Source organism: Ovis aries, chromosome 5 (assembly GCF_016772045.2).
Source record: "Ovis aries strain OAR_USU_Benz2616 breed Rambouillet chromosome 5, ARS-UI_Ramb_v3.0, whole genome shotgun sequence".
NCBI classification, from domain to species: Eukaryota; Metazoa; Chordata; class Mammalia; order Artiodactyla; family Bovidae; genus Ovis; species Ovis aries.
In genome coordinates, this window is record NC_056058.1 from 59,336,832 (window position 1) to 59,458,289 (window position 121,458).

At 51.7% G+C, this 121,458-nt stretch overlaps 2 protein-coding genes and 1 long non-coding RNA gene across 4 annotated transcripts; all 3 read right to left on the reverse strand.

Moving 5' to 3' along the window:
* Positions 1 to 321: 321 nt before the first annotated feature.
* On the reverse strand, positions 322 to 65,821 carry CAMK2A (calcium/calmodulin dependent protein kinase II alpha). 2 transcript variants are annotated; one of them, XM_004008972.5, is made up of 19 exons: positions 65,617 to 65,821; positions 49,742 to 49,836; positions 42,488 to 42,547; positions 34,226 to 34,280; positions 33,314 to 33,379; positions 33,135 to 33,207; positions 30,151 to 30,253; positions 28,646 to 28,729; positions 28,411 to 28,505; positions 27,298 to 27,420; positions 26,845 to 26,928; positions 25,323 to 25,365; positions 22,769 to 22,809; positions 18,195 to 18,227; positions 17,159 to 17,207; positions 10,463 to 10,538; positions 7,794 to 7,888; positions 3,738 to 3,966; positions 322 to 3,472 (listed from the first exon to the last, which is right to left on the reverse strand). In XM_004008972.5, exons 1-19 carry the CDS (start codon positions 65,676 to 65,678, stop codon positions 3,469 to 3,471), a joined length of 1,470 nt encoding a protein of 489 aa, XP_004009021.1. In that variant the 5' UTR covers positions 65,679 to 65,821; the 3' UTR covers positions 322 to 3,468. The 2 variants fall into 2 exon arrangements, with proteins under 2 accessions (XP_004009021.1, XP_004009022.1); XM_004008973.5 differs by lacking the exon at positions 18,195 to 18,227.
* Positions 65,822 to 72,038: 6,217 nt separating this feature from the next.
* Positions 72,039 to 79,424, reverse strand: ARSI (arylsulfatase family member I). Its single transcript, XM_012178801.5, has 2 exons — positions 78,635 to 79,424; positions 72,039 to 74,293 (listed from the first exon to the last, which is right to left on the reverse strand). Exons 1-2 carry the CDS (start codon positions 78,952 to 78,954, stop codon positions 72,889 to 72,891), a joined length of 1,725 nt encoding a protein of 574 aa, XP_012034191.2. The 5' UTR covers positions 78,955 to 79,424; the 3' UTR covers positions 72,039 to 72,888.
* Positions 79,425 to 90,069: 10,645 nt separating this feature from the next.
* LOC132659894 (uncharacterized) lies at positions 90,070 to 96,117 on the reverse strand. Its single transcript, XR_009600905.1, has 3 exons — positions 95,655 to 96,117; positions 95,385 to 95,517; positions 90,070 to 92,948 (listed from the first exon to the last, which is right to left on the reverse strand). It is a non-coding gene; the product is annotated as an uncharacterized LOC132659894 (long non-coding RNA).
* Between the last annotated feature and the right edge of the window lie 25,341 nt (positions 96,118 to 121,458).

Consider the following 121,458-nt stretch of genomic DNA (forward strand, 5'->3'; position numbering starts at 1 on the left):
ATAATTCCTTCATTGTACAAGGGACCCAAGGTCTGGAGGAGAAGAGCCTTGCCCCAGGTCCCTAAGAGAGACTTTCTGTTGGTCATTGGTGGCAACTCATTGCTCTTGTTAAGGGCACCCCAGCCCCATCCCTGGCTCTAAGGCTAGGACACACAGGCCCAGGCATAATCCCATAGTGATTGGCTCAACCTTGAGCTTGTGACCAAGTTAGTCCAATCAGAATAAAGACCTGGGTCTTTATTTTGCAACCAAGAGGAACTAGAACAGGAAACAGACATACTCCCCCAGTGCTCTGCTTAACCAAGACAGAGAGACAGCAAGTGCACAGAAGTTGGTAGCTATTTATTGCACTGAAAACACCAAGAATAAAACAGACACCCCTTCTTCCCCCCAACCCCACAATAGCAGAAAGTTTGAGCAGTGGTCATTCAAGTTCACAGCCACATATTTTAAAAAAGAACTGAAACAAACCCCCAAACAAATAGTAACAAAGATACCAGCACGGGGAGTCTGGCAAATACATCCCCTAAAGGGTCTCCCCTTGAAGGGAGACAGGAGCCCAGGGGTCAGGATCAGCGCTTGCTGGGCGCACACACAGGAGAATGCTTTCCCGTGGGTGTGTTTGCATGCCGGAGCCTAGGACTTGTCTTAGGTCTGGATTTTTTTGCATCTACAGGATGTTTGACTGTCTGGTGGTATTGGGCTCTGGGCCACTTTGTCTGCCAGTCTCCCTGCCTGCTGTCTCAGGATCACGCCATGCCCTGTGGTCCACACCAGCTGGCTGCACACCCACAGGCGTGGCCTTCGCAGTGGAGCCATCTCAATGTGGGGCAGGGACCAGCCTCCACTTCTCCGGCATCCAGAGAGGGGTACAGTGGACAGGAGGCGTGTCAGCAGATAAAAGGCAGGATGCTGGTGTCCTCCAGCTCAGCTCCCTCTGGTGGGGAACCGAGGGGTGAGCAGGGAAAGGACTTTCCCAAGGTCACACAGCAAGTCTGGTCAGAGCTGGGAATGAAATCCTAATAACCCCCCAAACGTGGCTCTTTCCCCCGCAGTCCTCCGCTGATAAGCAGAAGACAGGCACAAAGATGGGGCTGAGGGGCAGCTGGGGAGAGCAGGGGGACTGGCAGGCCCAGAAAAGGACAGGAATCCAGCCAGTGACTCACCCTGTCGATTCTCATGGGTGTATTCAGGGTTCAGTCTTCACCCCAGTGTTCTGTCTGATCCCCCATCAGCCCTGTAACATAGGCTGGGCAGCAATATTAACCCTTTTAACAGAGGGAGAAACTGAGGCTGAAAAAAGGACCAGACTTTGCCTTGGTAATGGCAGCAATCCGTCACCTTTGGCTTGGGGATGGCTGTGGGAGCTGGCAGCTTGCAAGGGAGGCAGACAGTTTTGCTGCTGGGACACTGGGATCACTGGGCCTTACTGGGAAGCCCTCTGGACCTGGGACAGACCAAGTGCCTGCCCTGGGCCTCGGCAGCAGGGTCTCTGCCAAGGAGAAAGGCCAGTGATCAACCAGTTTGGAGACCAGGAGGGCTGGGTAGCCTCTCTCCTGACCTGCGCCCCCTGCCCAGCCTGCCTCACCTGTCTCGGGGGCAAGAGTGCAAGAGAATGGGCCCAGCAGACAGCTCATGATCAGGGAAAACTCAGGAAATACTGGGTCACATCCCATTAGTCCTGCTCCACTCAACACCCAGCATACCCCAGAGGTTTGGAGGGATCAGAGAGATTCCTCCAGATCTTTGGAGATGTGGCTCTTCCTCCCCTAAAATCCTCCAGAGGGGACAGTATCTCATGCTGGCAAAACACGGCCACACAGAGGCCAAAAGCACAGAGAGGCAGCAACATAATTCCGAGTCGGACACTGAGAATACAACCTCTATTTCTTTTTTTGTCCAAAACATGTAGATTGGTTTTGCTGAGTGTTATTTCTTCTTCTTTTTTTTTTTTTATTTCAACATACTTACTGCATATAAAGTCATGCAAAGAAAACAGTGCAGACAGTAGATCCAGGTGGACGTGCCAAGGCATTCCACATCAGAGTCAATCCCAAGGGAAGAGGGAAAGAGAAAGGAAAAGAGAGATGCAAACCACAGCCGCAGCAGGAGGTGTGAAGAGGAGAACTCCCAGTGTTCTTTTTGGACCCGCATGAAGACACATGCTCGTGAACCCCCCAGAGATGGATGGGGGTGGCGCTGAGGGTGGTGCACAGATGTAATGAAATCCTGGGCAGCATGGTAGAAAGGATCTCAGTTTGGGAGGCAAGCAAGATAAAGTCCAGATACTGCCACCCTGACAACCTCCCCCACTCTCTCTGCCCAGATTTGCTATTTCTTTATCAGCACTAACATCTGATGCTTCTCCAGTCCCCAAGGGAACCTGGGGACTGAAATGTCAGAGATCCTTCCCTGTCAGGCTGAGTCCACCTCAGTCCCAAATAACCCACAAGTGACAAAGTCCATCTCAGAGATGACAAAAAAAAAAAAAAAAAAAAAAAAGACCTAGAACAGGAAAAGAAAAACTACCCCTCAGCCCTCTTCCCACCTCCATTCCCAACCCAAACCTTCTCACAATAATTTGAGAGGTCTAGTTATTACATAAATATCCATTAACGCGAAATCCACTTACGAAACACACAGAAGTTTGGCTATAAAAAGGCATGCGGTCCGAGTAGAAGCGATACCTAATGGTTGTTTTCTTTTGCCCTCGAAAAGCAATCAGATTCTCCCCTTCGGATATGATGAAGCTGGAATTCTCTAGGCCGGATGGATGGGTGGAATGGGCAGCTAGTGTTGGAAGTAAACATCGGCAGAAGGAAGAAAGGAAGAAGTGGGGGCACCCTGAGAGGATCGAGCCCCCCACACTGAGGGAGGAGGGTCGAGAACAAGAGGGCAGGACAGGATGGGAGAAGAGTTAGGACGGAGGTCTGAGGCAGCAGGCTCCTGACATCTTGCTCCTCTTTTGCCCTCCCCCACGGGGGAGGTTGGTGCAGGGGGCTGGCTGTTCTGCCCTTCCCCAAGGACCCAGAAGAGGGGAGATCAGGGAGGGGATTCTGGCGGATGCCACCTTCCTCCCGGCTCTGCCCCTCCTCCCCAGCCCCTGGGTGAACACACAGCTGGGACCTTGGCCTCTGGCCAAGGCAAGACCAGGCCAATGACAGCTGGGAGGGGAGTCCTCGGGGCCAGCACCCAGGGCACCTGGGCCTAAGGAAGCCTGACCCTGGCAGGGGACAGAGAGCAAGAGTGACAGGTGGAGACGGGGAGATGTGGCCATTTGCTCTGAAGTCGTGATGGCTTTGCGAGTGGACAGGTTTTCTTGACACAGGTATAAAGGTGATGGTGATAGTGGCGGTGGTGGGATGATGCAGTTGGGGGAATTCCAGCAAAATCCAAGTGGGAGAACCAGCAGCCACATTCCACGACAAAGAGTGGATCTCTGCGGTACAGCGCCTTCAGCCTGGTCCTTCAGCTGCAAGACACGGTTGACACAGTGGGTAACGTGGGTGCTTCTCAGGGCACCATGCCCACCTCCTTGGATGGAGTTCAAGTTGCCTCCCGTGGGTCCCACCCGCAGCTCTTCCCCCCACCCCCTGGGACCCACAGGCCTGGTCTCCTCCCAGTGGTCTTCCCACCTCTGGCTCAGGGCCCGTCCAGCAGCCAGGTTCCCCAGCGTGTACCACCTCCAGATCGACACCACCCCGTTCATTTAGATCGTCAGAAGGAGGGGCTCTTACTGCGGCAGGACGGAAGGCGCCCCGGATCTGTGGAAGTGGACGATCTGCCATTTGCCATCCCGGCGGTGCCAGACGCGAGTCTCTTCCGACTGGGCCGTGCGGGGGATGCCGCCGGCGTCCAGGTACTGCGTGATGCGGATGTAGGCGATGCAGGCCGACTCGTCACCCATCAGGTGGATGTGGGGGTTCAGGATGGTGGTGTGCACAGGCTTGCTGTTCCGGGACCACACTGCAGGCGGGGACGGGAGGGGGCGGAGGAGTTGCACCTGGGGGCCTCCGGTTCTCTTCCTTCCCTCCCCCACTTCTCAGCAACCGCTTCAGCAGAGCACCTCTGCCTGCCTCATTTCCAGAGGAGCGGGTCTCTGCGACAGGGCTCAGCTACCTGGGAGTCAGGGCACAGCTTGTAGATGACTAGATCAGACCCCAGGGGAGATACAGTGGACTTCAAGACAAGGTGAATTCTTCAAACGCAGGGGAACGGAATTGAGAATCATGGTATCTCAGACATAACAGGTGAACGTAGTGTCAGGTGAGCTTAGACCAGAGTCTCAACCCAGATCCCTACAGAGAGCAGGAGAGTACACAAACGAGGGGCTGAACTGGCCATGAGATGCTAGATGGCTACAGACCCTGTGTCTCGGGGTGAGGGGCCAGTAGGGAGTGGTGGAGACAGTGGCGAACAGGGCACCGTGTCCCTTCTGAGGAGGCGCCCTGTGGGCAGCCTCCTTGGCGTTTGCTATGTAAGTGGGACTCATGTTGCCACACCTCATTTTTCAAGAGAATCTAGAAATCTGGATTTCTATGTCAATGCCTCAGTTTTAATGATGGCTTTCAAATTTAAAACATCACGCAGACTGTATGAAACATGTGTAGTCAGACACACCTTATGGGCACCTCATTAGCCACCTCTATTCTCAACGTATAGAATTATGGAAACTTGAAGAACATTAAAACTGTAGAATCTTGGCATTGTAGGGATGGTACTGGTGGCCATGGGATGTGGTCGTGGAGCTTTCCAGAGTTAGGGGGAAAGGCACAGCTCTTATAATCATGACAGAACTGACAAAACCAGCCCTCTCTGTGTAATATGTGAGCCACAATTATTACTATCATCATCATCACCAGCTTGGTTTTAGGAACTCTCAATTTTTCTCAGCAAGACAGAAAACAAAACACAGGAAGACAGTCACCTCGGGAGGGGCTGGACAGGGGTCACTAGGATCTTGGGCTTCAGTGGAACCCTCACAGCTTCCCTCAGTGTAGCCCAAAGGTGCCCAAATCCCACAGGAGAGCTCATGCAAAATATAGATTGCCCAGCCCCGCCTTTGGAGATGCCAGTTCAGGAATCTGTCATGTTAAAAAAGCTCCCTCCCCTCTCCCATCCTTTGATTCTGATGCCCAGCCAGGTTTGTGAGCCACTGATTTCCTGAAAAATGTAAAAAAAAATTTTTCTTTTCACAACTTCAGAAAGCATCCAATAATATCTGCACCTAAATATGATCCTCACATTATACCCAAGTTTTAGATAAATGACCCCAAATCACCGAGTCTTGGATATGTAGACTAAGAGGCTTTTATAATCCTGGGCTCTTGTATAGCAAGAGTGAAGAGCTTTTGCATATAAGCTTTGGAATGACCTCAGAGATCAGAGGTCACCCTTTGGCCCTCCCACAAAATGCAAGGAGGCCTCTGTGAGCATCCGCAACAGCATTCAGGGCTGGAGGCTCTCAACACTGTTTAGTTCAATGCATCCATTTAGCAGATCTGGAAACTGAGGTCCAGAGAAGCAACTGGACTTGTCCGAAGCTGGGCCAGTCTCTGAAAGAAATGCAGTAGAACCTAAAGAAGTCAGTCTCTATGTGGGACTGAATTAGGACAATCTAAAACAATCCCCAAAGGGATAGAATTTAGCACCGTTGAGGGCACTGGGCCTTACTGCTGTCTGCCAGGGCTGGGGTCCTGAGAGTCATTTGTAAAGCAATGGTCACCCTAACGTGGCATCTCTTGAATGGAAACTAGGCTCCCAACATCTACCCTCATGGATAGCATGGGAGAAAGGGCCAGGTCCTCCAGCAGGAAAAAGCAGCCAGGAGGGTGAGACTTGCCCCAGGGCAGGCAGTTACCCTGTGTCTTGCTCTTTTCGATCCTTTGATGTGATCAAGTGTTCAAGCCCAGAGTCCGGGGAGCCAGTGTTATGATGGGACTCACTGCCAGAGTTTAGGTCAAGGGCTTACACAGCTTTCCGTGTCTCCTCCCCCTTTTGTGTCCCTGAGTCTTAAAAGCCAGCTCAGCCTGATCTCTGCTCTGTGGGGCTTGTGGTGTTCATTGTGGGGAACCAGCACCCCCCAGAGGACAGACCAGTAGAGAGGTGCCCCTGGTCATCAGCTAGGGAGCTCCAGGGTGGGCGGGACTGACTGTAGGGTCCAGCCACCTCTCTTCACACTCTACTTCTGTTGCTAGCCTTGGAAAAGCAATGTTTGATTTGTCAAAGAAAATGTAACTTCCTTCTTCACAGCTTTTTGGGGGTGCTCTTAAGCCCTTGTACTCTGCAAGATTCCGTTAGTCTGTGTGCAGACAGGAGAGGAATGCCCAGCTCTGGTGCCCAGGTGAGGGGATAACACAGGGAAGGGAGGAGGCACTGGAGGCAGTCGGGACCAGGTTCTGTCACCAACAATCTGGGTCCTTTGGACAAGTCGCTTCCTCTCTCTGGACCTCAGTTTCCCCTCTGTACAATGAAGAGTTGGACTAGAGCCAACTTCAGTTGCTTAAGTACTACCTTTGTTATTACCATCTACCTATACTTACTTTATGGCAACCCACTCTAGTATTCTTGCCTGGAGAATCCCATAAACAGAGGGGCCTGGTGGGCTACAGTCCATGGGGTCGCAAAAAGTCGGACATGACTGAAGCAACTTAGCATGTGCACATACTTACTTTATGAAAATATTTCCTTAAATCGATTCACTTTATTAATGTAGATACATTTATTTTAAAAGACAACTTTCTAAAACAATCATTAATGAATAACCAGTCTTACAGAATACACTTTAACTAAGCCCAATGAAAATAAAATCAAATTATATAATCCTAGCTCCATGCTCTTTCCTGCAAGGCACCTGGGCCTGAGACCGCTCTCTTTTTGATAAAGAGGTGAGTTAGAAAGTCAGTAGGTATTTAAGAGAGACTGACATTACACTGAGCCTTTCCTCTTGGCAGAGCCAGATGTACTGTTAGAAAGGGACCAACTTGCTCACTGTGTGAACCAGCGCTGTTTCAATGGGTGCCCACAAGCACCGGATCCCAGAGCGTTGCCTCAGTGCCTCCCCTCTGGGGGACCTTGGCCATGCCTCTTCTCAGGGCCTCCCTCTGGGTCCTAAGCTGCATGAGTCTAACCTGCGTGTGCATTGGTTTATCCTTGTCGGACCCAAGGCCAAGGCGAGACACAGACGCAGGCAGAAAGCGCCCTAGGTCAGGTCCAGCCTCAGCCCCCTGACAGCCCCGGGGTGCAAAGCTGCCAGGGTCTCTCCTGCAAAGAGAGGCCTGGGAAGGACAGACATGCGGACAGAGACCTAGACAGACAGGCAGGGCACAGCAGTGTGAGCTTGGTCCCCCTTTCTCCCCCGAGAGTGCATTTCCATGCCCACTCATCAGGGCACCTGCAGGACAGCAACCTACATGCCAGTTTGCAACCAGCTGGTCAGCTGGGGTGGCCACAGGCATTTAGGTGACTGTAACTTGGGGGTGTGCCCCTGGGGGGCTCCCTTATCTGTAGAAAGGGAATGAAGTTCTTCCCCAGGCTCTCCCAGGGTCATGGGCAGGCGAGGGCTGGGAGGGCTTGTCACACTGATCCAAGGTCCCCATCTGCAGCCACAGCGGTTGGACGGACCAGGCTTAGGAGAGAGAACCAAGGCGGTACCAAGCCCTGTCCACACGGGCCCTTCCTCCTCACTGGCTCCTGAGCCGCCCCGGGGGCCCTGCCCGTCACCCTGCTGTGCCATCTGGCAGGACACCGAATAGAGCAGACAACAGGCAGCCCAGAGGGAAGGGATTGCTCACGGTTTTCAAAATAGAATCGATGGAAGTCCAGGCCCTCGACCAGGTTCCCCAGGGCCTCGGGTTCGAAGGCCGTCATCCCAGGGTCACACATTTTCCTGGGGGGAGGAAGTCAGAGGAAAGATGGGCTGGGGTGGCCTCTCGGGTGCCCCCTCTAATTCCAGGGGCCTGGACCCCAGGAAGGTGAGCCTGTGAAATCAAAAGTGACAGCACCCACCTCATAGGATCAATGAGGCTGCGGAGGGGACAGGGCTGGGACAGGGACAGTGTGGACGCTGCTGACCGGCAGGTGCTACTGGGAACTGGGAAGCCTGGGTCCAAACCATGGCTCTGCTGCTTACATGTCATGAGACCACCATGCCCCCTGCCCCCTAACATCTCTGAGCAAGAGGGCCATACCAAGATGCCAGCAGGGATAACTCAGCCTGTACAAAACTCTCCAGATTACATCACACCCCCCACTTCAGGCAGCAGATCCGTCCAGAGGGGGCTTTCCTAATCTGTCTTCCTTGGGCAGGGGGACCTTTTCCTTCACTTTAAATTGGCTTCTGTTCACAGCAGGCGTCGCCCTGGAGGGGCGCATTTTGCTGCATTAAATGAAGGCATCCTATTGTTGGCAGCAGCGTCCTCTGGGAGCCGCAGCTCCCTCTTCTGTGAGATGAGGAAAATAGCCGTCCAAGAAGCGGCGCCTGGGAGGAAGGAGCCGGGGCGTGGCTGAGCAGGCCCTCTGCTGTGTTGTGTTTAGCTCAGTGCTCCCACTCACGTCTGCTTTCTGGGAGACCCTAATAGCCAGATGGAGGAAGGAAAAAACTGTCTCCCCCATCCCTAGGTCTCTGAGATCGTCTATGACACAACGTGGACCCCTGTGGCAATGACAGTGAAGCCAGGGACAGGAAGTGCCCCAGGACAGACAAAGATCCCAACCTGGGGAGGGACTGAAGATAATGGCGGGGGGCCCAGCCTCATGTGAGCCGGAGCTGTGGTGCGTGCAGGGCGCCCTGCCCTTGTTCTGCCCTAACTGCTCTGTCTTCGTGACTCCAGACAACTCGCTTCTCCACTCAGAACCTCCTGACGGATTGGCCAGTGGGGTTGTTCTCAGATCATGTGGGATTCCCAGGATCCTTCCAGATCCAGAGTCCTTTACAGTGGGGCTCTGAGCCCTGACCATCTGGAAGACTAAGCACCACCTCTCTCTCCCCAAGGAACCCCTCTGCAGGTGGTCTCTGGACCTCTGAAGGGACTCAGAAACCATCTGCTGCAGTTCCATTGTAGGGAAACAGGCTCGGTGAGACGAAGGGGCTTATCCAGGGTGACACAGAGTCAGACTCAGCACCACAGGCCCCAGAGGTCATAGCAAGGGGTCGAAACCTAGGCTACAGAGGAAGTGGTATCACAGAGGTGGAAGACTCGGGGGGTTTGGGTCAACAGGAGACACCTCTCCTTCCCTCCCTCCCTATAGCTTTGTCCCCAGAGTCACTCTCAGGCTCTCGCATCACTGACTTAATTCTTTCCAGGGCCAGATGCAAAATCTGTTCAACAGTGCATTTCCGTGTTTTTATGCAACCCTCAGGGGCACACATGCACACACACCCATGCACACCCCTTATGCACGCAGTCACAAACGTGCATGTTACACTCACGAGTACATGCAGCCTCCGTCTCACACCTGCACCTTCCAAGGTCCTTGTTTCTCCAGAGATAATCAGCAGATTGCTGGGGCTTTGTCACCCGCTGCTGCTGAAACCCTCCCACGACCAGGATGCACCTGGCCCGCCCAGCCTTTGAGAAACAAACTTCAACTCCTGGGCATACAGCAGTAACCAGGATCAGGCTGCCCAAGGAGCAAAGCCCACCCAGGTCATTCCTACTTCACCCAACAGGCAAGGGTCATTCTGCCCTTAGTTTGCAGCTTTTGTCCACCAAAAAGCATAGGTGGGGTCTTCAGACCCCGGGCCTTGTCAGCCCTGGCCAAGACGTTGAGGCCTCAGCCCAGAATCCTGGCTCTCCTGGGGGCCTCAGTGAGGTCCGCTCCCGGCCTAGACCAGCAAGGCTGAAGATGACCACCAGGGGGCGCTCCAGCCCAGTCTTTGTACACTGGTCGCTTCTCCAAGGGCTGGCCCAGGTGTGTAGCGAATGTGTCATACCATTTGTTTCATATCATGCTATTTTTGCGCACTCTGCCTTATCCCTGGATGGCTCAGAATTGCTTTTTGAGGTTCTTTTGCTCCCTGCCTGCTCACTGAAGTTTGGTTTCCTGCCTGCTCCTGCCCATCTGTGGTCAGAGGAAGTCCAGTGTAGCCCAGGCCCACATGGTCAGACTGAAGAAGGGCCTGCCTCCCTTCCCTCCTTCCCAGCTTATCTCCCGAGGAGGCCCATGTTGCATTGGAAGCCACCCCCTCTTCCCTTGGGGAAGGAAAAGAGTTTTGTTGGAATTCTTCCTAGACAACAGGTAGGAGCAGGAAGAGGAGCAGGACTGAGATATAGACAATTACTGTGAGCAAAAAACTTAATGAAAGCATAAAGTCAGAAGGCACACCAGACTGAATGAGTTCAGCCTGATTCACGGCACATGCAGTGTGAGTGAATGAGGGTCACAGACAAAGACCCCCCAGCGTTAGCCATCAGCGCCCCCGATTCAGGCAGGACATGCAGGATGCACCCAGCCGACTCACGTGTAGGACTCAAAGTCTCCATTGCTTATGGCTTCAATCAGCTGCTCTGTCACTTTTATGATCTCTTGTTTCCGCACTGGAAGGCAGGAGGGGACACAGAGAGATAATAGTGATCGTGACGGAGGTGTGGCGCCAACCACCGGGTCCTGAGCCCTCGCCACACACCAGCCCCGTCCTGAGGGCCTCACATTGTCTCACCTGTCCTCATGCTGCCCCTGGGTGTCATCACTCCCGGTTCGTGGAAGAAGAAACTGAGGCTCAGAAAGGTGGCAGGGTGTGAAAGTCCCCTCGACCACAAAGGGCAGAGCCTGTGTCTTAGTTGGCAGCCTCTGCTTCCAGACAGCGAGCATGGTTCTGGCTCTAGGTCTGATTTGAACCCAAGTCTTGACTCCAAAATACACCTTTTCCATCACCTTGTTTTGCCACCTGAATCCAAGCAAGGTTACCTGTGACGATCACCACCAGCAGCCAAAAACCAGAGGTTCCCCTGTGGTCCAAACCGGGGGCACTAAGGAAGGGCTTAGGGCTTATTTATCCCTTGGATCTGGGTGAGTTTTTATTCCATTTGCATACCTACAAGATTCAGGCATGAGCTTTCCAGAACTTTCCAGGCATAATGAATCCCAGTTACTGACACCTGGCCTCCCCTGTCTGCCACTGAAACACCACAAACAGCTGCTGTCTTTCCGGTAGAGGAGTAGATATCAGTTTTCTTATTAGGTGTGTGACGTTCTGTGCCCTAGCTTTCCCATCTGTAAAATGGGGATGCTATCACCTCTTATACACTCAGTGCTGAACAAGCAGTGTAAAGAACCCAGGCTTCAGTATCAGCTAGCCTTCATCTGAATCCCAGCCTGGGTCGTTATCAGCTGCTCAGCCGTGGGCCACAGGTTGTTTTCCCATCCATCATATGGAGACGATAATGCCCTCATCCCAGAGTTGTTATGACTACGGGATGAGATGCTATGCCTGAGACACTTGGATCAGAGCCTGGCGCACAGTAAGTACACACCGTAGGTCCTGCTTCCTATATCCTCCCACATGCACTGTTGTATCTGCTCCTCACACCCTGGGGGTGGGGGGAGGCAAGGCCAGTTTCCTCCTATTTGATACATGAAGAGACCAAGCCTCAGCAATGAAGGAACTGGAGTCACATGTCCCGGCTTCCAGGAGGGCTGTCCTGCCAGAAGCCTGACTCAGTTTCCCGGGTCCTCCTTCCCTTCTTCCCCAGGCTCAAGCTTGGCCTCAGACCTGGTCAGTGAGCTGGCTGCAGCCTCAGGTGAGATGGGGGACATACTGCCGGGCACTGGGCCGGGAGCGCGGGAAGGAGGCTGCTCCTGTCAGAGCCCTTGACCCGGCTGCCCCTCTCCTCACCAACTGCAGGGGCCACCCTGGCCCACCTCACACGGGGAGCTCGCCTCAGGCCCATAGGACACAGAATCACAGGGCACCCAAGCTGCAAGAACCTTGGCGACCGCAGACTCAGCCTCCTTATCCAGCTATTGGGCAAACAGAAGCCTGGTAAGAGGTGTGGCCCGCTCAAGGACACAGAACATCCCGGGTGTGCAGTCTGGCTTCCAGCGCAGGGCCTTTCCCAGAACCTGGGAGCTCCAACATGTTCCCTGTCACTTTGGGCCCATGGCCTGTCTCTTCCCCAACTCAAATATTTAATATGAGCACTGCAAAGGTTCACTGGCCCCTGGAGCAGGCCTGGCTCCACAGACATTCCTTGCAGAGCGAGGGAGCGTGCCAGAGTCAAGCCTCGGAGCTTGAAGCCTCCCAGCACAGCTTCCTATGCTGCTCACTCCCCGTTCAGAGATGAGCTCCAGCCACACTGGAGGCGACAGGTGAAATCGTCTGCTCTGGTGTCTGTGCAGCAACAAAGCCATATTCACTGTCTCCGCTCCCCCGCACCCCCCACCACGTGCCCCTCAGGGCAGGGCCTGGTGCCCAGCACAGCTCTTGGCACGTGGTGAGTGCTCAGTAGACATAACCATCATGGCAGTTACCATCTCCAGTGTCAGCCACCACAGTGAGCGACGCAGTCTTTATCTCCTGGCTCCTCTAAGAATCACCAGGACTGGGAATGAGTGTCTTAGACCAGGAGCTCTGCTGGGTGACCCTGTCTTGCCTGGTACTGAGACAGCCAGCATGAATGAATGGGTAGATAAACCAAATCAGGGTCTGGGGCTGCTGTCTTTGCCTTGTCCCCTGGAACTGCCCAATTTGCCTAGTGGCCTCTGTCCCTTGGAGCCCAACAACCCAGTTTCCTGGTCAAGCTAGAGACTGAGGATGGAGAGAAACTCACTGCTATCAGGAGACACCTCATTCCAGCCACTCCCACGTGGAATCACAGTGACCCCGCAGGGCAAATTCACAGGCTCCTGGCAGGCCCTGGGGCCTAAGCCACCCCCCTTGCTTTGTCTGCACGGCTTTACATGCCCTTCCCGCTTGACATTCCATGAGCTTCTGCTTAACACTCTGTCTCCTGTGGGCTGCTTCTCCCCAGAGCGTCAGAAAGACTAGCCAAGTGGTCAAGGGCACGGATTCTGGAGCCAGACCCTAGCTCTACTACTCAGTAACCATGTGCCCTTGGGCAAGCTATTTCCCCCTGCCTCAGTTTCCCGTATGTGTAATGGAGCTACTAATAGTACTTACCTCATAGGGTGGTTCTGAGGGTTGAGTTAAGAATATATCAACGAAAATAACTAACACACATATGGTCCTCACTCAGAACCAGCTACTGTTCCAAGCCCTTTATATCAAGTCATTTATGTAAATAATGATGCATTATGTAAAAGTGTTGAGAGCAGTGCCCGGCACTCCATAACTGAAAGCTGTGATTATCCTCAGTGGAAAGCTCTGAATTGGAAGTTCCCCCTGCGGACAGCCTCTAGCCAGGCCGGGACGCTTCCCAGCAGCCTGATATGTGATGCTTCAGTTTTGGTTGAAGCTTTGGGGCTTGCAGCCTGCCTAGGAGGCCACCACACTGCTGGAGAGCATCTTCCATTTGCACCCATATCCTTCTTTTACAGTAAAATCTTCCCCTAAAAGCTCCTTAGTCTCTGGGGCCCTGCACTGTGTACCTGATATCCCAGACTTTATGCCTTCCACCTGCCAGCCTTTTCTTCTCAGGGCTGAAAGCCTCCAGCATGTGGTTTGCAGGATCTCACTCAAGCTGTCTATCTACTCTTCTGGGGTACTTAGGCTATTAGATGCTTCTGTGAGTGTGAGCACACAGTCCTTGACGTAGCTTGAATATTGCAGAATTTCAGGCCTAGGGTAGCACTCTGTATCCCCTCCCCAATTCTGGACACTATACCTCTATTAATGCAGCCTGAGACAATGCCTAACTTGGCCTTCAGCCACGTAGGACACCAAGTTTGCCAATGGTTAAAGCCTGGCAGGCGGGAATCTCCCTCGCTTCACTCTCTGAGACCAAAGATCTGGGACTCCGATGCTCCTTAGATCTGGAGAAATTCACTCTTGCTCTGAGCCCCTCTCATGTCCTCAGCAGATCCACTGCTCTATGAAAGATTCCTCCAGCAGCTGCTCAGTAGCAACTCTGGCATTTTTAATCTTCTAGGCATTCACCCAGACAACGAAGAGTGTTCCCTCATAGCTGGGAAAGCTGAAGCCCCAGAGAGGTTAAGACACTCTCTCAAGGTCACACAGCACATGGCGGCTGAGATGAGATCAGCATTCCTGGCTGAAATTTCCCAGAATGTCTCTGCCCAGATTCGGAGGCAGCTCTTTGGAAAAGTTTTTAAGAAGCTGACCAGGAGAAGGAGGGCGGTGGGGAGGAAGCCTAGCAAAGTCCTGTGCAGCTCAGAGGGTGAGAGGCCTGTGTATTAGCCTGAGGGGCTCTGAAATATTCATGTCCCCTTCTTTGCTCAGGGGGAAATGTTCCCTGGAGGATGACATTTCTAATTAACTTTAATGTTAGGTCAGAATCCACCCTACCAGCTGCTATTCTCACTTAGTAAGAAGACTTAACAAATTAACACCAGAAAATGGTTCTCTGGAAATTTTTTCTGAGGCCTGAAGAACCTGGGGGAGGCACAGGGCTCCTCTCTCCTGCCAAACAGCAGGAGAAGCTCCTGGTTGGGCCAGCATCTTTTCCAGCAGACATGGCCCTTTACATGTATGGAAACTGAGGCAGGAAATGGGCTCCAAGTCCTACATTAATAACACTGACATGCCCTTTCTCTTCTCTGGGCTTCAGCCTCCCTCTTTTTATTTTATTTATTTATTTTTGGCCGTGCAATAGGCATGTGAGATCTTAGTTCCCCGACCAGAGATCAGATCTATGCCCCCTGCAATGGAAGTGCGGAGTCTCAACCACTGGACCACCAGGGCAACTCATTCCTCCTCTCTTTAAAAGGGACATAAATGAACTAAAATTCAAGACTTCACAAATGTTCCCATCCTGATATCTCTAAAGCAGAGGATAATGATTGTAAATGTCAGGCCTTGGGGATACAACCCAGAGCCATTACTCCAGGTGGAAAATGTCTTTAACAGGTCTGCACATTGCACATTATGTTAATAGTGCATACAAACTTTACATTCTGTTTCAAACATCTCTCTGTCTGTTTAACATATAAACATTTATCTTAAAATAATCTTTGAGTAAAACTGACGCTCCAGGAAAATGCCGTATGGCTTCCAGTCATTCAACCATAAGCTCCAGTTTGAAAGAAAAGAAATTAAGATTTATTAAACAGTGACCATATTTCAAGCACCGTGTAAGCACTTTAGACACAGCCTCTTGTTTCATCTGCACAGCAGTCCTCTGAGCCTGGTGCTATTATCGTCATCTCTTTATCATTAAGGAAACAGAGGCTCAGAAAGGTTCAGTAAGTTGCCTAAAGTCACCCAGCAAATAGACTCCCGTGAACAATCACAGGGCCTGTTTGCCTCCACAGACCGTGTCTGCTCTGAGACCAGGATTATGAGGCCACCACCAGCTCCTCAAAACACCCAGCACCTACCTCTTACCACTGGGACAGGGAGCCTCAAATACAGCAAATGTCTCAGAAACACCCTCTATTGCCCCACTACAAACCTATGGAATCAGAATCCACAAGAGAAGGGCCAGGAATATGGTTATAAATCATACTTGAGGGGCTGAGAATGCTGGCCTGATCCCAAAGAATTTTTCAAGATAATGCATTTTGAAGGCTGTCCCGAATGCCATGGTAGAAACTTGATTTGCTCTGGCACCAGGCAATGGTTGTGCAGTGACCACCCCCCACCCCACCCCACTCCCAGCTGGGAATGCCCAGAGAGGAATACACACAGGGTGGGCCTAGTCTTCCAAACATCCTGGTGGAGTTAGGAGGCAGCCTCACAGGGTTTGTTGTGTTAAAACTGCCTTAAATCAGCCTGAATGGCAATGGTGCAGAATATGTATTACATAAGAAAATGCTCTTTTCCTCATGACTGTATTCTTTTAGAAGCAAGTCGTCTAAACTCCTGAAAATATCTCGACTGGTGCCACTGTGATCTCTCCAGGTTGGTGCTGTTTTTCTAGGTCTCAGAGACTGCCCAGGCATCTCAGATACATGCCCGAGTGTGAGAACCCCCAGCCTTGCTGGGTCTCCCTATCTTGGGGCAATAAGGAGGGCCGGGTACAGGCAGAACAGCAGGACATCACTGACTCATCCAAGGACTTGGTGCAGATGTCAGCACCCCACCCTCCCTCCTCTAAGCTCCAAGCACACTTGCCACCGGGCAAGGCCTCCCCAGCCAAGGTTACAGGGCAGGCCCTGAGGTGCACTGCCTGGGTTCATATCCTAACTGTACCATTTATGAGCTCTGGGACTTTGGGCAAATTTACTCAGCCCCTCAGGTTCTGGGCTGTTGAATGGGGTTAATCACAGTACCTTCTTCCTAGGCTTGTTGTAAAGCTCAGGTGAATATCAAGCAGTTGAAACATGTCTCGCCCACAGCAAGTGCCCCATAAAAGACAGCCATTCTTATTCCTGTTGCCATCCTATTATTTCCTCTCTTACTATCAAATCCCACTTATCTGGGGTCTTGCTCCCCCTTCCATCTGAGTAGGGTGAACACTATTAGTCACTGGCTACAGTAGCCCCTGCATTTTAGGTTGATCTTTTTTTTTTTTCTGGCCATGCCAAGGGGTATGCAGAACTTCCCCAACCAGAGATCGAACCTGTGCCCCCTGCATTGGAAGCGCAGAGTGCTAACCGCTGGACCACCATCGGAGTCCTTGGGCTGGTCCTAGGCAGTGTTTCCCATATTCCAGTTTGTTGAACTTTCTACATTTCTGCTTTCCCTTTCTTTACTTTGAATTTTAAAAATCAACTCTTTTTTTTAAATTTCTAAAACACTTCCAAAGGAAAATATATACTAAATTTATGACTTGACTATGTTAATTTTTTCACATTGAATTAATTTAATACATGTTAAAGTCAACATGTATTGAAGTCAACATGTAAAGTCAACATGCCATAAGAAAAGTCCATCCAGGTACCACTAGTGGGCCAGGCACACCATACAGGGAAATGCTGCCCCACAATGTACCCAGCCTATAGGGAGCAAACTAAGGCTTTCTGTAGAGAAACAGGAGACAAAGTTGGCCTAGGGGCCCCTCCAGGCAGGAGACTGTCAGTGAAGGGGTCCCACCAGGAGGCCTGGGAGCCCTGATGCTGAAGGCAAGGCCCCTCCTACCTTTGGTGTCTTCATCCTCAATGGTGGTATTGGTGCTCTCTGAAGATTCCTGCCAAAAAGAATACGGGAGGTGGTGAGGCACACTTTCTGAGCAGAAAGAGGTGGGGTCAGCGGGGAGCTGCCCCAGCTGCCTGATGCTGCGGCCCCGTTTCCGTAAGCCTCATCGGCTCTGCCGTCCAGGTGCTGCACTGAAAAATCCCATCAGCCTTCCAAGCCTAAGGAGGGGACGGGCCCAACTCAGCAGGCGGCTGGTGGCGGGAGCGGGGTGAGAAGGAAGGGGTGGATGCACGGAGAGCCCTGGCCTTTCTGGGAGGGCTGGGTGGGGCGGTTGGGGGGGCGGCTGTCCTGAGCCCTGTCTGCTGGAGGGAGCAGAGAGGGGGTGTGGAGGGCAGAGAGGCACACAGTGGCCACAGGATGGGGAAGGAGTACACACACTGGCAGGGGAGGAAGAGAGAGACGGGGAGGCCCAGTGTGAGAGAGCCTGGGCTTTTCAGGGGGAGAAAAACCACACAACTGAGGGAGACAGCAATGGAGTCAGAAGAAGAGGGATGTGGGCCATGCCACCACAGGAACCCCTAGACAGAGGCAGGGGCTGGTGGCTCCTCTGCCACCGGCAGGCCCTGGGTTGCCTCGCAGAAGCTCAACAAGGGCCTCCACAGCTTTGGCCAAACCAAGCCTCCCAGCGGCCACAACTGGCACAAACCAAGCCCTGAGCTGAGTTCCAGAGCCAGGGTGGGGAGAAGCGAGAAGCCACGGCTGGATGTGGGATGGGGTTCAAATCAACCTTTGCTTCCAAGGGAGTTCCCAGGTCTGCTGTCAGGCTGCTGGCCTGGGCCATGGAGTTGGAGGTGTCAACAGAAACACACCAACAACACGCACACACAACACACATATTGTCACACGAGGCACACGTACCAAGCACGCCCTGAGCCCCCTCTCCCCGCCCCAGGTTCCCATTGCAGCCTGCAGGAGGGAGGCAGGAGCGAGGGTTCGAGGCCCAGGATTTACCGGCGTTTGGGAGACGGCAGACACTCACCATTAACTGAACGCTGGAACTGGACTTTCTTTTCTGGAAAAACAAGGAGAAGAGATGGGACAGGAAAAGACACAGCGTGAAAACGGCAGGGAGCAGAGGAACGAACAACAGGGGAGGGTTGGAAGGAGGATGGGCCTCGGGGTCATTCTCTGTGGTCCCTTGCCAGCCACAGTGTCGGGACAAGGTCAGGGCCACCAGCAGCAGCTGACCCGGCAGGGACAGTCCTCTCCAGCCGAGAGTTCTGGAGCGTTATGCACAGCTGCCTGGGTCTCAACAACCCAACCACCAAGCTCCAGGCCAAGCCTCTTCTGGACCAGGGCTCCCCTTATGCCAAACTGGGATGTGGAAACAAATCCTGGGTCTCAGATACTAGTTGCCTAAGGCCTCCAGAATCCAAAGCTCTTGAGGGACAAAACGTCTGGAGACCTTTTGTCTCAGCTCAGGTCTGGAGATGAGGCTCAATGTCTCCTCCTAGGCTCCCCCTGTGTCTCTGCTGAAAGGACCCCACTCCTGATTTGGTTGAGTGTCACACTCAGGAAGCTTGTCCAAAATACACATAACCAGGCCCCCTCTCAGGAGTTTGATAACTAGGTCTGCATCAGAGCCTGGGCATATTTATTTTAAATGGTGTTCCCAGGTGATTTCAAAGCAGAGACAGGGGTGGGAACCAGTCCCCTAAGTGACCTCAAAAATCCTGAGGGTCCTCCCTTCAGCCTATTCTAACTTTGCAGGGATTTGTCATGTGACCTGTGGGAATCAAGGGAAGGAAAGAGGAACATGTAACTTATCTTCTCCCTCTTTCAGTTCTAAGCTTGGAGTCTTAAAGACTCACACTCATAGGAGTTTGCAGGTCAAGACTGACACGCATCGCACAGGAGGGAAACTGGGGCTCAAGGTGGCTCAGATAGCAACTAGCAATGAAGAGGCTGGAATCCCCGATGCAGGCCCTCTGCCCTGTCTAGGTCTTCAGGTACCCACAGCCTGATGGCTCCTTATGGCTCATCCTGGAAGCACTTACATCTGAGAGGCCAGGAGGCTGCTCCCTGAGCTGCTCTGTGTGGGGATCAGCAAGGAGACTTGAGATGCCCTCTGGGTAGGCCTTTGCCAGGGAAGGCCCTGGGTATTCTCTGAGGGTCCTCGGGTCTAATTCTGGGCTTTCTGACTCCAAGATCCAGGAGCCTGAGATCCTTTCCTCTCCACCCAGGGCCTCTGCAGAGGTGGCCAGGGTGGCTCACTGGGCTTTCCCAGTGTTGGTGCTCACAGCCCCTGCTTCTGCCCCACCTGGCCTGGGTGGTGTGACTTCCGCACCCGGCAGCCAGTCCTTCCTCCCCTCCCCTCTCATCTCCTCCCCTCTCCTTTCCTCCTACTCCTGGCTGGAGCCGGGCCAGGCACAGTGCGTGTTGGACGGGACAGGCCCACACAGCTCGGCTGTCAGCAGAAACCGGAGAATGGCATAGGGGCTAGGAGGTTCCAGGTGGGACACGAGGGGGGAACACAGAGCAGAGACTGCGTCAGATTCGGACATACAGTTACAAGATGGGACATGGAGGGGTGGGGTCATGACGCACGGATGGGACACCAACAGGGGCAGTGAGTGGGGTTGAGGGGTGGGAGCGGCAGCCCCTCTTCGTGGAAGTAGTGGCCTAGTAGTGGCTGGTGGGACAGGGGGGCATTGCTTCCTGGTAATGGAAAGACTCAGTTTTCCTGAATCACAAAGATGATGATGATACTAGTAATAACCCCACACCAACCAGCATGTTAGTTTCATTTCAAAGGTGGGCTGTCACCAGAAGTAGAGTCACATCTCTTAGACCCACATGGAGAAGATGGTTCTAAGGTTGGCAAGGATAGTAGAAACGGACGATGGTCAAAATTAGCCTTGAAAAGCCCTTAAAAGCCTATAAAGTACTGTATTGTGTCATATCTTGAACCAGCCAGTTTTTCCTCCAGCGTTGGAACCAATCAGTGCTTCTTCAACTAAGCTCTGAGTGGAATCAGTGGTTTGTCTCTAGGGACTGAGCTGGAAGAGGAATGTATGTTTCCCACTTTGGCTGAGCACGTGTTGGTTACCAGAAAGCATCATGGTGTGACTCTACCAGGCCCGCCCCAGTGGGAGACCCTCACCAGCTCCCCAAAAACAGCTCTTCTTTTGCACAGATGACAGAACTGATGACCCAGAGCCCCAGGGGAGGGAACAGTGGGGCCCAGGCTCAAAACCCTGGCTTCTTGACTTGAGGTCCGGTTTCAGTCAAAGTAAAAACATGAATGGACCTCCCAGAACAACATCTTGTAAGCCAGCTCCTGGGCCAAGCCCCTTGGGTCACTCTCATCTTCCTGATAGACGTTCCCCCTCCTTCATCCCAAGCAGTGGGAGGAGGCTGAGCTGCAGAGAAAGGGTCGGGCCAGGAACAACCTTTGTGTGTCTCTTGTTCCACACCCAGGCCACCCTGAAGAGTCACCCGGGGTCTGTCCTGCTCTACAGGGAGCAGAGGCGCGCTCTTCAGCGGTGCCCGCTGGAAGGTCCTGCAGTGGCCAGCCAGAGCCCTGCCATGCTATAGGATGTCCTTGCCCTCAGACAGCCTCTGCCTCCTGGCCACGACCGGAGAGGAGCCAGACTGGAGCTCCATTCCACGACCTGGCCTGAGGGAGGCCCTGACCAAGACTTTGCCAGAGTCATACCCGAGTACCAAGCAGACCTCGGCAGCCCTGTCTGGGCCCCTCCTCCCCCTCCTCCTACATGGGCCTCAGCCTCATATCCCCCAGATAGGATTTTTTCCATGGCACCCAGCGCCCCCAGTGTCTACACACGAGGGCCAGATTGAGCCCCAGCTGCTCCATGCCTGTCCCCCCCACACTGCACAGCCCTCAATCACCCTTTCAAATCAGAAGGGGAGGGGGTGACTCATGGGTAACCCCAGCAAGTAAGCCAAACTCAATCCTGGATTCCATTACAGCATCTGGGACGGATGCGTGTCAACTTTGCAAATTAGGCTGGCTTTAGATCTGTGGTTTCCAAATATTTTTTTGAGCAAACTTCAGAAGAAATCTTACCCAAAAATCCAACACATAGAGCAGAAAAGATAATACCATTGACTAGCCTCTCATGCGTGGGTCTCACACGCCAGGACTGTGCTAAGTCCTCAAAACACAGTATCTCAGTACATCCTCACAAACAGCTCTGGGAGGTGGGAGAGCCTTTCTACCCGTTGCTTGAACAAAGAAAGACAGACTCAAGAGATTCAAATAATGGGCCATAAGCTCACCCAGGCTCTCTCAACCACTGTGATGGCTGGTCCATGGAGCTGTTCTGGCTGAAGTAGGTGACCAAGGCCCAGCCCTCTCTGCTCAGTCTCCCACTGTTTAGTCCCTCCCCAGCTGCTGCCAGAGGTGCCTCCCAAGAAGCTTTGGGCTCCAAGGAGTTTCATTTGAAAATCATGGGCTTTGACTGATAACCAAATAATTACATATTCCTCCAGCACCCAAGATGAGAAGAGAAAATGATTTTTTGTTTGTTTTTAAAACTGAAATCTTGGAAATCATGGAGTTCACATCGCCCAGCTTCCCCACTGTACTTATGGGGAAACTAAAGCCTTCAGAGGGCTAAGAGCAGAGAGAAGGCCCACATCCTGGCTTCAGGCAAACAGCCCAGTACCCTCCATGCAACCCCTGGCAGATCAAAGCCAGGGGCCTGAGACTCTACATGCCATTATGAACCAAGCCATGAAGCCACCAGACCACCTGGGTGGCTGTGTTTGGACAGCATCCCACACCTTCCAGTGTTCTGGGCATAGACCAGCCCTGGGGCCCTTGGCCAGGCAGGGCTCTGAGCCCAGAAAAAGGCAGGGTCTCAAGAGAGGAGAACCCACAAGGCGAGCCAGTGGCAGGGGAGGAGGGAGCTGCAGAGAGCAGGGGACCAGGCCCCAGAGAGCAGAGGGAGAAGAGAAAGGAGGGAGGGATGGGTCAGTGGGGTGTGGAGGGAAGCAACTCGGGCATCAGGGGTGGGGACGGGCATCAGGGGTGGGGACGGGGCAGGCCTGGGTTGGGGGTGGGGTGGGGTGGGGGTATGGGAGGAGGGGATTCTTAGCACTGAACCGGCAGGCCTTGATGGGGGTGGGTACCTCTGGATGTCAAAGCCTAGAGGACTGGCTGTCCATCCCCTGCAGGCTTTGTAGGTTGGACTGGGGCATGCACTGGGTCAGGGGCCCATTCCAGCCAGCCCACACCTGGGAAGGAGGAGGTCACCCCTCATAACATCTCTGTCCCTTCTTTGTGCCCTCTCACTCACCAGTCCTCCAGAATCACAGAAATCTCCTTTAATTTACCCTTATGCCCACCCCAACCCCAAGCCACCTTCCTCTCCCACCCTCTTTCAACCCTCCCTTCCCCCACCTGCCCCCATCCATGCTGGTGGAAGGGTGGGCACAGAAGCCCAGGTCTCTGGGTCTGGGGACCCCAGGCTGCATGGGTGAGCGCATCTGCCAAGAACCCCGTTGGCAAGCCTGGCTCTCACCCCAGCCCTGCAAGCCAGGCCCTGCAAGCCAGAGGCAGGCCCTGCTGAGCTGGCTGGGGCTTACCTTCACACCATCGTTCTTCTTGTTTCCCCCACTCTTCCCGCCTGCAGAGGAGAAAAAGTAGAGGGTTACCAATACCAGGCAGGGCACCAGGGCCCACAGTGCGAGGAAGAGCAACATCCACGGGCCGTGGAGGACACCAAGCCGCAGCAGCTATGTGAGGAGACCTCCTCCTCTTGCTCTTCTTCCTTGTGGGGTGGCCCAGGGACTGCCGGTGGCCCACCGCGTAGGGGTGGGCCTGGGCTCCCCTTGGTTCTCAGCAGTGTCAGGAGTGACCCTTTGGCTCCATGGGTTGAGGAGGTGCCCACTGTGCCCCAGACCGTGGGAGCGCTTTCAGTCTGGGGATTCCCTCCAGATCCCGGTCACCACTCGTGCTGGTGGTGGCCAACCCGGAGGCCCGGCTCCCCAGCCCGGGGCTGGACGCTCCCTCCCCGCCCCGGCCGGCTCTAATTTTAGCCCCATGCTGCTGCGGAGGTCATGTGTCAGCCCTGCCTACTCACTCTGGACAGCTGCGGGCTGCATTTTGCTGGTGATAAGAAGCAGATGCCCCCCACCCCCCCGACTCCCTGCTCCTCTGGTGCCCACCCCAGCCAGAGCACCCATTCCCTGAAGAGGCCTCCCCATCCTCAAACTCTAGAGCTCTGCGCTGGGGCTGGCCATCTCCCTGGTGGCCAGGAAAAGCAGAGCGACAACTCCCAAGAAGGCCTCACCTGGCATTTCCCATTTCCTTCCTTCTCACTTGCTGGTCAGAGCCCTTGGAGAGGGCACCAGGCAGGACAAGGCATGGACGCCAAGCCCTGCGCAGCCTGACTTCTGGCAGCTCCAGATCTCAAGCAAATGGCTTTACGTTAAATGAGACACAGCACTTGACATGTACGCAATAGATGCTCAGTAAACAGTAGCCGTGCTAAATCCTTCACCGGGTGAGAGCAAACTGGGGAGGAGGGGCGGTACTGAACACTGATGCCCCGGAGGTTCAGAAGGGTGGAACTCACAGCTGGTCCAGCCCGCCAGTCATCCTCACATTCCCACCGATGACCCCTCTCAGGCTCTTGTGCGTTTTCCCCCTCTTGCCAAGTTTCCACCTTGCAAAGAAAGTTGGGGGTGGGGTACCTCTGTATCCCAAAGCCGAGAGGAATAGCTGTTCCATCCTCCATGTACTTTGTGGGCTGGACCAGGATACACAGCAAGCAAAGGGAGGACTTGCCCCTCATGCCTCCAAGGGCCTCCCCCCTTACTCCAGCCCGCTATGACAGGAGTGGGGGTCCCCAGAGGCCACATATTCTAATTTTCAGATTTTCTGTGAAATCTCCTGGTTTTTAAATGCTGGAAACTCTTGCCCACTGTCCCCCCCTCAAAAAAAATTTTTTTAAACACCACTGGCCCTCCAAGCACATGGAGAGAGAGGGAATAACTTATGGGCTCCATTTTGTGAGCTCTGGACTAGAGTGCCCAAGGGGCCCTTCAGTTGTTAAAAAAAGACTCTGACTGCCTGGGTGGCTCATCTTTCAGTTTAAGGAACTGCAGGATCCCTGTCTGGGGAGCGCGTGGGAAGGCAGATCTGGGTGGTGGGGAAAGCCCAAATCTGAAGTTCCAGGGCCTTCCCAGACCTGGGTCTTATTCTGCCAGCTGGTTAAGTGGGCAGGTGGGCCCTCTCAGAGAAGCCAGGCCGGCAGCTCCCAGAGCCAAGCCCTCGTGGTGGGGCTGGCCAGCTGTCCACAGCAGTCCTCCCTGGCCGGCCCCGGCACCAGCCCCAGCCAGAGGGCCCCTCGGGTGAGCTTTGCTATATCTGCTCAGCTGCCCTGTCAGCCATCCTGGGCTCCCCAGGGAGACGCCTCTGGCTGGCGCTGGCCACGGCACTCTCCAGCATGCCAAGGAGAGCTTCTTGCTAAGCCCTGATGCTAATCCCTTCCCCTTCTCTCTTCGGGGCCACATGCCACAGTTCACTGGGCCTTCCCTCCCTTAACCAGCCTGGCTTTGACCAAGGCCAAAGGCTCCTACCCTGGACTCCTTGGTGACTCAGCCTAGTAAGAGCACATGCTCTGGACTGGTCACACCTGCCCTGAAAGTTCCCTTTAGCAGCGTGACCTGGGGTATGTCAGAGTTGACCTCCCTGAGCATCTGCTTCCTCATTCAGAAAACAGGGGTGGCAATCGCCTTGTCACAAAGGCCACATGAGGGAAAGCATGGGAACTGCTTGGTAACTGTGGGGAACAGGAATGCCGCTCCTCCTGGGCTCTGTCCCTCCCACATCTGGATCCTGACATATGGGGAACCTCCCCACAGCTGGCCCAGCCTGAGAACCCAGCACCACTGTGAGGTAGGGAAGGTAAGGGTTAACTTCTTACCCTTCCTTGTGGGCCCTTGGCTTGATGATCTTTGACCTTTACCACTTCTGCAGGTGGTATCAGGTGAGCTAAGCCCTTAGTGACTGAATTCTCTACAGCCCCCATCTCCCCAGGCCTTTTGGCCTGAGGGCACTCAGACACCCCATCCGACAATGGCCCCACCTCCTGCAGGATGTATGTGAGGATGAATCTGAGGTCCTACCACCTACCAGAGAAGTTCCTGGTGGCCAGCATAGTGGTGAGGATGGCTCCCTGCAACAGAGAAGAGAAGGCGGTTTTGGGGAGAGGAGGCCGGAGGTGAGGGGAGAGGAGAGACAGAGATGGGAGGGGTGGGGAAGGAGAGGAAGGGGCTCCATTCAGACACGAAAACCTTCTGAAGCTCCTTGCCCTCCATTTCTCCTATCCCACAGCCCCGAGACCATCCCCGCCTCCCGGGAGAAGGGTGAGGCAGAGGTGAGCTAGGCCTTAACTGGCACTGCTTAGGGGATAGGGCCATCCAAGGAGCAGATATTAATAGATCCCACCAGCCTGGCCAGAGCTGGTGGATGTGCTCAGGCACACTTGTCGGTGGAGGTTCCTAAAGGCCAAGGAAGTTTCCTGCTGGGCAAGGACACTAGGCTCTGCACCCCTCAGGTCTCTCTGTCTCCATCTCCTACCTGGATACAAAGCTCCCCACTCTAGTACTGGCTCATCCCCCTCTCTGTAGTTCCTGGGCTCAGAACCTTGGAGGATTAATGAGGAAAAACCCACCCCTATCAACAAGGGGGCTGGAGACCAATGGCCAATTCAGATTCTCTGAGTCCAGCGGTCCATGATTTTAAGACTCCCTGATTGTGACACTTTGAAACTACATCTATGACAGCTCCCACTGGGGGTTGGGGGTGAGACTCAGTTCCTGTGGCATCACGCTCACCACCACCCCCTGGGCCCATGTCCCTGTCCTGAGCCACCATACCAGACCTGGGGGCAGCTGGTGAGGAAGTTCTGAAGGAGCCAGGGCCTCAGCATCTGTCACTCAGCATGCTGATGGCTTCTCTGTTCCAGCCAGCTGGGGGCCCCTCGGTCATCCTTCCTACCTGCTCCCAGGGCCCCCGGCAAGGTCCAGGACAGGACCTGTCGCAGCCCCGAGAACACACAGACCTGCTGAGAGGCCGGCGGCTCAGGGCTCGCCTCGGGCACACTGTGACTTCCTCGGGGCACAGCCGTCAAGTCCCTTGGCCGCTCCTTTCCAGCGGTTGGCAGCTGGGGTCTCTCACCCCTACCATGGTGGCACATCTTTCCTGGAAACCTCTCCCTGCCCCACTGAAACACTTGCTGTCCCCCAAGGGGTCAAGCTCATGCTTCCAGACTTCTGCACAGGCTATTCTCCGTGTCTAGAACACCTGCCCCATCTGACTTTACACTGTTAATACCTGCTTATCCTTTGGGATCTCAGATCAAATGCCACTTGCCCAGAAAGACTTCTGGGATCCTTCCCTAGTCCATGCAGATCTGTTCCCCTCTCTGTCCCCTCTGGCAGGCTGTCACAGCACTCACCACTGCCCCGTAATGTCCTGGTCACTGGTCTGTCCTCGCCACCGCTCACTGCCCAGCCCAGACGGGCAGCAGTCAATAACGCTTGTTGACTCAGTGAAGGAAAGAACTAGTAAGCGGGTCTCTTGGCCTCTGTGCAGACCCAGGCCAGCCTATCCCCTTGTCTGTGGGGTATGGAGGACGAGGACCTGCTGTTACCTTCAGTTTTCTCCTGGCGTTGAACTTCTTCAGGCAGTCCACGGTCTCCTGTCTGTGCATGCAGGAGGCCACAGTGGACCGGTGCTGGAGGAAGTAGGGGAGAGGTCTGTGAGTGGAAGGCAGGCCCACCTGAGGTCCCCCCACTCCCAGAATATCCTGTGGATGGGGTGGGTATCTTGTGAAGAACAGTTCTCTGTTCTAGGGCATGGTATAAACATCCTGGCATGAGACATTTGAAGCCAATAGCTCCCCCCACCAGTCATGGTGCCAACTCAGAATGCCTCCCACTGACACTCTCCACCTGAGAAACACAGCAAGGTCAGTCTCTTGGAATAAGCCCCCTCAGCCCCAAGCTGGGCATTAGGGGCAGTGGGCAGGTCCAGGACTCTGTAAGGGCCTTAATCCTGAGGTCTGGAGGGATCCTCGGGAGGGGCTTTGCTGAGGAAGGCTCACCGAGATCCAGGGGTGCTTGAGGGCCTCAGCGGCTGTGATGCGTTTGGATGGGTTGATGGTCAGCATCTTATTGATCAGATCCTTGGCTTCCGGGGTAACGGTGTCCCATTCTGGTGATGGGAACTGGAAGGGGCAGAGGGGCCAAGTTTGCCCAGCCTACCCCAGGCCACCCCTGCGATCCCCCAGCCCCTGACTGGCAGGGGAGCAGGCAGGGGTCCTACTGCCCATCCATTCGGGCATCCACAACCAGGAGGAGTTGGGGCAAGGTCCCCTGACCCCGGGACAAATCAGAGCAATGGCTGGGGCAAAGGAGGCCTCCCTCTGCTCTTCTGAGGCCATTTCTTATCTGGAGAGCAGCAGGTCAGTGGTGACAGCCCAGACTTCAGAATCGGAAGGTTGGGTTCAAGTCCCAGCTCAGCCTCCTGGGCTGTGTGACCTTGGACAAGTCACCTTGGACATGTGACCCCTCAAGCTATCCCTAGAGATGTTGTAAAGATTAAATATGATGTAAAATGCATGGCACATGGCTCGATAGATATCAGCTGTGCAGAAAAGCAGTATACTTGGTAGGCAGAAGCATGGACACCAAAGCCAGACTGCCTGGGCTCACTAAAGCCAGCTCTACCATTTCTTAGCTATGTGGTCTGGCCAGTTCTTTAACTTCTCTGTGCCTCAGCTTCCCTATCTGTAAAAAAGCGGTAATAACAGTACCTATGTCATGACTGGTATGAAGATTATAATAATAGAAAGCATTGAGAAGACTGCTATGTGTGTTAGCTATATAACTGTGTGTGTATAACTATGGAGAGATAATCTGGCTTCTGGGGCCTGCCCCCTCTATATCTCACCCTACTTTGTTCTAATTCTGCCTTCTGGGGCCCCATGGACTAAATCTCCATCGCTTAGCTGCTCCAGTCACTAGCATGGCCAGTTCATCGTCTGGCCCCAGTCAGCCCTCAGGCTCCACCTGCTGGTCACCCCCACCCCAAAGCTAGAGAGTGGCAGGAGGGCAGGAGGGAGGCGTCCTTGGGTCTCTGGCCTCACTGGCCCTTGACTCTCATTGGATGGGGCCCAGGGGCTGGCAAGGAGGCTGGAGACAGGAGCACCACTCACATCATAGGCGCCAGCTTTGATCTGCTGGTACAGGCGATGCTGGTCCTCATCCCAGAACGGGGGGTACCCCACCAGCAGAATGTACAGGATGACCCCTGGGGAGAGGACCAGGAGAACCTTGAGCCCCAGGAGTAGGAGGGATGGGGGGCACATGGAGGAGAGTGACGGGAGAGGAGGGAGAGGGCACCAGAGGGCAGGCAGCCAGGGGGACAGAGGGGCCTTCAGATGGACTCACCGCAGGCCCACAGGTCCACGGGCTTCCCGTATGGGTCCTTCCGCAGCACTTCTGGGGAGAGGTATCCGGGTGTCCCTGCGAACCCTGCTCCCCAGACACACAGACAGGCAGACACATACACAGAGGTTGGCACGTAAGTAACTGGGAGCAAGGTCCTGCTGGAAGAGGGATAAGGCTTCCCTGGAGATGGGGAAAACACCCCCTGCCCCCAGAGCCAGCCAAGGGCTGGAAGCCCTGACCTGGTAAGACAGCAACACCTCTAGACCAGGGTGGACAAGGACACAGTGTGCTGTCGCCACTTGCCTTGAGGGCCTCACGGTGGAGCCACTGATGCATCCCAGGGTCCTTCCCACCTGCCTTGAGGGCCTCATGGTGGAGCCACTGATCCATCCATCCCAAGGTCCTTCCCACCTGCCTTGAGGGCCTCATGGCGGAGCCACTGATCCATCCATCCCAGGGTCCTTCCCACAGGGCCCTGCCTCAGAGTCACAGATGTCTGGCAGAATCCTCCCTGAAGCCTCCACCAGTCAAGTGCTGGTGATCCTCAAGGTGAAAGGTCCTGGCCTGTCAGCTCCAGGCTGAGCTGAACCCTCACCCTCTCCCCATTCCATCCAGGATCTGGTCCTGGGGTGGCAGGAGGCCTATCCCTAACACTGGCTTTGCCCTAAGTCCCTTAGGTAGGTCCCTTTTCCTTTGGGGCCTCAGTTTCCTCATCCGTAAAATAAGGGATTAGGGATTTCTATCCTAAATACCTCCCAGCACTGTTGGGAGAACTATTTAAAATAATGGACACCCAAAATGTTTTGGTAAGTTATTTTGAGAATAGCTCCTATTAAGGAGTATGTATGCTAAGCAAGACTGAGAACTTTCTATGCCTGATCTCATTTAATCTTCACACAGTCCCAAGGAACATATTTTATTATCCCCATTTTTATAGACGAGGAAATGAAGTCTCAGAGAAATGACTCACTCAAAGTCATACACCTTGTAAATAGCACAGTCAGAATATGAACCCAGAGCTCAAGCTCTTAACCACTGATCAATATTGCTCACTAAAAAGTATTCCCAGATAGCTGAAATGACTCAATTATGCCAAAATCTCAAGAGCACGCTGGGTCAACTGACTCCACCCCTTTTAATTTCCTGTAACCTGTTCTTAGATTCTTAGCCTCTGTTCCTCATCTGTAAAATCAAGATGATAATCTAGCACCCAGGCTGCTGGGGAACTCACAGAAGCCTCCAGCCGACAGTGTTGGATGCGCATGTGAAGAAGTCATGTACTGTTTTAATGGAAACCCAAGTCCCAGGCCTGGACCCCAGGGAGCTAGGATGGGTGACAACCACTGATGCAAAGAGTCTGGGTAAGGAACCCTCTGCTCCCTGAGCCCTGGCTGGAGCAACAGCCACCTCCAACCAGCCCCCGCTCGGGCAGAGCGTTCCTAGAGGCCCTCGTGTCAACTCAAGGCTGGCTGTCAACACCCCTGCCACCCCCTGCCCCCACTCACCAAACCATGCCTGCTGCTCGCCCTCTACCTCTATGGCCAGGCCAAAGTCCGCCAGCTTCACTGCAGCGCCCTTGAGCTTGGAGGCCAGCAACAGGTTCTCCGGCTTCCCAGGACCAGAGAGAAGAGGAAACGCGAGAGAGGAAGAAGTCAGGGGAAAGGGAGCAGATTCAGAATCTCACCTCCAGAGGTCTGGGTTTTCAGGAGGAGCAGCTGAGCGATCCATAGGCTCCCTGCCCCTGCCTCCCTCCAGCCCCAACCACAGGACCCCTGCACTTCCCAGAGACGGGACTACTCCACTGCAGTCCTCCATCTGCTGCAAACGGAAGACCCTTCTTCAGCCTGCCAAGCCCTCCTTCAGCTTCCAGCAGGGTTTGGTTCTGGGGCTGAGGAGGAGTGGGGCAGTGCTTCTCCTATACGCCAGTCACTGGGCTAAGGGTTTCGCATGCATCGTTCGATTTGTCTTCCCAACAATCCTTTAGGGTAAGCACTCCCCTTCTCCAGTGGCCTTCTTACATCCTCAGAGACAGTCACTCTCGTTCCACCTCAGGGCCTTTGTACTTCCTGCTCCCCTTGCGTGATTTGCTCTCCCTCTGAGCTTCACAGGTGTGGCTCCTTCTCATCATCCAGCTTTCACCATGTCACCTCCTTCAAGAAGCCCTCCATGACTACTCTAACTAAAGGAGGAGTTCCCCAGTATCTTCTGTCTTAGCAGCTTGTTGTTACCTTCATAGATCTCATCACAATTTCTAAGTGTTTTCCCATTTATGTGCTTATTCATTATCTGTCACCTCTGTGCAATATGAGTTTCTGTCCACCAGTGTATCACTAGGACCTAAAACAGTGGGCAGCACATAGACGGCACTGAAGTATGAATAAAAATAAGGAAACTGGGGTTCAGAGAGGTTAAGTCACTTGACCGAGGTCACACAGCTGGTGATGATAGAACCAGATCAAGGCACAGTCTGGCTAGAGATGTGCTCTGAGCCCCTCCAGGCTGGTTGCTGCAGGACCTCCTACGTGCCACCTGTCCTATGGAGGCATGAAGGCTGCCATCTTCTGCTGAGTCTGAGGACAGAAAATCCTTCTCCTCAGGACAGAGAGGTAGTAAGAGTGGGGACTTTCCATTTAGAAAGCCCTAGCTTCTGATCCCAGTGCTGCCATTCTATGCTATGGAACTTGGGTAAATTCATTTCACTTCTCTGGCCTCAGTTTCTTCTACAAAAGTGAGAATAATACCTACTTCATGGGGTGGCATATGGATTAATTGCAATAAATCCCTGTAAAGCACTTCCCAGTGTCCTACAAGTGTTTGATAGGCATCAGTACTCATACTTTTCGTTTGTAGATGGGGGGTGTGGGCTCCCAGTCTCTGCAGACAGCTGGTTTCCTCTGACCCGCTTTCCCACTAGAACTTAGGAGGGGTTCCACATCCGACCTTTCACTGCCCAAAGCTAGGCAGGACACAAACAAGTATAGCTTCATCTGCTCCTGGTTAAGGCCTCTTTGGTCCTCTGGGGACTGTGTTCCCAGCATGTCCTGGGTCTTGGTAGCTGTTCTGCCCTGATTTGATGAATGTGCCACTAATTAATCTACCCAGAGTGGCCTAAATTTGTGCTGCCTCTCTCCCTGTTCCTCCTCTCGGATAGGGGCTGTGGTTATAATGGGAACAGGCCCCTGGGGAGACCTGCCCTGCAATCTTGCCCGAGACCCTCTCTGCGTGCACACTTGCCTGCGGGTCTAGACTGAGACGTGGGGAGCTCACCTGGGCTCGGGTGCGGAGCCACATATGGCTCGTGACCGTCAGGGGTGAGCAGGGGTTCTGGTCAGAGCCCTGCACCCCAGAGAGGGGTCTGAGCTGACAGGAGGAGGGCCAGGGAAGGGCTAGGACAGGGAAGGCTTGGGAATTCCACTGGGGGGAATGGAGAACAGCCTGCAGAAGCCTCAGGAGCTGCTGCAAAGCCACCCACGTGCCTCCAGGGCTGCTCTGTGCGGGGGGCTTGACCTCTGTGTGGCCCCAAAGGGTAAAATGGGTTCACAGGTGAAGCCCCCACCATGGGGAAAGACTGGAGGAACATTTCCTAACAGTTCAAGGGGCTACCCCATAAAAAGTGAGTTCATAGTCACTGAAAGTCAAAAAGCAGACGGTTGATGGACACCCAGCAGGGTCACCTAGAAGGGGCTGCTACAGAAGCAGGAGGTTCAGTCAGTGGCTTTTTAGCCCCAGCCCAGTGAAGGCAGGGGACCGGGGTCAGGAGGCCAGGGCTCCAGCCCTAGCTCAAGCACAACTGAACTGCATGTTCTCGGGGAAAACCCCTTGGAGTCTTTGGGCCGTCGTTTCCTGCTCTGCAAAATGGAGATGATGTTAGGCAACTACCAGTCACTGATGCTGCGAGGCCCAGCAGAGGAGCATCATGAAGTTGTGCTGACTGGCCAGGCTGTGCAGCCAGTGCCAAGCCTACACCTGCTTCTGCTTAGTCCTGCTCATCACTTCAAGTGGGAAGAGGCAGGACTCGGAAGGCCTCAAAGCCTGCTTTCCTACCCTTCACTCCCTTCCAGAGACCGGAAGCAAGATTAACAACACCTCTACGTTCCAGGCACTGTGCTGTCTCCTTTGACATCCTCACTGACCCTGGACCGAGGTTGCTATGGCAACCGTCACTATAATGAAGCTGAGGCCCTGCAGCTAGAAGGTGGCCTCGCTGGAATCTGCACCGCCCCCAGAGCCAGCCTTGGCAGTCTAGCCGCCTCTCACCTGGCCTGGGACAAATCACCTGAGGCTGGGAGTCGGGAGACCTGGGTCCCGGGTCCAGGTGTTCTACCTCCCTGAGCTCCGTTTCCTCATCTGAAGAACGGGGAAAATTTTTCGCACGCAGCCCAACTCAGGAAAGCTAATGGGGCCATGATCATAGCCCCGGCTCTGCAGGTTGAGGGAGGGGCTGGGATCACATGAGCCGGCCGCTGGGGTGGGGGTGGGGGTCACTCACCTTAAGGTCCCGGTGCACCACCCCCATCTGGTGGCAGTGCAGCACAGCCTCCAGGATCTGCTGGATGCAGTGACTGGGGAGAGAGCAAGAGGGGTGGGTGAGGGCAGGCCTCCCCGGGAGGCCCCAGGGCAGAGTGCTCTGCCCCCAGGCACCGCAGCCAGGCTGCACCTCTCACTCACCTGGCATCCGCCTCACTGTAATACTCCCGGGCCACGATGTCTTCAAACAGCTCCCCGCCGGTGACGCTGGGGAGACAGGCACAGAGTCACCCTCCCACAAAGGCCCCAGGTGCCGCGTCTTTTGGAAGTCTCCGGGAAGCTAAGGATGGGGCCCAGGGACCTCAGAACCTCAGCCCCAAACAGAGGGGCCCCAGAGGCCACGGGGATGCCCCCTGATATAACTCCCTTCCTGACTTCCAGTCCACCCTCCCCTCCATCCTCGGCCTTCTCCTCCACCAGAGCCAGGCTGAGGTCAGGACTGGGGGTGGGACACTCAGAACATGTCACTATGATTCATCAGGCTCTTGGAAATCCAAGGGCTGGAGCTTTTTGTTGCTGTTGTTTTTTAATAGACTTTTAAAAAGAGTAGCTCTAGGTTCCCATCAAACTGAGCCGAAGGTACAGAGATTTCCAAAAGCCCCACTGCCCCCCGCCCACTCCCCGACCCCAGCCATGCACAGCCTCCCCCACTGTCTCAAGTGCTGTTCTTTACAGATGAGGCCGAGAGCCACTGAGGCCTCTCAGTTCGTGATTGCTTTTCACTCAATTGCCTGGCTTTAAAAACTTTAAATTTATTCTGAAAGGAAACTTCATAGCACCACTAGAAATGGAAAACCAGCATCACTGTCCACAAATAGAAGCAAAACTAAATATATGATGATGAAAGTTAAAAGTGTTTGTTGGTATGTCAGGAAACCAGCCTGCACTGCTTGGGTGGCAGGCCTACCACATTTTGGGAAACTCTCTCAGAAGAGAGAATTCAGCCCAATCTGGGGGCTATGGGGACACTTCAAACCAAGGGACCCAGTGAAGTCACCCCTGCCAGGGCTGTCCCCATCCCCACTGGGCACCCCAGGGTGAGGCCACACTTACAGGTCAAAGATCAGGTAATGGTGTCCCTCCTCAGAGATGCTGTCATGGAGCCGGACTGCAGGAGGGACCAAGGTAGCTGGTTATGCAGGACACAGGGCTCCCCACTCACCCCCTCTCACCCCTCAAATAGCCAACATTCCGATTTCTCTGAAAGTCACTGAGCTCAAGCCGGTTACCAGGTGCTTTGACAAAGCATGAACCAAGGCTCACCTTTGTTGTTGTTTAGTTGCTCAGTCATATCTGACTCTTTTTGACCCCATGGACTATAGCCCGCCAGGGTCTTCTGTCCAAGGGATTCTCCAGGCAAAAATACTGGAGTGGGTTGCCATTTCCTACTCCAGGGGATCCTCCCAACCCAGGGACTGAACCCGCATCTCCTGCATTAGCAGGTGGATTCTTTACTGTCTTAGCTACCAGGGAAGCCTTCCCTGATCTCAGGCATCACCCAAAGAAGCCTGAGCATAAAGACAAAAGACCCCAGCTTTGGTCAGAGTTTAGACCCCTTCCCTCTTCAACCTTCAGTTTCCCTGCTGGGCAGGCCAGGGTCGTGGGAAGAGCCTGTGACTCAAATCTCTGCCACTTGCTAGCTGTGCGTCTTTGACCAAGTTGCTATACCTTTCTGAGCCTCTTTCCTTGCTTGGAGGGCTTCCCTGGTGGCTCAAATGGTAAAGCGTCTGCTTGCAATGCGGGAGACCCAGGTTGGATCCCTAGGTTGGAAAGATCCCCTGGAGAAGGAAATGGCAACCCACTCCAGTACTCTGGCCTGGGAAATTCTATGGACAGAGGAGCCTGGTAGGCTACAGTCCATGGGGTCACAAAGAGTCAGACATGACTTCATTTTCCTTGCTTGGACAATGAGAATGAAACTGCTGGAATTGCAGGCTTGTGAGAATTCCATGAGGCACGTAATCCATGTTGACTCAGTGCTGGCCCTGCGCTAACAGCCCTCCTCCGCTTCCAGGTCTGAGGAGATAACAGAGCTGGTGGACGAGGGAATGACAGCAATCCCAGAGTTCTGGCCTGCTGAGAAACTGCCATCTTTTCATACCTCATTTACCAAGAACAGAGGCAAAGCTCCCAGGAGCCCAGAGCTTCCAAAATTACTCCCTAAGCTTCTTTCAAAAAAAAAAAAAGAGGGAGAGCCCAAGGCCTGGGGCTGACTCTAGGGGGCCTGTACCCTGTCAGCCAAGGGCAAGTTCTCCCAGGTCAAGTTCATGTCCTTCCCTGTACCACAACCTAAACAGGTCCATGGGCAGCGGGGAGGGTGGGCTCAAAGAGTTATGGTACATCACACAATGGAAAATGTTAAAATAATGCAGCGTTCTTTATTCACTAGTTTGGAATCATATCTAAATTTTGTTGTTTGGTGAAAGAGCAAAGCAGTATTCACAGTCCTTTCTAAAAAGGAGGCTGCATTTCAGCTTGGGTATGGCATTCGTCTCTCTGGAATGATCGAGCGATGTGGGCACTGCGGTGGCCTTGGGGAAGGGAATTAGAACAGCTGGAGTTGTGGGCGGGTGAGACTTTTCACTGTGAGCCCCAGGGCCATCTGAATTTCTGCCACATACAATATTGAGTCCCTTAAAGCATATGGCCCTCATGTCGCTGTTCAGTTGCTCAGTCGTGTCCATCTCTTTGTGACCCCATGAACTGCAGCACGCCAGGCTTCTCTGTCCTTCACTATCTCCCGGAGTTTGCTCAAACTTGTGTCCATCGAGTTGGTGATGCCATCCAACTATCTCATCCTATGTCATCCCCTTCTCCTCCTGCCTTCGATCTTTTCCAATGAGTCAGCTCTTCACATCAGATAGCCAAAGTATTCTCTGCATAAAGTTTGGAGAGTGGGTGCCTCCACGGATGGGGACCCGAGATGGAAGATGAAGGGATACAAATTTAAATAAAATGTTTTTTAAAATCTTAAATAGAATATATTTACAAATAATGACTGAAAGATGTTTTTAAACTATTTTAAAGCAAAACTAACAAAAAAGATCTTCATGACCCGGATAATCATGATGGTGTGATCACTCATCTAGAGCCAGACATCCTGGAATGTGAAGTCAAGTGGGCCTTAGAAAGCATCACTACAAACAAAGCTAGTGGAGGTGATGGAATTCCAGTGGAGCTATTTCAAATCCTGAAAGATGATGCTGTGAAAGTGCTGCACTCAATATGCCAGCAAATTTGGAAAACTCAGCAGTGGCCACAGGACTGGAAAAGGTCAGTTTTCATTCCAATCCCAAAGAAAGGCAATGCCAAAGAATGCTCTAACTACCGCACAATTGCACTCATCTCACACACTAGTAAAGTAATGCTCAAAATTCTCCAAGCCAGGCTTCAACAATATGTGAACCGTGAACTTCCTGATGTTCAAGCTGGTTTTAGAAAAGGCAGAGGAACCAGAGATCAAATTGCCAACATCCGCTGGATCATGGAAAAAGCAAGAGAGTTCCAGAAAAACATCTATTTCTGCTTTATTGACTATGCCAAAGCCTTTGACTGTGCAGATCTCAATAAACTGCGGAAAATTCTGAAAGAGATGGGAATACCAGACCACCTGATCTGCCTCTTGAGAAATCTGTACGCAGGTCAGGAAGCAACAGTTAGAACTGGACATGGAACAACAGACTGGTTCCAAATAGGAAAAGGAGTACGTCAAGGCTGTATATTGTCACCCTGCTTATTTAACTTATATGCAGAGTACATCATGAGAAACGCTGGACTGGAAGAAACACAAGCTGGAATCAAGATTGCTGGGAGAAATATCAATAACCTCAGATATGGAGATGACACCACCCTTATGGCAGAAAGTGAAGAGGAACTAAAAAGCCTCTTGATAAAAGTGAAAGAGGAGAGCGAAAAAGTTGGCTTAAAGCTCAACATTCAGAAAATGAAGATCATGGCATCCGGTCCTATCACTTCATGGGAAATAGATGGGGAAACAGTGGAAACAGTGTCAGACTTTATTTTTTGGAGCTCCAAAATCACTGCAGATGGTGATTGCAGCCATGAAACTAAAAGATGCTTACTCCTTGGGAGAAAAGTTATGAACAACCCTAGATAGCATATTCAAAAGCAGAGACATTACTTTGCCGACTAAGGTCCGTCTAGTCAAGGCTATGGTTTTCCCAGTAGTCATGTATGGATGTTGAGAGTTGGACTGTGAAGAAGGCTGAGGGCCGAAGAATTGATGCTTTTGAACTGTGGTGTTGGAGAAGACTCTTGAGAGTCCCTTGGACTGCAAGGAGATCCAACCAGTCCATTCTGAAAGAGATCAACCCTGGGATTTCTTTGGAAGGAATGATGCTAAAGCTGAAACTCCAGTACTTTGGCCACCTCATGCAAAGAGTTTACTCATTGGAAAAGACTCTGATGCTGGGAGGGATTGGGGGCAGGAGGAGAAGGGGACGACAGAGGATGAGATGGCTGGATGGCATCACTGACTCAATGGACGTGAGTCTGAGTGAACTCCAGGAGTTGGTGATGGACAGGGAGGCCTGATATGCTGCGATTCATGGGGTCTCAAAGAGTCGGACACAACTGAGCAACTGAACTGAAAAACTAAGTAGCCTGAGTACGTATAATTTAATCCTGGTTTAATTTTTTAATCAACATTTTATAATAAAAAATTTCAAAATACAGTCAAGTGAATACCTATGTACATACCACCTAGATTCTATTATTACTGTTTTCTCATATGTGTGTGCATGCTCAATCTTTCAGTCATGTCTGACTCAGTGACTCCATGGACTGTAGCCTGCCAGGGTCCTGTGTCTGTGGGGTTTCCCAAGCAAGGTTACTGGAGTGGGTTGTCATTTCCTACTCCATTTCTTATATATGCCTTACTATATTTCTATCCATCCCTTCGTCCTTCAATCTATTTCAACTTTTAAATGCATTTCAAAGCAAAAATAGACTTTTGAAATGTATGTGTGTTTTGAACTGAGCATCTTATATTTTGTGTGTGCAGAATCTGAAAGCTCTATTTTGGTTCCCTGCTCAGACCTCCTGTAGGAAGATGGTGCAGCCATCCTGCAGCTGCTGGGGGGTTGGCTAACCATGCGCAGGTGCCCTCCTTCTCTGGAGAACTGCCCACTGCTGATGGAACTGCCCACTTTGCCCACAAGATTACCAACAGCCTTCAGGCAATGATGAACTAATGTGGGGAGGCAGAGGCCATGCAAAGGGCCAGTCTGCCTTAAAGGAGGGACAGCTCCAAGACAGGGTTTATGTTCCAGAGGCCTCCACACTGCACCCTTCACCTGGGATCAGGTCAGAGTTAGACTTGACCTGAAGCCACATCTCTGCTTGGTTCCTTTCCCCTTCCTCCATCCTGCTTCTCGCTATCCTTGCAGGTCTCCCCTGAGAGCACGCCCTCATGTTCCCACACACACCTGAATCCTTGCCTCAGGCTCTGCTTGTAGGAAACCTGACCTGATATGTTTAGATGTACTTAGGAAGCTACAGACATCAGATATCACATGGAAGTATATATTATCAATATTAGCTCCATATGCTGAGATTATAGGAAATACTTTAAAATTATTTGTCTTATCATTTATCTACTGTAAACTTGCTTTAATGGTGTAACAAGGTAAAGTTTTGAGAAAGACCCTTTATTCCCAAAGGATTCTTCAGGATCAAACTCCTTCTCCTCTACTCTGCTCAGGTGTTTGAGGTTTTAACTCCTTTTTTTTGTGTGTGTGATTGTGAGAATCTCTGAGAAGCCAAGCTGCGTCCAGAAGCATCTCAAGTAAGGGCTTTTAGAACCAGGTCAACAGCCATTTGGGAGGAGCTCCAAGAAGACTAGGGTTCCCTCTGGCCAGAAGCCTCAGCCTCTTAGAGAAGGTCCTCGGGGCTCAGGGAAATGGACAGAATGGGAGAGGTTGTCTCCAGAGCTTCCTCTAGCTCCGATGGTACCTTTGTGCTGATTTTGAAGGCTGGCCCTCTGAGCAGGGGGATACGGGCTGGATTCCAGTCCCCACCTGCGGGATGATCCTGGAGTTGGCTTCAGTCCCCAAGAGGTGGCTAAATCTTGGCTCAGAGCACAGGAGACAGGATTCCTCATTTCAGTGCTGTTTTCATGCATAAAACCTCTCTTCCTGTGGTTGGAGGCTGCCCTGAGGAAAAACTCAGCCTAGAGCCCAAGAGAGGCAAGGATCCCAAGGCTATGGCCTGCATGGTGGTGCCACTACCTGATGGGGAGACTGGCATGTCTGTGCCCATGGGCATTTGTGCTGCCACTGTCACAGAACAAACAAATCTGGAGCCTAGTTTTCATTTGCGTAGCTGGATTCATGAACTTCTGACATTCTGTCCTGTTTCCAACAGTTACCATTTCTTTCTCAGAAATTGAAGGGTCATACTCGTTCCTCCGGCCACTGCCCCCCAACAAGACACCCCTGGTGGTCACAGAAGGACTGAGAACATGCGCTCTGCAGTCGACTCTCTGACTTTGCTTACCAGCTCCACCTCTTAGAAGCTGTGTGACTTTGGGCAAATTATGTAACCTCTCTGAGCCTCCTTTCCTAGCAGCAGAGCCAATACCACTACACTGGACTGGTGTCAGGAGTTAATTCAAAGATGCTAGTAAGGCGCTCAACACAGTGCTTGGCACTAGGAAAAACTTAATAAATGAAGACATCGCCATCTTCCTCACTAACCTCACTTCCCTCTGCCACCCCATATCACCTGCTAAACTCTCAGGTTATCTCCTCCTGCTCCTTGGGTGGCTTTTAAGGTGGGGGTGGGGGTCCACTTCATCAGCAGGTGCTAATGGTACAGGGAGCAGAGTGCTGTCCTCCCCGAAGCAAGATCTAGGAGGGAAATGCTTTGTGTATGGTACAGCTTGTTCACCCTGTGCTGAGCCAGCGACCTTCCTGACTTAGTCCCTTAGGGCTGGGCTGTGGCCACACACGGGCAGAGAGCAGTGAGCTTGGCTGGGATCACTAAGCAGGTTGAATAGTCCAGTTTCTTTGGGCACAGACCCACTTCTCAGGTTCTATAGCCACATCTGGACTGATCTGCTCTCTTTTAGACAGATTACAACTACTTTGAACTGAGGTGCTTGGAGGCTCAGAAAGTGATACCCTCCAAGGACCCTTCCAGCCTTGACAATAGCTTTAGGTTCTTCTAAGCATCTTCTCGTTCTGGATCTCAGCTCCGCTCTCTACTTCCCTGTCCATCAGCTACCCGACTCCTCTCCCACCCTCATTTCTTCCACACGTCCTCAGAGACTAGCAGAGGCCTTGGCACATGGTGGGGTCTCGGATGTCCTTGACATCAGGTCAATGAATGAAGGAGTCATAACTCAAGTGATGATGATAATGAAGATGATGGCTGCCATTTCTGAGATTCTACCACCTGCCAGGCTTATGCTAAGTACTTTACTTGCAATATATCACTTAACCCTCACAACAGTTCTAGAAAGTGGGTACCATGATTACCCTTATTTCACACTGGAAAGTACTAAGTCTGAGAAGTTCATAGCCTGCCCAAGCTCAGATACCAAATAAAGGGTAGAACTGGGATTTGAACCCAGGTGTGTCTGACTTAAAATTCCATTTTCTTAACCAGCATATTATATATAGTGCCCCAAACGAATGACTCAAAATCTTGATGGCTCAGAGGAATGAGAATCATACAAAGATTCAGGCAAAAGGTAAATCTTTCAGTAAGGTTGTTCTGTTGGAGGGTGTAGATTGAGAAAAGGTGGAGCAGCTAAGTGATCCAGGCCCTTCCCTGGGGCCTCTCATTGTGCTATGCTTTGTTTGATCATCATAAGCCTACAAGGTATCTATCATTCCCATTTTCCAGATGAGAAAACTGAACTTCAGAGCAGTTAAGCAACATGTCCTGGGTTACACAGCAGTTAAGCAGCAAACCCAGGATCTGACTGTGGTCTGTCAGCCCCAGAGCCCATAACTTACTGCTCGCTACTAGAGCTGGGAGTGAGCGACTGAAGGATGGGGAAGTGTTGACCGCAGACAATTGCAATTGCGCAGTGGCACAAATACACACCCATCTCCCTCTTCCAGGATTAAAGGGCTTTCTAAGAACCATGGAATTCTAGTCAAAGACCACTCATGGCTCCCTCCATTGTACAGCTGGGGAGCTGGAGGCAGGCCCAGATTGGACAGGAATTGCCCATGGTCATAAGCAGGTCAGGGGCCAACCAGGGTGGCTCCCCGCCAGCCGCCTTGCTGCCCCTTCTCCGACTCTAGCCCCAAGCCTCCAGCTGCTGTCTGTGCAGCTCTGCTCCTTTCCCCAGGCACGGGAAGGGGAGGTGCTTTCTGGGTATAAATAGAAGATGGAGATGCTACTCTTTTGCAGAGGAGTTAACTGTTGGGGCCCTGGACACAGAGAGATGCTCCCCTCCTGAGGGAGAAGGCGTGGTAGCTGTCAGAGTTGGAATGTTCCTTACAGAGCACCTAGATCTTGCTGCTCAAGTGTGACTGGTGAGCCAGCAGCTTTGGTGTCACTTCACAGTGTGTTAGGAATGCAGACCCTCACGCCCCATCCGGACACACTCAGCTAGAATCCACCTTTTAACAAGATGCCCAGCTGGTCCAGACAGCCCTCTCCTTGCAAAGATGGGAGAAAGCGGCTCAGAGAGGGTAGTGCTCCTACCCAAGGTCACACAGCCATTCCCTGACAGAACTGTATCTAGAATCTGCACTCCCTCCCCATCATGACTCAGAGCCCTGCCACGCAGTGAGACAGCCCCTCAGCTGTGCAGGGACGGGGGAAGGGAGGTCAGGCAGCCAGCTGCTATTTCAGAGCCATCCTGCCTGCCCTGGGCACAGCCACTCCATGCAGCCTGCGTTCAGTCCACTCTGGGGCAGGGGCCACCTTGGGGCTGGCTTGGAGAGACCGGCACTGGAGGTCCCTGCAGGTGGGAAGGGCCACGGTGCCAGGCTGACTCAGCATGGGGGTGGGCTTGGGGAGTGGGCTACACTGGTCAAGGCTAAGCCTGGCCTATTTTCGTCTCTCAGAGCTTCGGAAGTTTTCCTGAAACAGCTTTTCTGAAGGAGGCTGCCGGCAGCGTGGGCTGGGAGGAAGGGCCCCTTCTTCACCTTCCCCCCAACCAAGCTGCTTGCGGAGGAGTATGGATACCATGAAAGACACCCCCTTTCCCACCTCTATTTGCTGCCATCCCCAAGAAGAGAGCAGCCGCCCCCTTCTCTCAACAAACACCCACCAGGGCGGGCAGGGGAACTGGGCCAGGTCCCACCCACACCCCTCGCCCATCCCCCAGCTCACCGATATTGGGGTGCTTCAGCAGGCGGCAAATGCGGGCTTCACGCTCCAGCTTCTGGTGGTCTGAAACACACAGATGCCCAGATGAGTCCAGGGGAGGGAGGCATCTCCACCCACCCCATCTCTCCCTCCTCACAGCCTCTAATGACTTCTCCCTCCCAGGGCCTGGGCAAGGTCGCCTGGGCAGAGCCTCTGGGTTCTCCAAGAAGGCAGTGAGATGCAGCGGAAGAGAGAAACCCAGGCTGCAGTGAGGCAGAAGTCCTTTCCCCGCCCTGGGTCTCGGTTTTCAGGGTTCTCAACCGAGGGGCATCTCTTGCCTGTATCAGAGCCAAACTCCAGGCAGCTTGGAACACCCCCACCCCACATCAGGCTCCGACTGCCCTCCCCCAGCCCTGCCCCTCCCACTGCACCTTCTCCAGTGGAACTGCTGAACCTCAGCTCTCCAGGCACGCCCTTCCCAGCCCTCTCACTCTGGGACCTTCGCACATGCGATTCGCTCAGCTTGGAAAGCTCCCTCTCAGCCTCCCAGCTGCTCTGCACTGGCCATCACTCACTCTTAGCCATCCTTGGATGTCACTCTCTCTGGCAGCCCACCCTGATTGCCAGCTGCTGGGGGCTCCACCTCTGCATTCCCAGGGCCCCTAGACAGCACATGCCGCTCTGTCTCAGGGATGTCGCTGTCCCTGAGGGCAAGGACTTGGTCTCTGTTGTACCCCTGGCATCTACCTAAATCCCTGGCCCATGGAAGATGCTCAAGAAATAAATGAACGGGCTTCCCTGGTGGCTCAGCGGTAAAGAATCCACCTGCCAATGCACGAGACGCGGGTTCGATCCCTGAAGCAGGAAGATCCCACATGGCCTCAGGAAGATCCCACATGCGGAACTAAGCCCCTGTACCGCAACTATTGAGCCTGTGCTCTGGAGGCTGGGAGCCACGACCGATGAAGCCCAAGGGCCCCAGGCCCACGCTCCGCCACAAGAGAAGCCACTCAATGAGAAGCCCTCACACCACAATTAGAGAACAGTCCCCGCTCTCCGAAGCTAGAGAAAGCCCGCGCAGTGATGAAGACCCAGCACAGCCAAAAGTAAATAAATAAATACAATTTTTAAAATACATAAATAAAGAGGTGACTAAAGCTAAACCTTAAAAAAAAGAAGAAATAACTAAATGAAAGAACAAATCTTCCTAAGGGAGTAGGTATTCTCTGCAGGAGAAGGGTTGTATTAATTTATAGAAGATGCCTACTGTGAGAGAAGTCAGCACCAAGGACACAGAGAGCCCCAAAGAATCTGCAGGGTAGTGGGGGCTTACCCAGAGATCTCCCACCTGCTTCCTGGGACTTCTGTCGAAACCCCCTAGATTTCGCTGCCCACCAGGGAGAGAGGCCTTGTTCAGGATCTGCACCCATGATCTCTGACTCTGAGACTGCTGAACACAATCATACCTGTGACCCCATTCAGTCCTCCTGATAAGCCCGGGCTGTGGGCATCACTGTCCCTGTTTTGATCATTTTTCAATTTCCTTTGTGGTGCTTTTCTCACAGTTTGGTATTTAATGCCTTAATTAAAAAACAAAACAAACCCAACAGTATAACAGGAGCCAGTCACAAATACAGAATATCTACTGTGTGTCAGGTATTGTGCAGAGCATTTTATATGCATCTCAAGCCCTCCCAACAATCCTCTGAGGATAATACTACCATTGTGCTGGCCTTACAGAGAAGGAAACAGAGGTTCAGAAAGGTTGAGTATATGACTCAAAGTCACACTGCAGTGAGCAATGGAGCCATGCTTTGTATCCAGGTAGTCAGATTCCATGGGTGAGCAGTAAAACCCTGTCAGGGAGTTCCCCGGTTGCCAAGTGGTTAGGACTCTAGGCTTTCATTGCCACAGCTCAGCTTCATCCCCTGGTAGGGGAACTGAGATCCTGCAGGCCACGTGGCACGGCAAAAAAAAAAAAAAAAAAACCACTCAAAAAATAAATAAAAAAAGATAAAACTCAAAACCCAATGCTGTCCTGTTCTCTACACCCTGACTCATCACTATCATCTCCATCTGCCTCCTATTCCCGAGTGGGAAAATTCAGGCCCACAGGAGGGAACTCACACAGACACTCAGTGGTGGAGTCAGGACTAGAACCCTGCTCTCTGAATGGCCCCTCCAGGGAAGGTGGGCACCAGGGATGGTGATGAGGAGGAAGAAAATCCCAGCCCTGTCCCTAGGCTGCCCAGCTCCCCTGTCCCTTCCCCTCTCTGTTAGTGGAATCACCAGCTGTACTCCAAGGGCTGCAGAAACCAAGATCAATACTGAAATGTGGCTTTTCCATCAGCAAAGCAATTAAGTCCAATCCTCTTTCAGTAGAGTGTAAGCTCCACTCCCCAGCTGAAGGCAGCTGCAGGCTAGAGGGGGATGGCTGGCCCAGCTGGGGGCATCCTCATTTCTCCTCCCTCTCTGTCTCCTTCCAAATCCTTCAGGGTAGGGAGGTGGAGGGGAAGGAAGGCTGATTCCCAGGCAAAAGAGGGGGATCCCCATCCAGAGCTGGCCAAGAGCCCTCAGTAAGCAGAGGATGACTGAACCCTCCCCAGCTCCAGACCCTGCCCCCCACCCACCATCCCCAGCAGAACCAAAAACCAGGCAACTCAAAGTGGGACCTATCAGAAGGGATGAGGGGACTCCTGCCTCAGGCTACACATTCAGGGGACAAAGGACCTAAACCCAGAATTCTGATGTTTTTCTCCATTTAAGGTCACCTGGGAGCAGAGTTACACTAACAGGATTGAAAGAAGAAAACGCTGCTCACACAGCTTTAAACATGTGACTGGTTACCAGACGTCACTGCTGGAAATGCTAGGAACTGTTTTCATAAATCTTGTAATCATCTTGTGCACAGTACAGTTACACTGCATTGCAACCTTCAGTGCTAAAAGCATTAATTTGTTGAATGTGAACATATACTTTATATAATAATTTTTGTAACTCTGAAATGTTTTCATTATCTAATATGCAGGGAACCTCAAGAAATATAGGCGCTGAGTTCCTCTTCACCTTTGAGGCTTGCTCCGTTAAGCAGTCTCTTGACAAAATCAAGGTAATCACCAGTGTGGTCAAGCCTTGTTACAACTCAGAACTTTGAGGAACTACTCTTAAAGGCTCCCCCCAGCCCCCCAGTCAATAGTTAAGAGGGTAGCCAAGGACTTCTTATTAAAATAGAAATGAGATCCTGCCTTCAAACTTTCCAACAGCTTCCTAAAGTACTTATAATACAATCCGAAGTCCTCAAAAACATCCAGAAAGACCCTGCAGGGTGCCGAGTTCTGCCTCATCTTGGCCTTGAAGCTCCCCCTCACACTAGCCTCCTTTGTGGCCTCAGGCACTGCAAACTCCTTCCCACCGCAGGGCCTTTGCACCTGCTGTGCCCTCTGCCTGAAATACTCTTCTTGGGTCTTCTCATGGCTGCCTCCTTCTCCTCAAGCAGGTCCTAGCACCATGTCACCTCCTTAACTTCCCCAGCTGCCTTTTCCTCCAGCCCCATCACACCCCCATTACCCTGTCTTATTTTCTTTGTTAACACTGATCACTACTTGAAAATACCCAGCTTACTGGTGTGTTTAATGTTCTTTTCAGTCTCCCTGCCTAGAAAACAGGTGTGATGACAGCAAGACCTTGACTGCCGGTTTCTGCTATGTTCTGAGGACCCACAGTCATAAGCAGCTTGTCCAAATTCCCATACCCAAGAAGTAGCAGAGTTGGGATTTCAGCCTATGTTCATAATTACTGTACTGTATTGCCTCCTATTTTCATAATTGAGAAATCAATCCATCCAGTTCAGTGTAGTCCCATGATGGTGAGAGATCTGAGAGAAGCTAGTCTGCAGCCTCCTGCTTGGTCACCAGGAAGCCTTGCTCCCAACACCCATTGTGATAGATGCTTTGTGAATTTTCTCCCTCCCTTCCTGGGGGCAGACTTCCAGGGTGTTGGGGTTAAGGGGGCCAAGTCTGCCCAGAGCTCGGCAGGCGGTGGGTGGGTGGGAACTCTGGGGAGAGGTTTCTGGGGCCAGACAGGACCAGCAGGGCATGACAGGGCAGAGCAGAACCTGGGGAAGCCTGAGGGCTCTGCCAGCAGAGTGAGTGGGCTCCAGCAGGTATGTGGGCAGTGGGGTTCTGGCTAGAGGCACAGGAGCCAGGGCAGAAAATAGACCTCTAGTCTCAGAACAGGAAATGTTCCCTCCCTCCACAGGACTTCAAAAAGCCTCCAGATCCTGGGCAGTTGGAGAAATAACCTGGAGGACCAAGAATGGGGAAGGGGTGGGGAAGCAGATGAGAAAGACAAGAAAGATGCGTCTCACTGCCTCCTTGCACACTCCCTTGCATAAACCTGAAGCTCAGGGACAGCTGAATGAGCTCATACCATGCTTTCCACCTGGTGTCCTGGGACTGGTCATTAGGGAGCCGAGGAACTAACCCCTCAGTGCTCAGGTGGACAGTGAGGCTTGTGGAGGTTGCTGGACGGGGGCCAGTCACCTCTGGCAGCACTAGCTAGGTCCATGTGCCCACCATCCCCTAAAATGTTGATGAATTCTTTCTGTTTGTCTGCCTGGTGAGGCTGTGGCTAGGAAGCTTCCAGAGCCCCTGGCAGGGAGTTAGCGCTGAGCATCTCCTGGCTGTTGCCACTGCCGACAGGACTTTGTAAAGGCAGGAACTGGGGGGCCTCACCTATTGAATCCCCCACCCTCAGGGGTGGGACTGGGGCAGCTGTAGCTTTCAAAAGGCTCCCAGGGGGATTTGGCAGGGATTGGGACAGGGAAACATTTTTACCTTTCATTTCATGTCTTTATGGCTTCTTGGAATTGTTTATAGTACGAGCATTTTATATAAAAAGAGTAGTTTAAAAATACACACAAAAATCATCTCCCAGGTTTGGGAGCTGCTCAATAAAAGAGGCTGGCCCCATGGGAAAGGGGAAGCCATGGCTCCCGGGGTGGGGGTGGAGGACGCTCCGGGGGGCATGGCCCCTGCTGGGAACTGCCAGAGTCACCCAGGAGTGCCAGCAGGAGAAGCTTGGAGTGTGTTGCCAAACATCCAGCATTAAAACGCTCCCCGCCACAGGCCACAGGAGGAACGAACAAAGAAACCTGCTAAAGGAAGCTGGGAGAAAAGCATCGCAGTTGGCAGGCTTCTTTGGGAAGGTTCTGAGACCCTCCCCCGAGCCCCTCACACTCACCAAGGCCTGGGAACCTTCCTCCCAGGAGGTCAGAGCTTTCTTAAATCACCAGAGAGGGGGCTTAGCAGTTACCGCACAGACCAGAGTCTATACTCCCCCAAACCCTTAGTTACCCTCCAGAAAAGAGGCGATGCTCCTTCCATCCCCCCACATGTGTTTCTTTCTGTCTCGTGCTTGTGTGGATGTGGCTCTGAGACTGTGCTGAACAGGCTCAAGATCCCCCAGCATCCAGGGAGGACCCTAGTTCTTGATTCTCCCTCCCTGCGGGGGGGTGGCAACCCAACCTGTCACCCCAAGCCATGGCTCTAGCCCTGCCCCTGCTGTATCTCAGGGATTGGGACATCTCCCTTGACCATCTGTGATATAAAACACAGAGAGGGCACTGGACAGCCACTAGTCACACAGCAACGGCCGGGCGAGTCCTGGCATCTGCTTGTGAGGCAGTCCGCCTGCTGGCCTTGTTGCCTGCCCTAGCTTCCCGCCCCAGGCTCTGGCCCTGGACCTTCCGCAGGGCTCGCCCTTCCGCACGAGCATTCACACAGGCTGTGTGCCATGGCAGGCCCCAGTCTTCAGAGGACTGCCGCCACCCCAGCCTCTTTTCCCTGCAGGATGTTGATCTGTCTACGGGGGAGTTCGGTAACTGGAAAGTGCCAGGCTCCCAGCATCGCTGAGCCAGAGACATGAAAGGCAGCAGCGCACGGTGAAACACGGAGCCTGCTGGGAGGCCCGTGGGGCCCAATGTGAACATCCTGTACCGGCCTCTGCGAAACCCACACCTGCTGGGCCCTGGCCCAGACAGCTGCCGCTATGCCAGACAAACACCTGGACACTCTGCCAGCCCGTTCCATGCTGCGCAAGCCGTGGCTGCGCAGCCCCCTCCTGACCTGCCTCACCCACCAGAATGCCCCCCACAGCTTAGGGTCCCTAAGGCAGCTCGGACCCACTCTTCAGGGTGGAGATCTTCGAAGACAACCTTTCCCACTGTGGTCACCACCACCGCCACCCTAACCACATGCTAAGGGCAAGAACACAGCTTCAGAGCAGGCACTCCGAAGGTTAAAGTCCATACAGATTACCGGTATCTTGTCAAAATGCAGATTCGGATCCCTTACATCTGGAATTATGAATTTGCATTCCTAACAATCTCCTAATGATGCTGATGCTGTGGGTTTAGAACCACGTTCAAATTAGAATTACCTGGGGATCATTTCCAAAAACCCAAGTCACAGCCCAGACTAATTAAATTACACCCCTGGGATGTGGGATCCAGGCATGAGGAATGTCTGAAGCTCTCCAGGGGATTCCAGGCTGGGAAGCCACTGTCCAAGGGAGTATTCAGGAAGCAGAAGGTGGACTGGTGCGGTCGAGGCACAGCGCACCTGGTGTTCATAGGACCCGGATATGTCAGGCGCTGTCCCGGGTGCTGGGCACGTACAGGGAATGAGACCCAGCCCCACCTTCTTGGTGCTTATGGTCGTAAAAGAAGATGAATAGTAAACAAGGTACCAAACCAGTAAACGGGATACTTTCTCCACATTGGGAGAAAGCCACAAAGATAGTAAACAGTAACAAGAGACATAAAACGGGGAGGTCACCCTCAGATCTGGGGGGGCAGGGAAGTCTCTCAAAGGATGTGACATTGAACTGAGACCTGAAGGCTGACAAAGGGCCAGCCTTGTAAGGAGCCAGGTGAGAGCATCTAGGCAGAGAGAGAGGCAGGCGCAGAGGCCTGGCAGTGAGAATGCAGGTGAATGGCAGAACAGCAGGGAAAGGAGGGCCTGCCTGGCAGCTTAGTCTTTACCTGGGTGGGTGGATGAGGGGCAGAGAGCCTGGCCTGTGAGAGGCTACGGCATCCAGCCTAGATCCCCTAAGAAGAAATATGGAAGAGTCTATTCTCATAGTACCCACAGGAAGAAGAGCCCCCACCTCTGACAGCAGCATCACCCAGAAGGAGAGACCCAGGTCCCAATTCTAACCCAAGGGATAGAGGGAAGGATGAAGGGAGGAGGGCGGGCCAGGCATGGATCTGGCACCTACCTCTGGCTGAGAGCTTCTTCGTGTTGATAATCTTGGCAGCATATTCCTGGCCGGCCAGCACCTTCACACACCTGCGCACCACTGAGAAGGCTCCCCTAGGACACAGGAGGCAAAGAGGGTGAGTGAGGGCCCAAGGGCTGTGTTCCCAGGAGACACCACAGTTCACGCAGTTGCTCTGTGCTGGGAGGGAGCCTTCCCTCAGGGCTGCTCGAGCTCGTAGGGGCTGCTAGTGGCATACCTTGGGGACAGAGCAGGCCTGGAGACCCATGGGAACCACTGGTAGTAAATTGTTAGGAACTTGGCCTCGTGGGAGTTGAGCTTTGTCCAGTCATATTAAATTAGGCTCGACAAATTCTAAAGCACTAAAATCATGCAATGTTAGAATCACAGAATCTAGGTCTCTGGAAAGTGAACCCACTCCAGTGTTCTTGCCTGGAGAATCCCAGAGACGGAGGAGCCTGGTGGGCTGCCATTTATGGGGTCGCACAGAGTCGGAAACGACCGAAGCGACTTAGCAGCAGCAGCAGCAGCAGCAGCAGCAGCAGCAGCAGGTCCCTGGAAGTTTTCACTGTTCTATTCTTTGCATAGTTAACACATTGACATGGTTCAAAGTTCAAAAGATACAAAAGTGTGGATAGCTAAGTGACTCCTTCCCATCCCTATACCCCAGACTCCAAGGTCCCCTGCCCAGAGGTGGCCAGTGTTACCAGAGCATCTTTCCATAGATACCTTCCCCCTCCCCCATGTAAATACTGGACACTGCATGCTGCTCTGTACCCTCTTCTTCTTCAGAAATTTTTTTAGAGATCCTCCTTCTATATTATCACATAAAGAGTTCTCATTTAATCATGTGGCTGTCCTGTAATTTACCTAGCCAGTCCCCTATCGACAGGCAATTAGGTTAGTCCTAGTCTATAGCTATGACAAACGGGGCTGCAATGCCTAACCTCATATATGTGCCTTAGAATTACATTTCCCATGACTTCCCTGGTGGCTCAGATGGTAAAGTGTCTGCCTACAATGCAGGAGACCCAGGTTCGGTCCCTGGGTTGGGAAGATCCTCTGGAGAAGGAAATGGCAACCCACTCCAGTACTCTTGCCTGGAAAATCCCATGGACGGAGTCCATGGAGTTGCAAAGAGTTGGACATGACTGAGTGACTTCACTTTCACTTTTCATGTATACAAGTGTCTGCAAATAAACTTCTAGAACAGGTATTATCTGGTCAAGGGTAGCTGTTGTTTTCCCCTGGAGAAGGGAATGGCAAGCCACTCCAGTATTCTTGCCTGGGAAATCCCATGGACAGGAGCCTGGCAGGCTACAGTCCATAGGGTCGAAAAAGAGTCAGACATGACTTAGTGACAAAACAATACAAAGGTGTTGTAGGGTACTTCTGAAAGATAACAAGAAACGATCCATCTTAGAGATGTACCAACGTTCATGCTAATATGTGAGGGGACCATTTCCCTCAGCCTTTGTCAATACAACATGTGATCAAACTTTTATATCTTTACTAGTGAGATGAGCACGGCGACTCAATGTAGATTTAATTTGGAATTCTTATATCAAGAGTGAAGCTGAGCATTTTTTTCATGTAGTTTTAGAGGCTCCTGGGTTTTTATCTTCAAAATATTTGTGGCTGGAAGAACTTGAAGCAAGGGCTGTGGGTTTCCCAGCTCATAGGAGACAGTGTTACCATGTGGAATGTGCCCATTTTCCACATTATTTGATTTTTCAAGAAAAACTAGAAACTGGATATTTTAGTGACATTTCCCAAATTTTAAATACTGGTTGCCGCTGCTGCTGCTGCTAAGTCGCTTCAGTAGTGTCCGACTCTGTGCAACCCCATAGACGGCAACCCACCAGGCTCCCCCATCCCTGGGAGTCTCCAGGCAAGAACACTGGAGTGGGTTGCCATTTCCTTCTCCAATGCGTGAAAGTGGAAAGTAAAAATGAAAGTGAAGTCGCTCAGTTGTGTCTGGCTCCTAGCGACCCCATGGACTGAAGCACACCAGGCTCCTCCTTCCATGGGATTTTCCAGGCAAGAGTACTGGAGTGGGGTGCCATTGCCTTCTCCGTTAAATACTGGCATCTTATTCCAAAAAGTTTAGCTCCCTGGGTCACACAGGAAATTTCCAAATCTAATGCTCTGCGACAACCTAGAGGGGTGGAATGGAGTGGGAAGTTCAAGATGGAGGGGACATGTGTACACCTGTGGCCTGATTCATGCTGATAGATGGCAGAAGCCAACACAACTGTAAAGCAATTATCCTCCAATTAAAAATAAATAAATCAAAACAAACCTAAACGTAATATTTTGCCAAACAAAACTAGTTTGAGGGCTAGATCTGGCATCTAGGTGCCATGTTATACCTTCTACTACAAACATCATCTGGCGCAACCCCTTCACATCACAAAGGAGGATCCTAAGGGGCCAGACACTGCCCATGGTCTGTGATCACCCTGACCACAGGCTAATGGCAAGGAACAAGTCTCCTGTGCAGCCTTCTCCAGTTTTATTGTGCATATGAATTACCCAGGCATCTTGTTAAAAGGCAGATTCTGATTCCTTAAGTCAGAGGCAGAGCCCAAGACTCTGAGCTTCAGGTCACACAGGCGGTGCTGTGTTTTGAACTCAGATATTTGCAGTCCCAGATTTTTGGCTTCTCCACCCAGTGAGCCTGCCGCTTGCGGGCCTGCACACCCAGGTTCCTGACATGGCCATGCCCTACCATATCTTCCAAACTTTGATCCCCTCTCCCAAGCACACAGGCAGGTCCCAGCTACACAGATGCAGCTGATGGGAGCAGGGGCGGACGCTGGCAGGCACCGAGGAAGCCTGCAGGCTGGCAGAGATGCCTGTTCTCACAGGCCCCAGGGCGTTCTGTCACTGGCTTCGTGTCTGAGCAGCATGAAGGGAACAGGTGGGAAACTGGAGAAGGATGAGGAAGGAAGATCTGGGAGGTGGGCTAGAGGCCAGGAAATATGACCTTGTAGGAAAGCTGGCAAAGACCAGAACTCATGGGCATAGCTACAGACCGTCGTCTGGCTGGGGGGCTCTGCCTATCCTCCACATGGAGGGAGCAGCCCAGCAGGTCTCCCACCCTGAGAAGCTCCCTCCCATGACACAGCACACCACACCTCCCCCGCTAGCCCAGGACCACGGCTGCTCGTCCATCCACTAGACAGAGTTCCTAAGGACCAACAGGGCCTCCATAAATGTTACTATAGGAACAGGAGGTAGATTTAAGTGAGAGGGACTGAATTTAGGCAGGGAGAGGGCATCAGTCTGGGGTGTTAGGAACAGGAACAGGTACTTGAGGAAGGTGCCCACCCTACTCAGACCGGGACGTTCAGGTTCCTGCCCAGTGGGAGGCCATGATTCTCAGAAGCCCCAGAGAAGAGAGCATGTTTCAAATGGCCCCTTCTGGCAAAGAGTCTGAGGATTCCAGGGAGAAGAGGGGCAGGAAAGGAGGGTTTGTCTCATTCACCGGCAGCTAGCACATGCATGGGGCTCTGTGCAGAGGCTTAACAGGCTCCACGAACCTAGGCTCTACCTCAGGAACTGAGGACCTGAGAGCCACATCTATCAGATAAGAAAAGTCATGCTTGCTGAACTTCCTCCTCACAACCCAGTGTCAAGCTTTTGTGTAAATCCCAGGTTCTAACCCAGGTGGCTCTGTGGCAAAGAATCCACCTGCCAAAGCAGGAGATGCCAAAGACGCAGGTTCGATCCCTAGGTTAAGATCCCCTGGAAGAGGAAATGGCAACCCAATCCAGTATTCTTGCCTGACGAATCCCATTGACAGAGAAGCCCGGTGGGCTGCACTCCACTGGGTTTCAAAGAGCCGGACACAACTGGGCACACACGCACGTAGAAGGAGGGGTTCATCCAAACCGATTCAGAGAACACCAGACTCGGGCAAACCCAGAAGGCATACTCCCTTCTGATGCACCTTCACCACTAAGCTCCTTGGTCCTCACAACAACCCTGCAAAGTTGCGATTTCGATCCCCTGTTTTTTCAGGACATGAAACTGAAGCCTCAAGGGAGCAGGCATATTCCTCCTGAGGCTGTGACAAGAATCCAGGTTGCTTGTTCTTGTTCTCCTGACTCCACCAAAGGCAAGACAGTGTGACCCCCAAAAGCAGGGGTTCTGGGCTTACAAAGCCCTGTGATCTGATTGTGACTGACCCCCAGCTATGTGATACTGAACTTGGCACTTCAACTCTGTTTCCTCCTATAAAATGGGGGCAATAATAATACTTTTGTCCTGGGTTTTGGGGGGAGATTAAGTGAGGCAGCACACGCGAAACCCTGGGCACAGTGCCAGGGCACACTGATCACTGATGGGGCGAGGAAATGGTCTGGGCCAGGGAGCCCGTTTTCTACCTATGAGGCCTCAGGTCTTCATCCACGAGTGGAAAGGCTCTTCCCTGCCAGTTCTGGTGCTGGGGATCAGGGCTGGGGGCGCAGAGGAGATTCTGTAGCAAAAATGAGAGTGTGGGCAGCAAGATCGCAGCCCTAACTTCCTCTCTTTTTAATCTTTTGTTTTAAAAAAGGCATGTTTCTGCATTCTCGTCCTGTGGGAGCAAGTGGCCACAGCCCAGCAGCTTTGGCAAAAGGAAGAGCCAGCCCACCCCTCCCACGGCCCTGAGTTGAGCAGGTGGCCAGTGGGTGGGTGGACAGAGCCTGGAAACAGGACAGGGCCGAAAAGGGGAGGAGGCCAGGATGGGGAGGGCAGAGTGGGAGAGAGTGACCAGAGGTCCAGGGAAGAAGGGATGAAGCCTGCATAGGAGGGCCCTGGCAGGTGGGGGATGTCCTCGGGTGGATCCTGGGTACAAAGGTTTCAGGGGCACATGTCTGCCCACAAGTGTGCGTCAGCAGCCTGTCAATGCCCTCATGTATGTGGTGACACGTGCCGTCACCCTGGGTATGTACACGTGTTAGGAGAGGGTCACAGAATCTGGGCAGGGAGGAATGTGTGCGAGATAGACAGACACTGGAGGGACAAAATCTCAGATCTCAGCCCTGCTGGGAGGTCTTGGGGAGGGGTCTGCCCCAGTGTGGGCCTCACGGGTTTCGTGGGGATTGGTGTGGGCATGAGGCTAAAAAGCATAGAGACCTCTCCACCTTCAATATTCTTCATTTTTTTGGTTGTGCAACACGGCTCGTGGGACCTTAGTTCCCCAACCAGGGATTGAACCCAGGCCACCCAGTCCTAACCACTAGACCACCAGGGGATTCCCTCCACCTTCAATATTCTATACTAGAGCTGTCCAACAGAACTTTCTACGATGATGGAAATACTGTCCATCGTGACAGACGCTAGCCTCCTATGGCTATAGAGTATTTGAAATGTGGTTAGTAGGACCGAAGAAATGAATTTTTCATTTTATTTCATTTCCATCATTATAAGTGGCTAATGACCACCAGGTTGGATTGTGAAGTTCTATGTGGATAAGAACCGGCAGTCCTGAACCAGACCAACCAGAGTGCACATTGTGGTCCAGCCGCTTACTAGCAATTTATTTAACCTCAGTAAGACTATTTTCCTCCCCTGTAAAATGTAGGTAAAGACTAGTACCCACCCTGAGCAGTTGTTTCAAGGATTCAATATGAGACTAAGGTATGCAGTGGGTTTAGCCCAATCCTTGGAGTGTAGTAAATGCTCAGGAAACAACGCCTTTTATAGGCATCATTATCTCCGAAGTGATGAGAACAGCTGGCATCATCAGAAGCAAAATGGACCTTGTTTGCCAAGCTCAGGAAAGAAGCAAGCCAGGGAAGGAGGTATGTGGGGACCATCGTGAGGGGATGGGGTGCTTCCCCAGGCCCAAGCAACCTGCCCTTGGGTGTAAGCAGGCAGGGAGGCAGCACCTGGTTCAACAGACAGACGGGAAGGGCGAGAGCACGCTGATAGTGGGCCCATCGTGGCTGAAAATGTGGGAACATGCTAATGGTCCGTGAAAAGCAAGATTTACACTGGGAAATTGCTTTTCCGGCTGCCTGGCAGGCACAGTGTCCTGGGAGTTGCTGGCTGCCTGCCCACAGGAGGCTCATCACCCTCTCTGGCCCGAAATACCCCAAAATGCTGACTCGCAGTAATTCCAAACACCTGGGATCCTCACTCAGCTTGGCTATCAGCTTGTTTATCCTTCCACTTGAAAGATGGACGCAAGGAGCTACAGCCCCACTTCCTCCTGGGCCATTTGTGAGAGGTATCTGCTACGCAGGGATGGGAAAAGTTCCCTGAGACCCAAGATCAGTTACCGCCATCTTGCCCTCAAGGCAACTTCCCCACCTTCACTCCAGAGCCCGGGGCATGCCTATGGGTATCAGCAGATGGGGACGGACACAGCTCATGACGGCACAGTCCAGGAGCCAGACACGGCTTATGACGGCACAATCCCGGAGCCACTCTGCACTTCTCGGGGGTCTGACTATCAGGAATCTTGTCTGTCTCTAGGGTTTTCCTTTCATTGGCTGCTTCCTCAAACACACCCAGGACTCCCTCATTCTGGAGAAATAAACAACCATCCTTCCCCAAACTTGAAAAGCTGAAAAACCAGGAGCCTTTCTCTCGACCCACAAGCCTTGGCCACTTCCTTCCTCCTCCTTCCTCTGCTGCCAAACTTCCAGAGCAAGTGTCCAACATTCGCCGCCTCCTCTTCCCACCTCCCACGCTTCATGAACCCACCACAATCTGGTTCCCACCCCCCGCTCCCTGGAAGAAAAGTTGTGCCAGCCCCGCCCACCCAGTGCCCCCCACCCCCACCCCTGCAGTCCCCAGTGGGCCTGATCTGCCTAGCCTGCCCCACGACAGGTGACATTTGGCCCCAGTGGCTACCCAGTTTGAGGCCCATCTTCTCTCTCATTTCTGGGTCACCACATTCTCCTTGGCAGGGCCCCCCCCAACTTATTTTCACTTCTTCATCCCCCTTCCATCCCCCTCTGAACATCTTTACTGCTTGTTCTCTCTCCACCCATCCTTACCTCTTCCCCTGCCATCCCTTCTACCCAGGACCATTAAGCTGGGATCTCTGTGGAGGCTCTGAGCATTCGTGAACATCCCTAAAATTTTAACTAAATTATTCTGGGTCTGTGCATTGTTCTGTAGAGAGGATGCATAGTTTTCATTAGCTTCACAAGGGATTCTCTGACCACCACCACTGCCCCCGCCCACCTCCCCCCAACCCCGCAAAATTATGAAAACCACTGAGCGTCACCCAAGGGTGAAATGTGCTTCTACACAGCCATTCCTCGCTTCAGAATTCTAGTCCCAAATTTCTAGCTACTCACTAGAAATACTATGTGATCGGCACCTCTTAATCAAAGTGCAGTTTTCTCTCTCCAAATCGCACCACTCCGGGTTAGTATCCCTAAGCATTCTACCTCTCTGAGATGAGCTGGGGTGATTTCAGAAAGTGTCTGCTCAAAGGTAGACAGACCTGTTACCTGTGAGAGGATTAACTTGTAATACTTCCTGGTGGTCAGTAACTCACAGTCCAGGTTAGCTGGTCTGATCACTTGGTACAGAGCAAGGCCTGGGGGCATGGGACCCGCAGCAGATGGGGTTTGAATGTCTGGGGGAAGGCGCAGAGTTGGGGTTGGTCGCTGGAGCAGCCCCAGTCGAGGGGCCGGAGTGTGGGCCGCAAGGAGCTGCAGCCGACACTGCAGTAATATCTTGCCATTGAGGTCTGCTCTCTCCCCATTCTACAGTTAAAGAAACTTGAAGAAAGAAACTTGAGGCCAAGACCGTGAACCCAGGAGTCCTGAATCATCATCCTTTGCTCTTTTCAATACCCTAACCTCTCAGACTCCCCTAACTTGGGGTCCACAGATGGGCATTAGGGTGGGGGGGTTTGTGGGAAATGATATGCAACATCCTGGGAGTTGGAATGAGTGTGCTTTGGGGGGGTGACTGTGGCTCATGCAAGATCCTCTGAGAGCTTCTAGATTCCTCAGTTAAAAAGCTGGGGTCAGATTTGTTCAGAAATGAAAGGAACATCCTGTTTGCACAACGTGTGTGCGTGTGCTAAGTCACTTCAGTCACGTCCGACTCTTTGCGACCCTATGGACTGCAAAGGCTCCTTTGTCCATGGGATTCTCCAGGCAAGAATACTGGAGTGGGTTGCTATGCCCTCCTTTAGGGGATCTTCCCAACCTAGGGATCGAACCCATGTCTCTTATGTCTCCTGCATTGGCAGGTGGGTTCTTTACCACTAGAGCCACCTGGGAAGCCCCTGTTTCCATAACACCCACCTCTATATACTTTAAGCAAATCCCTTCACTTTGTGGGGGCTTCAGTTTATCCATCTGTGAAATCAACGGTTGATCATTTGTAAGCCTTCTCTCTTTTTTTTTCTTTCTAAGCAATAGTATCCTTTCTTAATAAGAAACAAACACAGCTATGCAGGTCCCCAAATGGCAAACAGAGCAGAGGCAGCAGGGGCTGGGGACTCAGAATCCCCACTGCTTGGTTTTCTCTCTTTCTTCTCCCCAGCTCAGCATAGCAGCTCTTCCCCAAGCTCCACAAACTAGCATTTGAGAGCCAGGAAATCCTAGGACCTTTTCCTGAAACCACACATCCCTCCTCCTCTCCACCCAAGCTGCCGCCGCCCACTTCCAGACTCCAGCCGTCCCGCACTCCCAGGCCTGCCCCACGCCAACCCAGCAGAAGCCTTGCTGGGGACACAGAAGGCCTGGGAACCCGAAGAGTCTGTTTGCTGCAGAGAACACTGAACCAACAGAAGTTCCAACATGTTCCTTGTTTGGGCTGTGCCTAGGTTTTCTTGAATGGGTTACAAAAAGGAAAATTAAAAAATATATATCCACAGAGCTTGGTGACAGGATCATAGCAGGCAAAACAGGGGGCAATGGTGAGGGGCTGCTTTCTCCCAGCTTCAGGGAGCCTCCTGGCCTGGCTCCAATCACATGTACACCCCAAAGACTTTCAGAGAGAAAGGCTCCAAGGGGTGAAAAGCCAAGAATTGAAATGCAAAGAGGCTGAAGGGCCCAGATCTCATGTGTCACTGACTTGTGTGACCTCAGGCAAGCCCCTGACCCTCTCTGGACCTTATTTCCCCATCCCTAAGACAAGGGAGCACTCTTCATTCTGATATTTGTATGCAACTGAGGCTATTCTGACCCCTAAACCATCTCCCACTTTGTGCTTCTAGCAAAGCATCTTACCAGACAAGGACAGGGATGCAGGCAAGGAGGGAAACAAGACCCAGCAGTGAGAAGAGGGCTTCCACATGTGTATCTGCTGGAACAGGGCTCAATATTTCCCAAGACCATGTTCATCTGCAGGGAGAGGGTCAGTTCTGACAATGAGAATGTTCTTTAGGTTGAACTGAAATCTACCTCCCTATTACTCTAGACATGTGGCCCTGCTCTGCCCTCCAGAACCATACAGAGCAGTCTTGTCTCATCTCTGGGGTTCAAGATGTCCCTCCAGGGATAAGGGGAGAGGATATACCCCTGAGGGGTCTCTTTTCTCTGCTAAAGTCCCCAGCTTCTTGGCCCACTCTCACCTGATTTGGCTTCCAGACCTTGGCCACCCGGCCCACCTCCCACCCCTTCTAGACATGCTACAGGTTTTTAATATTCCTTCTAGCCCCTAGGTATCCAAAGGTTGAAGGCAAGGATTTCCTTGCTGGTCCAGTGGCTAAGATTCCATGCTTCCACTTCAGGGAGCGCAGGTTCAATCCCTAGTCAGGAAACTAAGATCCTGCATGCCCCATGGTGCTGCCAAAAAAAGGAAAGTTGAAAGCAACAGAGAATGCCTAAGAAGAGTAAGACCACCAACCCCCTGGAGCTGACACGCTCCATCAAAATACACATCACAGAGACTTTGCCTGTGCTGTTCCCACTGTGAGAAACACTCTTCCACCCTCTTCCCTCTGACCAGCTCTTACTCAGCTTTCACTCCCCAGTGTCACTGCCTCAGGGGAGCCTTCCCTGATTCCTCCATCACCCCAACCAGTTGAGGTCTCTTTGTAGCTTATAACCCCATGTTTGTGCTCATAGCCTTTATCCAGTTGCATTTAAATAACAATATCTGAAGTGGTTTAGTTAATGTCAGATTTCCACTAGATCGTGAGCCCCAGATGGGCAGAGATGACATAAGTCTGGCATGTGGTACCTGCTGGGCTCAGCCCGAGGCCAGGAACAGAGTCTATGCTCAGGAAATAGTTGTTGAGTGGATGCAAGGGTCACAGACTTGTTCCTCCTTTTATATGATGCTGAGACATCAAGGCCGTCAGTGTTTTCTAGCACAGAAGGTGCCACCAGCCTCACAGCCCCACCTGACATCTTGGTGGGCAGCCAAGTCCTATAGGGACCTAGATCTAGTGCCTGGGCTGGGTCTCAGCAGCCTGTGACATGCTGGGTGGTGGGGCAGAGGTTGTGCCAGGTTGGCCTGGGCTGGGACGCTCCCTACCACACCACAGAGAGGCTCGGAAAAGACCATGACACATCAACGTGTGTGTAGGAGGGGTGGACGGTGGCCAAGGGACCAGCGCACAAAAGAGGGAAGGAGAGAGAGAAACAGGGACCAGAGAGATGCAGCGAAGGACAGAGAGAGAAAGACAGCAAGAGCAAGAGAGCGAGAGCAAGGGAGAATGAGAGAGAGGTGGTGGCGGCAGGGGGACAGTCCAGAAGCCTACCAGCATCATCTTGCTCTCCCTGCACTGGGAGGTAAGGCTCTTGCTTGATGCCCTGTTGGAGCCAGTGTGTCGGCACACACATCCATATGCACCCGTGTGTGCGTGTGTGTGTGTGCATGCGTGCACTAGCAACAGGATGCAGGCACTGCGTTCCAAGGCTGTGCCCTCACCCTCTGGGGGGGCCGGGCCCCCAGACTGCAGGGATGCTGGCAGCAGTCACTGCGTGCCTGTGCAGGGAGGCGGGCAGGCGGGAGCAGGGCTCAGCAGTGTCAGTGTGTCTCAGCCTGTGTGGGGGCGGCCGCATGGGGGCGGAGGGCTGCGGCAAGCACCAGAACATGTGCGTGCCTTCCGCTCCGGTGGCTTGGAGGAAGAGTGGGGGAAGGCTGTCCCCTTCCCTTGTCCCACTTGCCCCCAACTTCCCATCCTCAGCTGCTGGCCCCTGAACATCACCTGGCCCCCTACCCTGGCTGCCGTTGCCCCAGGCTCTTCCTGCGGCCTCGGGCAAACTGCGTCTCTCTGGCTACTGGCTCCACCATTGATGCTGTGAGGAGACAACGTATATGGTCCTTCCAGCTCTGGTGTTCGGGAAGCCTGAAATTTCCCACAGGTGCCTTTCACAGGCAGAGGCTAAAGAGGGTAGCAACTCTAACGGTGCCTTCCAGCATCTGCAGAAGTGCTCTGATCCCCAATTCACAGATAGTAAAGCTGAGGTACACCAGGGACAAGGAATCTGGTGCAGTCAATTAGAGGCAGAATCATGATGGGAAAATAAGTGACAGTTCAGAGTTCCCTCATTCGCAAGGGCACACCCTTCTTCCCTGGAAGTGTTCCCCAGGCAGGGCACCACGAGGGGGCCCCCTTAGTCTTCTCTCGATATGAGCAGTGCTGGGGACCTATATGCAAGCCTGAGTGCTGCCACCAGTCCCCTGAGCCAGGTCATTTCACCTTCTCAAGCCTCAGTCTGCTCATCTGTAAAATGGGAGAGTGAGTCCTCTCCCTCCCTCAGGGGTGAGCTAGTGGGTGGAGAAGTGCCACACTGGCCCCAAAGCACTGTGAAGGTGACAGGTTGTCAGAAGCAAAATAAAACACAGTCCCGTCTTTGCAGGGGATAGTGCCTCATGGCACAGGTATTTTCACCTCTCCAGTATTACACCTAGGATCCTCCTAACAGCCCTGCCAGGAAGAGAGTGGGATTGAGAAACGCATCCTGCAGATGTCAGAGCTTGTGTCCAAGAGCAAAGGAACCTAAGCACCCAGGACCCTTGGCTTCCCCCCCTCCACCCCACCCCGGAACAGGGAGCTGCCTCTGGTCTCCAGTGTCCCCCACTGATCAGCCAAGCCTGAGCCTTGTTCATGATACAAAGCCATGGGGGCTCCAAAGCCAGCTCTCCCCTCTCCCTCAGGCAATCTTGCTGGCCTCTGCAGCCCTTCCCCCAGCTCCAACATCACCCTTGAGTCAATTTCAGATCCTTTTCTAGAGAGAAAAGACTGGGTTGCTGTTCTCTCTGGCCTCCCTCCCTTCTCCCTCCCCTTCTCAAGTAAAATCTCCTTCCCAGGCTCTCTCTGTACAGCCCAGTGATTACACAGGCTGCAGGGTAATTCTGCCTCCCTAACTAACCTCTCCTGGGACTGGGATTCAAAGCCCAGAGAATGTCAAGGGCTAGAAGAGGCATCCTCTTTCTCTATCTCCTGGAATTCACCCCTTCCTCCCCCGGCTGCCCCACCCACCCAGGGTCCTGGTCTTCCAGAAGGTTGGGTCTGCAGGGAGCTCTGACCCTAGCCCCCAGGCCCACTCTGACCCTGGAGCTGGGGGTGCTGCAACCTGCCTCCTGCCTCCAAATAAGCCTCTGTGCTCCTAAGGTCTGGGCTTCTGTTTCCCTCTCCCATGGGAGGAAGGAGGACTGGAGGGGTCAAGGAAGGAGGAAGTGAGCTAGTCTCTGGGTTCCCAGAGACAGCCCCACCCCAACCCTCTAGGGAAACTGGAATCAAGTTCCTGGCTTATGTGAATCGTATGCTGCAGTGGGACCTCCATCCAGGAGCATCAAGAGGCCCCAGAGCACTAATTCTGACCCCGACCCCTCAACCCCCTCAGCTGGCTGCCCCCTAGGCGGGGCAGGAGCCCCTCCTCTGACATCCTCAGCCAGCCCTACCCTGGGGTCCTCAAAGGCCTGCAGTCAGGAGCCAGGCCTCATTGGGCAGGGTGCCAGGAATCCCTCAAGAGGCTCGTGTCCTCCTCCTGTCCTTCTCTGCAGCTAGGAGGCCAGGGCCCTGCAAAAGGAGGTCAAAGGCCCCCATGGCCCCTTGGAGGGTCAGCCTAGCTGCCTCTGGCAATCATCATGCTGGTGATCTGAAGTGGGCTCCTGGAAATGGGAGCGCAGCTTCCAGGTGGTAACAACGGTATCCTGGCTGGCTGGGGCCTTGGGTCACCCCTTGAAGGGTGGTCTCCATAGGCATCTGCGCTGCTCATCCTGACAGAAGAGGAGCCTGTCCCATCCCAGCCAGCCCGGTGGGTGAGGGGCAGGGCTTGGTCAACCCCTTCTGCCAAGCTGGGTAAACTCCTGTTAAAAAGCAAAGCCCTGGCAGGTGCCAGCCCCCATTTGAGGGCAGTGGTGATCTCAGGGTGCCACAAATGTCACTGTGTCTTCATGAGAACCATCTCACTTCATCCTCCCAGTCCCTCTTTGTCTCCAGGTTATAGGTTGTGGGAAACAGGTGCCATAGTCTGTCCAGTGGTAAGGTCCGGGCCTTGCTCTCTGTGCTGAATGCTGCCACTACCTGGTCATTTGGATTGAAGCTTCAAGTGAATCAGGAAAGCCCTGCCTCCCCAGTGATGCACCCTGGCCTTTTAAACCCAGGCATCAGAGGGGTAGCGCCTCATCTTTTTTTCCAATACAAGCATCCTCAGGCCCCATCCTTAGGCTTCCTGACGTCTGGTGAGTCCTGACCTTGCCCGCACCATTTCGTAGGTTCGAGCATTTTTCTAGGGAAGATAGACTTTCATCAGATTCCTGGAGGAATATGTGACCTTAAAAACGTTAAGAGCACTGGTAATTGTGGAAGGAAATTGATCAGATTAGGCCTGGCCTTGCCTGCCAACCTCAGTCTTTCTGCCATGGTCACAAAAGGGCTCCAGAAATTCTGCCCATGCCCTGATCCCTGCAAGAGCCCTGGCAGATCGTGGGGCCAAGAAGGCTCGAGAAGGCTCTCCCTGCCAAGTCACCACCAGACCACCCAGTCTTCATGATAGCCATCTCCACTTAGGGCAAAACAGCAGCTTTATAAGCGCCTGAGTCACATCTCAACTCCATTCCACTGCACTCTGTGACGCAGTCCTCCCAGAACTGAGCCTTGGTCTCACCCTGAAAGGCAGCACCCAGCTGATCAGGGAATCCTTGGCTCCAGTGGATGCCGGAACCCAGCTGAGAAGGGGTCCCTGCACAAGTGTGGCAGACAGCCTGGGTCCTCCAGAGCAGCCCCAAACATTTCATTCCTGCTGTCCACACCCCACCCTCAGGACAAAAACACACTCAGAAAGACAGGAAGTCTGCAGACAAGAGTGAGCACACGTCTGCACATGGGTATGTATCTGTACAAGGGTCTGGTGTGTGCCTATAGGTGTCAGGATAGCCTGGTGTGCAAGTGTGTGTGTGCATGTGTGTGTGCGGGCAGCCTACTTGTACACAGTCACGGGCCCACCTCCCACACACATGCAGACACCAGCCTGAGCTCGCACATGCCTTCAGCAGCCACACTCCCACCCAAGTCCATGGGCCCAGGCCTCAGACACACACACATAAACCTTCCCAGGGGTATGGCCCCCAGTCCTCACAGATGTCCATATCCAGACCTCACAGGGACACCAGCCAGCCCAAATCCCACCTGCACATCCTTACACAGACATATATTTACACACAGCTGATGTGCACACAGCTCCAACCATGTGTACATAAGTGACGCATGTATGCACCTTCGTTCTCATGCAAATCAGCCAACGGACCTCCTTGTGCCACTTGCATCCATCCACCCCTGCAGGGCACACTTGCATTTTCAGGACCTCCACATAAAGCACACAGCAGTACCTTCCCCCGGGGCACGTACACATGAACACTTGCACACCTTTTCAGTGCACGCAAGTGTACCACAGAGTCAGTGCTTACACAACAACACACATCAAAATGCACCCTTGTGTGTGCATATTCAGACCTTACAGCAGCACATATCTGCCTACAGGGTGCCTCTCCCCTGCACTCCTGCTACTATACCAGCGGCCACCCAGGGCACTGGAGCTGCATTGCCCATAGGGCAAACTCTGCCTCCAAACTGTACCCCTGCTGTGGATCTATCTCCAGATGCTTCACAAACCTAGCTGGCGGCACCTGGGAGTGCTCCCCAGACACTCCACAGTCCATGGGGCTATCCCAAGGGGCTCTCCTCTCCCTCCCCCACCTCCTCCCATCTTTCTCTCCACATCCGTCATCAAAGGCAGGAAATGAGCTCTGAGGCTGGACAACTTTGACGAGGGACCAGAGCTGGTGCACCCTCACATCACTAGCCCCTGCATTAGCAGAATCCCCCCTCCCACAGCTCACTGACTGTCTCTCCCCTCCTCCCAACACCCAAGAAGTCTCAACAGGGGCTCATTTATTAACCCTTGCTGTACCATTGCTCTCACCCTTGGCAGAGCTGTCAGGGGGAAGGAGGGGAGGGGCTGTGCTTATAAGGAGAATTCGGCCACTCCGCACAGCTGCTGTAGGTGCCTAAAGGCAGGAGGAACTACCCAGGAAATGATGAGCTCTCTGTCACCAGAAGTAACCAAGTTGAGGCCAGATGGCCACCTCAAGAAAAAAACTCAACAGGGGATTCCAGCCTTGGACTCAGCTGACTGGGAAGAACCCTTTTAAATCCTGAATTTCTGCCAATCTGTGTGTGCCCAGGTCATGTGCAGTCATGTGTGTATGTACGTGTTTGCATGCACAGACACTGCCATGCACTGTCAACCCTTCACCTCTACACACACACTCACACAGCTAGCCTTGGCACAGCTTGGCAAACATGCCTGTGCCCAACTCTAGGCACTCTGCACATGCAAGCACCTCCAAGCACATTCAGTCTCCCTGTGTGTGCACGGAAAGCAGTGCAGGTGCCCCCCACCCATGATGTTGAGCCCCCTGAGCCCTCCAGGACTCTCTGAGCTGCAACTCACTTTCCTAGTTCCTCGAAGAGCTGGTACTCTTCCGTGAAGCGGGTGCAGGTGATGGTGGCCATCCTGGCGCTGGGCGGGCAGGCGAGGCTTGGGGCTGTAGGACCGGGACTGGAGCGCTGCTGCTCCCAGAACTAGGGGCCACGCGCCTGCCCGTGCTGCCAAGTGCGAACTGAGAACCGGCTTGACTGACGAACCCCGGGCTTCTGAGCAGAGCACTGTGGCTGCTCACAGCCTCGCGAGCCTTCGTCAGCATCCAGGTCCCCATGGCAACCACCTCCGAAACGCCCTGTTCCCGTTGCCCCGGTAACTGCCTCCCCAACACCTGCCTGCCTACCACTGCAAAACCTGCTCCGGACGCCCTGGCCCTACCACACACAATACTGCAGGCCTGTGTGGGCCCAGGGGTGGGTGGACCCAGCACCCCCAAGGTGATGGACTTAGGGAGGGGCTGGCAGAAGGGGAAGACAACAAACTTAGTCCACAAGTGATCTTCAGTCTTCCCACCACCCCCACTTCTAACTGTGGGGCCCTTGTAACAGACAGGATGGGATTAAGTGGGGCAAAAAGGCAGTTACCATGGTAACGGCCAGTGGGTGCCATGTTCCGGATGGTCCCCAGAAAAGACAGGAAGCAGTTACCCTGGCAACTTCATCTCCTCTGGAGAGACAGGTATTGCCCCGTTGCCCTGGCAACTGCCAGGTTCTAAGGTTTACAGGGAAACGATGGCTAATTCATTGGGATCTCTCTCTCTCAGTAGATCACTACAGCCTCTTTAACTATCTCTCTGCTCCCCTGTAATTTTTTTGCCTCTGCCTCTGTCTTTCTTATTTTGCTCTCCCTCTCTCTGTTCTTTGCCACCTTGTCCATCACACTGGCACTCTAGCTAGGGGCAGAAGTGCAGAGGAGCTATCAGGGTTCTGGAGGGAACATCCCTGGCAGCCCACTCATCCCAGCCCCTCTCAGCTATGACAGTCAGCTGTCCCGCAGGTCCCCTCCGGAGGTCTCTTCCTTAGCCACGCTCTTAGCCCAGGCCCCCGGAGGGGCCATGCAGATCTGGTCTCCTGGGGCTCATGTCCCAGTTTCTGCTCGTGCTCCACGTCAAGGTGAAAGAGGCGGAAGCAGCAGTGGGGAGGGGAGCATGGCCTGGCTTGGAGGGGAGTGGCCATGGACCTGCCCTAAAATTCTCATTCCCAAATTCTGTGGGCACGTTCCCTGCCAACTTCAACTCTTCAGGGCGGTAACCATATCTATGGCCCCAAGATCTCACCCCAAGACCTGGGGGGTTAAGAGGAAAAAGAGCTGGCATTTAAAGATCTGAGTTCAATTCTAGTCTTAACATATATTGACTGTGTGATGCTGGGTAAGTCACAGCCCCTCTCTGGGCCTCTCGCTCCTTTTAGCTACCACTGGAAAGGAAGGCTGTGAAGATAGAGTAGGCTGAGAGCTGTGGAGGCCTTTATGAAGTATGTAAACATGAGGCCTCTTTTTAGTTTCTAGAAGCGGCAAAAAGAAGCTCTAAAGTGAGACAATGACTACTTCCATCACTGCAGCTTGAATTCAGAATCTCGGACCCTCACACCCACCTCCTCCATTCAAGCTCCCTTTGCAGCCCTCCATGCCAGCACTTGCCCACAATGACCACACAATAAAAGGATCCAGGATCCCAACTCTCTTGGGTTTCTAGCCCAGCCCTCCTTCAGAATCTCCAAATCGCCTTACTGGTCACCTCACTTAGTAGACACATTATCTGCTTGTTGGTAATCCCCAACCCCAGCAGATCCCTGACTATACAACCCTAGGTCCCCTAGGGCCCCTGGGGAAATCTGGGTACTCTCCAGTTCTGTCCCTCTTCCTGGGCGAGTCGGGAGTGGGAGAGAATTGATGGAGTTGACTCTGATGCAGCCACTTCCTCCCAGGAGAGAAACAGGAGGGAGGCAGAGAGGAAGGAGGGGAGGAGAGTCAGGGAGGAGGGGGTAAATGGCTTAGCCACTAATTGCACCATTACCACCTTCAGAAAAAGGAAAAACCACTCAGTTTTGTTTCTGTGCACAATATGCTTCCCGCTTTGCCGCCAACGTTGCAATTCAGAGGCAGAGAAGAGAGGCCTGTGCTCAGGGGCTGCACAGCTGGTGGGTAGCGGGCAGGGCACAGAATATACATCTAAAGGCTAGAAGCGATCGCAGGTGAGCTGAAGAAAGGCTGCACTGCCACCCCCGTATCCCAGACCTGCTAGCCTGTCCCCAGGAGGAGACTGCTTCCACACGTGAAAGCACTGGAACCACCCTTAGCGACCACCGAGGGCACTTGAGTCATTACCCAGAGGAGAGGAGAGGCAGCGTTGGGCAGTGGTTAGAGTGACTCCATGACCTACAGACTGTGATTGGGGATGAGTAGCCTAGCTTCTCTGTGCCTTGATTTCTTAATCTGCAAAATAGAGCTAACATTCCCTAACCCCAAGGCTGTTCTAAGGATTAAATGAGATGAGCACAGTGTCTGACATGCTGTAAATGCTCAAAAGATGGGAAATGATTCTTAGGAAGAAATTCAAAAGTCACTCCCTCTTTATACTGCTCCCTCTGAATCATGGAAGGACAAACCACACATCACTCCAGGTGCCATTCTCTGAGTTCCCACTGGAACTGAGCTCAGGTTTGGATATCACCTTTCCTGTCCTGGTTTGCAGCATTCCTGCAGAACAAAGGACTGGGGCAGGAGAACAGGCCCAGCATGTCAGGTACTAACTAACTTAAACGCTTGCTTTAGAAATTAACAAACAGGACAAAAGGGAATTGTGCCCCGAGGTTGTATTAATGGGGGTCTAATGTTCTGAATAAAGGAGATAATAGTCCAGCTTGGCTTGGAGCTGGCCTGAGCCTTTCCCCTCTCCTCAATCCTTCCTTGCTCCCCTTGAGCCCTTCCTTCTCAGATATCGCTGTCTTTCCTCTTCCTTTTTATCCCTTTTCCAAGTTTCTGTCTCCCTTCCTCTCTTTCTGTCAGTTTCATTCGTTTTCTTCCTCCCCGTGCTGGCCTGTGCACACGGTCCTAGGGGGTGGGCAGGACCCAGGCTGTAGGGTCCTGATGTTGCAGAGATGACTGGAGAGGATGGAGAAGGAGGAGGAAAACAGAGAAGAGGAAAAGGTCTCCTTGGCAACTCCTTGTTATACACACACACACACACACACACACACACACACACACACACACACACACTCACAAACACATCTCCAAACTTTCAAAGGCCTCAAACATGGGTGTGGGCACTGCCTCAGACAGGCAATCCCCATCCTGACTAACTGCCACTCTGCCGAGGAGGCACGACTGCTAATTCACTGCTTCCCCTGTGCCCAAGAGGCTGGTAGCTGTGCCCAGTGGTGGCGGACAGTGAGGAGTCAGCCCTGCCTGCATGGTGCTGAGCGCACAAGACTCTGATTGCATCAGGGGGACTGTTTCTGCCAAACTCCCCATTCCCCAGGGAAGCGGCAGGCAGGAGAGCCCGCATGTGCACCCCCCCCCCCCCAGCTGCAACTTGCATGCAGGCCTGCTTGCCACAGCCTGGTGGCAGGAGTGGATGCTTTGGAGGGTGCTGAGCTTGGCTCCTACACGCTAGGACAGGGAACAGGAACACAGGCTGTGCACGGGCAGCAGGGCCAAATTCCCGGGTCACAGCAGTGGGTGACAGCTGACTCTCCTACATGAGCTCACACACACATGCCTGAGTGCCTCAGGGTCCTGCAGGGCCTGGGCGGGCACCATAGAAAACGTGCCATCCACACGGTCCCCGTGAGGTCTGTCCCATTAAGGGCAGTGAGCATGGGGGCAGAATCAGTGGAAAGTGGGCCAAGAGAGCAAAGAGCCTACAGAGGGTCTGGGTGGAGAGTGATCTGGTTCGTTAACTGCAGTGAGTAATGCCAGCCTTGCACTCAGAAGGGAGAGGAGGCAGGGGTCAGGCCCTGTACCTTGAGGTGTCCCACAGAGGTAGCACAGCTACTGGGCCCAGGTTTGCACAGCCCAACCTGCGGCTTGCGGACCCAAGTTCTAGTCCTGCCGTTGGCAGTGAGTGCTTATGGCAGTTCTTCTTTCCCACTGAGACCTCCGTTTCTTCCTGAGAAATGTAAAGACAAGATGTTCCTTCACTGACTCCAAGGACATGAAAAATAGTTCTTTCCACTTTAGAGCCAAGCCCTGTGCTAAGCACTTTACATATTGCACTATTTTTATACCTCACAACAAATGTCCGGGAGATTGGTACAATCATTGCCTGCTTTGCAGAGATGTGGCAAGACCTACTAGTCGAAGATTTGGTTGACTTCAGCACCCCTGCCCTGTTTGTAGGACTTCACTAGAGCTGGACAGGCCCAGAGTCAGCCCATCCCCTTATAGACAGGGGACTAAGGCCCAGAGAGAGGAAGCTGCCTTCATGCAGTCGCTGAAGTCAGGAGCTGTCAGGATGACAATCCAGAACACCTGACTCCCACCACAGTGCTCCTTCCCTTATCCTCCTCTGCCCCCCTCTTTCCTGCAGTCAGGGCTACTTGCCTAGGTCCCAAGGTGCCCAATAGGCACCAACAGAAAGGAGGACATGGTGCCAAGGCCCAGCAGGGGATGTGCCCAGAGCCCTGCTCCTCCAGCCAGGTTGGGGTTCTCCCCTGGATCCCAGGGGCCTGATCACCTAACCCACCTGGCTGGCAGATCTGTGGCTGTTTGGTCCAGTCAAGGGGAAAAGAGGGGAACTGTCTGGCATCTCCAGGCCCCACTCCCCCCAGATCTATGACCAGGGAACAGAGCTGCCCCTGGTCTGCCCACCCTTTTACCCCTCCCCGCCACAGGTACTGCAAGCATCTGCCTGGGCATGCCATCCAGAGACCTGACACAGAGTCCAGGCCCAGGTGCCCTGGCTGCAGGGGAAGGTAGGAGCCATAGGCAGTAGGAGGAAGGGGACCGGGCAACATGTTCCTCGCTGGGCGGAGCAGAAGCCATGGCAAGCAGGCTGAGCCTCTCATCACATTGCCCTGAGTCCTGAGTTGCTCCTTGTCCTGAGACCCTCCACCAGTCCTAGGCCCCAGTCAGCTACCAGCACCCTGGTTAGGTAGGCTTGGGGTTTGCTGTGCCATGGACAGGGTCACAGGCTGAACTTGAGCGGGGCTCCTGGCCTGTTTGCTGGTTTCTGGGTTGGGCAGGAGACTGAGGCTGATGAGCTCTAGGCTGGGTTGAAGATAAGATCAGGCCTCCTTCTCAGGGCAGCAGGAACGGGCACCAGCCCCAAGCCTCCGTCCCAGGTGGGCTCTACATGTTTAGGGCCCAGTGGGCCACAGAGGGGATGCCTTGGTGCCTAGGAACAAGTAGAAATAGGCCTTTTATGGTCCTGCACTTGTGACCACCAAAGGCAGAGAAGTAGGGCTAGATGAAGCTGGAGGCGGGGCTGCTCAGACAGAGCCAACTCAGCACACACGAGAGGCCTCTGCTCAGCTGGTGTGAGCCTGAGGAAGCAAGGGAGTCCTGGCTCCATACCACTCTGGAAGGGCCCAGCCTGCACGACTGGGACAAGGGTCCTGCAGGGCCACGATATCTCAGGTAAGTGGCAGACCATAGATGAGCCAGCCCTGGGGTATGCTGGACCTGGGACTGCAGAGTTCCCCTCCAGAACAGGCAGAAACGCTGCGGGTGGCTGGAACCCAGAGGCCTCAGCTGGTTGTGGCCCCTGAGTAATCACAACCCAGGCATTGACATTCTGGAGACAGAGAAGGGTTCTGGTTGAGGGAAGCCAGAATAGGGAAATGAGAGCAGGGTTGGGGGGAAGGGGCCCAGAACATGGAGGTCACCTCCACTGTGCAGCCCCAGCCGGACCGTCACTCCTGGGCTCAGCCACACTCTGCAGTAGGCCTGCCGCTCTGCCACCAAGTCTTGAACCCCTCTTACTGCACCGCACCCACCCCACCCCACCCCACCCCACCCCACCCGTCCCGCTCATCCACATGCTGACGAGTCCTAACAGGCCTCCTTTGCCAGAGACAAAAATAACTATTTTCAAAATTCACAGCAGGGCTTTCGCCTACACACGCTGCACGGACTGGAAGCTGAAGGGAGATATGCAGAACGCAGTGTGCAGATAGAGGCCGCTACCCAGCCAGCGAGCCCTGAAACCCCCACGCCCTCCTCCCCATCGCCCAGCCCGTGTCCCCCAATACACACACGCCCAGTGGTGCCCAGAACACCTAGGGGGTGGGTTCTCAGTTCATTCACTGTACACAGGGACAGTGAGGTCCAGAGGGGGCCCGAGGCCACACAGAGGATCTGGGGCAGGACTGGGCCAGAACCCACATGTTCTGTCCCCTGGACCATACCCAGGACCAATGGTGAGCTCACACCTGGCCCAGGACGCACGTGCACACACCCACACCAGCTCACAGCACTGCAGCCCTCGCTTCTGTGTTCCTGCATTTTAATCAAGTTCACGGGTTCCTCTACAACCATTACTGCGGCCGGTTCTCTACAGGCCTGTGAGGTAGGCAGAGCCAGGGCTACCATCCCCTTGTGCAGGTGTGGAATTCGAGGCCCAGGAAAGAGGACTGGGCCCAAGGTCAGAGCTGAATCCAAATGCTCTGATGGTTGGCGTGGGGCTCTTTGCACAGTTGCTTCCACTACTTTAGATCCTGCAGCAGCTAACAGCCAGGTCCAGTCCTCCCCTTCCCTCCCAGGAAGGGGAGCTCACCACCACCAGTCTGTCCCCAGGACTGGCCCAGGTCTCATGAGGAGCCAGGAAGGTCCCAGGCCCCTGCACCTCCAACCTCAGTACTCAGGGCATGGCTTCAGACAGAGGTCAAGATCGTCATGCCTCAGCTCGGGTCCAGGCCTGGAGCTGCCTCTGGGTGGCCCCTCACCCTGGAAGTACCACAAAGGTTCAGGGTTCAAGAGCAAGGCCTTAAGTGAGCTAGGCGGTGACAAAGTCGGTGGGAACTTCACTGTGGTCCCAGGCACCAGATCCACACCACAGAGTGACAAAGTCATTAGAGCTCATTCTCCAGATGAGGGAAATGAGGCTCAGAGAGCTCGTGCAGATCACCAAAGGTCATAGAGCAAGTCAACAGAGACAGGACTGGGACCCCGGGCATCCCAGTCTTGTTTATTCTCCCCCAAGCCCCAAACCAAGCTACCCACCCTTCAACTGAGAGACTGTATGGCCCCCATTTCCCTGAAGAGGAGGACTTGACTGGAAGCCCCTCCCTGGTGAGGAACAGGGCCAGCTTGCATGGGAAAGTATCTCAGCCCCACCCATCAGATCCGATGGGACATCAGTCTGGTGTTGAGTTTACGGAAAAAGGATCTCAGCTTGCAAATCTTGCATTTTTTCTTGCGTCGCCCCCTGGACTGGCTTCGAGCCCTGCCTTCCTCCTCTTCTTCATCTTCTTCCTCATCACTGGCCCAAGGCCCCCATGCACCCCCATTAAAGTCAGGATGGGCCCGGGGATTCTCAGCTGGGTATCGCACAGGGATAGCTGTGCGGTTATAGTCCACCAAGCGGGCCAGCAGGGCTCGGACCACATCTGGCCGCTGGCCAGCGAGGTCCTCCCGTTCGTAGGGGTCAGCACTGATGTTGAACAGCCACACGGCCTGGCGGGCACTGGCCATCCTCTCCAGGTTCCACCAACTGCCAGGGAAGGCGGCCAGCGTCTGGGGTGGGATCCAGTCGCCATAGCCGGGGTCTCCCGTCAGCAGCTTCCACTCGCCCACGCGGATGGCGGCCTGCACGGCGGTATTCCAGATGCCGAAGCCGCCCTCCAGGGAGCCGTGCCGGGCATGGTTGTAGAGTGGGTCAATGTTGTGCAGAATCTCCGTGCGCGGTGAGGCCCGGCCCTCACTGATGGCTGGCCACACGTCATAGCCATCCAGCCCATCAGCTGCCGAGGCAGTGCCCCCTGCCAGAGCCACCAGGGTTGGGTACCAGTCAGTGATGTGCACCAGTGCCCGGCTTGTCCGTCGCTTTCTCTTGAGTAGGGGGCTATGGACGAAGCCCAGGCCCCGCACACCCCCTTCCCAGTAAGTGCCCTTGCGTCCTCGCAGCGGCCAGTTGCTGCCCCCTGAGAAGGTCTGGCCGCCGTTGTCACTGGAGAAGATGATGACACTGTTGTTGTAGAAACCATGGCGCTTGAGGGCCCAGGTGATGTTGCGCACGGCCTCATCCATGCAGGTCACCATGGCCGCGTACTTCCTCCGCGCCACATTGCCCATGGTGCGGTAGCGGTACAGGTACTCGCGCGGGGACTGCAGAGGCGTGTGGACCGCCTGGAAGGCCACATAGAGGAAGAGGGGCTGCCGGGGGCTGTGGCTGGCTAGGATGTGGCTGACGCGCTGGGCATAGAGCAGAGTGGAGTATTGGCCGCTGAGCCCCCAGGCCACATTCTCACCCTCGTGCAGGTCGAAGCCGCACACCCCTGGGCCATCACAGTTGTCATAGGTGTAGTAGTCCACGTTGCCTGTGAGCGAGCCCAGGAAGGTGTCAAAGCCCCGGCGCGTGGGCAGGCACTCCTTCCGGTAGAAGCCCAGGTGCCACTTGCCCACCATATGGGTAGAGTAGCCCAGCTCCTGAAGCTTCTGGGGCAGGGTCACCTGGTCCAGGGGCAGACAGTTGGGCTGCCGAGGGCGGATGATGGAGTGCTGAAGTCCTGTGTGGATCTGGTATCTGGCAGGAAGAGGAGAGGACACAGAAATCACTGGTGAGGCAGAAACCACTGTTCTGGCTCCCCAACCTCCAACACTCACTCCGAGGTGAGCTCAGGTCCCAGCACTACCCGCAAGAAAAGTAAAGTAACTAGTGCTGTGCTGTGCTTAGTCGCTCAGTCATGTCTGGCTCTTTGCAACCCCATGGACTGTAGCCCGCCAGGCTCCTCTGTCCATGGGGATTCTCCAGGCAAGAATACCGGAATGGGTTGCCATGCCCTCCTCCAGGGGATCTTCCCAGCCCAGGAATCAAACCCAGGTCTCTTGCAGTGCAGGAGGATTCTTTACCAGATGAGCTACCAGGAAAGCCCAGTAGGTATTATCAAATGTGCCCAGCACTTCGAATGCATTAGCTCACTGAACCCTCAAAATCAACTGAAGCAGGTATTTGTCATCTTACAGATGAGGAGGTTGGAGCCCAAAGTGGTTAGGTCACTCAAGCAGTATCACACAGCTAGGAAATTGGGGAGTTAAGAGTTGAACCCAAGCTAATCATGACAACAACAATAACAAAGGCTGGTGCCAGCCACTTGTATGCTCAGTATTGCGGTGCTATGCCCTTTATAGGAATTATCTCACTAAATCCTCACTTTAACCTGGGGGGGGGGTGCCTATCATTATTATTCCCATCTCCCAAATAAGAAAACGGAGGCTCAGTAAATTAAATCATTTAACCAGCGAGTCACACAATTAGTAATTAGAATTGGGATTTGTATCCCCAACAGTTTGACTCCAGATTTCAGGGTCCCTACATTCTAAGCCACTAACTAGTCATGGGGTCTAGAGCAAGTCCTCCTCTCATAGATCAGTTCAGTTCAGTCGCTCAGTCATGTCTGACTCTTTGAAACCCCATGAACTGCAGCACGCCAGGCCTCCCTGTCCATCACCAACTCCAGGAGTGCACTCAGACTCACATCCATCGAGTCAGTGATGCCATCCAGCCATCTCATCCTCTGTCGTCCCCTTCTCCTCCTACCCCCAATCCCTCCCAGCATCAGAGTCTTTTCCAATGAGTCAACTCTTCGCATGAGGTGGCCAAAGTACTGGAGTTTCAGCTTCAGCATCATTCCCTCCAAAGAAATCCCAGGGCTGATCTCCTTCAGAATGGACTGGTTGGATCTCCTTGCAGTCCAAGGGACTCTCAAGAGTCTTCTCCAACACCACAGTTCAAAAGCATCAATTCTTCGGCGCTCAGCCTTCTTCACAGTCCAACTCTCACATCCATATAGGACCACAGGAAAAACCATAGCCTTGATTAGGTCGCTAAGAGTCGGACACGACTGAGCGACTTCACTTTCACTTTTCACTTTCATGCATTGGAGAAGGAAATGGCAACCGACTCCAGTGTTCTTGCCTGGAGAATCCCAGGGACGGGGGAGCCTGGTGGGCTGCTTTCTGTGGGGTCGCACAGAGTCGGACGTGACTGAAGCGACTTAGCGGCAGCAGCATTCCCTCTTAAAAGTCCAGCCGAAATGTTACCATCACTATAAAGTTTCTCACTCAAAGAATGAGCCATTTTTGCTTCTGGGTTCTTACAGCATTAAGTACAAACCTTCACTGGTCCCACTTAGCCATAGGATTCTACTTGGCTGTACATACATGTTCTTGGGCCCAATGATATTTAATGAGACTGCCCCTTACTCCTCTTTGTATTCCTAGTGCTCCGGAGATGTTTCAAGGACACTCAATTACTTATGAAATGAATGAATGAAGAATGACTCTCAAAGGATTTCAGAACCAGAAGGGACTCAAATCATTTTCTAGTTTATTCATCTCAACTTAAAAAGAAATTAAGGTTCAGAGGAAGGGAAAGACTGTTTAAGTTCACTCAGTGGTCAGGAGCAGAGCCAGGACCTGAACATACAGCCAATCAGAGTCCCCAAACACAGGCCCTTTTCTGGTAGATTAGGCTGCCACTTCTTTCCTCCATGGAGGCCCCAGTTAGCTCATGTGAGGAGTGAGCTGGTTGGAATGGGACACATGTAAAAACTGTCCAGCTCGCAGATGTTATGAGACCAGTTCTCAGGTGCCTGCCTGCAAGTTTATGTGGCCCTGAGATCCAGGTCACTCACACAGGCTAACACCCTGAGGTAGGAGCAAACGGTGAGCAGAACTCTTCATTCCCCATTTATTCATTTCTATCCCATTTCTTCTTCTGTGGTCAAGGGGCCCATGTTATCTGCTTAGAGTGTCGCCGTCACTCAAGCTTACAAACCCCAGCCTAAGTAAGAAGCCTGGAACTTCACAAGTGTATTAGAACCCCATACCTTTTTCTCACTCCCAGGCATCCAAGTTAAGCCAGTCATGACCTAAATTCCTGATACCTTTAAGCTGGTCACTGGGGTGCATTTTTCTGTTTTGGTTTCCTTATCTTAAAGCTGTTTTGGTTGTCAGCTATCATTAGCTACTACTGCCATTTTTAACACTATAGGCTGCACACACTATTTCACTTACTTTGCCTAAGTAACCTCCAGTGAAGACTGTTATTACCTCCATTCCACTGATGATAAAACTGAGGCTCCCAAGAGTGCAGCAACAGGCCCAAGTTCAAGATGGCTGGCAAGCAGGAGCACTGAGCTTTGAGCCCAGGTCTCAGTAACTCACACTCAAAATCTATCAGTGATGTGGCCTCTGCAGACCCTGGGTTAAGCTAATGAACGATTAGATTTGATACAAGAAGTACCCAAGGGCCCCGAGTGGCAGTAGGCCTCTTTTTCGCAGAGGCTGGATACCATAGAACCCTGCTTGGTAAAGCGGGTGGGCCAGCTAAGAGTCACTAGTCTGTCTGCAAGTGAGTAACATGGGAAACTGGCTCTCTCCAGCTTTACCAAACACGACTGGATGCACTAACAAACACTAATGAGAGTAGTCAGCATCAGTCAGATGGAGCCAGCTAGCTGCAGGGGGCAGAGGGCAGACACTGCCCGGCCACGCTCAGCTAACTCTGCAGATGGGGGGGTGGGGAGGTGGCAGGGCTGGAACGCTGCCCTGCATGCTGCTCATTTCCCTGCTTAAACCAAAAGTCATCTCTCGGAGAGAAAATGCTAACTTGTGCACCGCTCTTGGGAATGCAGATTCCTCCTCCCTCTTCTGGAAGCCAGCTAACATTGGATCTTTACTGTAGCCCTCACCCCCAACTCATACACTTGAGCCCCTTCCTCTTTCCGATTCTCTCTCTCAGTTCCTAGAGCTAAATGCTAAGTGCCAGGTTGAAGAAAGAAAAGGCAACTATTTGATTCCCAGCTCCAGGGCCCCTCTAAGCACCTGGCTTCTCAGACTTCTCTCCTACCCATCCCGAACCTGGGCACAGGCACCGAGTTTGGCCCTCCCTGACTCTGTGACTCAGTTTCTCCCATCCAGGAAACAGGAAGACTATGGCTCTGGTTTCTGAGATCATGCTAGTGGCTTCTGGATGGAATTTGGGAGAAAGCACGCCTTGGACCCCATCCAAGGAGGATTAGCTTCAGCCTTGCCAAAGGATTTTCTCCTAAGTGGCCAGAGTTTGCCTTCCACACACCCACCTCCTGTTTCCCTGCTCTATTAATCCTGTAATCCTACCACCTTGCCTGTGGACAACTCCTTACAGAGAAAGCAGCACGTCTCCTTGGGGCTTCCAGCCAACTTGGGAGGATTTTGCAGATGAAAAAACAGAGGCTTTGAGAAATGAAACAACTAGCCTAAGGCTACACAGGTCAGGCATCCTGTGTGCGCCTTTCTCCTCCACCTATCCATTCCTTGGCTTCTTCCCAATGTCATCATTAAACAATTTGGAGGCCCTAATCCTTCCAGTAACATTGTGGCTGCCATTTATTGATAACCAAGCAGCCTATATGCAACTGGTTCCATCCTCATCACTCTTTTTCAAGATTAAAAACTGTTCTTCACCCCATTTTATGGACAAGAAAACTGAGGCTTAGAGAAGTTACACACCCTGCTCAGGGCCTCAGGGTATGTAAATATTAACAGAAGCAACATTCAAACCTAGATGTCAGAGGCTTCCACGTTCCTCTAACAAAGAGATGATCAGATATCTCCTTCACATGGTACGGAGTCTAAATGTCCTAGAACATCAGAGGGATTAGATCCCCAAGGATGATCCAACCCATTCAGTGTACAGGTAGGGAAACCGAGTCCCAGAAAGGGCAAAGGTCTTTACTAATGATCACACAGTCAACTGGAGACAGAATTGGCTGTGAGCCGGGGCTTCCCAGCTCCCAGTGGTGTTAATGTCAGTACAAAGTGAAACCTACAGCTGGGTTTATTTGGGGCTTGGACCGGCATCAGTGGCTTGGGTCATGCTTACCTGCCGGTGAGAAGTTGGCTCCGTGAAGGCGTGCAGATGGGCTGGATATAATAATTCTCCAACTTGACACCCTCGGCTGCCAGGCGGTCCAGAGTGGGGGTTTCGATATCTGAGCCATGGTAGCCCACGTCGTGGTAGCCCTGGTCGTCGGTGAGGATGAATATGATGTGGGGAGGCTGAGGTGGAGCAGCCGAGGGGTGCTCCACGCCAGCCTCCGCGGGCGCGTCTGCCACCAGGCTCGGCTTGGCCCAGTCCCAGGACAGGTAGCCGAAGCCGAGCAGGCTAACTAGAGAGAAGCCGGTAAGGGCGTGCATCGCCATGCCGGCCCGTGCGTCCCGGCGCGCAGCGCTCCCAGGGCCTCACCGCCTCGCGCGCCCAGGGCGCACGGCCCGCACGCCCGCCGGCCGACTGGCCCGGACGCTGCTAGAGCGCTCAGCGTCCCCGGGGGGCGACCCAGCGGTCGGTCCGGGACTGGCTGGACGATGAGGCCGAACCTGCGCGGCCGCAGCGGGGCGCTCTGAGGAGGTCAGGCCCGCGCAGTCTCCCGCCGCCCCAGCGCCCGCCCTGCGCCGCTCGTGTCCCTCTCCCCTAGTTCAGCCAGGCCAGCCTGAGACACGGTGTGGCGGCTCCCAAAAAGTGCTCTCGACCATCCTCTGACTCCCCTCTTCGTTCTAGCCCTTGATTTCTCCCGCCTCCTAATTTCTCTCGCCTCTGCTTTCCCTTTCTCCTCCTCCCGACCCTCCAGCCCCCGGCCCGGCCTCTCGCCCCGCCCGGAGTCGGGAGAACTGTCGGCTCCCCTTAGGGAGGTGGGCAGGACCCCAGAAGAGAACAGGGGAGGGAGGCACTGGTTGGGCGGGTCTGTGGGGGACACCGCGGGAGAGAATGAGAAAAAGTTGTAACATCTGCCGGGGCCGAGCCCCAGGTGGAGGGGCGGGGCGTCCAGCGGCGGCTCCGCCCCCGGGCGGGAAGCCCAGGCCGACTGGGCCCTCCGGCTCCAGCCTCCGCCCTAGCCCAGACTGGGGAAAGGAGGAAGGGGGGCTGCTTGGAATTCGATGGAATGGCTCTGGAATGGCCTGGTCAGACATTCCTCGATCAGGGAGTCTTAGCTTATCCGAGCGCCAGTCCTGGAAGGGATGTGCATCATTTTCTATTCCAACCGGGTCAGTCCGCCACTGGAGACACTGAGGCCTGGACGTGGCCATAAACTCGTCTAAATCACAAACAAACTGGTGGCTTCTTCCCCGGGGCTCACAGTGGCTGTCTGAAGTAGCAGTAGAGACAGCAGTGGAGAATAGGGAAGGCTGTGCCACTTGGCTTACCTCTCTCCTCAACCTCTCCCCCTCCTCATTCTTCAGTTGACAGCTAGACTGGCAGCACTAATATCCAGAGGACAGGAGCTATTGTACACATCTCATTATCCCCAGGCTCCAGAAGCTCCATCAGTAGGGTATCGCTGGGATGAACAGATGAATGGGCCTCGAGGGTCACCCAGGCTAACACCCACTCAAAATCTCTGTACCAGGGAAGGCAAGCTTGGGGGACTCCTGGACCAGGCAAGTATCACACATGAGTCAAGCAGAGAGGCTGCTGTGTTGCCAGAGGAAGGCAGCAGGCGCATGGGGCAAAGGACCTCAGCCTTGAGTCCAGCTGACCTTCGTTATGCAAGAATGTGGACCAGTGTTTGCAGATCTTCTGATTTTCCAAGAACACCCAAATCTAGATTGTTATGAGAAATATTCCGATTGTTAAGAGCTAGTAATTCGTTTAAAGCCAAATCAAAGCACTGTACAGGCCAGATCAAACCTATCAGGAGGGACTGCCCTGGTGGTCCAGTGGTTGGGAGCCTGGCTGCCAATGCAGGGGACATGGGTTCAATCCCTTGCCCAGGAACTAAGATCCCACACGCTGTAGGAAAATTAAGCCCTTGTGCCACAACTAATGAGCCCGTGTGCTAGAGCCCACAAGCTGTAAGAGGAGAAGCCTCCACAATGAGAAGCCCAGGCACCACAAAGAAGAATAGCACCCGCTCTCTACAGCTAGAGAAAACCTGGGAATAGCAGCAAAAAGAGTCAGAAATAATTATTTATTTATTTAAATAAGAGAAAGAGAAGATTTGCATACTGCTGTCTAAAGCTACTTCCAGCTTTTCAAGGACTGGCTCCCATCAGTTTAAAAAAAAAAAGTATAGGGAATATTTTAGGCCATTGGGTGCCTGTTTGCACCTTCCGCTCTGCATCATTGTTTTCTAGATTTTAACGAGGCTGTATTTTTTAATGGGAGAACTGAATTAAACAAAACTAGTTAGTGTTTTTTTTTTTCCTTGTTTTTTACTACCGGAACTTCAGTCTTTAATATGCTGATCTCCAAAAGCTGTTTTTCCCAATCTTATGTAACCAAGGACCCTCTTTTTCACAGAGCTCCTCTAAGAGCCAGTGTTTTAGGAACTTTGACATACAAAGACTGCCCAGGTGGGTCTTCTCTCCCAGCATCTTTCCCCTGCCAATATTCTGCTGTGATCCCTTCTCTTTTCTTTAAAACCACTGTGTGTGGGGAAAGAAACCAGACCTCCAAAATAGCAGCCCAAAGTGAATCTGCATTTCGAAATGAGGGCTGCGTGGGGCTGGCCACTCCTGTTTGCTCAAAGCCCCATATTTAGGATGACCAGATTTATCAGAAGGGAAAACTGAGCCTGTTGTTCTGGCAGAAGAAATGTTGAGGACAGACAGGAAAAATACAGCGTCCTGAGGGGAATGCTGCTAAAATGGTGTTTCCGGAGGCTTCGGCCTGAGGCTGTCCAGGATGTCAAAGTGGGACAGGTCACAGGAGGTCAGATGGACTTGGGTTTTGCATTTTTTGCATTGTCTGTCCCAGACCTGGGTTCTTGGTTCCTGAACTGACCAAGTTCCTCCTGAGAAATGGCACAAGGAGAAACAGCAAGGGGGATGGGGTGGGGATGCAACCTTGAAGATACAGATCCACGGAGGCCAGCTCACAGGCTGCAGATTTCTGTGGGGTTGCCATAGGGACAAGACAAGCAGAATTTCTGAGAGTTCAAGACCATGGACTCTGATATCATGCTGCTTGAGTTCAAATCCTGTCACTTATTTGGGGTTAGGCCTTGGGCAAATTACTTGGCCTCCCTCAGCCTCAATTTCTTCATCTGTAAAATGGGATGATAATATAAACGCAATACAACACTGTGCTTAGTAAATGCTTAGCTCGCAGTAAGCACTCGATGAATGTCAGTGGTTCTGATGATTGTTATCTGTGCTTCTGAGAGAAAAGATTGAGTCCTGTGGGTGCAAGTTACTGGAAAACAGATTTCAGGCCAATTTAAGGGATTACTTTTGTAGGAAATCTGGCAGCTTGCTTAATAAAAGGATGGCAGTGATGGGTGAATCACCATGTGAAGAGGAGTGGGTGGACTCTTGTTCCCCAATATTCACATTTAAGAGTCCCTTAGTAATCACTGGAACCCACAGTGGCTTCAGAGGGTTCCATCCTTGCCTCTGATATTCTAGAGAAATAAACCCTGACCCTCAAACTCTTCCTTTAATGCCATTATACAACTGGGTCAGGGTGCAACATTGAAACTAGACATTTCTAAAGGCTCAGAGATGACAAGCGGGGAGCTTAATACACAGAGTAATGTGAATCCAGGTCATGTCGCTTTCAGAAGGTGGTTCACTCTTCTCTTTGTGTTCTCTACCATGCGCCTACCTGCCCTCTTTCCTAGGACAATGTCCATCAGCGCTGCCCCCATCCAGGTAGACTCTCAGGAACTCCAAGATGTCTCAAGTTCAGACCCAAGAAGTAAGGCTCAGAGAAACAGAAATTCCCTCTCCAGCTAAACCAGCCTTTGCAGTTTCTAGTTGAGAAGATGATTGACAGCAGAAATATTCACAGGGGAAATCTGCTCCCCTATTCCTATAGGAGCACACCTACCCCATCAACCCCAAAAGACAGCTATATGAAAACCCTACCAGAAGCCTAACACCCGCACACGAAATGCAGATCAGATGTGGCAGGCGTGTAGTGGCGTTACTTGTGTCGGAGATTTCCATTGATAAAATCAGACTTCAAAAAGCTCTGAGCTCCTCATTATTGGAACCAGGCAACAGGGGGGGAAGGTGCCCATCTGTCCAGGAGGTAATAGGAAAGATTCCTGAACTAAAATGGGGACCAAAACTGAAGGACTTTAGGAGTTCTTTCCAATTTGAAATTGTTATACTTCTAATTCTTTGTCTCCAGAAAATTTAGGATGTCAAGATATAAAGGTGAAAAACAGGTCAGTCTTTTTTTGTGGCTTTGTCTTTCATTGCTGTGCGTGGTATATGTGTGTGTGCATTTGTGGAGGGGTGTGTGTATGTGCGTAGGTGTGTGTGTGTATTACTGTAGGGGGGATGTGTGCATGTGTGTAGGTGTGTATGTTATGTTTAGCCATCTTTGAACTAAAATTACCTTAGTACAGATATTATTTCCTTCTGATTTAATTGACCTTGGCAAAGATCTTATGCACAGATTATGCATGCTGTCATCCTCTGCAACTCAGTTTGTCTATGCTGGACCAAATCAAGGATCAAAAGAAAACATAGAAGGCCTCTGGATAGACAAAAATGTCACAGAGTTCAATCCTTTAACTTGGAGCAGAGCTCCCCAGGCCTTCCTCACTCCAAGCCTGCTGACTCTTACTTCACACACAATTCTTACAAGGCTAATGATTTCATTTGTCAGCCCAAGTATTTTGGGAGCAGCTCGGAGGGAATACATAAGAAGGCGGCAAGAGGCACCTGCCTGTTTCATAGTAATACAGTTTCATAGTGAAAACATTAAGGAGAAATAAAGGAATACACATAAAATCAGCCTGATAAATTCCACAAGCCTGAGAGTTTGGAGCCATCTGATGCAGAAACAAAGAGCCATATCCACCCAAACAGAATCAAGGGCATCACCAAATCACAGCTGAGCACAGAAGTAATGATGGGTTGTCCTCCAGAGTGTCAATCCTGTTCAGGATCCTCTTTTTAAGAAAGCTAGGGAAGGCATCAACTATTTTTTCCCATCCAGAATGGTTACTATGACAAGTTCATGGTGTAAGCTCAGCTTCAGCTTGTAGAGGATCCTCCCGGAAGTTGCAGGCTCAGGAGGCACTGCCTTCTGTAGTAATTCCATGGTGATGAGGGTGCTGCACAGCTCTGATACTGGAGATCAGGCTCAGCAACCAGGGGCCAGTATAGCTCATCCGCCTCCTGCCTCCTCCTCACATCTCTCAGATGCCAGCATTATGATCCCTGCACGTCAAGCCCCATAAGCCTCTGCAGCTTGAGAGGGTGCATGGTACTCGTCCAAGAAGCCGGTGGGAGCACGGAATTCCACTCCAGGGGCTGTTTCTGATAGTTTGCATTGTTCAGTGACCACTGGTTCTTGCTTTAACCCCTATGCTGTCAACTAGTGCATCATTAACCATAATTCATTTGTGTTAATGGTGAGGTCAGAGGTGTCTAAGAAAGCCAAGCTGGCTACCATAGGAAAATGTATTGCCAGGGCCCCAGTGAAGCGTGTGTAAGGAGTTCAGGTAAAGACTAGCCTGCCCACGTGAGCCAGTCTCCCTGGTGGGCAGGCTGAGGGGCAGCTGAGGCCCAGTTCTTGCTGGATATTACTGTGCTGGGGCAAAATGGTTCTGGGAGGAAAAGTGCTTTCCTCCTTCATGCTGGGGCACCCCCTTTAGCATTTCCGGGGGAGATACATCCCCCCAACTCCTGCTTCCAGGACCTCCTGGTGGTCTAGCTGAGCGCCCCTTGCCTGTCAAGATCCTGTGTTAGACATCTGAACCTGGAGTGGCAAGAGCCCATGCACCCAAAGCCCCTTGCTTTTAACCCTTCACAGGGCCCCAGCCTGGGGCATTTCAATGGCTCCTTTCTCTGGCGCTCAATGAAACATTCTTCCGAGCAGATTATTGAAAGCAGAGCTCTGGGTACACAATGGGCGCTCTGTGCTCACAGTTGCTGCCCAATCTGTTTGCCCAGCCCGACTGTGGCCTTGCCTCTCCGCACACTCCCCACCCTCCACCCCCCCGACCCCGGCCCCACCTCGAGGCCAGCTCAAAGGGAGGCCATATGAAAGGACTTGTTCTCCGCCTTCTCAGAAGTTCCCGCCATGGCATCCGCCAGCCTGGGGAGAAGTTAGTCTAACGGGTGCCAGGACTGCCTCCAGCCCACCCGTCCATCTATCTATCTGGGGTTCCTCTCACTTTGATGTCCAGAGGCTTCTGTCTTCACTGATCAGCTGAAGTTTCTCTTTCTCTCACATACACACACAGATATGCACACGTGCACACACATATGCACACACCAGATGGGACTTTCCAAGAAAGAGGCGAAGTCTCAGACAATCAGATAGAGCGTGGGGGCCACTGAAACCCGGTCAAATTGGGGGGTTCCTGAAACAGAGGATGCCAGGCTGCCCACCAGCACTGCCACCCCCTCCTCCCAGCCCAGGGCTCCACGTTCCTTGCAGGTTCAGGAAAGGCAAGAGCATTCGGGTTAAAGGTAAGATGCCAGAGCCAGACTGCCTGTGTTCCAGCCCATCCCTTCCATTTGCTAGCTGTGTGACTTAGTTATCTGAGTTAACCTCTCAGCACCCCAGTTTACTTATGTGTAAAATGGAAATAATAATAGTACCCAGCTCAGAAGGCTATTGTCAGGACTATAACAGACAAGGCAAGCGAAACTCTTAGCACAGTGCCTGGTGCATAATAAGCTCTCGAGAATGGATGGCTATTGTTATTATTGTTACTATACTTAGATTCTATTGTCATTATATTTAGAGTCTATTCCTACAAGTGTACAGCCTCAGGGACAAAAATCCACATTCCCTCTAAGTCAAGTCATTCCTCTCCTCCAAAACATTCAATGGCTATCCACTGACTGCAGTAAAAAGAAAAGAATCCAGCTCCCTCGGTCCAGCACTTAGGGGGAGAACTTTGATCTCCCCCTACATCATAGTCACTGGATACATGGAAGGTAAATGAGTACCATCACCATATTTCAGTTGTCATCATCTATTGTACTACTTGGAGAAACTGGCCTTTAGCCCAAATGTATAAGGAGACTCTGCCTGGGGTGGGGGGGAAATCCCTAAATGATTCCCAGTTTGAAGTTCAGAAGTTAGAATAATAATATCTTGTGTTTATTAAACATCTACTATGTGCCTGGTACCATGCATGACACTTTACATCCATTATCTCATGCAGTCCTAAGTGAAGTGAAGTGAAGTCGCTCAGTCGTGTCCGACTCTTTGCGATCCCATGGACTATAGCCTACCAGATTCCTCCATCCATGGGATTTTCCAGGCAAGAATACTGGAGTGGGTTGCCATTTCCTTCTCCAGGAGATTTTTCCATGCAGTCTTATGATGTAGGTAAAATTATTACCATCATCTTACAGATTGAGAAACTTGAGAAGTAAAGAAAGAGTGGCTCAGATAGTAAAGAATTCTCCTGCAATGCAGGAAACCTGGGTTCTATCCCCGGGTTGGGAAGATCCCCTGGAGGAGGGCATGGCAACCCACTCCGGTATTCTTGCCTGGAGAATCCCATGGATGGAAGAGCCTGGCGGGCTACCATCCATGGTGTCACAAAGAGCCGGACATGACTGAGGGACTAAGCACAGCACAGCACAAGTCTTTTGCTCAGGGTCACACAGCTGGGAAGTGTCAGGATTTGAAGCTAGGTCTAAAATCTAATGACTGCTGTCCATTCTCCCTCCCGTTAAAGACACCAGGTCCATCTATAGTGTCTTCACTACCATTTTCCCCTTTGCACGTGAGTGGTCAAACGCCAGCTCTCCCAGTGTACTGGAATGCTCTGGTGGCCCCAAGGGCTCTGGGAGGTCTGAATGGGCCTGGAAATGTCACAGATACATACTCTAGGAGGCTCCCTCACACCAGCATCCTAGGTGGGTCTGGCTCCTGAAGTTTTTCACCCCTCAGGCCTCGAAGGGGAAGGGAACCACCCGGCAAGCCTGCTCTCAAGCCTGTTCCCTGCCCTCAAAGCCCTGTCTTTGAGGCCCCGCTGCCAGCTCCAGTAGCTTCAGGATGCCCCAAAGCCCTTCAAGGCACAGGCTTCCCCTGGCTGTCTGTCTTCTCAGACCCAGATGTCACCTGTCAGCTCCGCTTCCCTGTGAAACAAGAGCCAGCCTCTCAGGGCAGCAATCTTGCTGGGCTTTTTCTTTTCGGGGACAGCACAGCACAGCCCCCGCTGCCTCCTGGCCTTGGCTAGACAGCTCTAAGGCAAGAATGCGCACTAATGACAGGGACAAGGTTTGCCTCTGTTCCCATGGCAACTGCTGCGCTCTACTTAGTCAATCACTTTTTGAAGCTCCTGCTGGTGTGAAGTTATTTTGCAAAGAAATGCTTAACTCTTATCCAGGAACTCTGCTTTGGGTCTTCAGATCCTTCCAGGTCCCTTATAAAGTTGATTTTCTCTTTCCTCCCTTTGTTGGAGTCCTTTCATCTTTAAAGCTCAGCTTCAAATCCCACCTCTTCTAAGAGACCTTTCCAGATCCCCACACCCCTCCCTTCCCCATGTGGAGTCAATCTCTTGCTCCCCACACTCCCCTGGGGCGTGTTTATGGCTTTATTAGATCACAGCCTGCCTGTTTCACAGTTATTTATGTGTCTCCTTCTGAGCCCCTGGTGAGTGATCAGCCCATAGTAGGTGCTAAACAAACATTTGTTTGAATTTATTTGAATTTCCCTTTCAGGGTTTTTTAAAAATTACTATTATTAACAGTACAGGCCATTACTAATAATCCCTTATGCTTGTAAAATTATTTACAGTTTATATATAGCTTCATGCTTGAGGGCACTGCTTTAAACCCCAGCCCCACCCTTGCTAGCTAGCTGTGTGACAGCATACAAGCCTTGGAACAGCTTTCAACTATCAGTAAAATGGATTGTTGCAAATATTAAAGTAAACGTGTAAAAGGTTTACTTAGCACAGGGCCTAGTGATGCCTCAATAAATGTTAGCTATTATTATTTTTGTGGTCTCATTTGGACCCCACAAAAGCACTAGGAAGGACACACAAAAAGACTGAGGCTCAGAGAGGGAAAGAGTTGCCCAAATGTTCAGACATCAGTCGAGTTCTATGGTGGGCACGTGCTGGCTGCCTTGGAGCCATTTTCCCCTCTCCTGGAGCCAGAACCCAGATTTTCCTTTGCACAAATGCTTCCCAAAAAAGAAAAATTATTTATTTTTTTTTAAAAAAGAGTATTTCCTTGGTGGTCCAGTGGTTAAGAATCTTTCTTCCAGTGCAGGGGACTCAGGTTCAATCTCTGATCGAGGACCTAAGATCCCACATGCCATGGGACAAACAAGCCCGTACTTAGTTGCCATAACTACAGAGCCCGTGGGCTCTAAAGCCCCGGGGCCACAACTGGAAAGAAGCCCATGCACCACAATGAAGATCCCACGTGTGGCGACTAAGACCCTACATAGCATCTCTTCCCCCTCTGCAAATATTTGTAAGTTAAAAAAAAAGAACTACTCTTCCCCACTGGTGGGTAAACTCCAGGGGCAGGCTTGGATAATCAGAGCATCAGATGTCCCCCTGCCACAGGGATGGACAAGGGATCCAAGTCTGTCCAGCGAGACTTGATTCTTAGATTTTCATTTGAATTTTTGGTAAGATAGTCTCTTTTCTACTGGACTGTAAGCCTGGACCTGCCTGGGGCTAACCCTAACAGAGAGGAAAGCAAAGCGCAGAGGCAGACAGATCCATAGTAACAGCATCTGAGCATCTGAATCCTGAAGCCAGAACCACCCTTGGGCGTGAGTGATGTGAACCCATACGGTCTTCCTGGTGCCAGTTTGCGTTGATGTCTGTCACTTGCATCTGAACAAGTACCAGCTACTGCTCCTCCACACAGAAGTCAAGGATCTCTTCATCCCATTCATTCACTTGAACACTTATTGAGCACCAACTGTGTGCCCTTCACTCTGTTGGCCTGAGGCTACAGGGGTGGACAGGACAAATGACCTGGCCCTCTGGGAGTAAATAGTGTACTGCCTTCCCACTTCACATATGACTGAGGCTCAGAGAGGGGGATGCCCCAAAGTATGTGCTGTTCACAGTGATTTAGGGGATCAGGGTCCTTGGGTGAAGCTGGGCAGGGGCTGAGGCAGGCAGCTGGGACCTGTCAGTTATCAGCAGGACTGGTTTAGGAAGTCATGACTTTCTGCTCATCCTGGGTCAAAGCAGGAAGGTTCTGGGCCGGACCTTAAGTTGAATGTAGAGGCTGAAGTTCTAGTCCCCTGTGTTCAGAGATCCAGGCAGGGGACAGTTTTCTGGGAGTAGTGTGGCTCTGAGGTCTGAGTTGGGAGGATTTGACTCCCACGCTCTTGGTATAATGGATAACCTCTCCTTTTGAGCTGGAACTCTGATTGTTAAAGGTGCTCCAGCATCAAGATTATCTTGGTAGGATAAATCTGGGAGAAGGTTTCTTCTCCCAGGAGTTTTCACCACACTTTTCAAAGGGAAGGGCGCTGCTTTCCAGCCGAAGCTGAGGCTAGTTTTTCTACTTTATTTGATGACTCACGCCTGGGAAAACCCAGTCTCTCCAGGGCTGGGCCCCTTGGGGAGGCTTCGATGTCTCGTTGCTTAATTTACACTCAGTTTGTTTTATCTGTCTCTGGCTCATCTGTGTCTGACATGGGGTCTGGCACACAGTAGGTGAATAAGTTTTTCTCAGATGAATGTTTGTGGGGGTTTTTTAAGACTGAGAGAGCGCCTGTTCTGAGGCAGATGGACCATAAAACTAGTACAGCATAAGCTTCAGGATCCCTTGCTGGCATGAGCCCTTCCCTAATCCCCAGGAGGGGCCCTGGCCGTGTGTTCACATGGTCATGTGCTTCCGTGAAATTTGCACAAGTCATTTTAACTGCAGTGGGCTGAGATCACTGACTCCACTCTGACCTCCTTCCTCACTGTCATATTTTCCTTGTGTCAGGATGGCCGTGGCATTTTGGGGTCTGGCTAAAGGGAAGGTGAATTGGGGAAATATTTAGTCTGCGTCAAGTGACTGTGTAGGTTCCATGTACAGGTAAGTCAGCTGTGTATTGAAATATCTTTGGGACCCTCTTTCTGTCCATGGAGGCCATTCACCTGTCCAGATGTACAGGCTCAGAACTCACACAGTGATGTGAACGTGTCCCCCCATATCTGGCCACAAAAGTATGTCTTAGAGAAGAGAAACAGTTTGAAATCTAAAGGGCCAGAAACTAGGCTATGGAAAATTCTTCCAATTACCAGGCCTGCCTGGCCAATTGTAAACAGAGGATTTAGTGCTCAGAGATACTTAGACACAATGGAAATTATTTCTTGTCAGGAATATTCTTTGTCATACAGTTTATACAATTAGAAATGTACCATAAACTTTTATTTCCTTTTTAAAAAAATTTTATTGGAGCATAGTTGTTTTACAAGATTGTGTCAGTTTCCGCTGTACAGCAAAGTGAGTTAGCAATAGGCATACACATTTCCTCTTGTTTTGGATTTCTTTCCCATTTAGGCCACCACGGGACACTGAGCAGAGTTCCCTGTGCTAATACAGCAGGTTCTCATATGAAGAACAGTATGGATGTTCCTTAAAGAGTGAAAACTAGAACTGCCATATGACCCAGCAATCCCACTCCTGGGCATACACCCAGCTGCTGCTGCTACTAAGTCGCTTCAGTTGTGTCTGACTCTGTGCGACCCCATGGACGGCAGCCCACCAGGCTCCCCCGTCCCTGGGATTCTCCAGGCAAGAACACTGGAGTGGGTTGCCGTTTCCTTCTCCAATGCGTGAAAGTGAAGTCGCTCAGTCGTGTCCGACTCTTAGCGACCCCATGGACTGCAGCCCACCAGGCTCCTTGGTCCATGGGATTTTCCAGGCAAGAGCACTGGAGTGGGGTGCCATTGCCTTCTCCAGGGCATACACCCAGAGAAAACCATAATTCCAAAAGACATGCACCCCAGTGTTTATTGCAGCCTTGTTTACAACAGCAAGGACATGAAAGCAACCTAAAAGTCCATGAACAGAGGAACGGGTGAGGACGATGTGGCGCATACATACAATGGAATTTTACTCAGCCATGAATAAAAAGGAATGAAATTGTGCCATTTGCAGAGATGTGGATGGACCTTTTATTTCCTTTTGATGATTATCCTGTTGTCAGTGAGTCGAGTGGTGTCCCTCCAAAAGGACATGTTGAAGCCCTAACCCCCAGTACCTCAGAATGTCACCTAGTTTGGAAAAGGGGTGTTTATAGGGGTTCTCAAGTTAAAATTAGGTCAGTAGGCTGGGACCTACCCCAGCATGACCAGTGTTCTTACACAAAGGGGAAGTTGGATACAGACACAAGCAAAGGGAAGACCCCGTGGAAAGATGAAGGCAGAGATGGAGCGAAGCATCTGCAGGACAGCGCATACGGAAGATCGTCAGCAGAGCGCCAGGGGCCAAGGAGGAGGCCGGGGCAGACTCTCCTTCACGGCCCTCAGCAGGACCAGCCCTGATGACACCTTGATTCGGACTTCTGGCCTCCAGAAACGGGAGGCAGTAACACACTTCCGGCATTTAAGCCACCCAGCTTGTGGCGCTCTGTTATGGCAGCCCATGTGTCACGTGAACTAAGACACCCATGGAATAGGATTGGACAGAAGACCTGTGTCTCTAGGCCACCAACCTGGAGCAGTACCACAATCAGTGAGTCCATCCTGTGTGAAGTCCTGTGTTTTATGCATTCCAACGATCAGAAATTAAAAAGTACGGGGGACTTCCCTGGTGATCCAGTGGTTAAGAATTCACCTTCCACTGCAGGAGATGCAGGTTTGATCCCTGGTGGAGAATTAAGATCCCACAGGCCAAGGGGCAACTAAGCCCACGTGGCACAATTACTGAGCCAGAATTACAGAGCCACTCTTTCTTGGTTCAAGTTAAAAAGTTTTGGAGACTTCGTGGCTATATTATGAATGGGAATGTAAAACAGTGCAGCAACTGTGGAAAACAAAGAGCAATGAAAGATCCCACATGACGAAACCAGGACCCAACACAGCCAAATAAGTAAATATTTAAAAAGAAGCAGAAAGAAAAATGCAACTAACCATGAAAGAGGAAAGAGTGATTACCTTTCCATTTTCTCTATAGAAAACGGTGACAAAGTCATTTTCCTAAGATTACCTAAGTAATTTCCTAAGTTTACCTAAGATTGCCCCTGTGGCCAGCCCTCATCCCCTAAATACTACACCACTCAAGCCATCCAGAACATTTTCCCATTGTCCACAACTAGGACATACCTCAGAGGCCCTCTTCCTGGGGCCAGTGTGTGTTTCCCAGATCCTATTTAGAAAAGCAAGCAGGTGGGTTCTGTTTCCAGATCACAGATTTGAGACTCTGGAGAATGAAGGGGTCTGAATGGCATGGAGCCTACCTCCGAAACCACCTTTCCCCATCACTCTTCATCCTTTTTCCCCACCCAAAAAACAAAATCAGAGTTATTACTCTTAGAACCTGAAGGAGCATTACCTTCATCTTTGGCCATGGACCCACTGTCTCAATTACCCTGTGAAAGGCCATCTAAACATTGGCAATTCTGGGTTTTTCTTTCCACCTTTCCCTCCTCCTACCGCCCCCATCCCATACCCGCCCCCCCCCCCCCGGTCTGGCCTCCAGCCTGCCTTCAGTTTTCCCAGCTTCTCAGTGTCCTCAGGAGAACCGCTGCCCGCTTCTCCCCTCTAATCCACCTCCCACCCGCCCTTACCACCAGCCTTCTTCGCTGACTCTCGTTATGGGACTAGCCAGGGTCACGTTTCCTTAGGGTCTGTCTGGGCTCCTGGCTGAAGACCTGGGGAGCAGCAGGAGGCTTTGGTTGTGCCGTTTGGCTTCAGGGTTCAGGTGGTATGTAGTGTCTCCCCGTGTAGAGGGCTAGGTCTGGGGCACCCTCAGCCCCAGGGTCTGGGCCTTGATGTCTCATCAAGATTCTGAACGCAGCACTGAGAAGAGGGGATCCGTCAGGACATTTGAGGGCACAGAAACCCAACCTGCCAGTGCAGGCAAGGCTTGTGTAACCGTGAGAATGGAGGTGGGACAGAAGGAAGCTTTGGGGATGACTTGCAGTCTTTCCATCTTCTACCTTTCCCCTTCCGTGGGTGTCATTTTCATATCCCCAGACTCATCAGGAAGAGACTCAGAGCTGCTCTTTCTTGGTTCAAGTTAAAAACATCCTGGAGACTTTGTGGCTATGTCATGGATGGGAGTGTAAAATGGTTCAGCCACTGTGGAAATCAAAAAGTTAAACAGAATTACCATATGACCTAGCCATCTCATTCCTAGTTATATACTCAAAAAAAACCTAAAAACAGGAACTCAAACATACATTTGTACATAAATATTCATAGCAGCACTATTCACAGTAGCCAAAAGGTGGAAACAGCCCAAATAGCCTTCAAGGGATGAATGGATAAACAAATTGTAGTAAATACGTACAATGAAATAGTACTCAGCTGTTAAAAGGAAGGGAGTTCTGATACATGGTACAATGTGGATGAACCTCAAAACTAATATGCCAAGTGAAAGAATCCAGACACAAAATTTCACATATTATATGACTCCATCTATGTGAAATATCTACAAGAGGTGAATCCATAGACAGAATGTAGATTAGTGGTTGTTAGGGGAATTGGAAGGGGGAAATCAGAAGTAATTGCTTAACTGGTATAGGGTTTCCTTTGGCTGTGATAAAAGGGTTTTGGGTAGATAGAGGTGGTGGTTGTACAACAATGAATTGAATTGTTAACTCTTATAATTTTACCACAGTGAAATTTAAAAGTCCCAGAGAAGAGCTCTGATTGGCTTAGCTTGGAATAGGTGCCCACCCTGGCCAATCAACAGGGACTAGGGATAGATCTGCAGAAAGAGGACAACTCCCATTGCTTGTCACATGGTTGCAGTCTGGAGAAGTTACACTTCCTGAAGAGGTGGGTGGCAGGGTGCTCTTCTGAGAAAATGATACTTTAGTTTAATAAATAAAAGAACCTTTAAAGACTAGTGCTAAAAGAGAATTGGAGAGAAGCTTAAAGTCTGTTTATAAAAGTAACATGCTCGTTGCATATACTTTAGAAAACCCTGAAAAATATTAAGAAAAAATAAATATCACCATAATTGTCATGACTCAGAGATTATCACGGTTAACATTTTATATATATACATATAGATAAATATGTATAAATATAGATATCCTCCAGACCTTTTTTTAATGCATTTCTAGCTATAAACACACATATATAGATAAAAATGCCTTTAATGCTTTTTATTCTGTCTCCTGTTTTTTTTTCACTTAATCTATTTTGGACTTTAAAAAATGTCATCAAATGTAGATTCATGCCATCATTTCCCATCATTTTAATATCTGTGAGCCATGACTTTTGCGTGGGTTTCTGAAAGGCTCCTTTGATGAAGTGGCATTTGAACAGGCCGTTGAATGATCAGGAGGCAGACACAGCAGCCAGGGCTTTCTCAGCAGAGGGAACCGTATGGACAAATTCAAGTCCGTGACCATCCACTCTGCCCACTAGAAGCAGGCCTTTGATGAGGGAGACAGAGCGGGGAGGCAATTTTACCAAGGTCATGCAATGAGTTGGTGTGAAGAGGCCAACAAGTCCAGGACTCCCAGCTCCCAGCTCAGGGTTCTGGCCTCTGTCCAGTCCTGTCCAGCCTCCTCACACCGACACTCAAGGCCCCACATCACCTGGCTCTCATGCACTTTCATTATCTTCACGGCAGATGACCACGGGACATGGATCATGCTTTGCTTTTTGCACAGACAAGGAAGTTCAAGGCCCACTGAGGCTAGGGCTGTCTGAGGTCACGGAACTGGAGGGTATCAGGCTAATAGCCCTCATGGCATGTCAGTCCCGGGACTGGGGCTTGGCGTGCACTCCACCTGGAGACCCTGCCTCCTCCTCTTGGAGCCATGCCTGTACCGCCCCTGAGTCACAGCGGCCAGCCCGCCGGCCATGAGTCAGCAGCATTCTTCAGGGCTGAGCGCACGGCAGCACAGCCACAGGCCCTCCCCTGTAACTCGGGGCGAGCCTCGCGCATCCTCTGGCTAGCCCGGGTGTGAGAGCTAGCTGGGTGAGTGGCCTTGGGTCACAGCCTGACGGCCTGGGAGCTGACCTGTAGGGGGGCCTCAGGGATTCGGATGACTCAGAGAAACCTCAGCTGCCTCGGTGCTGCCCGGAAGCTAGACACTGACCCTGTGTGCTCTCAGGGAAGGGGCCTGGCTGGGACACGAAGTGGGAGGCAGTGAGAAGATTCTCTGACACCCCCTCCACTCCTCTTTGGTCAGGTCACTCCCCACCTCTGGGTGCAGGGGGAGTGAGGGATGTTAAGAGCACAGAATTTGTCATTAGACAAACCCGGTTTGCAGCTGGAGCTGCAATTCTGCCTCTTTTTCACATGTGACCCAGGCAAGTCCCTTAACCTCTCTGGGCCTCTGAAAATGGGAAGACCAGTCCCCACCTCATAGAGCTGCAACAAGACTAAATGAAATACTGTATATAATGCACTCAACGCAGTGCAGGGCAGAGAGAAAGCACTTAGGAACTGAATGCTATTATTAAAAGGATTGCAAATATTATCCAAACTGTTTTCTGGCATTCTTCTTTTATTCATTCACCCATTCACATAACCAATATTTATTGAATACTTACAGAGCTGAGAACAGGGCTTTCCAGAGACTAGAAGTCATCTTGTTGCTGATGTTCATGGTTGAGACCTTGGCTGAACAAAGAAAACGCAGATGTTGACAGTAGGCATGGTCCCCACCATCATGGAACTTACATTCTAATGGGGGAAAAGTGACATCGTAAGTAGGCAAACAGATAATAAATAAGAAAGTGATAGATATGGTTGAGGGTGATTTAGGGAGGCCACTTAGATGGAGTGACCAGGGGCGACCTCTCTAAGGGGGTGACGTTTACCTAGATGAGAAGGTTGAACTGTGAGGGGCCAGCTTTTTCAAGAGGTAGGAGGGGGAGCGCTTCCACCAGGGCGAAGGCAAGGGTGAGCCCCAGCACCCGGTGAAGGTCTGCTGGGGCAGGAAGGGCAAGGAGGTGGATGAAGCTGCCAGCGTGGCAGGACCTTTCACGCTGTGTTAAAACATGTTCTTTTCTTTCTAAACGCAATTCGATGACTGTGGGCTAGGGTTCCAGGGCAAGACTCCTGAATGCCTGAATCAGAACTCAGCTGGGAAGGCTTGTCCTTTTTCCCCAGGGGACAGCCTGTGTCCTGTCCAGGATGCTGTGACCCTCAGCCCTCCCAGCACCAGCCAGGGCCTCTCTGGAGCAGGGAGACCACAGCAAAGCTGCCCAGCGCTGACTATTTCTGGCGGGGGAGGGGGCCGCCTGGGCCCAGCAGCTGCATTCCTGGAGCAGATCTGCCCGAATGGTTGGGCCTGAGGAATGCAGAACCACCCCTACCCCAGACACAAGGAGGCTTTTCTTGAACAGGCCCCTGGAATGAGGCTTTCCAGGGGCTGGAGGTCACTGGATTTCTGCTGTTTATGGTTAAGACCTTCGCCGAGCAGAGAAAACACAGCTGTCAGCCAGAGGCCCAGCACAACACCTGCAGGGAGGGACGCAGGCTAGAGAGGGGAGGGGGCTGCCAGACTCGCCTGCTGCGTTGAGTCTCACTGGCATCTATGTGACTGTCCTTAGCAGGGATGACAGCCTGCTGTAGATACTCCCCTGAACCCACTTTAAAGACAGGGAAGCTGAGGCCACTCAGCTGGATCATAATTGCTCATGTCGAGAACTTATTATGGGCCTGCATTGTAATAAGAGCTTGACCAACATTTCCCAACAGCCCTGTGACGTGGTGTCTCCTATTGCTGACATTTTGCAGATGGGGAAACCGAGCCTTAGAGGGATCCCATTACATGCCTGATGTCAAGGAACTGTTAAGTGGAGGAATCTGGATCTGAATCTAGGCCTTCTGACTCTAAAGCTCCCTCTGGGATTGTTTTTTTTTTCTTTCTTTTTTTCCTGGTCTTGTTTTATTTACTTAAATTAATCTTTTTTTCTCCAAGGAAACTTCTTATTACTACTATTAATGAAAAACCCATCTCAGGCAAAGGTAAAAAATGCAATGAGAGCCTTCCCTGGCCCCAGTGGCTAAAACTCCATGCTTCCATTGCAGGGGCATGGGTTCTATCCCTGGTCAGGGAACTAGGATTCTACATGCTCTGTGGCATGGCCAGAAATTAAAATAAATAAATAAAGAAAAATAAATGCAACAAAAATTGAATAATATGTGGGGACTTCCCTGGTGGTCTAGTGGCTAAGACTCTGCACACCCAGTGCAGGGGGCCTGGGTTAGATCCCTGGTCAGGGAACTAGATCCCGCATACCGCAACTAAGAGTCCACATGCCGCAACTAAAGATCCCATGCGCTGCACTCGACACAGCTTAAATAAATAAATTAAATATTAAGAAAAGCAAATAATGTGAGGAAAGTCTAACTAAATACTGTTGCAGTCCAAAGATCTGAGCCTGAGAGTTGCTCTCAAATGATGAGAAGGAGAGATTAACACGTGTCAGGTAGGTGTCTGTGACACACTAGCGCTGAACGGAGGCTTTCTCCTTGAAAGAATCTGAAAGCTAAAATGAGAGGGAAAAGGAAGCCTGTTTTTCCCGGTGTGCGACCCAGTCCTTTAATGCAGCTTGGCTATGTGCTCCTCCTTAGTGCTGTTCACCAAACATTTCTGGATTTTTGCCCTCCAGGTTCAAGGAAGGATGACATCTTCTGGTTGCATTGTGGTTGGATGGGGCCACACGACCAGTTCTGGTCCTGAACTGTACATTATTTGAGGCTGGAACATTTATTTGCTGATTAAATGATCCTCCAATACTCTCTTTTCCAGAAAGCGATTGCCTCACAGCCTAGGTTCCTGAGTAAGGACCAAACCAAGGAAAGTGAACACCTGGCGGAACCACAGTGAATAGATAACATAGGCAAGAAACAAGCCATTAAGGCTTTCAGGTTGTTTATTTAACACAGCACCGCCTAACTATCCTGACTAATACAGCATGTCACCCAGAAGCACGCTGAAGATACAGTCGGAACCACAGTGAATATGTAACATAGGCAAGAAACAAGCCATTGAGGCTTTCAGGTTGTTTATTTAACACAGCACTGCCTAACTATCCTGACTAATACAGCGTGTCGCCCAGAAGCACGCTGAAGATGCAGTGGGGGCTTCTTTTCAGAGCCCACAGCCTTAATCCCTGTGCGGTACTGACACTACCACACCTTGGTCTTCCTTATGGAAGGCTCTTACCCTCACCAGGCCTCCCCCGCTGGGCTCACTGCTTTAGGAAACTAGTGAAAACAGACTTTTGTCCAAAGTGCCCTGGACTCTCCTCCTCCCAGGACTTTGCTTGTCTGTCTGTCTCTGGCAGGAATAATACACACCTCCACCTCTGCCCCTGTCCGTGTCATGGCAAAGAGACAGACTGCCTATATCTGGATCCAGGCTTTGCTGATTGTCAGCTGTGCGGTCTACACTCATCACTTCACCTCCCTGGGGATGTTTCCGCATCTATAGCATAGACATGGCAACAGAACTCTTCTACTTGCGTAACTGTTGTGAGGATTCAAAGTGGTAATATATGTAAAACACAAAGAACAATGCCTGGTACATAAGAAGATATTTATAAGCATCAAGCTATCAGTATGTTCCCTCCTCATTGGAATCCTGCCCTGGCCTTGCTTCTGGCTTGTGCATGAAAGGCCTGGGGACCCTCCCCCTTATTCCTGAGGGTTCTTTTGAATACTAGGTGGAAAGGCTGGACACCAAGCACAAGAGTTAGCCAAGGCTCTCATAACAAAGTACCACAAACTGAGGTGGCTTAAAGCAACAGAAATTTATTCTCACACAGTTCTGGAGGCTAGATATTCAAAATCAAGGTATCCACAGGGCCATGCTCCTTCTGAGACTCTGGGTAAGAATCCTTACCTCTTCCTAGCTTCTGATGTGGCCATCGGACCTTGGCCTTTCTTCGAGAGCAGGAGCGTCACGCTAATCTCTGCCTCTGTTCTGGCACAGGGCGTTCTCCTTGTGAGTTGTATCTCCACAGGGTGTTCTCCATGTGCTTGTCTCTCCTTTTTTCATAGAGGACACCAGTCCTGTTGGATTAGCCTACCCTCCCAAACCAATGTGACCTCATTTTCATTTGATTTCATCTGCAAGAATATTTCCAAACCAGGCCACTTTCACAGGTACTGAGATCAGGACGTCAACATATCTTTTGGGGAATGTGATTCAACCAGAAATGCCAGGAGTCGGGAGACATGGCCTCTTGACCTCTGACTTCCCCCATGGGACCACAGGAACTGGGACGCAGGTGAGCGGGGAGCTTTGGCTGGGGCATGAGGACACCTGCTTCGGCTCCCAGTGTGACCCTGGGCACTCCCCTTCCTGGCCTCGTTCTTCTTCGTGGTCAGACAAGGAAAAGCACCCAACCAGGTTCTTGTGAGACCCGAATAAGGTAGGAGGTGGCATGAGGGGCCTTCCCACCTGAGACCCCATGCGCAGATCAGAAGATTTCCTGACTGCTCTCCCATCTTCTCCCAGGAGCTGGGCAGACTTACCACGGTGACAGCTTTTCTACTGACTCTGCTATTTAGATGTGCCCTAGTCAGCCCCCCAACCCTCTCCATCTCCAAGGTTCTCTCATGAACTCACCCTTTCTTCTCTTCCTTAGTTCAGTTACTTGGCTCCCTAAGTCTCAGTTTCCTTCCCTGTAAAGTAGGAGGATTAGTTGCCACCTCATATGCTAATTGCAAGGATTAAATTTAGAGGCAATGCAGTTAAGTCAGCACAGTGCCTGACACATGGTAAATTGAATAAACATTCATTAATATTGATTTGATCATCACCACAGGGAACCAGCGCATACAACATAGAGACAGTGCATCCGAGTCATTGCATCTCCCCTTAGCCCTGGGCCTTCATTCATGCCTTCATCCGCAGCCTTCGATGCGGCCCCCTACTCAGTGTCATGTGGCCCCCTACTCAGTGTCTTGCTAGGCTTCTAAGAGGATGCGTCTGGTGTTTGGAAATCGTGCTGGCTGGGCTTTCTGAGAGGCCTGGGGAACGACTCCCCTCTCTCTGGTTCTCAGTCTTCTCACCTGCACAATGAGGGTTTGAGGCTGTGCAGGCTCTGGGAGACCCCACCTGCTTTCCTATTGGGTGATTCCAGCCTGAAGTGGTCCTTGAGGGTACTGACACTGACCAGGAGCAGTTGAGGATGGGCACAGCAGCAGGGGCTCAAAGGCCAGGACTCCTGCTTCTGCTTCCTGCCCTGCCACTGGCATGCTGGGGCAATGCCTTCCCCTCTTTGAGGGTCTTTCCTCCTTCATCACAGATGAGGCTGGCTGGGATGGAAGCCCTTTAAGTCTGTCTTTCTACAGCTTAACAACCAACCACTTTGGAATATGCCAAGGTTGCCCTTGCCACCCAGCCTTAATACCTGCCATGCCCGCCACCAGTAGCTCCATTCCCCCGAGTAAGAGTGACACACCACTTCACTTCATTCCCGTCTCCAGGAGTCAGCAAAATGTCCCCTTCCCAGCCTAAGACCACACACATACACACAGCCCTGACACTGTTGTTCCCTAAAACATTTATCCTTACCAGACATTGTACCCTTACTTGTAGCTTGCTGTTTCCCCGGTTCCCCCTCTAGAATACAAGCCTTATAATGACAGGGACCTTCTCCATTGCATTCGACACCACACCCCAGGGCCTAACATAGCACTAGGCACATTGTAGGTGATTGATATACGATGGAAGGAAGAGAGGGAGGGATAGTCAAGACCACCGAAGAAACCTTTTCTTCCTCACCATTGCTGTTGCTAAGCAATATTTTTTAGCTCGTTTTTATCTGTTCAACCAATATTTACTGCCGGCTGGCTCTGCCCGAGGCGTGGAGCTGAGCCCAGGGGATATGGAGGTGAACTTGATGCTCCAGGGCGTCCACTCCCAGATCTTACATGCTGTGAGGAAGAGCCAAACAATAAACTCGGCTTGCAGTCAGTGCGAAAGCAGAGAACAGAGCGCCAGGCGACAGTGGACTGAGGTCAGGCTCGGGGCAGAGGGGAGTCAGAGAGAAGCTTCTCAGAGAAAGGGACTTGGGACCCGCCTGGTCACGCAGGGGATGGGGAGGAAGGCCAGGGGCTGGGTCCCCCATGTGGACCATGGCATCCAGGGACAGTGCTCAGCCGTCCCAGCTTGGGCCTCCTCTACCTGTGTCCCTGAGAATCCTGTCTCCCTGGCCGCCTGATTGGACCTTCCTGCAGGGCAACCAAGACCAGGCCCTCTCTCTACTCTGCACACACGGTGGCCAGGTCCTTTCTGAGCTGTTCCTGTCTCATGGTGGACTGGCAGCTGCCTGACCCGCCCCCACTCCATGGAGCGCTTCCTCCTCTCCCTCATTTGACACACAGGGGGTTCAGGCTCTGGACCCTCTCCCTGACCTCGGCACTGCTACAGCTTTCAGACTGGGCCCCTCTCTCTCCAACTTCACCTCTGGGGTGTCATCTCTCTGATTCCTTTCTGCTCTTTTCTCTCCTTACTCATCTCTTCCCTTCCCCTGAGTCTCAGGTGCAGGCCCACGTTTCTTCCCAGAGTCTAGACCTGACCGGCCCCAGGTTATGTTGAAGGATATATAAGGAGGCCATTGCATGCAGGAAGAAGAGGAAGAAGAAGGCAAAGATGGAAAAGGAAAAGAAGGAGACAGACAGGAAGAGGAAGAGAGGGGCTGCCCTGGTGGCTCAGTGGTAAAGAATCCTCCTGCCAATGCAGGAAGCACAGGTTCGATCCCTGATCCGGGAAGATGCTAGGGAGCAACTAAGGCTGTGGGCCACAACTACTGCGCCTGTGCTCTAGAGCCCGGCAGCTGCAGCTACTGAAACCCAAGCACCCTAGAGCCCATGCTCCGAAACAAGAGAAGCCCATGCACCACGAGGCAGCGGCGCCTGCTCCCGCAGCTAGAGGAAAGCCCAGGCAGCAGTGAAAATCCAGCACAGCCACAACAAGCAAAGAGGCAAAAAACTGAATAACTAGGTAAAAAGTCTTTAAAAGAAGAGGAAGAGGAGAAGTGCTCCCCTGCACCCTGTCCAAGCATCATCTCACTGCATCTCACAAGAGCGCTCTTGGCGGTCCCATTGTACAGACGAAGGCCTGCAACATTGGCCTTACCTTAGTAGGTGGTTGAGCAGGGGCTCTAAGCCACGGTGCCGGCACCCAAGTCCTCTGTGCCACCTTTCCCTCATGCCTTTTGGAAGGGCAGAGTCCACCCAATCTTCAACCCCATAGTGGGGCTTGCCCGGGCTGCCAAGTGAGCCAAGGGCCTGAACCTTCTCCAGGGAATCAAGCAGTTTCCCCTGATGAGGGAGTGGGATAAGGGTGGAAGGTGAACAGAACCATAGAACTTGTCAAGTTTGGGTAAAACCTCTGGGAAGGGAATTAGGCGGCCAGCCCGCTCTCTGGACGTTTTCATGAATAACACTTACAACAGCTACCATGTATCTAGGACAGGCACTGCCCTAAGCAATTACACATGCATCATCTGGCTTGATTGTCACAAAAACTGCTATCCCAGGACTTCCCTGGTGGTTCAGTGGCTAAGACTCCACCCTCCCAACACAGGGGGCCCAGGTTCAATCACTGGTCAGGAACTAGATCCCACACGCTGCAACTAAAGAGTTTGTATGCCGCAACTAAAGACCTGGAGCAACCAAGTAAATAAATATTAAAAAAAAAAAAAACTATTACTGCCACTTTGCAAATGAAGAAACCGAGGAGAGGAAAAGTTTTATCCACACAGCTATTAAGTGATTGTGTTGTAAGTAAAACTAAGAGGCTCCAGAGTCGAACTCTTAGCTCAACTGATAGTATTTCTCAGGCACCAACGTGGCCCTTGCACACAGAATCTCCTAGGCTCATCCCCACTCCACACTGAAACACAGGAGGGGAGAGGGACCGGTCATCACAGCACAGACACCTCCAGGCCTTGTCCTCAGCCTTCTGATCGTTTGTCCTCCAGACCAGAGGCTGTTTTCTCTGTGATGGGTCTGGATGCCTTTTAGAAGGAAAACACAATTTTCTTTTCCACTCAACGAGCCCGTGTTTCTCTCCCCTACCTCCAGCCCCACTGTTTATTTCAGCAAGGAAATGGCCTTTGAAGTCCTTACTTCTTGAAAGCTGACAGGGAGAGGGAGGCACTCCAAACATTTAAAAGCATGTCCACATTTGGGTTGGAACATGGTATTTTTTAAGGGATTAATGACAGTTTTTGGAATCCACAAACCCTGCTGCTCCTTCAAAGTGAAAAAAAATAAATAAATAACCTCTTGAATATCTCGGCTGTCAGGGTCTGGGGGAAAACCCCGCTGGGGCAAAGAGCAGTGCCAAGTATGTTTTTAGGCAGAATGAGGCAGAATCTGATGAAGAACGGCTCCAAATCTGGTCCCAGGGGAAGATGTCATAGGTCTACAGCAAAATGAGAGTAAGAACAATGTAGTTTTCCCTAAAGCTTCAGTCACTCAGTTTAAAGAATTGTCTTTTATTCAGGAGTTATGCTCTTCCTGCTTTGTCTAGTATCAAAAAGTTCTTTGTGGAAATCATGGCTATCTTAAACAATAGTCTTTTAATAGTGTATTTTGTAAAAGAAAATAGCTGGCAATCCTATTTCAGTCTCTTTTTTTTAAAAAAAAAAAAAGCTTTTTTTGTGTGTTTTAAAAATTATTTTTATTAAAGGACAACTGCTTTACAGAATTTTGTTGTTTTCTGTCAAATCTTAACTTGAATCAGCCGTGAAAGTGAAAGTGAAGTTGCTCAGTCGTGTCCAACTCTTTGCGACCCCGTGGATCGTAGCCCACCAGGCTCCTCCGTCCATGGGATTCTCCAGGCAAGAATACTGGAGTGGGTTGCCATTTCCTTCTCCAGGGGATCTTCCCGACCCAGGTTCCCTCCCTTTTTAACCTCCTTCCCATCTCCCTCCCCATTCCACCCCTCTAGGTTGATACAGAACCCCGGTTTGAGTTTTAAAAGCTTTTTATTTTGTATCAGGGTGTAGCCGATCAACAATGTTGTGATAGTTTCACGAACCGTGAAGGGACTCAGCCTCCCAGTTTTTAATTAAAAATGTTTTTTGAAATGTGTCTGGTCTATGAAATCCCAGGTCTGAGGAGAGAGGAAGATCTGGAAGCAAGCAGTCACAGTATGAAGTGTGAACCTCTTAGGGACCTCTGTGATGGTCCAGTGGTTCAGATTCTGAGCTTCCAATGCAGGGGGCGTGGGTTGGATTGAGGTTGAGGAATTAGGATCCCAATTGCCACGAGGCCAAAAAGAGAGAAAAAAGAGCAACAGAAAAAACGTTTGTGAGACCCTGGAAACAGAGACTTCACAAGACACTGGCCAAGTGTTGAGGAGGTTCAGGGGAGGTCTCTCCAGATGTAGATTCTAGGGAAGGCTTCTTGGAGGAGTGGACACTGGCCTAGGCCAGGAAGGGCAGGGACCACCACACACTCAGGGCTGAGAGAGGGCACAGAAGGACCAGAACCACAGAGGAAGGAGCAGAAAGGCCCTGAGAGGACACCTGCCCAGCCACGGGCCCCCCGAGTAGCTGACCTTGTGTGCTCCTCACGACAAGCCTGCCAGCTGTGTACTCCAGGTATCCTCATCTGACCCCTCAGGAAAGGAAGGCACAGCAAGGTTAAGGTCACATGCAAGGTGGCCCGAGAGTCTAGCTCTTTCCTTTCTGTGCTTTTGCTTTCTATTCCATGGTGGAGTTAAGAGAAAGCAAAACTCAGATCTACAGTATACCAAATTGTTCATCAATGGTTTACCTGGGAGGTGACACCATAGGTTCTGTATAACTCTTTTTAAAAATGATAATAATAATAATGACATGTGAACAGCTTTAATTATAGTAAATTTTCTTTTTTTTTAAGGTTTTTATTCTGTGCAGCATGTGGGATCTTGCATCCTTGACCAGGGATCAAACCCATGCCCCCTGCAATGGAAGCACAGAGTCTTTACCATTGGACCACCAGGGAAGTCCCATAGTTCATTTTTAATGTAAGTGTGAATTTCTTTAAAATAGAAAAGAGGTGGGTGCTTTGTTTCACTGTTTTGGTGGTTTTACCAGTAGGACAAGAAGGTTTATGGAGTTTCCTGGCCATTCTCTGAGCTTCCCTTCCAGGATAGCTTGGCTCCTCTGTCTGTCCTTCCCTCTGGCTCCAGACCCTTTCCAGCCCCCTTACAGGGCCCCAGCCTGGCCCTGGCATATGATTAGCTATCAGGACCACAGTGTGTTGTGATAAAGCAGAACCTGTAGACCAGTGGGGAGACCGCAGTTCTAGGACAGGAACTAGGTCTACTTCCTGCTCTGCCGGGAATGTGCTGTGTGGCCTAGGACAAGCCCCTTTCCCTCTCTGGTTCTGATGTTACAGTGGGGCCCTTTCATACAGAGTGGCCTACAGCAGAATTAGTGCAATGGTCAAGGAGGCAACCCCACCCACCAGATCCTGTCCTGAGTTTCCTTCTTTTCCACCAAGAGCAGAGAGGGAATGATGCAGGGCAGTCTGGGGAAAGGCAGTGTGGTACAGCAGGAGGAATGCTGGGCTTGCCTTCTGGAATTCTAAGTTGGAGATTCTCCATGTGGATAGAATCTAGAGCATTCTACTCCAAATTCTCTGTGGCTTCCAACTGCCCTGAGAATAAACCCCAGTTCCTCGCCATGTTCCTGCATGACCCATCTCACTCGCCTCCTCTGCTCCCACTTCTGCTCACTGGCCCCCTGCCTTTCCACCAAGCTCATATACCCTCAGGGCCTTTGAGCTGGCTATTTCCTCTGCCTAGAACACTTTTCCTTATACCTTCACATGGCTGCCTCCTTGAATCTACAGCCCCAAATGACATGCCACTTCTCAGAGAGGGTTCCCCAAACTCCAGCCCCATCCTATGAGCCCATGTCTGCATCCTTCCCCTTCTCCCTCCCCATGACAATCAGCATTGAGCCAAGAGAGACCTTCTGTCTGATTCCAACTGTGGCCTCAGTGCTTAGACAGTCAATAAATATTTGATGAATGTGTGGGTGATCAACTAGAATGGGCCTCGATTTTCCTATCAACACAATGGGAGGGTAGGTATATCTCAGGAGTTCTGGCCGCAGACGTCTTTTTGAACATAACGCAGTTTAGGAATCCTCTCCCCAAGAAAGCGCATTCACAATAATTTGCAACAGCTTTGGGGAGAGGGGTCCTCAGTATCTCTGATATCTACCCCAGACTCCCTGATCTTGCTGAGGTTTTCAGTTTGGGAAGAGAAAATAATGAAGATCAAACAGCTCTTCCTCTGGTTGCAACAGGCATTCAGGATTTGGTGCTTGCCTTCTATGGGGTTTTTATTTCCTCATTTGGAGGCGAAAGTGCCCCTCAGCTCCCCTCTCACTCTTGCCTCCACCTCCTGGCAGTGCGGGCTCATTATGCTTGCTCTTTGGTTGGCCTCCCTGGTTCCTTCTGGCCCTTTCGTCTCCTGTTCCTGCCGCGAGGATCTTAAGGCAGCAGACTCAGTGCCAGCACCCACCCACCTACCCCCCCCCACCCCTCCCTGAGAAATAGTCTCCCTTAACGTCAATATGGTCCCCCATCTATAAAAACCTTTCAACTTCATAAACTCGTAACTGCAGAAATCTGTCCAAACATTCTGGGGCGGTTGTAACTATTGGTGTTGGCTTGAAGACCTGAGCTGAGCTGCCAGGTCTTTAATGGGGAAATACTTAACAGTCCCAACTCAGGGTAACGGCCAGAGAGGGCGGGGACCCTGCCGCTGGGTGCCAAGGAGCCTGAACTGGCCTCCATGGGACAGTGGACAAGACAGGCTGTGGAAGGATTTCTCGGCAGAGTGAAGTTGACTTAATCCTGTTACCTTTTGCGGGTGTGGTTGAAAGAGCCCGAGAGGGGTCAGAGGCGGCGGGACGGCTGTCAAGATTGAGAGCTTAGCCAGAGCTGAACTTTCATGTTGAGACCCATGTAGCCAGACAGATGAAAAAGGCACTTTTTCTCTCCCGGGCTGGGGCGTGCTGTCTTTTCCATGATTAATGAAGGGAGAATGGCTTAGACACTCCTGAGGGCCGGCGGTGAGGAGAAGTGGTCCTTTTTTCCTCCTCTTCAGGCGCCTGTCTGGAAGACGGTGGAGGCCAGAAAGGGTCAGGCGTGTCGCTGGGGGCTGCTACTGGGTCACCTGGAACTTGGGCAGGAATCCACATCACGGAGCACCCAGGGCACCTGGTCCCCAGGAGGTGGGCTGCGGGCCACCTCAGGAAGAAGAGATGCTGCAGCCCCAGTCGGGCAGCTACAGAGAAGCAACTGCCCATGGCATTTCCCCTCCCACGAGCCACATGAAACAGTTCCCGGGGAGAGGGAGAGAGAACGTACTTGGGGAGAGGGAGAGAGAACGTACTTCAGAAGTGGGTGTGAAAAAGTTGGGCTGGCAGATGAGGTGCCCCCCACGAGAAGGGGGCAGCACTGTGGCCTTGGATCTCCTGGAAACTAGCCTGAAGGAGTTCCCTGCAGTCTGGTCATCAGGAGAAAAGGGCTCATTGGCTGTATGGTTAGAGGAAACGGCTGCCTCCATGATCCCTACCAGAGACCCCCATCTCCCTACTGTGTGAGGAAGGGCTGGGACCTGGATGGGACCGCACTTAGTGCCCATGGCTCAGTAGGCAATTCTAAAAGCAAGGCACCCAGAGGCACTAGGTTGAGTCATCACGTCTGACCTCCCATGTGGTCCAGCCTGTTGCCATAGCTTGAAGCCCCAGTTTTCAGGGCAGTTGGCCCCAAGCCAAGGAGAGCCCATAAATTTCCAGTCCCGGGAGAAAGGAAGGTCACTTTGGCAGAAGCTGGGGTGTAGGGGTCTTTCTCAACAAAGTGATGAATCACAGCTCTCAAGATCTTGCTTTGTTGACATCCTGGTTCCCACTGAGATCCTCCAAGACATCCTTGCGATGGAGCCCTTCCTTTTCCAGATAAGACCCTGGGAACTATGCTTGCAGCTCTGGGCATCAGGAAGAGTGTTGGTTGGTTTCCTAACTATTGGGCAGAAGAAGAAATTGAGGCCCCAGAAAAAAGCTGAGCTAGAATCATAAAATGGATTTTCCCTTGGCAGGCATTTGGCAGCATTCTGGTCTGGCAGGTGAGGCCTCTGCAGCTCAGAGAATGGAGAGGACTAAATATGCCCCGATTCCCCCACCTACACCCCACTGCACTGCATGGGACCCCTGAACATGGCCTCCCTTTCCTCTGCTCCCACCTCTGAAGGGGTACCAGCAGTCCAGCCCTGTGCAGATGTCCCCCCAGCTCCCAGCAGAGGCCGGGCCTGGGCCAGTGGAGCCTCAAGAAATTCATCATAAGACTTCCCTAGTGGCACAGTGGATAAGAATCCCCCTGCCAATGCAGGGGACGTGGGTTCGATCCCTGGGCCAGGGAGATTCCACATGCTGCAGAGCAGCTAAGCCCAAATGCCCTGGCTAATGAGCTCCCATGCTGCAGCTACTGAAGCGCATGCGCCCTAGAGCCTGTGCTCTGAGACAAGAGAAGCCCCAGCAGTAAGAAGCTTCAGCACCGGGAGTGGAGAAAGCCTGCATGCAGCAATGAAGACCCAGCAAAGTCAAAACCAAGCAAACAAATAAATATAGAAGTGCGTATATGTAAAAAATAAAATGTAAATTTAAAGAGAGAGAAATTCGTCATAGCTGAGAAGGAAAAGAAAGTCCCAGATGCAGGGGCAGGAGTTAAGAGAGCTGATTTCAATCCCAGTTCCCTGCTAGAAAGTCCTATGACTTTAGGGGACCCTTTTCCAAATATTCTTAATGTTTGAAGAACATGTTGTGTTTTACAAGGCTCTTTCACATATGTTATTTCATTCTATCCTTAATCTCTAGGGACCTCAGTTTCCCCACATCAAAATGAGGGAATTGAACCAACAGATGGCTTCAAGGCTCTCTCCTCCACATGCAAAGATTTTGTGAGAGACTATGTTTTATAGTATCTCATATACTATATTATTCATTTTAGGGTTTATGGTTCTAAGATTCTGTGTCCTGGGATTCTATAATCCTGGGCTTCTAAAATTCAATGGTCTTTGATTCTGAGAATATGTGACTTCTTTTCCACGATTTCATGTGTCAGTATTTCCCACCTTGACTATGTAGGTTATATCTGCAAGCCACCTGTATTATTATTCATTTAGTATTTTTCTTTAAATAGACTCTTTTTAACTTAAATGTCTTTAAAATGGAAACTTTATATCACTACCGCAAATGGAAAACCAGTCTCACCTGCCATAAATAGGAGCTAAAAGTAAAAATAAATACCATAAAAACAATGTTATTAAACTCTAACTAGATACTGTTGCCTGCCAAAGGCTCCAAGCCCAAGGCCTACTTTAAAAAAAAAAGATTTTAGTATGTGTGTATGTGTATATATACGCACACACACACACACACACACACACACAGAGGCTAGCAAAGCTTAGAGAGGTATTAAAGACATGTTAGCATCAAATTAAAATGGTATAATGAGAAGGCCTGAAAATATAATGGAATTTTTCATTTCATTCTCATTAAGGGATTCAGTGTGCAGCACCGTCTCTGGACATCACCTCTGTTCATCGCAGGAGTGAGTCCCTTTACTGTTCAGATCTCCTGGCCCTGCTCTGTGGATGAAGATGTTGGGAACCCTCATCTGCCTGGCCACACACATATATCATCCGGAGATAATTGACCTCACTTTTCCTGTTGGTTTCTTTATGAGCTTTATGCGAGGTCCCCTCTACATTACTGCAAAACCAGGCCCTCAGCTTTAGGCCTGGGGCTTTCTCTGCTCATCTCCCTCTGGCTAAGAAGGGGGAGACCGGAAACCCTCAAAGTGAGCTACCTGGAGACTGCTTGAGACGTCCGTGGCCCCGAAACTGGTGGCAGGACTCAGCCAAGCAGAAGTGTGCCAGCTTCATTACAGGGCTGAAGACAGCTGGCTGGGCTTGTGGGTGATGACTTTGCCAAGAGGGTGCAGGGAGGGCAGGCACTGACCCAGTAGGGCTGCACCGCTAGAGTCAGGGAGGGTGAGGGGCTGTGGGAACTGCCTGGCCTGTTCAAGGCTGTGCTCCCCTTCCCTGAGGCTGGCTGCAGAGCTAGGGGCATCAGGCCAGACCCTGACCTCTAGGACTGCACGCATGCTCAGTGGCTCAGTAGTGTCAGACTCTTTGAGCCCGCTAGGCTCCTCTGTCCATGAGATTCTCTAGGCAAGAATGCTGGAGTGGGTAGCCATTCCCTTCTCCAGGGGATCTTCCCAATCCAGAGATCAAACCCATGTCTCTTGTGTCTCCTATATAAGCAGGCAAATTCTTTACCACTGCGCCACCTGGCAAGTCCTGACCTCTGGGGAGGACCGCAGTGGGACCTTGAGCAAATCTCTCCTCCTCAGTGGAGTCACTTCTGCCTTGCAAAATCAGGATGGATACACTGCCTCTGACCATTGTGTCTGACTGCTTGCTGGCTCCCAGCTGTTTGCATCTCAAGTAAATGGCTCCTGACATTACTGCTATAGCAATAATGATTATTTGATCCTCTTGATTCTTTGGGGAAGAATTCTTTGGGTTGAGCAGCAACTCTCTCATTGAAAAGGTCAATGTGCTGAAACATATAAATGTTCTGGTACAGGGAAGTGCTTCATAAATTTGGTAACAATTATGCTTTCCTGCTGGGCCCCCTGGTTCCTGAGGACAGCATCTGTCTCTGAACTGGGCTCGGCTTCTGCAGCTGGCAGCATGACAAGTTCTCTGTGATGGTGACCTTGACCTCACATCCAAAGCAACCTCTCTCCAACTTCAGAGCAATAAATGAAAAGCCAGGTGGCCATCCTCCCCGCTCCCTTCACCCTGCGTGTGTTCCCGCCGCTTGTCCCCTGCCTTTGCTCGTGCCTTCACCCTCGTCTCTGCCCCTGGCTTAATCCAGCCCTCAGGACTGATCACCGAGACTAACATAAGGGTCCTGGGTGGACACCTGACTCTCTGATTACCTTAGGGAAGTCCCATGGCTGCTCTGGGCCTCAGTGTCCCCATATGAAGCAAAGCATTGAACTCAATGTCCTCTAGGTCCCTTTTGGTCATGCACAGGGAGTTGGAATATGCAGCAGTGCCCACCACAAGAAGAAAGTGATCCTGGCTACTCTGACCCCCTTGAATCAACGAAGATCTATCAGACTTGCAGTCAGGAGAATGGGGACAATCAACTCTATGGCCTCCAAAGGTTTGTAGCCATCACCTCTGCAGGCATCCAGAAGACACGGCCATGCCTGTATTTACCCTCACATCCTCAGCCCAGAACAGTGTTGTTGTGCTGAGCCCAATACATAAAAATTGTTTTGTGAATAGTAGTCAAATGAATGCATGTATGCTTGAAAAGTGGCATAAGGTTATTATTAGAAACTGAAGTTGGAATCAAATGAAATCAAGTTAGGGCTCCTTAACTTTAAGTTCCAAGGAGAGAAGCCCCTCATTCCTTCTGGCTTTTCCTCTAGGCTCAAACTGCTACATCAGCCCACTCCAGGCATCTGTTGGGTTGCGGGGGGTGGGGGGGGCAGGTTGTGGAGGGTGCGGTGAGGAGGGGAGAAGGGAGGGAGAGAAAGACTATTAACTTATTTTAGCTAAGTAGAGAAGACTCAGACTTCCCTGGTGCCTTAGACGGTAAAGAATCTGCCTGCAATGCAAGAGACCCGGGTTCGATCCCTGCGTCAGGAAGATCCCGTGGAGTAGGGAATGGCAACCCACTCCAGTATTCTTGCCTGGAAGAGTTCCATGGACAGAGCAGCCTGGCAGGCTACAAGCCATGGGCCTGCAAAGAGTTGGACATGACTGAGTGACTAACATACAGAGAAAATCAGATCTACAGGCCTCCTTATCCTGCTCACTATTCATTCATCTATTTCACAAAGATTTCTTGAGAATGTCTGTGTAGTTGGAGCTATGTAAACCTCAGTGGAGGACAGATGTGGAATTCGGTAAGTCAGAACACTTGATTTTTAGCCCCAGCTCTGACAGGCACTCTGACCATAAGCTGGTAGTTTCTCCACTTAGTAACCTTAGTGTTCTTATCTGTAAAATGGTGATGGGGGAGGGGGAGCGGATTAGACTTGGTAATCGGAGAAGGCAATAGCAACCCACTCCAGTACTCTTACCTGGAAAATCCCATGGACGGAGAAGCCTGGTAGGCTGCAGTCCATGGGGTCGCTAAGAGTCGGGCACAACTAAGCGACTTCTCTTTCACTTTTCACTTTCATGCATTGGAGAAGGAAATGGCAACCCACTCCAGTATTCTTGCCTGGAGAATCCCAGGGACAGAGGAGCCTAATGGGCTGCCGTCTGTGGGGTTGCACAGAGTCGGACACGACTGAAGTGACTTAGCAGCAGCAGACTTGATAATAACTAAGACTCTTTCCTTTCTTATTATCTATAACCAAAGTCTCAACCTGTGAGCTACAGATTCCTTGGTGAGGAGGATGGGGAGGAGGGCAGAGTGGTTTTTTTTTTTTTTTTTTTTTTTAAAGAGATCTGGGAAGTCATCAGTGCATCAGGAATTGTCTGCAAACTAAATACATGAAGTTACAACTCCTTCACATGTGTTGGATTAAGGAGAAAAAGACACTTTGCAAAAGGGTTTCATATGTTAAAACGTAGAACCTCTGATGTGAATGGCACAGGCTCTAGTCCTGACTCACGTGAGATTTGCAGTTTTACATTAAAATAAACTCCAAGTCACTTGAGGACAAGGAGAGAAACAGACGCAGGTCCTGAAAGTCCAGAGACAGAGAGACCAGTGATCTTCTGGAAGCCACAGACCCCACTGGGAATCTGAGAAAAGTACTGACTTTTCCCCTGTGAAAATGCATGCCAACACCAAATTTCATACACAATTTCTTTTTTAAAAAACTGAGTTTGGCTGCACCGGGTCTCAGCTGCAGTATGTGGACTCTTCACTGGGGCATGTGGGCTTTTTAGTTATGGCTTGTGGGATCTAGTTCCCTGACCAGGGATTGAAACTGTGCCCCATGTATTGGGTAGGTGGTGGGATGAGGGGGTGGTGGAGTCTTAATCACTGGCAGGGAAGTCCTCATATACAGTTTCTTGGTGATCAAGGGCCTCCTAGTTCATTTGACAGAATAGACGATAAGAACTCTTGATTTAGATAAGCCTGTAAGCAGAAGGCAGGTGACTCTAGAGAAAATTCTTACATTGAATTCTGGAACAAGAGCAGCACAGGACTTATTGGAGAGGCTAGAGACGCATCAGGGACAATGGCTTAGGGACCTGAGGGGCCAGAGAGAAGGAAGGGGGAAGCCTGGGTGAAGTAAACCATGAGCCCTCTTCCTCCTGTTCCTTTTGTTAGACAAGGCAATTCTGTCCGCTGTTTTGAAAGACCAAACTCACAAGCTTCAAAACATAAATGAGCAGAGCCTCTTAAATCACTGGGGAATTGTTTATGAACATAATTATTGGATTAAATTGTCTTCATAATAAACAGAGACTGGACTGAAAATCTACAGCCTCTGTGATTGGATATAGAACAGCAGAGTATCAAGAAGGGCCCCTGTCCAGATGAGACCCCCTGTTCAGAGGCAAGACCCCCAGCTGAAAAACTCTTTTTCCATTTTCATGAACAGGGACCTCCAGGTGCTAGAATCTTGATGGGCATACAAGATTTAAAAGGTGAAAATATGCTTTTGATCCTTCGGTGGTAATCATTTTAAAAGTCATGGCCAAAGCTGCCAGCACTACTATTACACCCAGCAGTCTCGTGGCAAAGGACAAAGGACCCAATGGCCAAGTGCAGTTTGATTGAGGCTGTTTGGCAATCAAGGGCATAGACCCCCTGAGTGGCTCTGGGGGTGGGTTGGCTGGAGAGGAGGGAAGAAGTATGTACCGCTGAGAACAGGTTTCTCACACTTCAGTTTGTATCTGAGCCGCCTGGGTACCTTGTTACAATGAAGATTCTGATTCAATAGACCTGGCGTGCAACTGAGATTCTGCAATTCCATTAAGCTACCAGGTGATGCCACTGATGCTGGTTCTCAGGCCACAATTTTGCTGGCGAGGTCTCAGATAACAGCTGTGACTGCCAAGCATGGCTAAGCCTGTGAACTTTGCAGTCAGACAAACCTAAATGCAAATTCTAACTTCTCCATCTCACTTAGCTGAGTAACCTTAGTTACTCAGCTTGTTTGAGATTCAGCTCTTTATCTGTGAAATACAGGTTATAAGGAGTATTTCCTTCATTCAACAAATATACACTTGGCATCAGCTCTGTGTCAGGCTTGTGCTGGGCCCTGGGGACACAGTGGTGAGATAATACAGGCTCGGTTCCTGCTCTCATGGAGCTGACAGCACTGGAGATGATGGATGTGAAGGACTCAGCATCGTGCCTGGTACATGGTAAGAGCTCAACAAATTACATCTATTTTTACCAGAGGAGAGGTATCATCAATTTCACGTGCCCAGGAAAGAGAACTCTTCTGTTAAATGCTCACTGCTTGAAAGGATTTGAGATTCATTCTGCTATCCTGGGGACAGAGATGTGAAGAGTACATGGTCTGTCTCCTTGAGGACTTCCTGGTTTAGTGGGAAGATAAGCATTTAGCCTGAGTGGCCCCTGTAAGCCGCCCAACTCTGCCCAGCAGCGCAAGTTAGATAGAAGTGGGTTTACTCTGCTCATGTCCTTGGTCCTGAACCACCAGACTCCACTCAGTCCTCCAAGCTGGCCCTGGCTCTCTTGACTGTCCCACTCCCAACTTTAGTTTCCTTACTCTGCTTCCCATTTATCTGTTCTTTGCTCACCTCTTTGACTTGAGAAATGCTATTTCCCCTCAGTAAGGATCCTGACTTCACTCTTGCTGTGCCAGCCAGACAGCCTGAGAGCTCCCATTTGGAGCCAGGCACCCCCCACATGGACCTCCCTGTCAATCTAGACACCAGTGTTGTGGGGTTCAGAGTGGGGAACGTACAAAGATTCAGAATGCTCTGGAAATCTGCATGCTATCCTCGGGGGAAGGCCCAGCAGAGCCGGATAGGCCTAACCAAGAGGTTGGAGTTCAGGCAGGTGATGAAAGAATGACAGCCACATCCAGGGGGGCCTGGCTTTCAGGGCCCCACCCTGTGCCTTTTACCTGACACAGCCTTCACCACTGTGGGGTTGAGTCAAGGCCAGTGAGAAGACGCGGGGCAACTTCAAGGAGCAGCCAATGACAGGATAGCCAGAGGCAGCCTTAGCCTTTAAATGAACTGCAAATACAGGACAGAGGCTGTTTAAGAAACCATCATGTGCGGCTCTGGGCCCTGAAGACACCATGAGGAGCATGGCTGAGTCCCTGCCCTTATGGAGCTTACAGTCTAGGGAAGAAAGCCACCCAAATGGCCGGGTGTTTCAGTACAAGGCAGTGGGCCCCACCATGGGGGACACACAGAATTGGTGAGTGACCAAAGCAGACCTTCGGTGGGGACTTCAAGGAGCAGGAAGGTGAGGCAGGGAAGGATGAAGGCAAAGAAACTTCCACGATGGGGAACAGCATAGGTAAGGGCTGGTCCATGTGCCTCCCATGAGGAGGATGAGGAAGGGGGTGTGCTAAGGAATGGGGCCACGCACAGGCTGTGAAAGTTTGACCACTCTAAGGAGCCTGTCACTCTCCTGGGGGCAACAGGGAGTCAGCGTATGGTTCTGCAGTATGATCCAGCAGTACAGCTACCAGCCCCCTTTACAAATGGGGAAACCAAGCCCGCGAAGGTTGGTAGGTCACTGGCCTGAGGTCACACTACTAGAAAGTGAGGGGCCAGGGTGCAACCCCAGCAGTCCAAGGCCTGAGCCTACACTTTCAAGCTCATTGCTAAGTACGTCCGCAGATAGAAATGCACATATGTTAAAATTAACTAAAAAAAAATTTTTTTAAACAACTGCACCCAGAGCGTAGGGCTCAGCCAGAAGCCGTACAGGCAAACCCTATTTAAACCCATTTAACAAGGAGCCTCTTAATGATCTCATTAGCCCAGACAAGACCCTTAGGAAACTTGAGGCGAGGCCCTGTTTTTAAATGGGGCTTCTTTGAAGTGGCCACCACCTGAAGCAGCCACCTGAGAGAGTGGGAACAAAGCCAGCCTGTGAGGCCTGCGCCTGCTCGGGCTGGCGCCATGGGGCTGCTCGCACGGCAGGACTTGGCCTCTGTGTGGCCCAGGATGCCCTTCGGGTTTCCATTAGCTCGCTCCCAGCTGCCCTCTCCATAGGCTCATTCGGAGGGGCGACCTGGCTGGCGACACATGAGGTCATGCATCACGATGGTGACACCCAGAAGGGACCTGTGGCCTTCTCTGGGCCTCACCTTCTGAGGTCTGGACTTCCAGACTCCTCTGAACCCTGGCCCAGATCATGACAAGAGATGCCCTGAGTGTGGGCTCACTCTGACCCCTGGCTCAACCTCCACCTCCTGTATCCTCCAGTTCCTTTCATCAGTTCTCTCTTTCTCTCTCTCTCTTTTAATTCTTTTTCTTAAATTAAACAAAAAAAAAAAAAGTATTTATTTGGCTGCACCGGTCCTAGCTGTGGCACGCCGGATCTTCGATCTTTGTTGCAGCCTGAGGAATCTTTGGTTGTGGCATGTGAATTTGTACTTTGGGCATGTGGGATCTAGTTCCCTGAGCAAGAATCAAATCTGGGCCCCCTATATTGGGAGCATGGAGTCTTAGCCACTGGACCGCCAGGGAAATCCCCTCATCAGTTCTCTTGTTTCTAGGCTGACACCCCCCTTCCCTTCCAGCCGCCCCAACTCTGATTTCTCCACAACCCCCTCCAGGACGGGTGCCTGATCTGCTGTAAGAGCATCTGTGGAGACCCCAACCAGACATTCCCTCTTCCACATGGATGTCTGTTTCTTGGGCCAGCTCCAGGTTCTCGGGGCTCCCTCTCCCTCTAGTTGCATCCAACGTGAAGCGAGGGGAGGGTTAGCATCCAAGCAGGGCCTGGCCGCATGTGTTGGAGCTGCCCCAGCCAAATCTGAGGGTGACTGACCTTCCGAGAAGCGAGCACCCAGCCTATTGTTCCACCATGGGGTGCAAACTCCAGACAGGCAGAAGGAAGAGATTCACCTTTCCAGAACTGCACGCCAAGCCCTCCCAGCAGGCTGTGGCTGAGGCCCTGCCTATTAATAGTCAAGCAGCTGTTTGCCTCCCTGAATGAGACTCTTTATTGCAAGCTGCGTTGACAAAACAGATCCCGCTCCTTCCTGCCCAGAATATTTGGGGGTGGAGGGGCCGCAGGGAGATGTTCCTTCCTTCCAGGGAAGTTGAGAAGGTCAGCAGTGGAAAAGACCTTAACGGTGACCCCCTCTCAGCACTCGGGAGGCCAAAACCAAGCTCATTACCACCATTTCCTTTGCCCTCAGCCATGTTCCCAGCTCCAGCCAGCAGACCACTGTTCCCCCAGTATTTCCTCAAATTCTCTCCCCTCCCTTGTCCCAGTCCCAATCTAGAAGCCTCAGAGTCAAGACCTCGAGTGACTGCCTCTGCTGACATCCAGGCTCTCACCTCCCAGGCCTAGGCCCCTTCAGTCCACTGTGTCTGTGAATCTCAGTGCTCTACCTCAGCTCCTGGCCTTTGCACATGCCGTTTCTCCTGCCCTCTTCCCATGCGTAATGGTCCCTTAGGTCTTGGCTTAAAAAGAGACCACTTCAGGAAGACTTGTTTCCCCATACCCAACTCAGTATGCTTCGTGCTCTGCTAAATCTTTCTCCTTGTCTGAAGTTCTAAGGGGTAGAGTGGGTGGTTTGTTGTTGTTGTTGTTTTTTTCATTGTATTTCTCCACCACCCACCAGGACACTATATAACACTGAGCTGAATTAAAAAAAAGAGGGGGGGAGCATGTGAATTCTTCCTTCCCCTCTCTCCCCCGACAATGTCACCCATCACCACACCCTGTTAATTCAACCTGATTGAGAACAAGAGATCTGGACATGGGCCGCCTGGGTTTGAATCATGACTCTGCCGCTTACCAGTTGAGAGACCTTGGGTAAATCTAACCTTGCCAAGCCTTCGTTTCCTCATCGGTAAAATGCAGCCAGCCATAGGGCCTCAGAGTAATTGTAACAGGTCAATGAGAAAATGCTTGTAAAGTGCTGAACCCAGTGCCTGGTACATTCAGCAAATGTTGTTAGCTGCAAAAATAACTGAACTCAGTGCTCCATTCACCACAGAACCTTTCCTCCCCTCATTAACCACTGTCTATGATGGCGGGCTACAGCCCATGGGGTTGCAAACAGTCAGACATGACCGAGCGAGTAATTGCCTATGATGGCTGGTGTTGCATAGCACACACTTTGAGACATGCCTGCCTTGGCTGACCCTCCTCCTGTTGAACAGGTGAGGGAGGCGAGGCCAGAAGGAGCAGAAGAAAGAGCTGTGACCCTCAGAGTGAGATGCAGGGGTGTGTCTGCGTCTGAGTCTCAGCCTGCGCAGCCAAGTCCGTGGCCACCTGATGGCCCAGCAGCCTGTTCAGCAACCCTCCCAGGTTAGCCCCAGGCCCCAGAGGGCCCACAGTCTTCACATTGGAGCAGCCTGAGCATGAGTTTGGATTCCCAAAGCCCCTTGGGGTACCTAAGGCATGTTTGTGCTGGGAGTTGAAGGGATTTGTTTCTTCTCTGCTTGATGGGGGTAGAGAGGTGCCTGGGGTGGGGTAGAGGCAAGAAGAAGGAAGGAGGCATTCATTCAAGCCTTGGAGCCAGCGCTCTCTGCTTCCAGGAGGCTGGCTGGTTGCTCCTGCTCTGCTGGGCCTCACAGCCTCTTAAACCATCTTCAAAGAGGGAATGCATACGTATCCCTGCCTGGTGCAGGATTTTTCAGTCCCCAAAGCACATTTACTTAGATGATCTCACTTGATCTCTTAGTTGCCCAAACTGTGAGCAGAATAAGGGTCTCCCCAACATGGCTGCAGAGAAGGCAATGGCACCCCACTCCGGTACTCTTGCCTGGAAAATCCCATGGATGGAGGAGCCTGGTAGGCTGCAGTCCATGGGGGTCGCTAAGAGTCAGACATGACTGAGCAACCTCACTGTCACTTTTCACTTTCATGCATTGGAGAAGGAAACGGCAACCCACTCCAGTGATCTTGCCTGGAGAATCTCATGGACGGAGGAGCCTGGTAGGCTACAGTCCACGGGGTCGCACAGAGTCGGACACGACTGAAGCGACTTAGCAGCAGCAGCAACATGGCTGATGGTAAAATTGAGGCTCAGAAAAGGCAACTACTTTGCCTAAGGTCACAGAGTGGGTGTGTGGCCATACTGAGGCTGGAGCCTAGGTCTCCTGGCTTGCCACCCAATACTCTTACTATTCCACCTGGCTGTTGATCAAGGCAGGAAGCAGAATGTTCTCTGTGGTGTCACAGACCCAGGTCCTTTAAGCAAATAACTCTAGGCCCATAAACATATGAAAAGATATTTATCCTTATTAGGATTCAGAAAAATACAAATTGAGACCTTTATGAGATACAATTTTACATCCATTAGATTGGCAAAAAAAAAAAAAGGAACCCGACAATGCCAAATGTTGGCAAGGATGGGGATCAACCTGATGCTTTCTGCTAGAAGAAATGTCTGTGGGGATAAGTGATTTGGAAAATGATCTGTTATTATATTTCATAAAGTTGAACAGTCACTTTCTCTACAACCTAGCAAGTCTACTCTTAGAGATATATACTCCCAGGTATTTATTCACCAATGCTTACCATTCTGACCCCACTGATCATTAAAATTTTGAAATAATTCCATGTTGCTATTAATAACCAACCAATATTGACTGATAAATAGCTACTACTCTGAGTCTCTCCCCAGTCCCTTGACCACATGACGCTCTGTGCACTGGCTACCCCAGCTCCTACCCTGGGGACCCCCCTGGCCTCCGCCAACCTCTCCAGGATCCAGCAACTACCAGGGTAACACCTGGCCTCTCAGAACACCTCCAAGACCAGGTTCCAGGTCCATGGCATTCATCCTGATTACTCAATGCCTTTATTTTTCCAGTTGTTTATCATTATTATTATTATGTACACCCTAGAGAAACTCTTTTCCACATTCATCAAGAGAAACGCACAGTTTATTCATAGCTCAGTGTTCTTAGTAGAAATAACAACCACAACAACCACAATAACAAATCAACTATAAATAACCTGATGCACACGGACAGGAGATGCCCATCAGAGCTTCTTCCTCCAGCTGGGTCAGAGAAGCTGCTGGGGGCTCAGGCAGGAAGAGGAGCTGGGCCCACACTTAGTCTGGTCCAGGCCCCATCAGATGGTCATGCTGGATAGCAGGTGCGAAGCTATCTCTCTGGGCCAGGTGCTCTGTGCCTTTGGATTGTATCTTATTTACCAGCGGAGGAGGCAGTTACTAGTCTGCATCCCATTTTACAAGGAGGGAAACCAACATGTAGAGAAGAGGTAAGGTGCTTGTCCAAGGTCACACAGTGTGGAGCTGTGGTTTGTGCTCTTGTCTGTTTGATTCCAAAGCCCAAACTCTTCTTAAAAAAAAAAAAAAACAAAAAACAAAAAAAAACCTTTTATTTATATTGGAGTATAGCCAATTAACAATGTTTTGATAGGGACTCAAAGAAGCTCAGCCATACACATACGGGTATCCATTCTCCCCCAAACTCCCCTCCCGTCCAGGCTGCCATGAAACACCGACCAGAGTCCCCTGTGCTGGACAGTAGGACCTTGAGCCCAAACTCTTCTTCACTATTGCGTGCTCATCACCGCAGACTGGAGGTTCCTGGGATGTAAGATATTCTCCACTGGGGATCCCTCGCATCCAGCCCAGAGCCTGACATATGGAATATACTCAGCACAGAGACTCAATATAATCAATCAATTGATCAATCAATCATCCTGTTGTGTCTGACCTCAGCCTCTGGGCTGGGCTTCACTCTTTGCTTACCACTTGCCGGGTCCCTCAAATTCAAGCCATTTCTGCCCTGACTCCTTTGCTTCCTGACCTCCTAGTTTTGAACAGGGAGTTGTGAGACATGTCTTCACTGAGATGCCTCTCTGAATCTTTTTTTAAAAAATATATTTATTTATTTGGCTATGTCGAGTTTTAGTTGGGATGCGAGGGCTTAGTTGCTCCACAGCATGTGGGATCTTAGTTCCCTGTGAAGAAAAAAGTGAAAGTGTTAGTTGCTCAAGAATACTGACTGGAGTGGGTAGCCATTCCCTTCTCCAGGGAATCTTCCTGATCCAGAGATCGAACCCAGGTCTCCTGCATTGTAAACAGATTCTTCACCATCTGAGCCACCAGGGAAGCCCCTCAAACAGGTGTCCCCCTGCATCGGAAGGTGAATTCTTAACCACTGGACCACCAGGGAAGTCCCATACTTCCAAATCTTTAAAAACAAAGAATGTGATGCTAGCCACACATGCCTTCATTCTCAAAACATTGATTGAGCACCTACTGTATGCAAAGCCCTGAGATGAGCTTGGAGGAAACAATATTGACTAGACATGGTCCCTGATTTCTGAAGCTCAAAGCCTGCCCTGGATGACCCTGACCCTGAAACCACATCTCCCAGAGTAGCAGGTGCTGAAAATGAAACACACACCCAGCTCCGTGGCCCTTCACCGCAGCCAACTGGTA

Bases quoted from the DNA above. Each gene is read 5' to 3' on its own strand.
- CAMK2A (XM_004008972.5), bottom strand. From the start codon at position 65,678: ATGGCCACCATCACCTGCACCCGCTTCACGGAAGAGTACCAGCTCTTC. The intron at 28,730-30,150 runs GTGAGTGGGGGC...TCTGGGGAGCAG, and splicing joins CGAGCAGCAGGCATGGTTTG to GGTTCGCAGGGACACCCGGA. The intron at 22,810-25,322 runs GTAGGTGGTAGG...TCTCCTCTGCAG, and splicing joins GGCCACCAGGAACTTCTCTG to GCGGGAAGAGTGGGGGAAAC.
- ARSI (XM_012178801.5), bottom strand. From the start codon at position 78,954: ATGGCGATGCACGCCCTTACCGGCTTCTCTCTAGTTAGCCTGCTCGGC. The intron at 74,294-78,634 runs GTAAGCATGACC...TCTTCCTGCCAG, and splicing joins AGCCAACTTCTCACCGGCAG to ATACCAGATCCACACAGGAC.